Genomic DNA, 144,179 nt, shown 5'->3' with positions numbered 1-144,179 from the left:
AACAAAATTCCTGCTACGAGTCCCAAAATGAGAGGCAGGCCGTCGAACACAGAGTGCACGAAATTTGGAAAAATGCCGAGGACTGCTTCAAATGGTGCTAACAATCCCGAAAAAATCATCTTCAATACATGTGCGATGCCGCTGGTATCAGACATGTTTAAGATTTGTCCTAACATTTCTGCGAAATGTACTGGGCAGTTTGTTGATAATAATGCATGTATCTCTGCAGAAGTCCTTGCAACTTGCAGATCATATGTTTCTCTAGACAAGGTCAGTGGCACAGTTTTTTGCAAAAGAATGGCTTTCATTCTGCTTAAAGTATCAATTCGTATTGAAGAGATATTCAGTGAAGACCATAACACCGACTCCCTGTCTGTCTTGCTTTTTGGATACAATACTTGCATAAAATAAGTGACCCTGGCTGACACACTAACTAGATACGCATTTCCTGGCAACATGCCCAACAGCTGTGATCATTGAGCATAACGTAGCTGCCATTGGAAAGCTGCTTGAAAATTGGTTCTACCACTGCTGCTAGTGAACCGTGCAGGTGGCAAGAGAGGTTATTTGAAGAACCTTCGCAGGCTCCGTGTAAATTAATACCTTGACACAAAAGTGTACAGCTTAGAAAGTTTTTACAATTTTTACCACTAAGAAATGCTTCCTTTCCCCCACTCCAACATTTGTGTGTGTCTGGTAATTTCCAGGTGGACTTAATGTATTCTTTACCCAACCTTTCATACATGCCTGTTGGTATGTGCTGTAGACAATACTGGAATTGGAAAATCGTCACCGGTATAGTGATGGTGCCATGTATTATCCATCTACGACTGGTTTCTCAGAGACAGTTCATGGTAATCTTTCCAGTTTTTCAATGCTCAGCACCGTATAGTCTGCTCCTCTTTGTGCCAACGAGATTTGTTTATCTGTAAGGTTAAATGGAGAAAACAATGACGTGGTGTTGATTAGACGCCATGGCATGTAGCCTAAATGGAGATTTTGTAACGTCCAGCCTAGCAGCATTATAGAACGTAATTGAGACTGGCCATGTTGTAACAATAGCAAGTCCTGCTCTAATATGTCAATGGCAGATGATACAATGCTGTCCAAAGAATAAATTCTGGAGAACAGAGTCGTTAACCCATTGTCCACTAGAGCTTTCTCTAAATGAATACGATCAATTTCTCATATTCTTTCAGCAGTTTCCATTTGGGTGATTTTCCATGCTTCATTGTAAGCAGCGTATATACCGGCTTATATGAAACGTTTTTGACGGTGTTTACGAGGTCCAAGTAAGAAGTCTCGTAAAACAACGCCTTCTTTAAGTAAAGATAAGCGTTGTTTAATTTTTGGAAGTGTGGATTTCTGTAGCCACTCAAGACATAGTTTCCCTACACTGTAAGTTGTTACTATCCCTGGATGTTGTCTCTGGGAATATCTTGGGTCTGGCCTATTCACTGTAAACCCTTGTGTTTTGTTCAGGAATCTATCTTGACAGTTATTCGTGTCTGTGGGCCAGATTAACCATTTTTTCCAATCAGGATTAGTTCTGTTCTGTTGTAAAAATCTGTTTTACGTCTACCTCCTCATCTGCAGTGTTATTACTGTCAGGCGTGGGCTTAGGTATGGATGGTTTGTTTAAGTCTTTTATCTTAGCCAAGCCAAGACAAGATGTTTGTTGAACAGTGTCATTTAAAAACATTATTTGTTCTGAGATAATGCAGGCTCTGAATAAGGCTTCTAAACCTTGCACCTGCCAGTCTTTTGTGCCAGTTTTCGTCTCAATGTTGTCTTTCCAAAAGTTAAAACCTAATGTAGACAGCTGAGCATAAAAGTTTGCAGAATAAATTTGTTTAGTATTGGTCAACATGTTTTTCATTCCTGTCTTATTCACATTTTTTAAATAAAACGTTTCTGGATTTGTTACATGTTCCCATTGATTATAAGTAAAAACATTTCTAGGGTTCGCAGATTTATGCAAATAATGGTGACCATAATGATTAAAACAATACATTTGTTCATAATCTGATGAACCTTCTAGGTATTCATGTTTTGTGAATTTAGCTGACATTTCTTAATCTGTCATCATATTATTAACAGTTTCAAAGTCCCAATCATCGAAAAATGTGCTGGGTGAGACAAATTCACTCAAAGAAACCTTAAACTGGTGTGGAATCTTCAACAGTTCCACCGGGCCATAAATGTCATAATCAGTTGTATCCCATGCTATACCACCAGGTATAGGAACGGCTGTGATGTCTACTGATGACAGATCTCTTTGCTCACGATGAGATGATTTGTGAGGTTTCAGGTGCAAGTTGATGTTCTTACTTGCTGTGTCCATTGTACTGTATTTTCCATCTATTATTTTTCCCAAAAAATGAGCCAAAGTAGGAGAAAAAGTACACCTAACACAATCCAAAATTCAACCCATGGTTGTTATGTTATTGGTTTCTTGTATAGCTCATGAACCACCATGGGGCATTTCTGCGCTTAACCTGGGGGAAGACATCTAGCGGGTCAGGAGAGAAATTTCTCCGAAGCACTGTTACGTTAGAACAGGAAGGTTTTCAGTTGTTTCCGGAAGGTCTGGAAGTGAAGTGAAGTGAAGGTGTTTTGTAAAGCGAGACTGCTGCCCAAGGGCGTCCAAGCGCTAAATAAAAGTAGCAGAGCTCTGAGGGAAGAGGGGAGAGAACCAGGTGGGGGGCTAGTTTCTGAAAAGGTATGTTTTTAGCTCTTTACGGAAGGATGAGAGGATAGGGTTGGACCTAAGTGAAAAGGGAAGGGAGTTCCATAATTTAGCAGCGTTGAGCGAGAAGGACCTGCCTCCTGCTCTGGACCTTTTGACTCTGGGAACTGTAGCAAGGAATGCATTCTCTGAGTGAAGTGACTTACCGGGACAATAGGGAGTGAGGAGTGTATGGTTAATCTCAGGTCTGGCTCTATGGAAAGCTTGGTGCGAAATGGACAGGGTCTTGAATGTTATTCTATCCCTAACCGGGAGCCAGGGAAGTGACCTAATCCCTGGCTTAGCTGATTCTCTACGTGGGATTTGGAGTAGCGTGCGAGCTGCACAATTCTGTGTTCGCTGAAGTTTCTGTAACACGTAGTCAGGGGCTCCTAAGTAGAGGGTATTGTTAAAGTCAAGCCGAGATTGAATGAGGCCTTGAATGACAACCTGTTTGGCTTCCATGGGCAGAATAGGCAGGATTTTTCTCAACATTTGGATAATCCCGAAGCAGGTGGTTGCTGTTTTGGTTGCCTGAGTGTTGAAGGTGAGGGTTTTGTCTAGCCAGACTCCCAGACTTTTAATGTCCTCTTTTGGGGGTGGAGTAGGACCCAAGCTAGGAGGCCATAGCTGGTCCAGGGGAGTGAGAGTGGGGGGGCCAAGGAGCATTATCTCGGTCTTATCTCCTTTGAGTTTTAATGAGGATGCTGTCATCCATCTCCTGATGTCCTCCATGCAAGCTGCTAGGTTGGGCTGGGGGAGCCTGGTGTTCTTCTGTGCAAGGGAGACCACCAGCTGAGTGTCGTCCGCATACGAAATGATCTTAATGCCGTATTGTCGGACGACCTCAGCCAGCGGCCTCATGTACACATTGAACAGCGTGGGGCTTAGGGAAGAGCCCTGGGGTACCCCGCAGTTTAGAGGTCTGCTGGTGGAACTGGAATCGCCATCAAAGACCTGGAAGGTCCTTCCACTCAAAAAGGAACCCAGCCAGTCAAGAGCATTTCCTGAGACCCCTAGATCGGCTAGACGGGACATCAGGGTTTTGTGGCACACCGTGTCAAACGCGGCGCTTAGATCAAGGAGGATCACTACCACTGACCCTCCCTGATCCAAGATCCTCCATCACGGCCAGAAGGGCAGTTTCGGTGCCGTGTTTTGGGCGGAATCCTGTTTGGGTGGAATCCAGTAGGGAGTTTTCCTCAAGGAAGTTAGTGAGGTGGAGATTAATGTGCTTCTCTAGAATTTTACTTGCCCAAGGCAACAGGGAAATTGGACGGTAATTATTGGGTTTCATAGGGTTGAGATTGGGTTTCTTAAGCAGTGCTCTCACCATTGCTTATTTCCAGGATGGAGGAACCATTCCTGTTTGCATGGAGCTATTAAGTTGGTCCATAAGGGTGGGGAGAATGACATGGTTAGCCATGTTCATCATCTGAGGGGGCACTGGGTCGAGGGGGGAGCCTGATTTTACTTGATTTGCAAGGGATTTAAGGGATTCCAGATCTAAAGGTGAAAATTTATTCAGGGAAACTCACGGAGAGATGTTGATTTCCGCAGAGGCTCAGGTAGCGAGTTCCAAAGTTTGGGGGCAACGTATGAGAAGGCTCCTGTATGGCTCAAGTGGATACGTGGGACCCTCAGGAGGGCCTGGGAGTTTGATCCTAGGTTACATTCAGATGTGTGTTTATATAGCTTCTCTTGTAGGTAACGTGGGCCTTCCCCATTAAGGGCTTTAAAGGAGAGACAACAGGTCTTAAAAAGAACTCTCTTTTTCACTGGCAGCCAGTGAAGTTCTCTGAGCAGGGGAAGAGATGGAGATCCTGGGGGGCGGTTCAAAACCATCTTGGCTGCAGTATTTTGGATCACCTGCAGTTTGGCTAACGCTGTATCTCCTACTTTGGCCAACAATGCTTTCCCGTAGTCAAGTTTGCTCATGACCAGAGCCTGAACTACGGTTCTGCGATGTTCTAATGGTAAATAGGGGACAATTTTGCGTAGCAGCCGGAGGCTGTAGTAACATGACCCTGCTATAATTGATGTTATCTTTCATAGAAAGTTTGTGGTCTAATTGGATACCCAAGCTTTTTACTGAGGAGGAGTGGGTGGGAGCCTCGCCCAACTCTGCTGGCCACCAGCCGGCTGACCAGGAGTGGGCGGCTCTACCTAGGAGCATGAGCTCTGTCTTTTCCAGGTTAAACTGGAGTCACCGTTCCCTCATCCACTCCTAGATAGCCAGCATTCCTCCTGAGAACCGAGATTTCTCATCCATGCGGTTTGAGCCGATCGGGAATATCAGTTTTGTATCGTCGGCATATGAGACTATCTCGAAGCCAAAGGGTTGCACAATTTTCGCTAGGGGGACTATATAAACATTAAAGAGCGTGGGGTTCAGGCACGAGCCCTGAGGAACGCCCTTATTTGGCAGGAACGTTTGAGATGCAAAAGAGCCCGGAATGGTGGTTTGGCATCTGTCCGTAAGGAAGTTCCTTAGCCATTTCAGGGCCACACCCCGATGCCACACTCCTGTAGTCTCTCCGCCAGCAATTGATGAGATATAGTATCAAAAGCCACGGAGAGATCTAATAGGATCAGTATCATAGAGCCTCCGGCATCGAGGGTGAGTCGTAGCAAGTCAGTAACAGCCAAAATGGTTGTTTCTGTGCTGAATCCGGGATGAAAGCCCAACTGAGAAGGGTCAAAGATGTTGTTCTGTTCCAAGTACTGGCTAAGTTGTTTATTTATCGCTGATTCTAGCGTTTTACCCAACAGTGGCAATAAAGATATGGGTCTGTAATTCCCTAGCACCTGAGGGTCTGCGGATGTTTTCTTCAGCATGGGGCGCACAAACGCTTTCTTCCAGGTGAGTGGAATACAGCCTGTATGAATGGAGGAGTTAAAAAAAATTGTATTAAAGGGGCACATATGGGGGAGAGAAGGGCCATAATACTTGGAGGGCATAAATTTATTTATTTATTTATATTCTTATATAGCGCAGGACTCGACCCCCTGAGGGGTACCTCCGCGCTTGCGCTTTTACCAGAAAAGCCTAACCATGATCATAGACTGTGAGGGAATCAACATTTTAATATTTTAAAAGGCCGAAAATAAATATGTTTTTAGAGTCTTCCTAAAAGACTGAAGGTTGGTGATTTGTTTCAGAGGAGGGGGGAGTGAGTTCCATAAGATGAGGCCTTTGTAAGAGAGAGCTCGACCTACCTGCCTAGCTTTTCTAATCCTTGGAACCTGGAGCAGTTGCTGACTACTGGAGCGCAAAGTGCGTCCAGGACTCTAAGGGTTGAATTTTTCATTCAGATATTTGGGTCCAGTGCCAAACAGACACTTATGTATTGTGCAGCAAATTTAGAATTTTACACATTGCCTAACAGGCAACCAGTGAAGTTTGTCCAGGAGGGAACGTGAAGCAGTCCTTGGCTGAGCATTGAGAACAAGTCTCGCTGCAGTATTCTGGACCACTTGTAATCTTTGTAGTTGTTCCTCATTGGCCGAGATGAACAGGCCATTACAGTAGTCCAGCCTACTGATTACCAACGTCTGGACAAGTATTTTCCTGTAGTTATCAGGTAGGAATGGAAAGACACGTCGTAGCAGTCCGATGACACGGAAACAAGATCCTGCGACTTGGTTTGTATGTTCTTTAAACAAAAGTGCCTTATCGAGCCGCACACTGAGATTTTTTACTGTCTGTTTGGGACTTGGTGCTGGTCCCAAATCCAGGGGCCACCATTCTGGAGACCACAGAAGCGTGGCCTCCCCGAACAGCATGGCCTCCGTCTTGCCTACGTTGCACTGGAGGCAATTTAAGGCCATCCAGTCCGATATTGCCCTCATTCCGTCCGCAAAGGATTTTTGTATTGCGGGTGTGAGGGTCTGAAAGGGGAGTAAAAGCTGAGTGTCGTAAGCATACGACACCGGGGTGAACCCATGTGCTCTTACAATGTCTGCCAAGGGGGCCACATACACATTGAAGAGTGTGGGGCGTAGACATGAGCCCTGTGGCACTCCCTTGGTGAGCTCCCTTGAGATGGAATGATGGGAGCCCAATCTGACTCCTTGTAAGCGGCCCAAGAGAAAGCTCTCCAACCAGGACAGAGCTGCATCTCCTATGCCCACCTCCCTCAGGCGACCAAGAAGTATCTCTTGTGACACCGTGTCAAAGGCAGCGGATAAATCTAACACCAGAATCATGGAACCCCCTCCATCCAGTGACATCCTGATGTTATCGGTCACTGAGAGGAGGGCAGACTCGGTGCTGTGATTGGGCCTAAACCCGGATTGAGAAAAGTCTAGACCCTCCGCTGCCTCGATGTACTTGGACAGATGGGTGTTCACATGTCTCTCGGTCATTTTGCTAAGGTAAGGCAGAAGGGAGATGGGTCGGAGGTTTGAAAGGTCTGTCCATGGAAGTGCCGGGTTCTTTCGGATAGGGTTCACCACCGCTTTCTTCCACTCCGTGGGCACATGTCCTTCCCTGAGAGAATGGTTTATTACTGCTTGGATGTGAGGTCCAAGCAAAGTGCTCAGGGAGGCAACCATTTTGGTAGGCAAGAAATCATCAGGAGACCCCGATTTTATGTGACTAATGAGGGAGGGAAGATCTAAGTCACTGACTGCTGGAAATGTCATAAGTGAGATATCTCCGTGTATGGGCAGAGTAGAGGGGATAGAGATGTTGCTCTTTTGGCTGGGGGCCCTCATAATTTTATTATAAATCAAATTAATTTTATTTTTGAAAAACAAGGAAATCTCATCACATAAGGATTGGAAAAATCATCTGGGCTTTCACATGCTACTGGTTTTACAAACGCCTGTAGTATTTTATATAGTTCCTTGGAGGAATTACCCACCTCTGCGAGTTGCTGAGTAAGGCTGTTATTCCGTGCCAATTTGATATTTTTATAGTAATTAGACTGGGCTTCATGATGTGCTTTCTTGCTTTCCTCTGTTCGCGTTTTCCTCCATATCTTTTCTATCTTCCTACACCCCTGCTTCTCTATTCTGAGTGCTTCAGTATACCATGTGTCCTGCTTGGAGGTGGGGTATTGTTTATGTAGCTTCAGAGGGGCTAGTTTATCAATTGCCTCTGTGAGAGAGTTGTTGAATTTGGATAATGCGCACTCCAAATTATCCTTTTCTATAAAGATAAGCTGCTTCCATACCCTCTGCAGTTCCTCCACCGTTACGTTGTGCCACTGTCGACGCCAAATTGGCAGGAGAGTGTTCTTTTGAGAGGGTTTGTTCACTCCTAATAAAGAAAATTCCACTATAAAGTGGTCAGACCAATTTATTTGAGCAGTGGGTTGACACCGTACTTTAGAGCAATTGGAGAAGAGCAAGTCTAAGGAGTGGCCTCCTTTGTGTGTGGGTCCGCTGTTCTGCAAATCTAAACCAAGGGTGGATAGGTCAGCAAGCAGAGATATGCTTTCTGGGTGCACAGAAATGTCTGCATGAATATTAAAATCACCGAGAAGAATAAAATCTTCCTTTGCTTTAAAATATGGAGCTAAAAGCTCCAAAAGAGAACGAGAGAAGCCCAGGCTAGGTCCCGGTGGGCGATAGACTAAAGCTCCTTTCCAAAAGATTTTTGTGGCGGAATTAATTTTAAAAATCATTATTTCTAATTGTGGGAAGTACTTTTGTTCTAATATAGTAACCTTCAGATGTTCTGTGTACATGATGGCTAGACCACCACCTATTTTTTCTGGGCGATCTAGATTTACGAACCTATATCCTAAGGGAACCCCTAGTGCTATAGCAGGGACGGTATGGGGTTTTAGCCAGGTTTCCGTTAGGAAACATAAGTCTGGTTGCAGTGTGTGTACCAGGTCCCATACTTCAAGTTGGTGTTTAGGCAGGGAACGGACATTTAAGAGAAAACACTTTATCCCTTTAAATGGTACTGCTTTCGCTTTATTTTCCTCGATATTGGAGCTAGCGTGGGATGCTTGAAAATGACAGTTGATACATGAAAAAGGGCCCTCTGGGCATGGCCAGGAGTCTCTGGTACATCCTTTCAGTGGAATTGTCCTTAAGTTTAATAAAGTTTGGGCAGAATACCTGGTATTGCGTGTCCCTGCAGATGGTTTTTCCATATGAATCGGGCCCATAGCCCTTAGCCCCGTCCAGTCGCGGGAGGGCGCAGACGGGCAGCTCTTTGGCTGCTCTCCGGCATGTCTTCGGCTGCGCGCGACCGCTGAGCGCCCGGTAGGGGGCGGGGGCTAAATAGCCCCTGAAGTAAAACCACTAGAGCACTACCCGCTCAAGTGATTGCCGGAAGTACCTGGCTCTCACCTGCCCGCCCTCCGTACAATGGTACTAGTTACCCTTTCCGAACGGGGCGGGCAGGAAGTAGAGTTGAGCCAAGGCTTCTCGCTGCCCTCAGGAAATAAAAGACTGCTTCCCCTCCTATTAGATCAGGTAGGGAGAATCGGCGCGATGGCGCTCTATATAAGTATTAATTCTGGCGTGATAACAGTCAGCACAGAATGCGAATGCGAAGTTTAAAACTGGCCAATACAAGTACAGTGAAATTAAAAAGGTTTACACAAACACAGCATAGAGCGCAATTTAGGGAACCTGGTCGAAGCAAGTGGGTCGGGGACACTGCCACCGTCGCCTTACAGCCGCTTTGCCGTAGCTGATGCTCCGCCTAAACAGCCCCTGAAGTAAAACCACTAGAGCGCTACCCGCTCCAGTGATTGCCGGAAGTACCTGTCTCTCACCTGCCCACCCTCCGCACAACGGTACTAGTTACCCTGTCGGAACGGGGCGGACAGGAAGGAGAGTTGAGCCAAGGCTTCTCGCTGCCCTCAGGAAATAAATCCGCTGGAGAATCTGATTTCGCAGCCCAAAGTAGGTTATTTATCTCTTCAATCGAGATGTCAGCAAACTGATTGAAGTGGCCGGTAATAGATGTCAAACAGTTGTCTCCGGACCAAATGGGGTCCGTGATGGGTAGGGTCACAGTCGGGAAGTTAGCATAGATTGTGGCGATTTTGTCCTGGAACATTTTTGCTATCAAGTCACATAGTAATTGAGATTGTGGTGGTGACTGTTTACATGCAGGGGGGAAGGAAAAATCCTTAACAATGTTAGAGTGTTTTTGCCGAATTTTCCGCCTATTCTATTTGAATGCGGAGGTAAGAGCATCTGACTGATTTGATTAGTTGGTGGTAATGCGATAGAGATGATTTGTAGGCTTGTTTATCCAGAGTGTTTTTTGTCCTCCTCCAGGGTCGTTCTAATGCTTTACATCGTGACTTTTCATTTTTAATGTCACCTGAGTACCAGGGGGCAGACAGCCGCCGGGTGACCAAAATGCTTTTTTTCACTGCTATAGTTGCATCAAATGTTTTTTCCAGAATAGAGTTAAATGTAGCCAACAAATCCACTGGATCCTGCTGGGGTTTACCTGGATCTACCCATAGTTGGTCAAAAGTTATGTTAAAAGTTTCCAAAGTAAGTTTTTCCAAGGCCTAATTTTGCTATGATTCGGTGGATTCTAGGGGGTCGAGACGGCCGTCTTGGCATGGAGCTGGAGGGAGAATTGAATCATAAAATGGTCTTTCCAAATCAAAGGGAGAGGGGGAAGTACTCTTACTCCTTCGGAGTTAGAAAAGATGAGATCTAATGTGTGGCCAGCACAATGAGTTGGGCCGCATACCCTTTGTACTAATCCGATGTCGCTCAAGGTGGAAGTGAGCTTCAGGACATCCGGGTTTGTTGCGTTTTTCCCATGAAAATTAAAATCCCCCAATAGAATGAAGTTAATAGAGATCAGTACCTGCATAGCAATATGTTCCATCAAATGATATGGATGGCGAGATAGTGACTCTGAAAATTCCCAGTTGCATTATATTGTCACTCAACGTGGAAAGCCATTGCACTTTTAAGTGACTCTTGAAGACAATCCCTATGCCACTCCCTGATTTCCTCGTTCTGTTTAAGTAAATTAATTTGTAATCAGCGGGAATGGCCAGATTAATAACGGGGCGATTCGTAGGAGTTAGCCAAGTTTCCGTAATGAAACATAAAATGTGGGAGTGGGTGGAAATGAGGTGCCAGATCTCGAAAGGATGTTTTACCAGGGACCTGACATTATGTATTTTGATATGTTATACATTTGAGTATGGTCTTATAAGGGCTTAATGACCGGGTGTATGGCCGAGAGGCTTTGAAATTAACATTTTATGCAGGCCACAGGGCCCTCTAAAGTAGCGGGGAATGAGAGGCCACAACAACTCACCACCCCGCACTTATTGGGGGCAGTTGATCTTATCTCTCGCAGAGTGCTTGCCGAGTAGATGTGGCAAGTGGAGGATGTGGCCTTTGGGATGAATTGAGCAGCATCTCCCGCCTCCCGGCTCGGTCTGGCGCGGATGGGCGCAGGCGGGCTTGCCTTTGGCGCGCCAGCGGCGCGCCCGCTGCGCACGTCCGGGTAGGTGCGCTCATTTTATAGAGCAGTACCAGATGGGCTGCAACAACTAGCCCGCCAACCCAAAAGACCCCCAAGATGGCGGCTCCAGTGGTGTGGGCCCGGTGTTCCCGTCTCCTTCTCCAAGCAACACCTACTCGGCTGTTCTGGAGGGCAGGAAGCGTGTGTGCAGGTTAAACAGATTAAAATTATTATCAATAACAATAGTGCAAATTTTAAAAGTGCGAGCAAGAAATTACGTGGGTTCCCGGTGAAACCAGATATGTATTTTGAAGTTGACCAAAGAGTTCCGTTATTTTTTCTTTGAAAGTTTTATTTACTGGCGTAGTTTCCGGTTCACTGGGATCCTCAGAAAATGTATCAAAGTTGATGAAATAGATGGAGGCAGTTCCGTCAATTGTTGGAATAGCATCAGGATTGTTTTGAATTGTTAAAGTTGCTTCTTCCTTTGTCATATTTGTATAGTCAGAGGCTATATCATTGTAGACAGGATTTTCTTGACAAACTGTAATTTGGGTCTCAAGAGGCACAAGTTCCATGGCATTGTTTTGCATAGTCCTTCTTTTCTTACTGCAGGTTTATCAAAGGTGATAAGTCTTTCAGTTTGAACCTCTTGGATTCTAGCAAGATTTGGTTGTCTGCTACATCTTGGGAGTCGCACTAGGCCTACTACTTATTATCGGCCACATGATGTGGTTTGACCAGGTCGATCGATACAACTCTGTTCTCCCTTTTACCAGCAAGGGGCGGTAGTAACACTGATCTTGTTCCGTGGAATGCTAAGATAGGTACTGCTTTTCTGTAAGAATGCCCAAATTCCTTCTTCACCGCAATCTTTTCCCTGACTCAATCCCCAATCTTTGGAATCCAGACAGGTCTTGCTTGGACAGGTGGTTCTTCTTCAGTGGTTGTTGGCTTTTGCGTTGTGTTGCTCAGACTTCTTCTTGTTTCATTTAAGTGCTGTAAAACAGCCAAACGATCTTTGGTATCAAAGGTTTTTTGTTCCACCACCGAAGTTTGACAATCGAGGTCTTCGATTATCATTCTAGTACCAAACATTAATTCATATGGAGTGATTCCACCCAGAGAACTTCTTGGCAGATTGTTAAGACTACGTTGGGCACTTATTAAATATTTGACCCATCCATCACCCGAACCTAATACCCTAGCTGTTATAGATTGCTTTATGTCACGTTTTTGTCTTTCCACTACTGCATTTCCCTCAGGATGGAATGGACTTGAGTACCGCATTGCAACGCCCAAACTGCCCATGGCCTCCTTGTAAGCCCGAGAGCTAAACTCAGGACCCTGGTCAGAATGTAGCGTGCCGGTAAAGACTCGCAAATCTTTTATAACAGTTCAGGCGTCAGCCGATCGCTGAGACCACATCCAAATGAATCTCGTGCAGGAATCCACTGCGACCATGATATATTTATAGTTGCCATCCCTTTGTAAGGGACCACAGTGGTCCAGGTAAACACACGCTAATGGTTTATCTGAAATCATCCACTCCGGGTCCCCCTCGGACCCATGCCCCCATCACATCTTCAACAAAGCCAACACCACCATCGCACCCCATCTCCGGAACATTATAAACAGCTCGTTCGCATCAGTCACCTTCCCCGAGAGCTGGAAGCACGCAGAAATCAACGCTCTGCTGAAGAAACCCACAGCGGACCCCAATGACCTGAAGAACTTCCGCCCCATCTCTCTTCTTCCCTTCCCGGCCAAAGTCATTGAGAAAACCGTCAATAAACAGCTGACTGCTTTCCTCGAGGCAAACAACTTGCTCCACCAATCCCAGTCCGGATTCCGAGCCAACCACAGCACCGAAACCGCCCTCATCGCAGTCACCGACGACATCAGGACCCTGATGGACAACGGAGAAACAACCGCCCTCATCCTCCTGGACCGCTCGGCAGCCTTCGATACCGTATGCCATCGCACCCTAATAACCCGCCTCTTCACCACTGGGATCCAAGGAAAAGCCCTGGACTGGATCACCTCGTTCCTCTCCGACAGAACCCAGAGAGTCCGCCTCCCTCCCTTCCGCTCAGAAGCCACCGAGATCATCTGCGGCGTGCCCCAAGGTTCTTCGTTCAGCCCAACCCTCTTCAATATCTACATGAGCCCCCACGCCACCATCGCACGCAAACACAACATCAACACCATCTCCTACGCCGACGACACCCAGCTGATACTCTCCCTCACCAAAGAACCAACCACCGCCAAAACCAACCTACAAAAAGGAATGAAAGACGTCGCAGAATGGATGAAGCACAGCCGCCTGAAGCTGAACTCAGACAAGATGGAGGTCCTTATCCTCGGACAATCCCCTTCCGCCTGGGACAACTCCTGGTGGCCCACGGCGCTGGGCTCCGCACCAACACCCTCAGATCACGCACGCAACCTGGGATTCATCCTGGACCCCTTCCTCACGATGACCAAGCAAGTCAACGCCGATTCGTCATCATGCTTCAACACTCTACGCATGCTCCGTAAGATCTTCCGGTGGATCCCCACCGAAACCAGAAAGACGGTCACCTAGGCCCTCGTCACAAGCAGACTGGACTACGGAAACACCCTATACGCAGGAACCACCGCCAAACTCCAGAAACGACTACAATTCATACAGAACGCTCCGCACGACTCATCCTCGGCATCCCCCGTCACAGCCACATATCCTCCCACCCGAGAAACCTGCACTGGCTCCCCGTCAACTAGAGGATCACAGTCAGGCTCCTCACCCACGCGCACAAAGCACTTCACAACACGGGCCCCGAATACCTCAACAGCCGCCTCATGTTCTACATACCCACCCGCCAGCTCCGCTCCGCCAGCCTCGCCCTCGCCACCGTCCCACGGATTCGCAGAACCACCACCGGAGGAAGATCTTTCTCCTACCTGGCGGCCAAATCATGGAACTCCCTCCCCGCACACCTACGAACTACGCAGGACCATCTCTCCTTCAGGAAACACCTCAAGACCTGGCTCTTCAAGCAGTAGCAGCACCCCTCCCTCTTCAGCGCCTTGAGACCCTCACGGGTGAGTAGCGCGCTCTATAAATGGATTGATTGATTGAAATCAGAAGGGGCGTCTGCGCAGGACGTTTCACTGTTGAAACTTGTATTTTTTGGCAGATTTCACAGTCTAGATCATAGTTTCAAGTTTGTTTTCTCATGCCTGGCCACAAATATCTCTGTTTTAATAATGATATTGTGGCGGAAACTCCTGCGTGTGCAGAGGCTAGCCCTTTGTGTGCTGCTAAGATTAGTCCTAACCTATGTTCCATGTTTGGAATTGCCCTATCCCCCACTCCAGGGATTCGAGCAAAAGGAACATTATTTGCATTGTATACGATTATTTTACTGGAAAGCCTTTCGGGAGTGTTTTACCACTGTCTTTCATTGAAGCGGTGACAGCTTGCATTATTTCGCTGTCTATTTTCGTTTTTGAGCGAGTGATTGCAGCTACGGAAGCCGTTTGCACAGCTGCCTTTGCGGCTTCATCAGCCAATGCATTCCCTGCAACGTGAACGCCATCACGCTGATGACTCAGTGTATGAATCACGTGAGTCTTTTGTAGTTCTTTCTGTAATAGAACTACTTGTTCCCAAAGCATTTTATGCTTAATTGTGCCACCTTTTGCATTTTTGAAACCGTTTCGAACCAAGTTCTGCAAGTGTTCGTTGTAAGATTCAACGCAGAAATAAGAATCGCACACTGAGTGTGGGGAATCCGCGATCAGTATTTTCAAGCTCCATCTTGAAAGCCTGTAATTCAGCTCGCTGAGCTGTACAGTCTCCGAGTGATTGAGTTTTAGTGACCATAGGTCTGAATTTACCTTCGTGCCAGCGACCTTTAACAATCGTGCATGCAGCACTATAGGCTTGTTTACCCCCAATTGCTGGCTGTGCTAATCCGTCTGTATAGATTATACATCCATAATGTTCTAGCGGCATAATCTCGGTCGGCAGAGGACATTCGTGTTCGTATTGTAGAAATTCTTGTGTTTTCAAGTAGGGGTCAAAAACGTATTCAACATCTGCTGCAGCGAGAGAATTGACCCATTGTATCCATCTCGGATGTAAAGCCTTATCATTTGGAATGCTTGCTTTTGTTACTGCCTCTAAGGCAGGTACAGGTGTAACGATCATTATGCATTTTCCCTGCGCAAGTGCTCTCTCTTTTGCTACTGCAGTTTGAACCGCTCTCAGAATTTTTTCTGTAGTGAATTTCATTTCAGCTTGTGTGTACAAGTGTGATTTATATGCTATTGGTACCTTTTCACCTTCATTAAAGGTCAGGTATGTGAATCTGCATCTCCCTGGGATGATTCGGATCACAAAGTTGCGCACGTTGTCACGTGTCTGTAACTGTGTTTTTGCTAACATGTCTGTTTGCACTGAACGTAAAATTTCTGTGTGTTTTTGAGTCCAATTGGTTGGTTTGAAATCAGGTTTGAATAGTTCGTAGAGCGGTTTAACCCTTTCTGCGTAATTTAGAACATAAGTTCTACCAAAATTCAGGAAACATAGAATTGACTAAGTTTTTTCAGCGTCTTTGGAGGCTGGAGCAGTGCACACTTCTCTAGAAAGTTGGCTGCCCAGGCTTTTGCCTTCACTTGATAATTCGTATCCTAAGAATAGGATGTTGAGGCGGGCAATTCGTGATTTCTTAAAATTTAATTTGTACCCCTCAAAAGCGAGCCCAAGTATTATGGTGTTCACTATTTTCAAGTGCACGTCCAAATCATCGTCTGTAAGATAGAAGTCATCGACATAGGATAATGCCTCATCATCATACGTTTGTAGTAACTCTGTTACTCTTGCTGAAAATAACCCTGGACTATTCTTGAATCCCTGGGGGAGACGGCTAAATTGGCGCTGTGTCCCCATAATTGAGAAAGCGGTCAAGTACCTGCTCTCTGGTGCAATGTTTTGACAGAAGAAACCATTTGAAATGTCTACTGCCGTTTTGTATTTTTTTCGCACAATGTTATTCATCAGTGCTGCACTGTGTGCATTTTGTACTGCAAAAGTTTTGCAACAAGAGTTCAAGTGTCTGTAGTCCAAAACTAGACGATATGTATTGTCTGTTTTGGACACAGGAAACAAAGGATTGTTCATAGATGAGGTGCATGTTTCAATCACCCCTTGGTATTCAAGTTGATTTAAAATCTCCCTGAACTGTTTTTTAGCTTCCTGTTTAACAGGATATTGCCTTTGCATTGTTGGTTGAGTTTTTAACTGGATTTTGTGGTGACGAGAATCCTCATCCCATCCTACGTGATAATGCTGGAGCCTGGGCTACAGCCCATTTTCTGGCATATGTGTATTTTTTATGAATTGGAATGTGATTTGAGAAGGCCGGCATAATTATCTCTTCGCCATGTGGCCACTCCCTGACAAATTCAGGTGGCCAGTTTTGTTTAGCTAGAAGAATGTCATAACCCTTAGATATCTTCTCCCAAAAGAGTGCTTTTATTTTTCTAGTTATGTCCACCTCCATCCGGAGTGTTACTTCATATAACTTATGGGGTACACTAACCCTGGTGTCGGCAGTCAACTTGAATGCATTCATTCAAGTCCACTGTCTCCAGATGATCCTTCAAGATCTTGCGAGCTATTGTGACTTCTGCTGCGCTGTCTAGCATTGTCTGGGCCCACTCTCCGTTCTTGAGTTGTGTCCTCAAGATCCTCGACATGTCTGATCTTTACACTTGCTACCTTCTTCTTGGTAAATTGAGTTTTCTAATTTTTAGGAACGTGCTGTTCATCTTTGGACTCCACGTGTTCTTCTTTCTGTTCTAATCGTCCTCTTCTTTTGGATTTCTGCGAGGAAGTCTGAAAGGTACGAGAGGTATCAGTATCTTGATATCCATCAGGTTTTCTCAAGTTATCCCTATTTCTGAGGTTGTACCTCTTTTCAGAGGGCTCCCGTTGTGGAGACCTACCTCCCCGTTGGGGAGATCTTCCTCTGGACTGAGAAAGCTTCTCTTTAGGAAGTGTTTGCTTAGTGTTTTCCCACTTCTTTTTAGGAGTAGTAAGATTATTTTTAATAAAAACTTTTTCAGGATTTTCAGTTAGTTGTGGTTTTAGTGGTTTCCCACCCAAACTATCTCTACCTAGTTCTTCATATGATTTTTCAATCATTCTTGCAAGTTCATGTGGTTGCTCTGTTATACCTGTTTCTTTTAATTTTTGGCGGATTGCCACAAACGCTGCTTCACCTTTAATGTTAGCTAATAGTTTAGCGGAGACCTGTTTGAAATCTTTTAGTAATTTCATACCAAGATTTAAAGCAGGTTCTGGTCCTTATTAATTTTGAATCTGTCTTAGGACGTCTCGTATTACCGCCATTGACGGAACACCATGTGTTTTTGTGTAGATTAAAGCAAAGACTATACCACAGGTATCACAAGGCTTCCACATGTGGTGCTATCCCCATTGGTAAATAGATTGTCAGAATTCTGTGTTTCTCATGAGGTGTACTATCAGGGAATACTGCCTCAATTTGAGTAATTTTTTTGGCTAACCAAAACGGAATTTGTTCCCTTTTTGCGGGCAATTTACCAACGACTGATTGTATAGTCTGTGGTGTAATTTTGTTTGTGTTCCCCTGGTGAGGGGTGTGTTGTAGAATCCTTACAGTAGGTTGGACTGTTAAGGTTTGCATGACATATTGAACCAATTGTCTATGTATTTTAATTAACTGTTTTAGCTGTGCTAACAGTTCTGGACCAGTCATGTTTTCAATGTCAGGATGTGGTGTATAGCTGGCTAGTACCGGCCATGTTGCTCCTGGTCTACCTAGTGGACCGAGCCTCGTAATGTGATTTTTATGTTGTAGGGCGCCTTTAAACCAGAGCTGATGCTCTTAGTAAGTAAATGAAATTTCAACATCCTTGTAAGGAACGTATTCCGCTGGAGGTTCCTCTACTTTGTAGAAGTGGAACTCATGTGTTCCTGCATTTGCTGCAGGAAACTGAATCCCTGAATAGAATACCTCTGTCTGCCGATATTCATGTGCCTCTACAACAAAGATTACTTTACCACCTCTTGATGATACCCAATTATTTATGAGTTTGTAAGTTATTGTTTTTCTTACATTTGCCGGGATAATTATAGCATCATCGTTGTTTTGTTGGAGACTTTTGTCGTCTAAAACTGCTTGAGCAGCTCCATCCAATTCTTTGTCACTATTCATTATTTTGTTGACTGAAAGTTTGCAGAAAAAGTTTCAAGGAAACAAAGATTAGGTGCACAATATTTTGGAACACTGTATCCTTCAACGTTGAAAAAACAAAAACTAATACATAGAATTTTTGTCCTACTCAGTTTTGGCGGATATTATCCTTTCACCCACTCCAGAAGTCTATTGGAGTTTTTTACGGGAAAAAGGGGTCTTTGTGAAAAGCACGACTGAGTTACTCTAGTATCTATTGTTAAATTATCGCCTTACCAAACGTTGGGCGCCATGTAGAGTAGTTCCTATATTCCCAATAGGCTCTGCGCATTGGAATAATATATACTATAGTTTTGACGTAGGACTGAGGTCGACTAGGTCTCTTAAGGAATATATTAGACTTAGGACTATATGTAGGTAAACTATGAATACCGATTCCTTAATATCGAATATTACCGATTCGGTATTAAGGAATCGGAAAATAAATACGATGTACGTAAATAATCGGTAATTTTTACTGATTCGTTAAGATTCGGAAAAAAATACCGAATCGGAAGGAATCGGTAAAAAAAAAGAAACCGAAACACCAATACCGAATCGGATTTACCGAATCCATTACCGATTCGGTAAATACCGATTCGGTAATTCAAAAATCCGGAATTTGATGAATCATCCAATCCTGTGTCATCCAATTACCTCCCAAACAGGAAGTGGCCACACCCAGGCAGCTGCACTGAACCTGGAGCTGACTGTGAGGCAGGCAGGTGAGCTAAGGATCCAGGAGCAACAGAGACACACACGTACAAACCAAACAAAAAATCAAACTTGAAATGGCAAGCCAGGAGAGAGAGAAGAAGGCAACTGAATGGAAAAGGAAGCTGACGTTCAGCGAGAAGGAGCTGGAGGTCCTAATTCAGGATGTGAGTCAGGACCATGACAATCTCTTTGGGAAGCAGTCCCTCCACGTGCCGAGTGTCAGAAGAGACAGATCTGGAGTGGGATACAGAGTAAGATAAATGCAATTGGTGTCACCCAGCGTACCATTGAGGACATCAAGAAGAGATGGTACAACCTCAGGAAGACGGCGAAGGCAAGGATGGCTGAGAGGCAGAGGCAGGCTGGCAAAACTGGCGGAGGGAAGAACCCAGCACCTGCACCAACACCGCTGGAACTGATGGTGGAGTCCACCCTCCAGCCGGAGAGTGTGAGTGGCGTGGGAGACGCAGACAGCTCTGCCAGAGCTGCAAGGAAACAAGGTAAGATGCATGCCCAGCATGCTGTGCTACCCCCGTCCCAACCCCAATCCCCATAGTGGCATAGGGGCTCCCACTCTACTCCATGTCTTACTCATTACCTGCTATGCATTGTGGGAGATGTAGTCTTAGGGAACTGGTGCATAGGACAGTCAGCCTAGCAAACACAATAGCATGTGAAAGTAATTAGCAAGCTCAGGACAGTCACTGTGATCTGTAGGCATGATGTTTAATGCAATGGAAATGCAGCCAGAGAAGTGAGTATATCTACATTTTGTCATTACAGGCGAGACAGCTCGCAGTGCTGCAGAGGGGAGCAAACCAAAGACAGCCAGGCCAGACGGGAGGCAACATGATGATGAGAGTTTGCAAGCAGGGCACACAAGCTCCGCACAACCACCACCACAAACTACTCCTTCACAGACATCACCACAGCGCCAGGGAATGCCGTCATCTCATACTCAATCCCCACTGCAACGATCACCAACCTCACCACCACCACAGTCCGGCAGGAGGCATGCCGTGGCCACCCTCCAGCAGATGGAGGAGTCGGAGGAGGAGGGGACAGGAGACCAACAGTCTCCAGTCCATGAGGAGGGTAACACAGTGAGGGTTGGTACTCCCAATGAGGGCGCACGTACTCCATCAAGATGCCGTAGGTCAAGGCCTGCCAGTCCTCAAGGCTCCGAACAGGGTGAAAGTGTATTTGCTGGACTGGAAGGCAACATGCTCAAGTTCCAGCGCCTACAATGGAGCGAGATGAGATCATTGCACAGAGAGGTGTCCCACATGAAGAAACACATGTACAGGATTGAAAAGGGCATTAGTTTAATGGGCGACAACATGTGTGAGGGAATGATGGGAATTGCAACCACTGTAGACAACCTATGCAGCCAGTTGGAGCAGGACCGCCATTGTAGGCGCAGGGAGAGGCAGAGACTGACTCCAGGCCTCTACTAAGGCAGTGAACTGGCTGGCTACTACTACCTCCCTCATGTGTCGCATGTCTATCGCCTTGCAGGAGGACTTGGCCAGGGGCATGGTCTCGATGACCTCTGCATTGGAACTGCTCCAGAACGTGAAGGCGGCCACAATGGAAGGGGGGGACAGTGAGGAGGCTACCAGCCGTGGTAGCATTACGCCCTCTCCCACCGAGGGCAGGAGGCACAGCGAATGCCACAGCGCTGCCCAGGAACAATCTGACACTACAGACAGTGTGGCCAGGGAACGTGGACATGCAGCGCGTGGGCGCAGAAAGAAGGTCATACTGCATTTTTTGCAGTCATTAGATGGGTGATGTAACCCATGTCTTCATGGACACTGCTTTCAATCCTGGTGGTGTGCTGATTAAACACCATTACACAACAACTGTTACTGGCTCTGTCTCTTACTCACTCAGAAATAATTGGACGTTATCTCTGCCCATTTGTGTCTCCCATCATGTTCTACTGCAACACCAGCTGGGCAGGGCTCTGGCTGGGGATTGTCCTCGCCCTCATCCTCAGAGTCAGTTAGTTCCACTGCTGTTCCTTTTTTTGTTGCTAGATTATGTAGCATTGCACATGTAGCAATTACTTTGCAACATTTGATGGGACTGTACTGACGTGCTCCTCCACTTTTGTGGAGGCACCGAAATCTGCTTTTAAACAGTCCAAAGGTGCGCTCTTATGTGCCACATTGTATCTCCTCTCCCTTGGGGTGGATGGGTTGAGATATGGTGTGAGTAGGTAAGACCGGAGGGCATATGTGCTGTCACCTAAATGCAAAAGAAAGTGCCATTAATTTGTGTCTCCAATAGGTTGAGCCAAGGTATACATCACGGTGTGTGACATTGATTTACCTAGTAGGTATCCTTCTCCGAATTCACCAGCAGCCAGACGTGTATGGATACCACTGTTCCTGAATATGTATGCATCAGTTATGATGAACTTAGCATGACATATCACCTGCCCATTATTGGAGTGGGTGGGTTTGCGGTTGCGGTAAATGTATTCTGTTGCAGCAGGGGGGCAGATTGGTATGTGGGTCCCATCGACGCAGCCAATGACGTGTGGGAACTGCACCAGTTGGTGGAAATCCAGCTTGGTCTTCTGCAGCTCTGCCTGTGTACTGGGAAAGGTTATGTAAGGGTGCATTAGATCCATCATAGCATCCAGGAAGGAGTCAAAAAAACGAGATAGACAGCTCTGTGACACACCACCTGCTATAGCTATCACACCCTGGTAGCTTACTGATGACAGGAGGTGCAGGCAACAGAGCACCTGTACATGGGTGGGTATTGCGTGCGTCCTTGGTGTCTGATGCTCAAGATATGGTTTCGGGTCCCGTATGAGGTCAAGGATGGCGTGTGGGTGCAGCCTGTACATCTCATAGATTTCTGGTTCAGTCAATTGGAACAATGTGACGCGCAGTCTGTACACCCACTCTTCCCGTTTCCAGATCTTCACTCCTGCTGCTCTCAAACGTAGCCGCCTTGCTATGAGGTAGAGGCCCGCCATTGTGTTCACACTGCTGCATTTTGGGGCTGTTTTTAAACAGTGCACCTGATTACCATCTGCTCAGGATTAGTGGTAAATACCGATTCGTTGATACCGAATTGGGTCAAATTCGGTATTACCGATTTTTGCTACATCGCATTTTGGGATTTTTACCGATTTGTTATTTACCGATTCGGTATTGTTTGTTTCGGTGTTCACCGATCGGTAAATAAGGAATCGGTGATGATTTACCGATTTTTTTTTTTATTACCGACGGCATTCGGTAATACGTACATCGCACAGGGCTAAATACCGGTCGGTAAAGCCGAAAATTACCGATTTTCGGCTTTACCGACTGGTATTTGGCCACCTACATATGGCCCTTAATTGTGAGTGCCAGCTAGCTCAGAGGTCACTAGAAATTTTCTGGAATTCACAAGAAGGGATTAGTTCCTGACAACCGCATAAACATGACAACTTTGTTTCCCAAGAATAAGAAATGTATCTCTAGAGTCGCGGAAACAATAGATAACTATTTCACTCAGTCAATTGTGCATGCTTCGTTCCACCAGAGGTGCCGAGAAATAGAGAGACGGGCGTTTTCAATAAAAGAATTTATTGAACAGTCTCTTTCTCATGCAGAGTAGATGAACTGCTACAATTGTAATACTGGTTGCAAAGTACAATGAGTACAGTATGAAAAGTATTATAAAATAATACTGTAAAAGCATGGTACGGTTTTTAAGCCATATAAAATAACATAAAATACGTACATTAATAAATAAAGACTAAAAGTACTCAACTGGTGCTTCTAAAATACGCCTACCCTGGTGTACCTAACCTAGGTCTAGTACAAGGGAAGAAGTAAGTGAGGTGTAGCTTAGTTTCAGTATTCTTTTGCCAAGAATCTATTCCAAAAATTCTCTAAGGGTCTAATCAGCTCTGTACCTTGGTTTAGCATGAAGGAGGTCTTGTATCTCTCTCTCAGGACTTGATTTCCCAGCAACCTGCAAGAGTAGCCTGGAAACACTGAAGTTGGATTTCTCGGCAGGAGAAAAGACAGCGTCTCTCTCAGTGCGTCTGCTGGAGGGTCGGCTTCCTTCAGCACTTGCTGCGGCGAGCTGTGTAGTGTAGGTAGATAGTCGAACTGCTCCAAACCACTGTGTTTTTGCCTGGGCAAGTGTGGGCATATTTATACCTTGAAGGTGCTGAGTTTGACGTAAGGTTGGACATAATAACGTCATAAAAGACTCAGTTCTTTGAAAACTCCATCAGTTCTTGGATAAATCAATATTCAAGCCAGGGGAAGTCTCTGACTGCTGAAGGTTTTTTTTTCCAGGAAATCGTTGTGGATTCTCGGAACTAGTGGAAGTAGCCATGTCGTATTTGGACTGCGTAGGCTAAGTCTAAATATGGTTGTGATTTCTATGCCTATATAAGGATAGGGTGATTTATACCTATATATGGGCATGAATCGAGAAAATTATACTAGGGTCCTAGATTCATATACAACATGACTTCAACCACTATGACAAAGACGCAGTTTCTAAAATCTTATCGTCCCTAAAGCCGAATAACCATTTCAACGACCCGCTCCCCTATCGCCCAATCTAATATTTCTAGCTGGACCGCAATAATTAACGCCTCGCTCCAGCAGGGTTCCATTCCTGACTCCCTGAAAGCCGGCCATGTCCTCCCCATTTTGAAAAAAACATCGCTGGATCCAGCCATACCCGAAAATTTCAGACCCATCTCCAACATCCCCCTCCTAGGCAAAGTGTTAGAGAAGTGTGTACAACAGCATCAACACCTTCCATCTCCTCGATGATTTCCAATCTGATTTCCAACCTGGGCACAGCACTGAAACGACCATGCTCCACATCGTTGATGATGCCCCCCAAGCCCTGGACCCAGGGAAAACATGCCTTTTAATCCTCCTAGATCTATCCTCTGCCTTCGACACGGTCAACCACGAAAAACTAATCGAACGCATCAAACTGAGGATGGGTTTGTACGGTTCTGTTCTAGAATGGTTTAAATCCTTCCTCCAAAACCGATCGCAGCGATTCCTAATTAACGGCAAAGTGTCTGCTCCCTCGCCGGTCGGAGTCCCTCAAGGATCAACCCTGTCCCCTACCCTTTTCAACCTTTATCTTGAACCACTTACCGAAGTACTATGCACAGCGAATATCTCCTACCATATGTATGCTGACGACACTCAGCTACACATCAAAGCCTCCTCTCTTGAGTACATTCTCTCCCTGAACGAGGCCCTGAAATCAACTGTCCACTGGCTCACTTCCAATCAACTTAAAATTAACGCCAAGAATACAGAATTTCTCCTAATTTCCCCTCCAAAAACGAATCCCGAGATGCAGTTATGGGTCAAGGATATCACAGCCTTAGATTGCCCACCGACCATTGTGGACTCAGCAAAATCTTTGGGAATTACCCTGGACTGCAATTTGAACATGCGAGACCACATCAACTCGTTGGCCAAATCAGCCAGATTCCACCTGAGCTACCTCTGGAAACTGAAACCCTTCCTTGACACTAGCGACCTAAAAAGCGCAGTCCAAGCGATAGTAATATCTATACTGGAATACGGCTGTTCCACTCTCTCAGGCTTACCCAAGATCTCGCTGGCACCCTTAAAAGACTGCCTTAATGCCGCCGCCAGACTTCTTACAAATGCAAAAACAACAGTTGATGGACAGAATGCAGAACAATGTCATACATTCACCCCAGTACAGAGATCTGGGCCTAAATCTATTGTTTTTTTGCTCACTACACCACCCCAGTTCAGACATGGCCATATGCAAATCAGCCTTGACCCTGTGCCTCATGAGAACATTCTAGCCCGAACTGCCAAGCCATGTCTTCCCTGGACTGGAATCAAGCATCCTAGGACCGGTTTCTGGCTATCAGCCGTCTTCAGCCAGAATAGCTTGACTCCAGTGGTGTGGAGAGCATGGGACTCACGTCTGAGCATACCCGTTCCACTCGGGGTGACAAATGCAAAAACAATTGATGGACAGAATGCGGAACAATGTCATACATTCACCTCAGTACAGAGATCTGGGCCTAAATCCATCTTTTTTTGCTCACCACACCACCCCAGTTCAGACATGGCCATATGCAAATCAGCCTTGACCCTGTGCCTCATGGGAAAAGTCCAGCCCGAACTACCAAGCCATGTCTTCCCTGGGCCGGAATCAAGCATCCTAGGACCGGTTTCTGGCTATCAGCCGTCTTCAGCCAGGATAGCTTGCCTCCAGTGGCGTGGAGAGCACGGGACTCACGTCTGAGCATACCCGTTCCACTCGGGGTGACAAGTGCAAAAACAACAATTGCTTTATACTCTAATTCCCCTGCCTACCTTACACAGAAACTTGTGGTATCCGGCCGAAGCAGAAACTCCCATTCCGCCAGAGACCTATTACTCCAACCTGCACGGTTCCATAAAAAAAAACGGATAACCGGGCTCTTTCCGGATCCGCTCCAGGTATATGGAACTCTCCCGCCCACCATCAGAAGAATCCCTTCTTTGGCACGCTTCAAAAAGGAGGCCAAAACCTTCCTTATTGGTAAATTCCTCTCCTAAATGCTGCCTCCTGCCGATTCACAGTCCTTGACCAATACACAGACCTTGACCAAATACGGACTAGCGCCTTCCTTTGGAATACCGACCTACCTCTTCAAGAAATCGGGGGCCTTATCTGGAGTTAATTATATGTAAACTGTTTCATACGTGTCCGCTGAACTAATGTGATTCTTTGCCTATTGTACACTGCTATGTTCCCCTGTAAAGAGCTCTGATACCCTAGGCAGTGGTTCCCAAACTTTTGTGACCCGTGGCTCCCTTGACCTAATTGGCAGTTGGTCGTGGCTCCCCACCGTTTTTTTACCGGTGGGCGGGGGAGGGGTAGTAAGCACGACCCCGGGAGTACTTACTGTCGGCTTCCTAAAGTAATTGATAAAATTCACCGTACAGTTTGCTGAAAGAAAGAAAGAAATAAAATGTTCATAGGAACTTCCGTCACTTCAGAAAATCTTGACCATGCACTTTAAAATGGCCTATCATCTATTAACAAAAATCAATATAGCACCCTGCTTCCCTTCTACATTCCTCTTTCTTTGACTGTTCCATCCTAATGTGTGCAAGAGTTTCCCCAGCCCAAAAAAATTTGGAAAATTAAAATACTATATATGTGGCATGGCATGCTGTTGCCAGCATTTATAAAATGTAGTCAAACGATGTAATGAGCCCCGTGGAGCCCGCCTTTTTACAGTAAAATTATTAATCAAATACCATGGTGATCTTCGCACCAACCTCCTTTTTACACCGTTACCAACAGCATTATTTGTACTGTAAATTTCACAGTAAAAATAATGCTGGTGATACAGGTGTAAAACGGAGGTTGGGGCGAAGATCAGCATGGTATTTGAGAAATAATTTTACTGTAAAAGGGAGAAGACTGAACTCACAACAGGAAAACCTGTTTCAAAAAGTGGATAAATAGGATTTTAACCCCTTCGATGCTGATGACGGCTGGGAGCCGTCATGGCACACAGTGATCGTATGCTGATGACGGCTCCCAGCCATCATGACCACGCCCGCGATCGGAATGTGCCGCACAGGATCGGAATTCCGGCCGCGGGCAAGGGGTTAAAGATCCACAGTAAATATTTTGGATGAAACTAGTTATACATTCTAGAACAATCGCAAGCGCTGCGATACCACATCAACTAAAAACTGGCCAACTCCCCAATTCTCACACACTATCCTCACCCTTCATGTCTAACCTCATGATTGAGGAGGAGAAGATGTGGCCTAATAGCTAAAGATGCCAACTTTCAACCCCCTTTGATTCTTAGCTGGGCAAATCATTCTTACCCCCCCCCCCCCCCCCCCCCATGCCTAAAAAAGCAACCTGTAGTCTGGCACTCTTGTAAAATGTCTGGTTCTCATTGTGAAGCTTGAGTAAAAAGGCGGGCTCCACGGAGCTCATTAAATTGTTGGACTGCATTTTATAAATGTTGGCAACAGCATGCCAATGATAAGCAAGAGAGCCCTACATGTGTTGATCCCATGCAACAGCATGCCATGCCATGCCACATTTATAGTATTAAGCTGGAAAATTAAAACTCCATACTTTTTGCTACACTGTGTTTCCTTGACTCTCGATACAGTCCAGCATGTCTCTGACTTTCCCAACACTCCAGCATTTCTGGGACTCACCAGCATTTCCAAAACTCTCCCTACTCTCCAGAACTTCCCTGACTCACGCTACATTCCAGCATTTCCATGATTCTCTCTACACTGCCACATTTCCGGACTCCTCCTTACTCGAGCATTTCCAGGTCCCCATGTCCACTGTAACATTTCCCTGTCTCTGTCCACTCAAACATTTCCATAACTCTAGCTACACTCTAGCATTTCCCATAACCTTACTCACTGTACACTTTCATGTGATGCTACCTGCCCTGTTAGTGTTCCCATTATTTTGGACTCGGCTTTTAATTGGTGGAAGCACGTTGGTACATCTTTTCTTCAGAGCAGTAAATCACCTGACGAAATGAACTAGGATCTACAATTTTAATCTAAGTGTTTTTTTCATAATATAGTACGGTTTGTATATTATTACTATTCTTGTTTTATAACTCATTGAATAAAGGCAGTACACATCAACTAACATTACTTTTTTTAGATCTATCCGGACTTTTGCTGTAAAATATTGCTCCTCTACAATATGAGTATTACTTAATTGTGAGGATTTCACACACAGTGAGCTCTTTTGTTGCAACATTCACTGCACCAATTCTTTGGGCTCTTGATCCACCCAAGAACACAATAAACCCAGGCCCCTGCAGCACCTGTGGTGCAGGGAGGACCCCAGCTCTCAAAGGGGCCCAAAGGCAATGACTAGCTTTGAGATATGAGAGGCTCGGGGGCCACTCTTCGCTTTATGGGGGTGAGGGGGGGCATCATTTTGCTAACGCCAATGAATGACTGCGTGAATTAATCTGATAGATACCGCACAAACTTTAAGTGCAATTCATACTTAAACACGATTATTCCAATTTATTTATTTGTTTGGTAGTGGAAGATTCAGAAACAGCGAGTTCATTTTTTTTAACTAAATGTGCCCATATGACCAGCGAGCGCAAGTTAAACTTTAAAACGCACTCCTTGCAGCCCGGCTTGTTTCAGTAAAATTATTAATCAAACGCCATGCCGATGTTCGGCACAACCTCCGTTTTACACCTGTATCACCAGCATTATTTTTATAGTAAAAATGATGCTGGTGATACGAGTGTGAAACGGAGGTTGGGTTGTACATCGGCATTGCGTTTGATTAATAATTCTACTCATGTGGAGAACAATGAATCGATGGCCCTGACCGTTTCCTTTGGCTAGTTTTATTTAAACATCAATGTCCCAGTACAAAAGCGGGCGCCACGGAGCGACTTGAAATTAAACTTTGTTAAAGGCAAGCAGTGAAAGTCAAACACAAAACTTAGTACTGAGTGTAACAACTAACCTTAGATGTGACAGAGAGACTCCCACGAGGCACGGCGGGCAGCAACAACGCACGCACCTGTAATGGTCAGCGCTGCATGTAAAATGGAGTCCTAGGACTACGCCTGTGAAAGCACGTACGCCCAACGGCGCACGTATAAGTACGCACGTTTCGCACCAGTACTCTAGGGCCAAACCATGTTCACCGAATATGCAGGGGGCACATAATTTACAGCTGACACTCCACAAAACTTCTCTTTCCCACAACATGCGCGCCGCGCCCCTGGCACCTCATAGCGGCGCACCGGGGTGCAGCGCCGCACAGTTTGGGAACCACAGCCCTAGGGTCAAGTTCATGCTCTATAAAACAATAAAAATTAAATAAAACAAAAATTGGTATAGGGGGTGTTGCAGCACCCCCAGAATAACCATGCCAGAGTTCACAAGTTCAATGAGCAATGAATATGCCCTTAAAGTTTATTTTTATTTTGTCACATTTGCTAATATCTCTTCTGCCAATTTGCTGCTTATTATTTTAACATGGAGAATGGTGTTTAATTTTTTTTCTCTGACTGCAAAGTTAGAGGATTTTGTAAAGTGAACTATCTGGCAGACTTGCAGGGGTGGCGGGAGTTTGAAACAGAAGGATGCAGGATATCTGTTTTTTTCTTGCACGCACATTTAAATACCAGTAAAATAACGGGACAAAGATTTCAAAATATGTTAGCAGTTAGGAAAGCACAGATGATGCGTATTGTTTTGATTCTGAAGTGTGATTGAAAGAAAGATTTTAATAGGATCAAAAGAAATCAAGTCACTTTATTTGGTGGTGTGCAAGTAGTAAATATTTGCTGAAAACCGATTTCCACACATTATCGTTTTGTGCGCTATATAGTTTTATCAGTAAAACTGCATGTCAGTGTGAATTTTGTGGCCATTTTAATAGAAAATGTGTTGCTTGTAATTGACGATGTGCCACCACTCCATGCATTAAAGATATAGTTGCCACAGTGTGCTCCAAAATGCACCACTGGCTACGTAGCACACCCGCACCAATCTCCTGCTGAATTGGACGAGGCTCATTTCTTAAATTTGATCTTTGTTTGCCACTTGCATTTTTCACAATCCCTATGACTTCAGTGACATGTCATTTGTATGAGCAACTCCACTCTGAAAACTTGTTCCAGCACCCTGTGTACAACTCTGTGCCTATGGTAAAACCTTTCAGCCCTGTGTAAGGACACCGCTGTCTGTGGTAACACATTACAGGTGTACACGGGTGCTGCTCTGTCTCTTAATGCCCTTCTTGTCTGTCCATGGAGACCCTTCTCCAGGGTAAAAACCCTGCTCTGTTCACAATCATAATTTAAAAGGAAAAACGCATATGCAGTATCCCAAAAGTAATGACAGTAACTGTAGGAAATTTCTATGTACCCTGCAATATATAAAGTTGGTCATTTAAGCAAAAAGATGCATTGATTCAGTCTGATGATGCAATCCCCTTAGAAAACAAAAGCTCAGTTGACCAAACCTTGACCTCGGCTTGATAGTCCACAATCCACAAAATGTATAACGATACCACAAACTTTGTTTCAGGTTCTTCAGTCTCAGCTCTTGATAGCATACACCAAACTCTTTATCTGCTGACCTTTGTGATGGACTGACAGACAAATTATGCCTTGGACCTCTCTCCCTCTTGGACTGATTAGCTCTGCATTCGCATTGGCTTCAAGAGAAAGTCCAAAGGTTTCATCAACAATGGTAGCATTTCTACATTTCAGATATCCCTGATAAGGACAGTGCTGCTCCCAGATCTCTTGTTCAGTGTAGAGTGAAGACTCGAGGTTGGTTGACACCAATATTAAGATACATCAACATCACAGGCCCACGCGGGAAGGAGTGGACTTCGCATCTATGTTTGAAGTTTGTTTGGGTGATTTAGAAAACCTACAGTAAATTTGATTGTAAAGCCCCCGGATGGTAATACCATTTCCTGAGTCATTATCGCCATATTTTGCTTTTCAATAGCAAAGATGAGATGTAAAAGCAACATTGACACTGGTTTGTTCTCCAGCTTCACAGACGTTTTTACCAAATGCAAGGTTTACAAACATCCTTTTCCCCTCAACCCCTTTCTCTTTGAACGTCTTGACACTGTGTGATGCCTCAATTGTTTGTTGCTGTTCTCTAGGTTTATCACCTGAACCGTAGATTTCCACTTCTATTATCCTTTTTCCATCCGACATACCTTCTCCCTCCTGCGTCCTTTCTTTCTCAGGCCCCCTTGGTTTGATTTGGGGGGCCTCCCAGACCATCTCATCCACCCATTTTTTAAAACGAGTTTTATCCTGCCTCCACCACGATCCTTCTTTTTCTGTTTGGTTGTGGGAGGTCCCCTTGTGTAACTTGTTCCCTACCTCCAACACCGTTGTCCCTTTTTAACTAACTTAATATTAAAACGTTGTTCCATAACCTTCAGCTAGTTTAGGAAATTGGTATTAATTTTCACTGTTTTGTGTATGTGTGTGTTTGTGGAGGGGGAGGGCTTCTATTGTTTACAACCAAATTCAAATATTATTATTTTGTATTTCCACTTAGTGGTCGTTTGATTATTTAGGTTATTAGACACGGGTTTCTTTATATGTTGTCTCTCAGTTTACATACTACAGTCTTTAGATGCAGAACTGCATCTGCTGATAGTTACTGAGAGGTTGCATAGTATTACCTGCAATGCAATAGTACATTAAAGGTTAACAAAGTTTATTAAGCCACAAACAGCCTTTATCTGTACATCGCTCTGGTTATAAAAGACCGTCCAGTGTCTCTTCCCCAGTTTTGCTCTGTGTTAACTTTGTGCGGATGTTTAAAGGTGGCCCACCCAGAGCCAGAGGCTTGCTTTGATTTCTTGAGTTCAGGTGATGAAACCTCCACTTCTGGCCATTTGTATCACAAAGCTATCAGAGCTGCCAGAAGTGTAACATTAAGGTGAATTACCTGATTTTTTGGCTGACGTTTGAAGTGAAAACGCACCCTTAGCCTGCTGTGTAGCACCCCTTCTTTTAATCAGAATGAGCAAGGCAAGGCAGAGGCACACCACAAGATTTTTTTTTGATCAGCACATTTGTTTTGATTTTTAAAAACAAAGAAGAACAAATCAGCCAGAGCATGAAAATCACAGATATAAATACAGTCACTTCATCGTTTTACCCCCAATCAAGATCTCTTTAAAAATACGACTAAAAACTGGAATCCAGTCAATTGGGACACTCCACAGCCCCCAGCCACTTCCCCCACACTCTGCAGTATTCCTTGGCACACCCCTTCGCAGTGTACATGGCTTTTTCTTGGTTCGCACACCAGTCCACCCCTTTTCCCCACCTCTCCAGGGCGAGAGGATTAGGGCTTATCCAGGACGCCGTAATGTCCTGCTTGACCACCATCATAGCTGTGTTGTAAAACAACTTGTCGGACCTGGACCCATCCATCCCATCGGTGATTCCCAACAAGGAGTGACGCGGACCATGGGGAACCTCCCAGCCCAGCGCTCCGTTAATTCTCCCTCAATGGAACCCCAGATCTGCCCCAAGTGGGGGTACGACCAAACCATGTGGAGGAAGTCAAGTGGGACATGCTTGCCTCGCGCGCAGGAGGCCTCTGGGCGCAGCCCCGCTCGCTGTAGGCGCAGGGGGTGAGGTATGCTGCGTGTAGGTAGTATAACTGAATCTTCTTGAGTTTGGCTGATACAGTAACTATTCTGGGGGCCATAAGGGCATCGCACCAGTCTACATCGTCAAGAGGGCCCACCCATTCCACCCATTGATCATTCAACTTACCTAGTGAAGTGGGGGTGTTATTGACTAGTGTAGGGTAAATTCAGGAGACCCACCCCTACTCAAGTCGCCCATCAGCGTCTGAGCCTCAGAGGGGCTGTATTCAGGGAGCCCCGTATCGCCTGTAATGTGTGTGAGTAGGGCATGTCTCAACTGCAGGTATTTACAGTGTTGGGAGGAGTGTAAGGAGTAACGGGTTTGGAGCTCCCGGTAAGACAACATCTGGCCTCTTTCCCACACGTCCCCTAATTGGGAGATACCAAAAAGGTCTCAAGATTTAAAACCCCGCAGCCTGCTGACTTCCCTAAGCCAGGCCCCCTGCCACAGGGGTTGCACTGGGTCAGCTTCCCTAACCACCCTGTGTGTCGGAGCGAGACCCGCCATGCCAGCAGCACTGAGCGCGTCACCTCAGGAAGTCGCTCTGAATGGGTTCCTCATATAGCATGGTTTGGATGTCCGTTATCCACATTTCGCTCAGCTCAAGCCTGTAGGCAGGGTCCGATCAGCCCCCATTAAACCAATCGTGTATCACTAGTAGGCACACCACAAGATTTAATATAGATTTACACATCACAAGTTCTCCCATTTCATACAAACTGCACCATGTTTAAAACTCCTTTCCAAACATGTGCAAAGCCCTTTTGAAACATTTGCCCAATCTGTGTCTGTGGTGGATCAGCAAATCATTGCCACTGTGACTTTCACTGCTTGGAGCCTGAGTTCTCCAGTTATCATGGGAAGGCTATGATGGTTTGATTTTGTTTATGACCCTCTCTGGTGGCTGCTCCCTTGGGCTCTCTACAGCCCAGGGTGACATTCTGCTGCAGCTGGGCTGCCACAGTCACCCTTGCTTAAAGGAACAAGCATTTGCAATGCAATAAGTCTCGCAATTGCGAGAGTTTGATGGCATTGTAAATGACAACGCCTTTTATTTATGTGTTTACAAAACAAAGCATAAATAAAAGGCATTGTCATTTACAATACCAATAGGTCAAAGTTCTAAAATGGGAGACCTATTGCACTGCAAATGCTTGTAGTTTACAGGCGCCCCATGCTGCACTTTCACGTTAATAGAGGCCACGCCCCTTTCTTTAGACGACCCGTGTCGAAAGAAAGTTCTGCAGCCACTATTAAAATGAAAGTGTGGTATGGGGCGCTTTTACCAAAAAAGCATTTGTTTGCCAAGCTGATAACCAAATGCTTTTTTTTTGTTAAAGCATCCGTGAAAGCACTGAGGCGAATGTTGCAGGAAAGCATGTCGTGCCTACAGTAAGAGAAACACATTAAAGAAAATAGTGCTTACAGACTAAATAATTTTACAAAAGGGGGTGGTGATGAACAAAGTGTCTGAATTGAGCAGACCACTCTTACCCAGTCCAAAGATCAGGGCTTGATCCATCACCGTTATTTATCTCACTGCCCCATCCCAGCTCAGAACCTGGCTATATGCAAATCAGTCTGTCCCTGGCCCAGTGCATCATGGGAACAGGGCAGACTAAACTACCAAGCCAATTCTTTACCAGAATGGAGACAAGCTACCGGGGACCGGTTTCTGGCATTTCAGCCTCTTCGGCCCGGCTTGCTTGAATCCTGATGGAGCAGTGAGAAAGGGACTCATGTCTGAGTATACCCTGCCACACCTATAGTGGCCAAAATCGATTTACAAAAGGGGGTGGTGATGAACAAAGTGTCTGAATTGAGCAGACCACTCTTACCCAGTCCAAAGATCAGGGCTTGATCCATCACCGTTATTTATCTCACTGCCCCATCCCAGCTCAGAACCTGGCTATATGCAAATCAGTCTGTCCCTGGCCCAGTGCATCATGGGAACAGGGCAGACTAAACTACCAAGCCAATTCTTTACCAGAAAGGAGACAAGCTACCGGGGACCGGTTTCTGGCATTTCAGCCTCTTCGGCCCGGCTTGCTTGAATCCTGATGGAGCAGTGAGAAAGGGACTCATGTCTGAGTATACCCTGCCACACCTATAGTGGCCAAAATCGATTTACAAAAGGGGGTGGTGATGAACAAAGTGTCTGAATTGAGCAGACCACTCTTACCCAGTCCAAAGATCAGGGCTTGATCCATCACCGTTATTTATCTCACTGCCCCATCCCAGCTCAGAACCTGGCTATATGCAAATCAGTCTGTCCCTGGCCCAGTGCATCATGGGAACAGGGCAGACTAAACTACCAAGCCAATTCTTTACCAGAAAGGAGACAAGCTACCGGGGACCGGTTTCTGGCATTTCAGCCTCTTCGGCCCGGCTTGCTTGAATCCTGATGGAGCAGTGAGAAAGGGACTCATGTCTGAGTATACCCTGCCACACCTATAGTGGCCAAAATCGATTTACAAAAGGGGGTGGTGATGAACAAAGAGCTAAAAAACGGTGTTGGATCTAGCCCTGATCTCTTGACTGGGTGAGAGTATTCTGTTTAATTCAGAGACTCTGTCCCTCACCACCCCTTGTTGTAAATATTTTTGTCCACCCTAAGCGTGGAGGGGTATGCTCAGATGTGAGTCCCTTGCTCATTGCACCATCAGGATTCAAGCAAGCCGGGCCGAAGAGGCTGAAATGCCAGAAACCGGTCCCCGGTAGCTTGTTTCCTTCCCAGTGTAAGAATTGGCTTTTGTAGTTTGGTTTGCCCTGTTCCCATCATGCACTGGGACAGGAACAGACTAATTTGCATACAGCCAGGTTCTGAAACTGGGATGGTGCAGTGAGCTAAAAAACGGTGTTGGATCTAGCCCTGATCTCTTGACTGGGTGAGAGTATTCTGTTTAATTCAGAGACTCTGTCCCTCACCACCCCTTGTTGTAAATACAGACTAAATAAGACATACCTTAGAACAACCGAAGTAAAAGGGCTAGTCCTCATTGGAAGTTACAAATGAAGACAAGGCTGTACTAAGAAGAGACTAACAAGCCTATGAACGAATCAGAAGCCAACATTTTTTTTTAAGGACATTGACACAAGCCAATAACAAATATGGGTGGAGAGTGGGTGGGGCTTCAAATCCATACTCCAATACAGCATGGCTCGCAGAGCAGCTCATGCGCTGCCCAGGCTCGACCTAAAAAAGACATGGAGACCACACTGCTGTACAGACAGCCAACAGGTGTAAACCATTTGTTATTCCCATCAAAGATTATCAATCTTTCACCAGAAGATAAATCTTTCCTCCATGATAAAACACATACGTCCACCCACCCAGTGCAGCTATCACTCTATGGTTAAACTCTGCAGATCTGTCCACCGACAGCCCTCTCTTTGGTAGAACCATGCGGGCATGTGTATGGATTTCACTCTCTATGGTAAAGCCTTCCATCTCGGTGCTTGATAATGTCGTGGGTGTGGACTCTTCTGGGCCACAACATGGAGCCTTTTTCACATCATGCGTCACATCGTACAAATGGCGCCAATGTCAGCATCATTTTAAGCAGCTGGGGATGCAGAAGCAGCCCTGCTTCATCCGTAACACAGTGGAGTGACTATTTCTGTGACCTCCCTGCACGGGCTCCTGCGGTGTTTGCCTGCTTCTATGCACCTGTCCTTCCATGTCCACTCCTCTTCGCACAGGTGTCTGCGGGTAACGCCCTGCACCCTCCTCACATCTACAAACCGGATCCTGCAGGGCATCTCCTGTTCCTGCCAACTGTCTCGCGCCCTTCACACTTGTTCCCATTGAATCTTCTCTTCCATGCAGCAGTTCCTGCAGATTGGTGCTTGTTGCCTGTCGTGGTTCCTGCATATTATTAACTGTTCCTTCTGCATCTTCAGGTTCCTGCTGGTCAGTTTGTGTACCTGCAACACCCTGGGATCTGAGCTCTGACTCCTGGAAGTCACTTTCCCTTTCTGCTGTGATTTCATGTCCATGCAGCTTGCTTCCTGCAGCTTCACTGGCTTTGGGCTCATGCTCTTGTTTTTGCAGGGCTGCGTCTGTCCTTTCTTTGCTCTGCGTCTCTTTTGGCAGCAATAGAGCCATTATGTCCTTTTTATCATCAAAAGGATTGTCTCCATATCGCTCCCTGAGGTGTCTGGCAACCTGTAAAGGAAAGACAAACACAAGGCTGTGACAGGGAACTCTTGAGGGAATGAGAGTATGACTCAGATATGCCAATACCCTTGGGTTAAAAGTACATAGCAGGACATGAGCGCATTCATATTGCGGTAAAAATGATATAAAATGAAGTCAGTGGAGGCAAAATATTTTTTTAATGTGAAGTTACACAAAGGTGAAGCCATTTCTCTATGCGACTTGCACATTATGTACAATTACGAATGTGGAAGTCTGTGCGTAGACAGAATTTGAAATTCACAAAACTTTACAATGACTGCAAAGCTTTAATACACACAGTATTGCAGGAAGTAATCTTGGAAAGTGTTATAAAGGTAGCTGTATGACCACATAAAGAGAGCAGTCAGTTGTAGTCAGCAGCAGGTTTATTTCGTGATCACCCCAGCCATACAGATCTCGATTTGCTATCAAGCTGTCCCTTTCAAGAGCTGCCCACACACATTTCTATCACCTCATATCATGCTTCAGCATGTCCATATATTGGTAGAAACCTTGGTAAATTATAACAATTCCACATCTGCACCCGTGCAAATTAGTAATCCTGAAATTAACAAAATGTTTGTGGTTTGGACAAGTAGGTGCATTGAATGACAGCAGATTCATGTTATGAATATTTGCATTACAGTTTCACCATATTTTCAGGTTTTGCCCACACATTTTTACGGCATATCTCCCACTCAAAATTTGAAAACCATTTTGCAGTTTTCAGGTGCCTTTACAAAATAAAATTTGCTGAGGACAGTGGCAGATGCGGGACTTGGACTGTCAGGTCTAACACAATGTAGGGTGGATCACTGATTTAATGCTCTGCTACTGAGACATGGTGTATATAATCTGTAGGTCACAAGTTAGAATCTCATTGAATCTAAAATTCCAAGCACACATAATTGATAATAAAAAGACTTGTTACAGTGCTTAGAATTGAAAGTAATGTAGCTAAAAGAACTATATATAAAAATAAGCACTGGCAAACCCAATAGATCTGGCTTTGTAAAATGGACTGATGGTGTTGCGTTCCTCGTGTGCTGGCTGATGGCGGGGACTCTAGACGCACTATGGACGCACTGACTAGCATTCTTTTTGTACGGGATCTGCTCCTTCCTGTGCACCAGACTTCCGATAGGCTGGAGTGACAGGCATGTGCAACATTGAAGGAAGAAGGGCAGTGTCGAGGCAAGAGACTGATGGCCAGAGGAGTAGGGAAGATTTGGAGGTCTCAGAAGTGAAGATGAGAGCAGCGGCAAGTGGTGAGACCGGACCTGGAGAAGCAATGGTGTTGCGAGTGTGGCCGGACGGTATCCCACCAGCATTGTTTAAACGCACCAGAGGGAGGGCGAGTCAGATGAGGCGGCTGTGATTCCATCAAGGGGTCACAACTTCAGGCAAGTAGTGAGAACAAGTGCACACACCCTTAGTTACTGGCTTGCTGCACACGCTTACTTGGTGGGGCTGTAGGACCCTTTTGTGTTACTCTACATGGACATCTTGAGAGAAATCAATTGGGGAACTTTTATTTGTGTGTCCTTATATTTGGAGTGGATGGCAAGACGTTGAGGGATCTTTCCTTTTGTTTCTTGAGATACTGTGATGTGCTTTGAGATGTACATTGAATTGTCTAACATTAATGGGCTTATGGAGTAAGAGATAATTAGATGCTACTATATAAAACTGCAAATAAATAAATGAAAAATAGACTTGGGCTTTTCTTTTCCCCGAGGGTGCTGTTTCAAAAGTGAGGGAGATCACCGAAGAAACTCCTAAGGAGGAAGGCCTATAAGACAAGAGACTGTGTGGAATGAACTGTGTTTATACTTACCTTTTTTCGTTATGGTAGACTTGTGGCAAATAACAGCATCCTACACCTAGTCTCTTAGCTCTTGTTCTGTAACAGTGGTGTCAGAAGTAGGATAAGTATCCCTTTAAGGACAAGAAGGTGGCCCACCCGGTGACATTGGACGATGTGATTGCAACTAGCTGAGGGCCAGCGCCACCTACAACTAGTTGTAGAGGGGCAGGCTACTGCTGCACAGAAGGAATGGGAAAAGTTTACAGGAAGCCCTTCAAGCCCAGGCAGGCGTGATGGCTAATAATCAGGCAGACCGGATACTGCGATACAAAAGTTGACAGATACCATTGCTAGTACTAAGTTACACCCAAATGTCCCTAGCTCCGTTTTTACAAAAATACCAGCCTGGTGAAGATCCATTTCTTTTTTACCAACTTTGAGAGAGTGGCAAGTATGGCAACCTGACCCCCAGAGCGTTGGAGTCAGTATGTTGAACTCCTTCTATCAGGGGAGTTGCAAACGACCTATCAAGCAGCAAATCCTGCTAGTGTAACACCATATCATGAGATAAAAACGGTTAATAGTGGAATATCCGGGCAATGATAGTGAGTACTATTGGTCAAAATTCCATGATTTGAGTAATCTTCGATTGAAGACAACTTCCTCAACAATGGAAGAAGACCTCGATAAAATCTTTTTAGAACAATATCTAAATGCTCTCCTGAAACCCCACTCCAGCATAGATTAAACCGCATCTGAATGCCACTGTGAGTAGTGCTATAGACTTCGCATGTGCCTACCACAGGGCTCCCGATTTTAGGGTGTCTCAGTCACGGACCCTTGATGTTAGGGTATCTCAACCACGGGTGTCGACTCCTGTTTCTTTATGTTGGAGGAGGTCTTAGTCACCAACTTCTACTCCTAGACCACCACCAGAGGTTAGTGCACAATCCCATCCGCTTAATAGGAAAGTAGGCCAAGCACCACAATGTTATCAATGTGAGGAGTGGGGCCATATTGCACGGAATGCCCTCAGAAGGCATCAATACCTGAGCCTATGGAAGTTGAAAATTCCTGAGGTCGGGATTTATAGGCTGGGGGTAGTCCAGATAGATACCACATGTGTATACAGGTCAATCAAGCCCCTACAAAAGTTCTGATCTACTCAGGCTGTCGTCATTCTGTGATCAGTCGTGAAAACGTGAAACTTCACCAGTGGCAACCTGGGAAAACTGTAGTGATAACCTGTGTCCATGGAGACAGCAAGCCTTATCCTGTGGCTGTTGTAGAAATTGACGGGATGGGAAGAAAAGAGACTATAGAAGTAGGTGGGATTCCTCAGCTAGTTGAAGAGATGATTTCGGGAACTGACTAGGAGGAGTTTCCTCTCCTTTTGCCCAGGGTGTATCCTGACAGGAGGGTATACTTATAACAGGCATAGAACATTTTTTAGTTGTAATAAACATCTTAGCACAGCACAGGAAAATGATGTGATTCCTATTGGTGCAAAAAGGGTACTATTGGCTTTAAAACACTGTAACTTCAGTACATAGTTTAGATATACAGAATTGAAAAGGAAAAGTGGCAAAGTAAAGTCTTGGCCACCCAGACCTGGCACTAACGTCGGTTTAAAGCAGATATGTGTATGTTATCTGGCAAAATGCCTCCACTCAAAGTGCAGGAGAGACAATAGCTGAAATGGGCTTACCGTATTGTGGCATGCAGACCTAAAATGCTAATGACAGTTAAAAAGACCGGTGGATGAAGAGAGCTGACACAAACCTTTTCCAGATATATATATATATATATATATATATATATATATATATATATATATATATATATATATATATATTCTCACCAACTTTGTCCCAGTTATGAGGCCGCACTTCGTCACAGGTTAGTCACAAACTGATTTATTTGCAGATACAGCCAGCTTCTCTTCCCTAATAGTGTCCCCCGGCCTGACGCGTTTCAGGGAATCCTTTCCCTTTCTTCAGAGGCCCACAAGAGCAAACATCATTGCGTGCAGCTGCACTGTCTCCTGCATCCTTTTCACGCTTTAAATGGCCTCCGGTGTGCCTTTTAATTTTTTCACAGCTCCAATGCATGCTGGGACCTGCAGTTTGTTTATGCATAATTAATTATCCTCCAGTGGATTTGGTGCTCTTGCGAAGTTCTAGGGACCAGTGTCGCCCTCCATTGGGCCCGAAAAAGACTCTGGCTGTGTCTTAATCCAAGCACCTGCTCCGCCGATCACAGAAGGAAAGCTCTCCCTCTGCGCAGACCATGGCTCTTTCAATGGCAGTGCGTCGCCTCCGCGGTCGGAACCACCGCGCACATAGTCTCACCAACTTTGTCCCAGTTATGAGGCCGCACTTCGTCACAGGTTAGTCACAAACTGATTTATTTGCAGATACAGCCAGCTTCTCTTCCCTAATAGTGTCCCCCGGCCTGACGCGTTTCAGGGAATCCTTTCCCTTTCTTCAGAGGCCCACAAGAGCAAACATCATTGCGTGCAGCTGCACTGTCTCCTGCATCCTTTTCACGCTTTAAATGGCCTCCGGTGTGCCTTTTAATTTTTTCACAGCTCCAATGCATGCTGGGACCTGCAGTTTGTTTATGCATAATTAATTATCCTCCAGTGGATTTGGTGCTCTTGCGAAGTTCTAGGGACCAGTGTCGCCCTCCATTGGGCCCGAAAAAGACTCTGGCTGTGTCTTAATCCAAGCACCTGCTCCGCCGATCACAGAAGGAAAGCTCTCCCTCTGCGCAGACCATGGCTCTTTCAATGGCAGTGCGTCGCCTCCGCGGTCGGAACCACCGCGCACATGGTCTCACCAACTTTGTCCCAGTTATGAGGCCGCACTTCGTCACAGGTTAGTCACAAACTGATTTATTTGCAGATACAGCCAGCTTCTCTTCCCTAATAGTGTCCCCCGGCCTGACGCGTTTCAGGGAATCCTTTCCCTTTCTTCAGAGGCCCACAAGAGCAAACATCATTGCGTGCAGCTGCACTGTCTCCTGCATCCTTTTCACGCTTTAAATGGCCTCCGGTGTGCCTTTTAATTTTTTCACAGCTCCAATGCATGCTGGGACCTGCAGTTTGTTTATGCATAATTAATTATCCTCCAGTGGATTTGGTGCTCTTGCGAAGTTCTAGGGACCAGTGTCGCCCTCCATTGGGCCCGAAAAAGACTCTGGCTGTGTCTTAATCCAAGCACCTGCTCCGCCGATCACAGAAGGAAAGCTCTCCCTCTGCGCAGACCATGGCTCTTTCAATGGCAGTGCGTCGCCTCCGCGGTCGGAACCACCGCGCACATAGTCTCACCAACTTTGTCCCAGTTATGAGGCTGCACTTCGTCACAGGTTAGTCACAAACTGATTTATTTGCAGATACAGCCAGCTTCTCTTCCCTAATAGTGTCCCCCGGCCTGACGCGTTTCAGGGAATCCTTTCCCTTTCTTCAGAGGCCCACAAGAGCAAACATCATTGCGTGCAGCTGCACTGTCTCCTGCATCCTTTTCACGCTTTAAATGGCCTCCGGTGTGCCTTTTAATTTTTTCACAGCTCCAATGCATGCTGGGACCTGCAGTTTGTTTATGCATAATTAATTATCCTCCAGTGGATTTGGTGCTCTTGCGAAGTTCTAGGGACCAGTGTCGCCCTCCATTGGGCCCGAAAAAGACTCTGGCTGTGTCTTAATCCAAGCACCTGCTCCGCCGATCACAGAGGCGACGCACTGCCATTGAAAGAGCCATGGTCTGCGCAGAGGGAGAGCTTTCCTTCTGTGATCGGCGGAGCAGGTGCTTGGATTAAGACACAGCCAGAGTCTTTTTCGGGCCCAATGGAGGGCGACACTGGTCCCTAGAACTTCGCAAGAGCACCAAATCCACTGGAGGATAATTAATTATGCATAAACAAACTGCAGGTCCCAGCATGCATTGGAGCTGTGAAAAAATTAAAAGGCACACCGGAGGCCATTTAAAGCGTGAAAAGGATGCAGGAGACAGTGCAGCTGCACGCAATGATGTTTGCTCTTGTGGGCCTCTGAAGAAAGGGAAAGGATTCCCTGAAACGCGTCAGGCCGGGGGACACTATTAGGGAAGAGAAGCTGGCTGTATCTGCAAATAAATCAGTTTGTGACTAACCTGTGACGAAGTGCGGCCTCATAACTGGGACAAAGTTGGTGAGACTATGTGCGCGGTGGTTCCGACCGCGGAGGCGACGCACTGCCATTGAAAGAGCCATGGTCTGCGCAGAGGGAGAGCTTTCCTTCTGTGATCGGCGGAGCAGGTGCTTGGATTAAGACACAGCCAGAGTCTTTTTCGGGCCCAATGGAGGGCGACACTGGTCCCTAGAACTTCGCAAGAGCACCAAATCCACTGGAGGATAATTAATTATGCATAAACAAACTGCAGGTCCCAGCATGCATTGGAGCTGTGAAAAAATTAAAAGGCACACCGGAGGCCATTTAAAGCGTGAAAAGGATGCAGGAGACAGTGCAGCTGCACGCAATGATGTTTGCTCTTGTGGGCCTCTGAAGAAAGGGAAAGGATTCCCTGAAACGCGTCAGGCCGGGGGACACTATTAGGGAAGAGAAGCTGGCTGTATCTGCAAATAAATCAGTTTGTGACTAACCTGTGACGAAGTGCGGCCTCATAACTGGGACAAAGTTGGTGAGACTATGTGCGCGGTGGTTCCGACCGCGGAGGCGACGCACTGCCATTGAAAGAGCCATGGTCTGCGCAGAGGGAGAGCTTTCCTTCTGTGATCGGCGGAGCAGGTGCTTGGATTAAGACACAGCCAGAGTCTTTTTCGGGCCCAATGGAGGGCGACACTGGTCCCTAGAACTTCGCAAGAGCACCAAATCCACTGGAGGATAATTAATTATGCATAAACAAACTGCAGGTCCCAGCATGCATTGGAGCTGTGAAAAAATTAAAAGGCACACCGGAGGCCATTTAAAGCGTGAAAAGGATGCAGGAGACAGTGCAGCTGCACGCAATGATGTTTGCTCTTGTGGGCCTCTGAAGAAAGGGAAAGGATTCCCTGAAACGCGTCAGGCCGGGGGACACTATTAGGGAAGAGAAGCTGGCTGTATCTGCAAATAAATCAGTTTGTGACTAACCTGTGACGAAGTGCGGCCTCATAACTGGGACAAAGTTGGTGAGAATATATATATATATATATATATATATATATATATATATATATATATCTCGAACAGGCTCCTTCACAGAAAGAGAAAAGGCCACACTTGAGGAGGTTTTCGGAAGCGCTTTTAATCAGCTTGCCCACACAGAGTAGAGTTCTGGCACCCATGGTGGCGGATGCATTTCGGCGTTCTTAGCCTCTTCAGCGCCGGGTGAAAGTGTAGGAAGAAGGGGTGTGAGCGAAGGTTCAAATGTCCAGCCTTCATCTCATCCACGGACTGCAGCCACTCCCACGACGATGATGTCACACTGCATATACTTCCTGTGGTCAGCTGGAGCCCCAGCGCCTACAGGTTCCAGCATGCAACAGCAAGATCCTGGTAAGTATCGCAAACGAAGTGGGGAAAATGTCTGTGCTGCAATGTCAGTGAATAGCCCCCAAAGTTCAACAAACACAATTGGGCAGCGGCGCTTCCTCCAGTCCCCAATCCGCTTTCACCACTTCACAACGGAATCCTTTCTGGCGGGGGACATGGCAGATTCCAAGTCCGACGTGCTGCTCAGTGGCAACATTACCGTCATACTTCTTCCGGTGATCTGTGGGGACCCTGTAGAATTCCGGTATCCCGGAGTAGAAACGACTGCAAGCAGTAGTCCAGCAAAAACAGGGCCTCTGAAGAAAGCGGGAGCCTTTTGTGCGCGTCGCTGGTGACCACGCTAGTAAATATCTCGAACAGGCTCCTTCACAGAAAGAGAAAAGGCCACACTTGAGGAGGTTTTCGGAAGCACTTTTAATCAGCTTGCCCACACAGAGTAGAGTTCTGGCACCCATGGTGGCGGATGCATTTCGGCGTTCTTAGCCTCTTCAGCGCCGGGTGAAAGTGTAGGAAGAAGGGGTGTGAGCGAAGGTTCAAATGTCCAGCCTTCATCTCATCCACGGACTGCAGCCACTCCCACGACGATGATGTCACACTGCATATACTTCCTGTGGTCAGCTGGAGCCCCAGCGCCTACAGGTTCCAGCATGCAACAGCAAGATCCTGGTAAGTATCGCAAACGAAGTGGGGAAAATGTCTGTGCTGCAATGTCAGTGAATAGCCCCCAAAGTTCAACAAACACAATTGGGCAGCGGCGCTTCCTCCAGTCCCCAATCCGCTTTCACCACTTCACAACGGAATCCTTTCTGGCGGGGGACATGGCAGATTCCAAGTCCGACGTGCTGCTCAGTGGCAACATTACCGTCATACTTCTTCCGGTGATCTGTGGGGACCCTGTAGAATTCCGGTATCCCGGAGTAGAAACGACTGCAAGCAGTAGTCCAGCAAAAACAGGGCCTCTGAAGAAAGCGGGAGCCTTTTGTGCGCGTCGCTGGTGACCACGCTAGTAAATATCTCGAACAGGCTCCTTCACAGAAAGAGAAAAGGCCACACTTGAGGAGGTTTTCGGAAGCGCTTTTAATCAGCTTGCCCACACAGAGTAGAGTTCTGGCACCCATGGTGGCGGATGCATTTCGGCGTTCTTAGCCTCTTCAGCGCCGGGTGAAAGTGTAGGAAGAAGGGGTGTGAGCGAAGGTTCAAATGTCCAGCCTTCATCTCATCCACGGACTGCAGCCACTCCCACGACGATGATGTCACACTGCATATACTTCCTGTGGTCAGCTGGAGCCCCAGCGCCTACAGGTTCCAGCATGCAACAGCAAGATCCTGGTAAGTATCGCAAACGAAGTGGGGAAAATGTCTGTGCTGCAATGTCAGTGAATAGCCCCCAAAGTTCAACAAACACAATTGGGCAGCGGCGCTTCCTCCAGTCCCCAATCCGCTTTCACCACTTCACAACGGAATCCTTTCTGGCGGGGGGACATGGCAGATTCCAAGTCCGACGTGCTGCTCAGTGGCAACATTACCGTCATACTTCTTCCGGTGATCTGTGGGGACCCTGTAGAATTCCGGTATCCCGGAGTAGAAACGACTGCAAGCAGTAGTCCAGCAAAAACAGGGCCTCTGAAGAAAGCGGGAGCCTTTTGTGCGCGTCGCTGGTGACCACGCTAGTAAATATCTCGAACAGGCTTCTTCACTGAAAGAGAAAAGGCCACACTTGAGGAGGTTTTCGGAAGCGCTTTTAATCAGCTTGCCCACACAGAGTAGAGTTCTGGCACCCATGGTGGCGGATGCATTTCGGCGTTCTTAGCCTCTTCAGCGCCGGGTGAAAGTGTAGGAAGAAGGGGTGTGAGCGAAGGTTCAAATGTCCAGCCTTCATCTCATCCACGGACTGCAGCCACTCCCACGACGATGATGTCACACTGCATATACTTCCTGTGGTCAGCTGGAGCCCCAGCGCCTACAGGTTCCAGCATGCAACAGCAAGATCCTGGTAAGTATCGCAAACGAAGTGGGGAAAATGTCTGTGCTGCAATGTCAGTGAATAGCCCCCAAAGTTCAACAAACACAATTGGGCAGCGGCGCTTCCTCCAGTCCCCAATCCGCTTTCACCACTTCACAACGGAATCCTTTCTGGCGGGGGACATGGCAGATTCCAAGTCCGACGTGCTGCTCAGTGGCAACATTACCGTCATACTTCTTCCGGTGATCTGTGGGGACCCTGTAGAATTCCGGTATCCCGGAGTAGAAACGACTGCAAGCAGTAGTCCAGCAAAAACAGGGCCTCTGAAGAAAGCGGGAGCCTTTTGTGCGCGTCGCTGGTGACCACGCTAGTAAATATCTCGAACAGGCTCCTTCACAGAAAGAGAAAAGGCCACACTTGAGGAGGTTTTCGGAAGCGCTTTTAATCAGCTTGCCCACACAGAGTAGAGTTCTGGCACCCATGGTGGCGGATGCATTTCGGCGTTCTTAGCCTCTTCAGCGCCGGGTGAAAGTGTAGGAAGAAGGGGTGTGAGCGAAGGTTCAAATGTCCAGCCTTCATCTCATCCACGGACTGCAGCCACTCCCACGACGATGATGTCACACTGCATATACTTCCTGTGGTCAGCTGGAGCCCCAGCGCCTACAGGTTCCAGCATGCAACAGCAAGATCCTGGTAAGTATCGCAAACGAAGTGGGGAAAATGTCTGTGCTGCAATGTCAGTGAATAGCCCCCAAAGTTCAACAAACACAATTGGGCAGCGGCGCTACCTCCAGTCCCCAATCCGCTTTCACCACTTCACAACGGAATCCTTTCTGGCGGGGGACATGGCAGATTCCAAGTCCGACGTGCTGCTCAGTGGCAACATTACCGTCATACTTCTTCCGGTGATCTGTGGGGACCCTGTAGAATTCCGGTATCCCGGAGTAGAAACGACTGCAAGCAGTAGTCCAGCAAAAACAGGGCCTCTGAAGAAAGCGGGAGCCTTTTGTGCGCGTCGCTGGTGACCACGCTAGTAAATATCTCGAACAGGCTCCTTCACAGAAAGAGAAAAGGCCACACTTGAGGAGGTTTTCGGAAGCGCTTTTAATCAGCTTGCCCACACAGAGTAGAGTTCTGGCACCCATGGTGGCGGATGCATTTCGGCGTTCTTAGCCTCTTCAGCGCCGGGTGAAAGTGTAGGAAGAAGGGGTGTGAGCGAAGGTTCAAATGTCCAGCCTTCATCTCATCCACGGACTGCAGCCACTCCCACGACGATGATGTCACCCTGCATATACTTCCTGTGGTCAGCTGGAATAGCTGAAATGGGCTTACCGTATTGTGGCATGCAGACCTAAAATGCTAATGACAGTTAAAAAGACCGGTGGATGAAGAGAGCTGACACAAACCTTTTCCAGATATATATATATATGGTACGAATGTCAGATAAGGGTGGGAATGTAGTGTTATGGCCCCAAGAGATGTACAACAAAGAAGCCTCTCTGCAACTATCTGACAGGGAGTGTTATGTGTGAATTAGTACCATCAATGTAACAAACATACCAGAAAGGTACCACCAATGTTTGTACTCTTGGAAGTCTGCAGGATTGATTTCAAAGCAGGAATTTGAATTTCTAAAAAATAATTATCCGATGACACCGCACCTGTACCTTATTCCCAAAATTCGTAAAGATGAACTGTGCCTCCCGGGGAGGCCCATAATATCGGCAATCGGGGGGCTTTTTGAAAATACAAGCAAGTTCATCGATTTTTTTCTACAACCCTTTGTACGCAATTTGCCTTCGTACATAAAAGACAGTGGTGACTTTTTGAAAAAAATCTATGACACTGACTGGCACTCAGACCTTGTCCTGGTAACATTAGATGTACAAAGTTTGTACACCAGTATTCGGCACCATGATGGGCTGCATGCAATCAAGCATTATCTTGACACTAGGGACATAACACTACATCAGCACACAGCCATGTTATTGCAAATGGTGGAGTGGTGTCTCGAGAATAACACCTTTATGTTCAACAAGCTACTCTATCGTCAGATTCAGGGGACTGCCATGGGTACTTGCTTCGCCCCCAGCTATGCTAATTTGTATATGGGCTGGTGGGAGGAGCAAGTACTCATGGTAGAACACGGCACAGAAATGTCCAACAATGTGTTAAAATACAGTCGTTACATTGACAACATTTTTTTGCTGTGGAAAGGCAGTGAAGAAAGTGCAAGATTATTTGCTGAGAAATTAAATGAGAATTTTGTGAACTTAAAGTTCACTTGTAACACCAGCAAATCGTCCATTGTTTTCTTGGACTTAGAGATTTTTATCTCTGAGAACAAGATTCAAACAAGAACTTATAGAAAACCTACTTCCGGCAATACCATCTTACATGCCGGAAGCTTTCACCCACACAGCCTGATTTCCAGCATCCCCTATGCTGAGTGTCTCAGAATGAAACGGAATTGCAGTACGCAAGAAGGTTTTGAAACATCTAAAGACCAGTTATTTAAAACATTGCGTACAAGAGGCTACTCAGACAAAGTACTAAAAACAGCAGAGGATAAATGCCTGACGAAAAGTAGAGAGAGCTTGCTGTTTCAGAATAAATCTAGTGTAACATCCACAGACAATAATGAGACGCCTAGAATCATCAGTGGGTACAATGCCTACCATACTCAAGTACGAAAAATCTTGTACAGGCATTGGCCCATAGTACGTAGTGATCCTGCTTTAGGAACAATATGTACCAAATTGCCGCAGATTACCTATAGAAGGGCAAAATCGATGAAACAGGAATTGGTAACCAATATTCCGAGCCAACCAAAAAACACCAATTGGCTCTTCAGTAAGAAAGGATTTTCTAAGTGTACAAAGTGCAAGGCTTGTCAATATGGAGTCAATGTCAGGAAAGTACACCTTCCTCTAAGGAGAACACCATTAGAGCTGAGGGGGGCCTATAATTGCAAAACAGATTATGCAATTTATGTACTTCAGTGTACCTGTAAAAAACGTTATGTTGGTAGCACCTTACATCCGGTCCATGTAAGAATTTTACAGCATTTGAGGGCAGTGACCAATGATGATCAAAGCTATCCGGTGGCTCGCCACATTAACGCCTTTCATAAGGGGAGAACAGAAGATTTGGAATACTTTGTCATCGATAGTATTAGCAAAAATGTCAGAGGAGGCAATAGGCTCTTGGCACTTAGGAGGCTAGAGTCGAGATATATAATTCTTCTCGACAGCAAGACTCCAAATGGATTAAACTCTGACGAAGCTTTAAGTGTACACCTGTAACATCATATCCTTCCAGAAAATAACCAGGGACCTGTAATTCATAATTAAGAATAGATTAGCTCCATGCTAATTCCACGTATCCCACTCCTCTGAACCTTAACAGTGAGGATACTAATGTAATATCAAAGTATCAACACGTGTTTATTTAAAAAAATATGAGGCACTTTTCATTTACTTTTTCTTAGTTAGGAGCACACAAAGTAATAAAAATAGGAAAATCACGAGTAATGAAACCGCCAATCCAGTACTGAATGGCCTTAAACCATTACAAATTGTGGTATTTATGTGTGAGCATAAAATTACCAGAATGCCCACTTGGGCTCAATTCCATTGTAAAAATCCTTTTGCCGTTTCAAAATGATTGTTTAAAGTATAAAATAAATTGCATAGGTGCAATGTTTAAGGCTTATTATGTGACAGTATGAAATGAAATCAAAGTGTGGTTTGACTATGTTTTATTAAGGTACTCATTCACAGTTAGTGTTTATTTTTAGCACTTTTACAATTTCTTCTTTTTTGTTGGCTGCGTGTATATAGGCATTTATATCGTCATGTACATACATGAATGAATGTTCTACCATTGAATTGGGCATAGATTATTAAGGATTTTGCGGCGTATTGCATTGAAACATTTTGAATGAATTCATAATCATAATCATGTCTAAGGTTGCAAACTGCACTTGCAGTGGATTAGAATCTAAAATCGCAAAGAAATGCCCATTTATGATCAAAACTTGCATTAGAAACGTGAGACAAGATTTTTTCTATGTCTATTCAAAAGCCAAGGTAAACAAAAAACGTCATCAGACTGCTCCGACCATCGAGTGGTGCTTTTGTATATAAACTGTCTTTTTTAAATGCAAAGGTGTTGTGACCAAGGCGGTTTGTCCGCCGAAACGCGTAAGCCATATGTACAGGGTGAATAAAATCCCTTTCGTGAAGCCCACGGAGTCAGCGCCTTTTCTTTTATCTGGACGAGCAAGGTTTGGATTGTATATATATATATATATATATATACATACATACATAGTGTTGTTGTTTGAGACCTTCCCAAGCAACAGCCACAATACGTATGAGGGAGGGTGAAGCACAAATGTCACTAAATTAACCTGTGCTTAACCATCTGTTAGCTTGGCACAAAAGCAATCAGGCTTAATTTAGAAGCAACGTGGTAAATTTGTATGCAGCATTTGAACAGTTTTTAGGTGAAAAGAAAATACACACAAGAAAAATCTCACCCCAATATCTAAAAATAGAGTAAAATCTAATACGTTATTTGACACCATAACGATAAAAAATCCAATCAGTAGTACCGGAATTAGGATTTTTTTAGTAAAATCTAGGACCTAAAAAACAAAAGCCGAAACATATAGACATGCAAGTCCAGGGCAAAGTCGAAAGTTATAGCTGACAGCGATAAAGCGCGGTTTGGAAACACGCGGTGGATTGGGCCAGGTCTCCAATTACCTTCACACTTAGAATACATTTTGAGACAAAAGGTCTGAGAAAGTAAAGTTCAGCAGGGCAAGGCAGCCAGTAATGTCTGAGGAGGAGGCGTCATCGCCAGGGAGCTGCTGGTCAAAGTTGCAGTGAGGATTTCTACACTCAGACTTATCTCTTGTTTGGAAGTCAAAAATCTCCAGCAGGACGAGGCTGCAGGCTGTAGCAGATGAGTACTCCAAGAGGCATGAAGCCCTTTTAAAGAGGATCTGCTGAACAGGATTTTCTACTGTGGCGAAGAACATAGAGGGAGCTAATACAAAGTCAGGCCTACCGGCAATGCACCTTGGGTGGATCGGCAAGCTGGTAAATCCTGGTCTCCTCTGGGTTCTCAGAGCACTTTTTGGCAGAACATTTTTCTAAGTTTTAGATTTGGGCTACCTGGGCACTTTTAGCACCACTTCCAATGGTACAGGGCTGGAGGTGCACCACTTGGAGGGTCAGGACAGGAGCAAGTTGCGAATTTTGGTGATTGGAGCCTTTTCTGTCCCTGGGGCTTTAATACGGAAGACAATCAACTAGCTCTTGAAGTCCTTCTGGTAGTCCTGGGTTTAAACAGTAAAGCATGTCTTAAGGAGCAGGGCAGTCTAGTCTACTGAAGGCACAGGCAGGTTTCAGACAGCAGAGCAGTCCTCGTGTTGGAGCAGAACAGTTCTCTGAACTAAACAGAAGGCCACAGGTAGCAGGACAGTCCCTAAGAGACCTCCACAGGTCCAGAAGTTAACTGCAGTATGGGCTTGAGAGTCCGATTTTTATACCTGATGTCAACCTTAAAGTATAAGAAACTTCAGGAATTTTCCCCTCACAGATGGTTCTGGAATTTCCTATCTCCTTGACCTGACTCCACTGTGTCTGTCTTCACAAAAGGCTACGGTAAAGTTATTTGTCTGCATGCTAATGCAGCTGCTTTGATGTTTAAATGGGTGTACAACTGTTACCACGCATTTTTTACCACGCACTACACTTACAACGCAGGCATTACAACGCATACCATTACAACGCATTGCGCTGGGGGGCGCTCTAGGATAGGGAATAAGTTTAATTTTATATCCAACACCTTCCCTAGTATCCACGGGGACTGGAGTTGGAATATAAAATTATACTTACCACTATCCAGCACCTCAAAGCGCTATGCGTTGTAGTGGTATGCGTTGTAAATACCGCGTTGTAACGGTATGCGTGGTAATGGTATGCGTGGTAACGTCATACATCCGTTTAAATGGGGCGTGCTAAGCTCCGCCCTCCAACCTGCTAAGATGACCAATCCTGCCAACACCCAATTTCCCTAATGTGTGGCTGCCTGGAAGGAATACACAAAACTGAAGCTCATACCTAGACATGTGACCTAGGATACAGGCTGCAGGCACTAAACGGTTAGGACAATAAAATGTAAACTTCCTTAAAGTGGCATTTAAAGAATTGTGACTTAAGATCGGACTTTACCATTAAAGAGGATTTTAAAATGCAATTCCCTGGACACCAAATATAAAATTTCTACCTGCTCTCAAACAAAAGTTAACACTTATTAAATGTAATAAGGTAATCCCATGTTATTCTATTGGAGAGGAAGGCCTCACAGTTGTGAAAAACAAATTTGGGAGTTTTTCACAGCTAGGATTCATACATTTTAAAAGTACATGTCCAGCCTTTTAAACACAATGCGCCTTGATCTATGTGCTGTTTAGGACCTACTTTAGGGGTGGCATATGTATTAAAAAGGGAGTTTCAAGCCTGGCAAGAGGTTTATTTTGCCTGGTCGAATTGGTAGTTTAAAACTGCACACAGGCTGCAATGGCAGGCCTGAAACATGTTTTAAGGGGCTACTTAAGTGGATGGCACAATAAGTGCTGCAGGCACACTAGTGGCATTCAATTTACTGCCCTTGGATATATGGTATACCACATTATTAGGGACTTATATTACCAGGGCTTTAAGTGGGATGGCTCAGCACCGGCAGTTCTAAAAAGAAGGAGCTGAGACAGGGCTGTATCGGGCTCTCCAGTTTTGCCCTCACCATCAGAGTGAAAAAAGAATCTTAGCTCTGCAGCAGTACCACCCTTCACTGTAACTTCACAGTGACACATTATAGTACTTTCACAGTCTCTTTTTTTCAGAGCTGAAGCATTTTCAATATTACATACAAACGAAGCCATAGTTGTTGCTTATTTGTTTTATGCAACTGACACGAATTGACAAAGCGAATAGTCTTGGCTTGTTGTAGGTGTAATATTACTTGTTGTACAATATACACGGATTGAATGACAGAAGAAGCAAAATACCAGTCGGGTGGCAAACTATGCTAAGTGCAGATATTTAGCTTATATGGTTTTAAGCCACACCCTTAATTAGATCAACCACACCCCTTTGAGAGATCCAAAAGTTTTTTTTATCCCACTTAAAACCCTGTATAATACATTAAATGTGCCATTTGGGTGTAAGATGATTTCCCCATGTTTAGGGGAGTGAGCACTTTATCTCTGGTTAGCAGTGGTAAGGTGCACAGAGTTCTAAAGTCAATAAAAGCAAATTTTGCAAAACAGGAGGGGGGTGGCCAAAACATTTATGGGACATCCACACTAAGGCTGACAGGTCTACCAACGTATTTATTTATTTATTTTTATTACACAAGCCTATAACATAGCTAAAGTTTGTTTGTAGGACAGACTTAAGATGTCACTATTATTCACAGAAGAGGTTATGTAAAATTCTTCACAGAAAGGGTCATAAACTACCTTGAAGTATTCTACAAGACCTAAGCAGAAAGAGGACAATGACCATAGTTCTGGAGCAAAGGCAGCTGGAGAGAAAGACCAACAAGTATTGGCATAGTCAATAGGCAGCAATGACAGGAGCGAGTGGGTGCGAGCGAGGAGGCCAGAGATGGCCAACAAAAAGAAACAATCAGCGAATTCCGCTGGGAGGGAACCAAGCACTCAATGGTGGGACAGATGAACACTATTCACGCACCAGAGCAAAGGAATTTCGAAAGCAGGCCAAACAACCAACCAAAAGCGCTGGGCATGTTGAAAGCCCATGAATACAGCATGTACTGCAGGCAGCGCATGCGCTGCCTAGTCTCGATCTAAAAATCCTACCTGTTGCAGTAGTGGTCAAAAACCCTCAAAGGATTGATTGCTTATGACAGTGGTTCCCAAACTTTTGGCTCCTGAGGCCCCCCCATTGAGTGAGCACTGGAAGCCGGGGACCCCCAAGCAATCTGTATGATTTAAATATAGTCCTTCTACTAATATACATCCATTTGGTTGGAGGGACTCTTGTCTCTCCCTAATATGGCAGAAAAAGAAACCTTGTCTTTCACTGAGACGCATATTCTAAATTTGATAGCTTCATCTCCTTTTTCCTCAGTAGCATTGAGCTCTAGCGCAAAAGAGCAGAACGAATCTGATAAGTTGATTCGACTACGTAAAAAGCACGTGAGAACAGAGCTACGCGGTTATTTTCTCCTGAGGCACCTCAAGGGTGGAATATCCCTTGGGGCCTTCAGGTGAAAAACTTGCCCGTCATTTTTACTGAAGACATTGAGTATAGAAAATGCTTTAGCTACATTAATACCAAGTGCAGCCGGGACCTTATGGTCCATACCATTGAAACGACACAACGCCTATGTAACAAGGAAGCTGAAGAAATAGAGGAACTGACCAAGACGATAGAGACCAGCCAGGTGGTCACCGATGCTAAGTCTCTTCTGGGCAAAATAGAAAAAGATATCCAGACTTTTAGGGACAATACCATAACTGACAAAAACAACAGATACGAGCGCGACGTCAAGGCGTTTAAAATTGAGCAAGTATATCCGTTCTTACGAGAGGACTATTATTCACAACTAGATTCTCGTCAGGCCTTATCAGCCTACCAGGGCAGATCTAGAAATCGATTTAGCACCTTCTCAAGTACTTCTTCCACATATTCAACGGGGTCTGATAATAGAAATCAAAAGAAGGGAGTGTCTTTTTTAGACAAGGGCAAACTAACAAAACCCAGGTACAAGATACCATGGGAAATGCGAACCCGGAGCAGCAATTACAAGTCATAGGTAACTCCACAACTGTAGTCAATTTGTCATTTAGAGCAGTGGTTCCCAAACTTTTGGCTCCTGAGGCCCCCCATTGAGTCAGCACTGGAAGCCGGGGACCCCCAAGCAATCTGTATGATTTAAATTTTAAACATTAAAACAGTAATTTGAAAAAAATAAACACAGGTGTGCACACAAACAAATAGTCGAATTACTAAGTATTTTAGTATTTTATATTGAAAGAATCTGCAAAAAACTAAAAACTTTATTGGGAAGGTTAGTGATGCATCTTCGTGACTAACTTTTAAATGGTTGGTTTTATTTCACAGTACAAGGCTCCTGCTCCTGCCAGGGCCAGACTAGAAACCCAAAGCAGCCCTGGCAAATGTTTTCAGGCCAGTCCCCATACGGTGCACACCAAGTGCAGTGAGTGAGTCTAACCACTACAAAGAGGGCTTTGGGAGGCTCTCCCACCAAGACAATTTAGGAAACAATAGCGCATTCTACAACACATTTATCATTATATATTGAATTGTATTAGCTTTTGAAGAATAGTAAATGATGACCTTACTATGCACCAGGATACAACAATCTTTCTTGGTGTTCTTCAATGATTCCCTTATTATCACCCTCCAACAGTGCCTCTCATCTCTCCATAGACCCTCTGTCACATGCATTTCATTTGTTTTACAGCATCTCATACCATTGTAGGATTTCAGAGCACTTTATAACACACACACATATAGGGCAGATTTACAAGCCCCTTGCGCAACCAGTGCGCTACAAAAAGTAAGGCTCCGGCTACGCATTTTAGTGCCCCATATTTACAAGGACAGGAATAGCCACCCTGCGTGTCTTTTCCTGTTCTTGTAAATATGGCCCCTTTGCACTCGGCACTTTGCATGAAAGGTGAGTTCAATGGGGTTTGCTGTGAGTGTTCCCACGCAACACCCATGAAACCAGACACATTTCCAGATTTACGAGAAATTGCAAATCTGGAAATGCTTATGAATGCTACACATCCCCAAGGGAGGCGTAGGGAGGCGCAACAAGAAGGAATGTATTCATTTCTCCTCGTTGTTTAGGAAGATGAAATCCCCTCCAATGATTATTTATGTGGTGCAGAAAGGGAATCCTACCTGCACATAAACAATCTCCCCACAACGCAGGCATCCTTGCACCATGGTGCAAGGGTGCCTGTGCCGGCGCATGGCAGCAGTTTGTGCACCGGAGCAGGGAGAGCACTGAGATACAACATACAGTGGTAAATAATGTTGCATCTCTGTGCATTGAAAGTGACTAAATGCGGCACAGCCAAAAGGCTTGCAGCACTCACTGAGTCACTTTCCTTTTAAATCTGCCCCATAGAGACAATGTAAACCAGTGTATAGAAAATGTTACATAAGGCAAATCCGACTACAAGTTGTACTATTCACGTCATTCATACTGGTAGGCATGACACAGTGTTTAGCATTGACTTTAACAATGAAACTTTATTTCCGTTCAAATAAACTATTTTAGCAGCATCAGATAATGAAAAAAAACATAAGTTACTATCTTGTGCCATGCAGTTTGCAAACCTCTTTTTGATGCCAGTTTATACGTCACTGTGCTAGATTACGATTGTCACTTATAAACTGCACAGTAACTAAAAAATCTCTGTGACAAAAGCAGTAACCCACTGACTATGCAGATAAAACACAGTTTAAAAAAAATGCAGGTACACTTTCGTTGCAAGAGGCATATTAACCCTCTGTGCTATATTAAATAAGTCAAGCTGCCACTGGACAAAACTCATCTCTCTCCAGCAGAAACATTAATCACTGGTGTTATCTTGACACTTTTATTGTTGCTCGAAAACTAATAATTATACTTGAAACTTTGCAGTGCTTTTAAAACTGCTGCCTGAGGACCCCCTGGGAATGTGTCACGGACCCCTAGGGGTCCGCGGACCACAGTTTGGGAAACACTGGCTTATGAGAAACTCATACGACATGCTGTAATGCCAAAAATTATCAATAGGTGGCGCTGTGCTCAAACATATGAACTGCTTTAGGTTTATTTATTTTTTAAATTTTTTTTTAAAGTTGCTCGAAATGGATAGCTTTCAACACTGAAATCGGGTCTCTTCTAGAAGAATGCAGGGCTGCCCTGGGCTCCACGAAGGGGGCCCTCCTAAAAGGGCGGCCCCCCTTAGTGCCACAGGATGGCACACAAGTCAGCCTCCCAGTGTTGGGGACCCTCGAGGGTCCCGCATGCCTGCCTCACTATCTTATATTTATTTATTTATTTATGCATTTTTATATAGCGCGGACTTTACCCGAAGGCGTCAGAGCGCTTCACATTAGGAACAGAAATGAAACATAATGAGAAACATTACAAAAGAACAGATTACAAAAGCATACGTTACGTTACATAAGGTAATAGTGACAATTGTGAGCAAACAAAATACATGAGGTAGTAAAAATTGAGAGCAACCAAAAATACATGAGGTAGAAAAGGTAATAGTGACAATTGTGAGCAAACAAAATACATGAGGTAGTAAAAATTGTGAGCAACCAAAAATACATGAGGTAGTCAAAAGTGCACAAGAGGAAAAGTGACAAGTGTGCAGTTATAAGAGAAAACAAAGTATAATTTGAGGTATAATACTGCAATAAGTGCTAGATACTCAGGCACAGGAACAAGCGTTACATAGGCAAAGGTGGCACTTGTGCAAGTATCAAAGGTAAAAACATGTGAGAGGTAGCAACAGTGTGTATCGGGCAGGAGGGGGCGGGGAGAGGTACTTATACCTCTCCTGTCCACTGTTCGGCCTCTTTTCCATGCTCCCTTGATGGCCTTTAGGTGCCAGACCTCCAGGAGCTGTACTCGGTGAGTGTGTTAGCCCCCCCCCCCCCCTCCTTCAAATTTCACTAGGCAGGGCTGCTTAGTCCGGCCACTGCCGAGACTGCGGTCCACCATTGGTGAGGGGATAAGTCAGCTCCTGGGGGGCACAGGCCGTCATCCCTGGCTAGATCTCTGCCACGCCCTTGGGTGCTGTCCTTGTCCCGGCACTGTGTTTCCCAGGGTGAGGAGGGGGGCCAGCGTGTGCAGCGATGCTGCCCTCCGCTCAGGTCGGCGATGGGGTGGTCTCGGGATTCTGGCCGTCGTGAGCCGATTTTACTGCGGCCTTCCCCTGTAGCTTTTGCTATGCAGGGACGGTAGCTGCTTGTCATCTCTAGGGCCGCAGCCCGCACAGGACTGTTGTGGGGGGGAGGGGGGGCGCTAGCGTTGCGAGACTCCTCTGTCGTGTCTCGATACCAATGAGGACAGACAATTATAGTTTTAGGTAAGGAGCTTTATTCTTTGCTTCCTTTGGCGCCCTGGTCCCTACTCTAACTGACCTTTCCTTTCATGGCCCCTCCTCTTCCTCCTCTTCCTCCACCCCGTAACTCCTCCCATCCCGACTACTAGACTGCTCACAATATCACATCTCCCCCTTTGTTACAAAAGAAACACGACTGACTTGATTATAGTTCTTCAATCAGTCTCTTGGGCTTATGAATGTCTCTTCGAGGTCGGAGGTTCATTCAAAATTCTGCAGAAACAACCTCTGCCAGTTGATCAGGTCTCTGGAGTGGACTTGAATGATTTAGTCCTTCTGCCTCTTGTTGAACCAGATCTCCATCAAGCATCTCCTTCATGGCCGGGGTACATCTCTGAAAGTGAGACACATTTCGAGTGATCCGTCTGTTGGCAGACTCAGCAGTGATCATGGTGCCTTTATGCTGGGTGATAGTCAATGGTTCCTCCTTAAACCTACAGTCCGTTTTCTTCGACTGCTCCTGTTTGACCACCACACAATCCCCGGTGTGAAGAGATGGAACCTTGGCTCTCCGTTTCGTGTCGGCGTACACTTTCATTTTGTCCTTGCCAGCTTGATCAGCGACCGAGAGTTCTCGATGTATGCGTGTTGGAGACACCGGTCTCAGAGCACCTTCCCAGGTTTGGATCCTCGTTCGGATGGGTCGCCCCAACATGAGAGTGGCAGGACACTTTCCGGTAGTAGCATGTGGTGTTGTCCGATAGGCTCTTAAGACCTCATTGAGAGCCACTTGTAAGTCTTTTTTCTCTAGGGTAGCTTGTTGGAAAGTCTTTTTTAAAGTGGCCATAAATCGTTCAATGGTACCATTGGCTTGTGGCCACAGAGGCGTGGACCTTCCTATGTCGAAAATAGAGATGCTTTGCGAACTCACTGAACTCATGTCCGTTAAAAGGAGGACCATTGTCTGTCTTTAGTTCCTTGGGAACACTCCAGGCGGCAAACACCTCGTCTAGCACGGCAATTGTGCTGGAGGCGTTGGTCGATGACACAAACTGGGCTATCGGGAATCTCGAGTACTCATCCATGATAGCTACGACATACCTGCCTGACTGGAGAGGCCCATAGAAATCCATTGCAAGCTCTTGCCATACCCCACTAGGTAACTTGGTCATTTGAAGGGGAGCTGGGGAATCTCCAGACTTTACTAGTTGACACTGGGGGCAATCTTTTAACGTGAGCTCCACCATTTGATCAAGTTGGGGAAACCAGACTCGCTCCCGGAGGGCTCTCTTGGTTGCCACTACTCCCCGATGACCTTCATGGGCAAGATTAACAACACCTTGACGAACTGCCTCGGAATGACGATCCGATGGTCTCTCAATAGAAGTCCCTCCGCGGTAGCGGATAACTCTTCACTGACGTGTCGGAAGTTCTGCATCTCTTGCCGGAGTTGCGGATCACTCTGTTCCTCCTCGCTGTCATGTCTCCAGCGATGTGTGCGCAGGCGTCGCACTACTTTCTGAGGAGTGTTGTCCTGTGCAGTAGCTTCCAGTATTGCGTCCAATGGAACTGCCGGTGGTCGGGCCGCACCTACCACGAAGTGGATGTATTCCTCAGCTATCGACGGAAGTGAAGCCTGAGATGCCTGAGGGTGTCGGTACATATAGTCCGCCGGATTCTCTGCTTTTCCGGGCTTATGAATGATTGTATACATACACTCCTGTAAGCGTAATCCCCACCTTTCAATGCGAGGTAGCATCTTGGCCTTGGGATTACCGAAGATGGTGACAAGTGCTTGGTGATCCGTTATCATGGTGAAATGTTTACCATAAATGAATACGTGGAAATGCTCGCATGCCCACACGACCGCTAAGCTCACTTTCTCTTGCTGAGAATAAGCCTTCTCGGTGTCTGTCAGGCTGAGACTGGCGTACGCCACAATGTGTCGCCGATCAGTGTCATTGTCATATTGAGCCAGAATAGCACCCAACCCCATGGGAATAGCATCCACTGTTATTTCTGTCTTCCTTTTGGGATTAAAATAGGCTAAATTGTCCGCCGATTACACTGCCTGCTTGATCTCCTGAAACGTCCGCTCACACTGAGAGCTCCACACAAACGGTTGTCCTTGCTTGGTGAGGGTACGGCGTGGGTGACTGATAGTGGCGTAGTCCTTGATGTATCTAGAGCAGTAGCTTCCCATTCCCAGAAATTATCTGATGTCGCTAACGTCTTGAGGTCTCTTGGTGGTGTTAAGCGCTGTCACTTTCTCGGGGTCAGGCTTCATCCCAGCCCCTGAGAACACATGTCCGAAAAACTTGAGGGTGGACTGATGGAATTCACACTTGTCCTTATTGAGGGTCAAATTGGCTTCTAGGAGAGCATGGCATACTCGATCCAGAGCTTGATCATGTTCCTGTGTGTTTGACCCATACACCAGGATATCATCACTATAGTTCAGTGAATTAGGTATGTGCTTGATCGTCTGACGGATGACCTCCTGGAATATTTCGGCTGCGGATTAGATACCGAAACTCAGTCTCTTATAGCTAAACAAACCGAGATGGGTGGCAAAAGTTGTTATATACCTTGATTTTTCGTGTAATTCCAGCTGATGGTATCCCTTGTTTAGGTCAAGTTTAGAGAATACCCTGGCACCATTTAATGCCGAAATCATATCACTCAGGTGAGGTCCTGGGTGCCGCTCTCTTTCTATGGCTGTATTGGGGAGCCTCATGTCCACACACAGTCGTATCTTGTCAGGGGTGCCCTTCTTCGGAACTATGACCACTGGTGACACCCATGGTGTGGGACCATCCATTTTCTCAATAATGTCAGCCTGTAGAAGTTCCTGAATTTCATTCTCCACAGCCTGTTGTAGGTGAAAAGGCACCCGCCTTGGATGTTGAGCAATGGGGCGTATTTGATCATTGATGTGCAAACGAATTAGACATTTGTACATTTTCCCGAGCCCAGTGAACAACTTGGGGAACTTACGGGCAATGTCTGGATCATCACTGACCCGATATAAGATTTCAACCAGTCTGAAGCGTTCCGCTGTAGGCAGACTGAGAAGACAATCAGCCTCCGGACCTTCTATGACGTGGATGAAAGCCGATACTGAGGTAGACTCATGCTTGAGTGTTGTTGCAAACTTCCCCAGGCATGGAAGTGGGTTCTTTGCCATCCAGGTAAACACCCTGACATATGCTTGGCTCAGGACGGGTGGTGGCCTCATTTTGTTGTATTCTGTCACGGGCATGTAGTTCAAGGATGCACCACTGTCTCACACAAATTTTGTCGCATGTGACCCCACTATGATGTCTAGTGGCGGATATTTCTTTAGCTGATCCGGTTCAGCTACCATGCTGATGTATTCGTCCGTATATGCAGATTCTTGCAAGGTCAACCTCGATTCCCTCGATGGTGATCTCCTCGGCTATCTTCTTGTCCATTTGGATCTGCAAGACTCCCTGCTGGAATGCGAAGAGCCCGAAGATGATATGGATCTGTCCTGTACAGCTTTCACATGATGTCGCTTGTCCTCTGTGCGAGATGACTTTGTTGTCTCTCTCCTTCTCTCCTTGCTATATACTCCGCACATCACCTCGAAATGATTCTTCCTTCCACACTTCCGGCAATGTTGACCCATCGCGGGACACGCATCTGTATGTAGGAAGTCATATCCACATCGATAGCATTTCCGTGAGTGCTCTGGCTTCCTAGCATAACTTGATTTAACATCTCTTTTTCCTGACTCATAGCGCTGACAACCTCTGTGTTGGTGACGGGACGCGGGACGGGATCTTCGCTGTCGCGCTCATTTGACTTCTCTGAGCATTGTTGCTTTGCATCCAATACGCATGTTCTCTCTTCTCACTCCGACCCGTCTCCATGTTCTTGGCGTGTTCTTCCGCTTGGTCGTATACTCTCGTCATTTCCTCTATTTCGCCGAGATCATGACTCTTTCTCAACAGCCGCCTTCGGAGTGTCTCTGAGTGGCAGCCCTCAATGACTCTGAGGCGGATGGCATCCTCCGTCGAGATCGCGTCAAAATTGCAATACTGAGCCAATCGGCGTAATCTGGATATGAATGTGCTCATCATTTCTTCCTTGTCTTGACGGGCTGGATGGAATACATATCTCTCGTAGTCCACATCCCTCTTGTGCACAAATTTTCTATTTAAAGCGTCTCGCACCTTGTCGTAGGTTCCTTTGTCATCCGTCGGCAATTCTTTGATTATTTTGCCAACCTCTTTGCCGACCAGATTTCGCAGTGCAATTAGCTTGTCTTTGTCTCCTGTGACTTTCGGCCCTTCCAGATAGTCCTCGAAATCCTCCAACCACTCCTGCCATCTAGGGCCCATACTTCCGCCAGCCACCAACGTTAGTGGTTCCGGGGGGGGTGCAAATGTGAGACGATAGGCACAACAGGAGCGGCCACCGCTGCACCGTCTCTGTTCCGATTTGGCGAGTTCGACATGGCTGGACTGATATGGTAGTGTCACGTCTGTGCACTGACTAATACTTGCTCTTGCAGTGACCAATGCTTGTTTCGTGATTATTAATGCTTGTTTTGCAGTTATTAATGTTTGTTTGTTTTTTCTTTGCAGTTATCAATGCTTGTTTTGCAACTGTCAATGCTTGTTTTTTCTTTTTCTTTGCAGTTATCAATGCTTGTTTTAGATTCAGTCTTGGGATGCCTGACTTAAAAATGGCCGCTCATGCATTTGACAGGGATGTCCTTCAGAAGTGCCTGACTTCAAGATGGCCGCCAAACAGAAACTCTCATTTCCCACGAGGTTTGCTGCATTCATTCTTCCGATTCACTCGGTTCCATGCGGCACTCACGACTGCTACTTCCACGGGCAGCAGGGTTTCTTCGGCAATTCCCACGCTCCTTGGCCCCCACAACCATTCAGGTAGGCTCAGGGGTATGCTCCCGACTCGTTTCGTTGCACGCGTGCCGTCTCTCACGCATCGGGGGTGAGCCCCGATTTCAGCAATATCGGCGCTTTTCTTTCTGCTCTTCTTCACGCGCTCTCCACTCCTCAGAGCGTCACGGCAGGATCGGGGTGGGCTCCCGACTTCCTCCCTTATCACACACAGCTCGTTGTGCGTCGGGTATGCACTCCGGTTTCTTTTTGGCGCGAAAGTAGCGCTCAGTTGAAATTGCATGCAGCACTCGGCCACACTGGTTCAGCGGAGCTCAGAGCGATCAGCGAATCGCGGAGCGGGTCATTACCGCTAGCCTCGAGCTGCAGGCGGTGGCTTCGGTAGGGCACACGTGTCTCACGGACAACCTTCTCCTCGTGATGCCCAGGGACCAGACGCTTCTTCTAGGGTTCTGTGGGCGGTTGGCTACACCATCCCACCCTCGTCGCCAGTTGTCGTGTCTCGATACCAATGAGGACAGACAGTTATAGTTTTAGGTAAGGAGCTTTATTCTTTGCTTCCTTTGGCGCCCTGGTCCCTACCCTAACTGCCCTTTCCTTACGTGGCCCCTCCTCTTCCTCCACCCCGTAACTCCTCCCATCCCGACTACTAGACTGCTCACAATATCACATCCAGTGTTGGATAGCGTAGGGGTAAAAATTACTATTCCCACTCCAGAGGGTGCAACAGTAGGAAAAGCGTTGGATAGCGTAGGGGTAAACATTACTATTCCCACTCCAGAGGGTGCAACAGTAGGGTAAGCGTTGGATAGCGTAGGGGTAAAAACTACTATTCCCACTCCAGAGAGTGCAACAGTAGAGAATGCGTTGGATAGCGTAGGGGTAAAAATTACTATTCCCACTCCAGAGGGTGCAACAGTAGGGAAAGCGTTGGATAGTGTTGGGGTAAAAATTACTATTCCCACTCTAGAGAGTGCAACAGTAGGGAAAGCGTTGGATAGCTTAGGGGTAAAAATTACTATTCCCACTCAAGAGAGTGCAACAGTAGGGAAAGCGTTGGATAGCGTAGGGGTAAAAATTACTATTCCCACTCCAGACAGTGAACAGTAGGGAAAGCGTTGGATAGCGTAGGGGTAAAAATTACTATTCCCACTCCAGAGAGTGCAACAGTAGGGAAAGTGTTGGATAGCGTAGGGGTAAAAATTACTATTCCCACTCCAGTGAGTGCGACAGTAGGGAAAGTAAATACTTCATATATTAATACAAATAAATTAAATATTAATACCAATAAAAAATTAATTAAACGTAATTACCAATTTAACCCCTTCGATGCTGGTGACAAAGCCAGCTCGTCATGGGCATTACCTGCGCTCCGCGCATGACGAGCTGGCTTTGTCATGTAACGTGCGATTTTCGAATCTTCAGCGCGCAGCGGGAAAACCCGCTAGCGCGCATGCTAATCAATTAAAAATACAAATAAAAATTAATTATTAAAATTCATTACCTATTAATACAAATTAATTAGCAATTAACAATTAATTAATTAGCAATTAAAAATGAATTAACAATTCATTCAAAATCAATACCAATAAATAAATTAAAATATTTAATTAATTACAATTAAATTACTTCCCACCCTATTCCCCTATAAACCCGCAACCCGCTACGGGAAATACATTTATAAAATTAACATAATTATCAATAAACTAATTCATAAAAATGAATTACCAATTAAAATTAAATTAATTACCAATTAAAAATTATTTAGCAATTAATTCAAGATATATACCAATAAATAAAATAAAATATTTAATTAATTATAATTAAATTACTTCCCACCCTATTCCCCTATAAACCCTCAACCCGCTACGGAAAATAAATTAATAACATTAACATAATTATCAATTAATCAATTAAGTAAAATTGATTGCCATTTTAAATTTAATTAATTACCAATTAAAAATTAATTAACAACTAATTCAAAATAAATACCAATAAATAAATATAAATATTTAATTAATCATAATTAAATTACTTCCCAGCCTATTCCCCTATAAACCCACAACCCGCTACAGAAATAAATTACGCAAAAATTAAATAACATCAAATTCATTACTTAAAATAAATTATAAAATAATTTTACACTTTTCACACATATACTAACATACAAAACACTTTAAAAAATGTGATATTATTAAAAATTCAATATATTTAATACCTATATTATATTTTTCGATATTTTGACTTTCTATATTTATGAAAATCGATATTAAATTACTTAGATTATAAGGAAGACAATGACACAGACAGGGAACACAATGAGTCAGGGAATGTATCGATACAGGGAATATATATCGGGAATAAAGTAGCTCATACACAGGAATTACACTGACATTGATAGAAGGAATATGGGGTAAGGAATACAACGAGACATGAAATTAAGATACTGAGAGTGGAAGTACATTGACACTTAGATAAAGGACTCACTGACACTGTGACAGAAGGACACGCAGACACTGGGCACTCAAACATATCTGAAGAGGGAGCGCAATACATAAGGACAGGGAATACACTGATACTTGGACAAACCGGTAACCTGGGGCAGGGTATACAGTGTCAGGAACACAGGAGATGCAATGAGCTAGGAAAAATAATACACTGCTGCTGGTCAGAGAAAGCTGTACACTGAAATGTCACTATAGTACTGAAACAGGCAGGGACATCACAATAATGTGGTCATGGAGAGAAGGACATTGAAACTGAAACCGACCAGCACCGGGATAAAGCACACTGATTTGCACACTATGACTGAAACACAAGAACAATACAGATGTGGAGGAACACTTCAATGCCCATACAGAGCCTCCACTAATGAAGCTGGGGGCGGTGTGCTGAAATATTTTGAGAGGACTTTTTAAAATTACCTGTGGGCGGTCGTCGAGGGGTTTGCTTGTTATGTCCGAAATGAATACCAGAGAGTGCACCCCCAGTACCTGGTATCGCAGCTGACCAGCAGGAGTGGAGCTGTGGAAACCTGGGAGACAGTTCTAAGGAGCAGTGCCTATGACAGCCAGCTCCCTCCACTTTTCCCGAGTGCTGCGCTGCAGGTGGGATGCCTCAGCCGGCCTGAGGGAGAGTGTCTCATGGCATCAAGATATGGCAGAGGCAGCAGGACCTGGACACCAAAGCGCGGTGGAGGAACGGGCACAGGTGCGCGGCCCAAACAGGAAGCACATGCCTGCGCCATCAGTAGTCACCAGATTTAAGAGGAAGGTCATGGCTGAATGAGGCAAGTGTGGAGAAGGCAACCGGCCGATGGAGGGCTGCTGGAATCCACACGGCGGGTGCCTGATCAAAGTGAGGAAGCAGCGCGCCTGGTACAGCAGAGGCAGCAGGAGTTGAGCACTACAGCAGAGCAAACGAGCGGCAACTGGTGCACGGCCTAGAAAGGATACGAGCAAGGCCATGCTCCGCCTCGACAGAGGCACAAGGATTTAAAGGAGCAGGTCACCGGGACGAGTGCTGAGAAGACAGACGGCCGGTGGAGGACTGCTCGAATCCACACTGCTTTGTACTCGCCAATATTATTTAATTTTTTTTAAATTCTGACCATACTTTTGGTTACCTTCAGAAATTACCCGTATTGCTTCAAAGCACTGGCACGCTAAGCAGACCCATTTGTGAGGTTAAAGTAACATGGGTCTAAATACATTTCCAATAAAAATACATCAATCGTACAAGCTGGGTCCCTTGTTAGTGCTATACGGAGTCGGAGTCCGAGGAAAAAGAAAACAGTTGTCAAAGTTTGCATCGGGTCAGCGCCCTCTAGCCACAACACTCTAATAATTGTGTTCAGAAAGTGGCGCATTGCTGAAGAAAACAGTTGTCAAAGTTTGCGTCGGGTGAGCTCTTTCTGGTCACAACACTCTAATAAGGGTGTTCAGAAATACTGTATTGCTGATAAATGCTCGGCATTAAACTACAGATAGGAGTAGCGAGCGCCATTGGTTTGATAGCATGAGCAAGATAATTGAAAACAGATGGCGCTGCTGCTCGCTCCTGCAAGGGAAACGCCAAAAGTGCACAAGTGCCAATAGAAACCAAAGTAAAACATGCATGCGTTTAAGCAAAAGTCCTGAGCGATTGCAAAAGGTCCCCTCCTTAGCAGCGCTTGCTGGCTGCGTAGGCGAGTCCTAAAAATAGCGGGGTCGATAAGGTTTGGCTTTATAATCAATAGCTATAACTAGAGGATCCCTTAAATCCACTGTCTAGTGGAGATCCCAAAATTTGGCAGTACTTAGGAGTTTGATTGAAAAATAGTAGTACAGGAGGAACAGTAGGGTTTTAAAACATAGGGCTGTGGTATTCAAAACAGTATGTATGTTTTCCTCCAATAGAAATTGGGGATCAAAACTAGTTAAAGGAAATCACCAGATGTAACTCGGGACGATGGAGTCGTGAAATATTGTAAAGAATATATTTATTGAATTGAAAGTTAATCAAGTTCAATCGGGGTAAGTTGCTACTTATGAGATAAAATGAATAGGTATATGCTACATATTTTTAGGTTGATAACCTACAAAATAAACGGCTATCAGTGGAACCCTGTGAAATTTCGAACAAAGCTTACATTTCCAAAGTAAGTAATCTAGAAGGAAAAAATTGATAATCCATCCGGAATGGAGGACAGAAACCATTATATGTATTTTTTTATATATGACAAATAACATAGGTTTCATATTTGTAGGACCTTTTACCTAATGGATGGATATAATTTGAAGAAAATATCCTTAAATTAGAGCACGTGCACCATAATTTGGAGGGTACACATGCAGAAGTTAACCTAACCTACAAAGGCATTAATTGGTGAAATAGTAGGTTTTACTATGTACTAGATATTGATATAAACCGCTCAGTGTTATGAACAACACCTTAGGCGGCATTCGCAGGATTACTAGCCATAAAAAAATTATGTTTAAACACAATCATGTATAATGAAACAAGGTAGTGCACACTGAACAAACCCATCTTAGGAATGATGAATACTGTATTATCCTTCTCTCTTTTTTGTTTTGTTTTAAACAGTTTCAGATTAATTGGGGTTTTAAAGCAACAAAGAAATATGTGATTTACAAGTCCTGAAGAAAGCGGAGATAAAATCGCCAAAACGCTGCGTCGATACTTGTTTTATTTAATTTGAATCTTTGTTTACATTCATGCACAATTGTATAAAACTATTTTAAAAGTCATACTGTTTGATATATAGAACATATATGTGAAACTGGATATTGAGATGTGAATATGGATGTGATTCTGAATTATATGATAAAAAATCCTTGACGAGGTGAATCCATCTACCTTAGATTTTAACAAAAAGTGTTTTTATGTAATGTGTTACATGTTTTAATATGAATTTGATGTAATAAATTGATTTCAGTATGCTAATTTGTGTTATGTAGTTTTTTTGACTGAAGGTTGTGGTTCAGTGCATACTATTTGATTGACACTACTTTAATAAATTGAAGCACAGAGGGGTAATTTTTTGTGCATAACTTTCCTACCCAGTCCCTTCTGGCCTAACTGGGGAAACTCTCTTACTTTGTAAGCTAGCTTCTACAGCAGCCATCTTGGAAGAGGGTGTAAAACATAACAAAATTCAATAAAAGATGGCCACGGCATGCATCCACAACTGCAACCTTTGAATGTATTTAGAAGTATTTAGTAGTGTTTTTCCAAATACCTTTAAAGGTAGATGCCGTGGATGTGTCCACATCCGTGGCTGCTATCAGTGAATGCATTTTTGTTTATTTTAATAAACTCTGTTCAAAGATAGCTGCAGTGGCTGTACACAAAAAAATGAAGATGCCATCCACAATTGGGAAGGCAACATGACGCTGGATAATGGTGAACCACAAAAGTCTCTAAATAAACTGGGCTTAACCCCTGGTAGCTTGGCACAAAAGCAACCAGGCTTACCTTAGAGGCAATGTGTGAAGTATTTGTGCAGCATATGAATATAAAAAAGTATTTGACAACAAAATGACAACAATCCAATCAGTAGAACCGGAGTTATGAATTTTTAAACTTTTTAGAAAAATCTAGCCCCTAAAAGATCAAAGCCCCAACTGCCGACATCTAGTTGCATGAGATGGAGACAAACAAGAGAGGTATAGGATCAAAACACTGGGGGAGGGGTAGGAGAATGAAAGGGAGACAAGACAGTCCCTCACACGCACAGATTTAATAGCAGCATGGAACTATACATGAATCAATCTAAAATGTTGGGAGGCTTACATTCTCTTGGGTGAGACAAACACAAGAATAAAGAGGAAAACCATCGAATCAGAAGCTGGGAAGTGAGATAGACAACATAGCCAGGCAATCATGAGCAAGGCGATGAAAAAAATCCCACTCTAAGTGTATGTGTTGTATAGTAAACAATGGGTTTTGCCAACAGCTCACCATGTGGTCACTGTAATATTGGTTATTCACTGGGTGATCATGTGAAAATTGCCTATATGTGTGACACATGGGGGCACCATGTGAGATTTCAGGTCTGCACAAGCATGCCTATTTCTGGTGCATGAATGGCTATAGAAATGTGGGTAGTGATATTTGACACAGTGATCACATGGGTGCTCTCTGACACTCATCCTTGTACTCATGCATTCATTCATCCACCCACTAACTCATTCTTGAATTCACCCACGTATCCCTCCACAATAAAACACTAAACCAGGACACCATATGCAAGGAAAATTAAAAGAATAAAAGTAAGAAAAAGAAAACATTCCCCCAAATGATGTACTTACAGTGAAAAATGCAATTAAACATAGCAGGGGTGGCCTCTTTGCAAGGACACTATACGCATAGCATATTGTTGCTAAAAAGGACTACCACAGTTGCATTGTTTGGAAGCAACTTATTGGCCATATTAGAATGATAATTAGTGATACACTATGGACAATGCGATTCCATTGTTGCATCAATAAATGGGTCATGCCAACCGCCTTTGAATGATCATTTCAAAAGAAATAGCTCAGATATATGACATCCGACATAACTTTTCCCAGTGAACCAATACATCCATGGTCTTCATCATTAGCTTGTCACAAAACCAACTAAGACCCACTATTTTGAGTTTAAGCTTTTTCCCAAGGGAAACCATCAGGCATACATTAGGCATTAGATTTCCTAAAAGGCAACTAATCAGGTATACAGTCATAAAATTACAAATATATACAGAACTGGAGTTGGCAAAGCAAAGTAAAACACTCTGAAGTAGACTTAAATAGGTTTATCGCAGTGCAAATCTTCTACCACATTGTTGTCAGAGGGGCAACAATACAAAAGCATCTGCCTAGCACGGTACGCTGTGATTCTCCATGTAATTAAATGCCTGTCTACAGCCTGTAACCCATTGTACTAACCATCCATTCACAATGGCTTTTTTGCTTTAATGAATGTGTTTCACTGGTTTACTGCTGTTGTTGTGACATTAAATAAGAAACTAATCAGCTATACAGCCTTCAGTTGGCACATAACCATCCTAGTCCTGGTGTTTTGACCATCAACTTTACCACAAGGCTAAAACCGCAATACACGCGCTCTCCACAGATAAAATCTCGAATGGCGTATTGGCCAGTAAACACCTGGTGCCTCACTCTCAACAGTGCTAGAAATTGTTCTCCAGTCATGTAAACCCCTTATATGCAAGTGCTATCAGTTCATCCTCAGTGGTTGCCAGGGTAGTTATTCTTAGGTCTGTGTTTCCATAGGAAATGCCTTTCTGGTTTGCTCATAACTTTGGTGCTGTTTGATGAATTTTCACAAACCTTTCCAAAAATGTGCTCTTATTTCTTTAGTATCTCCATGGAAAGTGTTAGGGTGATCTGTGAAGTGGTGTACGAGAAAAAGGGTAGCCCCTAAATGCAAAATCCCCTATGCAATTTCCATTGGGAGTTTTGAAAAGTTCTACAGCCAAAAGGTCAGAACAGAATTACACTAAATTTAGCAAGAAGCTATATCTTGGTACAGAAGGCGTGCTTTTTGTGATTTGGTCTAAATCTGTTCAGTAATTTTTGTGAATTTAAGGTTAAAAAAGATTTGTATATGTAGACGGTGCTACCGAGGGACTCTCAGTAGAGTGCCACAAGCTCAACTTAAAAAAATAGAGCGTTCTGCTTGGCCTAGGAGGTTATTTCCCATTGGGCCATCTCGCTCCCGCAGTAATGAAGGTCGAGCAATCTCATGAACGTCAGGAAAGAAAATGTTGCAGCAACTGCCCGGGGCCAATCAACTTTTTTGTTTTTAAATTCATTTTTTTCCGATTATCCCAGAGTACGATCACACGATTGCAGCAAAACCATATTTTCTTACTTTTAAATGACCTTCCGGGGTTGGCCAGATCCCGGGGGTCAACTTATATAATTATTTCTGGAGGGAGTGTGCGTGAGGCCCTCCTCTTGGGCTGATTTCAGCCCCAGGGACCTTCTACCTTAGTGCTTGACATGTAAAAGGAAGGGGAGGGGTGCCACGGCCCTCATCCTCAAGTCACCTAAGACCCTGTTGATCCAATGCCCCAGGATTCTGTTTCTCTGCCCTCGAGAGTATCAGGAGGGAAAACGTGTCCCACCTGGCGGGAGCTTTGAAAATGCTCCCACCGAGGAGGAGCCAAGACGGCGGCCAAAATGGCCGCATAGACGCCCGGCTCCGCAGCTCGCCCTCAGCTCCGGCGATCTCCTGGCACATATCCTGTACCCCAGCCGCGGTTAATTGTAGCGGAATCGCGGGGGATCCCGACCGCGTTCCTCCGGCGCTCCTACCGCCTTCGACGGCCGCGCACTGCCGTCTGCAAGTTTCTGGCCTTTCCATCTGGGTGCGCCGGGACCTCGGGTAGCGCTACAGCCGCCCAGCAACGCGTCAACAACGGCCTCACTCGGCTGCCAGGTACCGGTGCCCGGGCAGTGAAACCGAAACTGCTCCCGACGATGCTCCTTGGACTCCTCGCTGCAGTGCGACATCGACCACTGTGGCGTGACACCCTGCTGGCGTCTGAGATTTGAAAAAGGGGCTCGAACGGAGGTGCAGATCGCCTCGGCACACATTGGGTCGCAATGCGGTAAGAGGCGTGTGGTGCTGTGTCCTCCGGGCTCCGGTTTATGTCGCGCGTTGCTTACTGCCGCTGAACAGCTGAAGTGACGGATTCCTCGCTGTGTGAGCAACGGGGTCCATAGGTGCTGGAAGTGCGAAGATAGACATCTGGCTGGTTCTTCTAGACTGGCGCGCTGAAGTGCAGGGTTTGCGGGCGGCTGCACCCATCACACGGCATACCTCCTCCCTGGCCGAGGCGCAACAGGACGCAGCAGAGTGTGCTACAGAACGAGACCCTGCCTTTGTCCCGATAGCTGCAATGGTCACCCCCCGGGTGCGCTGGACACTTGGAGCTGGTGCCGGGGAACGTGCTGGTACAGACTGCTACTGTGCTCCCCAAACTACTTACCTGCCGGCGGATGGATTGCCATACTATCATCGCCTTGCCTCTTTGTGGAAGTTGGACGTGCCCTGGGACACTGCTCCTGCAACGTCGCTTTGGTCTTTGTCTCTACCCGGGATGGCCCGACCTGCCACTGCTGCCTTGTTGTTACTACCTGAAAGCCGTTTTGATCGATTGCTGCCCTTTCTTCGTACTGGCCAGGGCTGATTCCTGATTACCTGAAACGACTTCTGGTGACTTTGGTGCCGAAGTGGATTGTTGTTCATACTGGAGACTGTTTGTGGTTGGGGTGCCCGTGGGTTGGGGCCCACGTTCCTTTTGAGTGGGCCTCTGCTTCTGAGCTGGGGGTGTACAAGGGGCCGGTGCTATGGCCCTCCTCTGCTTTCCCTCTTTTGGGGTTCTTCTTGGGGCGACAGGCATGCCTATTGGGGGGGGTGGGCCGTGGCCTTCCGCTGGTATGCAGGGTGGGGTTGGGGGATGGGAATGTTTTATGTTACCTTAGTTCTATGGCCCTCTGTCTTTTTCTCCTCTCTCTCTTTTTTCCTTCTTTTATATACTTTTCTGTTGTGGGATTGGGTTCTGCGTGATCAGGAAGTCTTATCCACTGTGTCTCAATGCGGACTGGTTATATTTGTAGCCTCCTGACTGTGGCCTATTATTTTCTGAGTATTAATTGTGATTCACTGTACCTCCTGATCCGTGCCCCTTCCGTGACGATTTCTAATTGCGGCTAGGTATGGTTCTGGCGATATTCTGCATAGTATTCTGACTAATCCTGTTTCATGAGAGCGGAACCAATGTGTTGTTTTTGATCTCCTGATACTAACTATCCTTCAGATTTAAATTGAAAATTAGACCACAATGCTCCTGTTTTTGATCCTGATGGACTTGCCTTGTTGATCTGTATTACATTCTTGAGCCTTCGGGCTGCGCGCATGACTGTGTATTTATCTTCCTGTCAATAAAGGTCTTCCAAAAATTAAAAAAAAAAAAAGAAAATGCTCCCACCGGGTAGAAACATACATTTGTTTGCAGGCAGGGAAACTCAGAGCATGTCTGTGTGGCAGGAGCATGTAAAAACGCCTGCTTCCGCCAGGCAGGAGCAATGGCGGCTTCCAATGTACCCTGAATGGGCGTATGCAGGGAGCCGGCGGGTCATTGGGGCACTGGGATCCCCCATCTACCCCTAACGTTGTTTGTTATGGGTGCTGCTGTCAATAACTGGAATATTGCAGTGTTCTGAACCTTTTCTGTGTGAAACTGTGACTGCTAATCAAAGGCTGCCGGTCTATTCTTTAGGAAAGTCATTTTGTTGAGAGAGCCACTTTATTCAGTTTTATTTCAAATCTCTTGCTGAAGCCATTGGCATTTTCCCCTCTTTACAGAGTTGTATATTGAACCATAGAGAAGTTACGATATAGCTGTGCATAGTCAGCGTTGTGGAGGTTGGCAGTTGTGCCAGTAGAGTTGCCAGTGGGTAAATGGTCCCATTAGGCTGTGCAGCCCATGAGGGGCAGCAAAAGGGGCAGGTAAGGGGCTAGACCTAGAGGCAGGGACTGACAGAAGATCAATTCAGCTAGAAAAGCCAGATCTAAACCACTCTAGAACAATCCTCTTGCCTCACCTTCTTAACAGAACCATATTGTCATTGAGTGCCAAAGATTCAGAAAGGTCAGCAGCACCAGCAGTCATTGTCCTTTTGAGGTTTTGTCCTGTTTTAAAGCGAGTCAAGAAAGTTTAGGTGTTTTGGGGAGGACTAAAAATTCAGACTGGAAACTGATCTAGAATGAAGTGTTGACCCAAAAAAGATGATTGAAATGAATGCAAAATTGATGATAAAGTGATAGGTGTCCTTAATGATCATGCATTTTGTGAAGTGCTCTAAACCCCTTTGGCTCCAGGCACTCGTATAATTTGGATAGACAGTAAGACATCATCTCAAAATAATTGTGTCTTTAAGGTTTTCCTGAATGAAGCAAGCTGTTTAGTCATCTTCCTCTGGTTGGGTACGCCATTTTGTATCTAACTTGCCAAAGTCGTGAAGGCCGAGTGGGCTGACCTAGTTCTTGGGTTCCACCAACATTTGTTTGGCACCGATTCATAATGATATGCAAAGCTCATAAGTAAGAAGTTTAAAGTAATCTGCTATAAATTGCTTTATGTGCCAAACTTACTACTTTTAACTTTACACTATCCTGTGCTGGCAGCCAATGTGTGGATCTTATGGAAAGGAACGATATGCCCTCAAAGGCTCTTAATGCAGAGTGATATATAATCTGAAGTTTGCTTAAATTCCTCATTGTTACTCTAGTCATTAATGCATTGCAATAGTCCAGCTTGTACTAATGCAATGTGGTTTAAAGAAGGTTACTTTTACGAGAGTGGCCCAGGCATCTTTCAGCCAAACTATCACTTCTCTGTTCTCCTTTCATCCCTCAACATATATACAAGTTTTAACCTAGAAGACATTTCCAGATTTGAGACTGGCCTGACCTCTCACTAAGCCATTATATGGATGTTTTAATCAGTACTGGTTCAAAGGATGCTTTTGTTGGTGATGTGTGAATGTGGTACTCAAACTCTGCTTTCATACAGAAGAATGAATTGGCCTAGTTTGTTTCTTAGTGGCAGGCGTCAATTCACCAAATTTGCAAGGTAACTGAAGTGGTATTACGAAAACTTTGAACTCTAGTGACATTGCATGGTTGGCCTCTTGTCTGTCCTTTAGATAATCAATAGCTTCCTGTTTCCTGCTAATGGGAGGGAGATTGGCAAGTAGTGAAAACTAAAGAGCCCTCCTTATTCTCTGTTTGTGCTGCTGCTTTTATGACCTCTGAGCCCTGGGGAAGGAAAGTGCCAGGAGTACTGAAGTACCTATTGCCCCCCATAGGCACTGGCAAAAATAATCTGAGGTCTTGAGAAGCAGGAAGGAAAAGAACATGGTGTTACAATGAGAAAGAGAATTAGGGAGTAGGTAAGAAAGACGTTATACATACAACATGTGAGAGGAATGCCAACGTCATGTCATGTGATGGTGCCAAGATTCACACAGTAATGTGCCTGCTGTTGGGTTTACACTTACGGCCTGATTACAAGTTTGTTGGACAGGTTACTCCATCACAAACGTGACAGATATCCTGTACGTCCTATTACGAGTTCCATTATGTTCCATTGGATATAATGGAACTCGTAATATGGCGGACAGGCTATCCATCATGTTTGTGATGGAGTAACCCGTCCGCCAAACTCGTTACCAGGCACATAGTGGAGTGTCTTTACCTCTTTTGCATCCCAATGGCCATAGTCTTCCAGCTGTCTCCTGAAGCCCTCATTTGGGTTGATGCCCGGCCGCAGCACCTTGACTGCATCCAGCACCTGCTGCGAGCCCAGCCCAGTCACCGTCATGATGTATGCTGCCACAATGGTGGGACTTCGTGAAATACCAGCGAGGCTGAGGAAAGAAGGAAAACTGTGAAATTTCCATCGTCACCATGAACTTCACCAACATCCACTTTTCACACCCAAAAAAGCCCATAACCACCCAACACTATTCCGGTTCTTGCTGCCCTGTGTTATACCACCAGTTGCATGTTAGTTAACAAGTACTTTCTCTTGTTACCTGCCACCTCAGGGTTACTGAGGCACTCAGAATAAGGCTTCTTTTCACTTGCAGTCCTTCTATCACCTGTGTTTAGTGTGACATAATGATCTTATACCATTATAGCCTACTGCTGAAGGCCACACCAATTGCTAAAGGTCCCCCGTCAAAGTTAGAAGCTCAAGCCGCAGGCGAGGGCCTATAAAGAGGGAAAGGGCTTTTAATGACCAGTATAGTCTGAAGCAGAGGGCTATAAACTACTTAAACACTCCACATACTGAGGACAGAATGTTTTAAATAAAACAGCGTGAAACAGAAAGACAAGAGATGGCGTCCCTTCATTGAGATCTATTAAAGAGGTTATTTCAGACTTTCCTGTGCTCTTCCTTTCCTCATGGCTCAAGTCAGCCAAAAGAGAGGTATGGGTCAAGGATAAAACTAGTGGAACACTCCACCTACTGGGGGCACAATCTCTGTATTGATTAAGCCTTGTCTTTAAGAAGCCTCAATGAAGTCACTCTATGTCTTGTGACACTGAGAGTTGCTATATTGTTTCTGTCTAGCATTGTACCTATGGTAAGATTAAAATCCTTAAACTAAATGTATTTTTTCTTTATATTGAATAGCCTATGTCGAGTTAACAATGGGTAGACAAACATTAATTAGTAGCACAGATATCTTAATCTCGCTTATATTCACTGTATCGCTAAAACATGTTGGTCATGGCGGAGAAACAACTCTTAAAAATCGAGCTAAATACTACCAAGTCAATTGACCAAAGTGATCTTCCTTCTGTATACAGCTGTGTTTCGCATCAAGAGGAGCATTAAAAAAGGTTTAGAATCTGGTCCCATTAAGGATGGTATCATCTGGGGTCCGAACAAGACCAGAGAGCATTATTTGAGTTATAACATCTTATTTTTATTGAATAAAGTGATTTCACACTCCTCATTATACTCCCTCTCAAATTGCAGATAGATGAAGGGAAATCTCTTAAACTCAAAAAGAATAATAAGACGGCCAATCCTTAGAGAGATCGTAAGTTAAAAATCCAAATACAAGGGGGGGGCGTGGCTTAGCGGGCGAAGATGGCGGTCGCAGCCTTGTAGAGCTCTCGCCGGCCCGGACACAATTTGCTTATTTATCCTGGCCCCCGAGCCTGTTAGTTGTACCACCTGTGTGGCGAGTGTCTCTGGCGGTACCCGGGACTCTCTGGAGTGCCGAGCTGTCCTCCCGGGCGATCCAGTGAGCTGGGGTCATCAGCGGTGCAGTGTGGCCTGGTGCCCGTTGGCGGAGCCGGGACCTCGATTTTCAGGTTGCCGAGCGGAGGACCGGTGGACAGCGGCCGGTGGACGGACCGGCCGGGCGATACTCCGGCTCAGGATTGAGGCACCGGGAGTCGGTGGGGCTGTGGCGGTGCCCTGTGGTGCCGCCCTACACATCGGGGAAGCGCCCAAAGCAGCGTAAAGACACTGAGGCCTGTGCAGACCTCGGGCAGCCGGGGCCTCGAGTTTCGCGACCCGGAGGTTGGCCCCGGGCCTGGATTGAGGCGGATCGGCGCTGGTGGCACCAGGAGTTGGTGGGGCTGTGGCTGTGCCCCGAGTGGCCATCCGGTTCGTGGAGGGGGTGCCTGAGGCGACGAGGAACCACTGTGGCCTGTGTGGACTGCGGGCGGCCGGGGCCTCGATTTCCGTGCCCGAGGACTGGCCCCGCACCTGCACTGGAGCAAACCGACGGCGGGAGCTGTGTGACTGCGGCCCTGGTGTGGGGCAGTGTGGATTGTTGGTGCGGCTGTGCCCCCCCCTGAGGCATCTTGTGGGCCGATGAGAGACCAGCGACAGGAGTGCTGCCCGGAGACTCATCGTAAACAGTGAGTGACTCTCCTGGGATTGCCGAACTGTTGGAGCCGGCTGTGGGGCAGCGGAGGTCGCGCGCTGGAGTGGGCCACGAGACTGGACACACGTGGTGGCCGGCGCAGTGGGTGCAGACCTGGGCCGGCTCAGAATTAATTTGTGTCGCATAAACTGGTTCGACCGGAGAGCCCGCCTGCAGTCGGAATCCGTGGAGCCGCGGCCGCCTTCCCCCGGGGGTTGAGGGGAGCCCCCAGTGCTGATCGGGGTTGGACACCTTTGGCGTTCTGAGGAGCACACGCAGACGCAGATACCTGTGGTGTAGTGGAAGTGGGACTACGCGCAGCAATGACCAGGGGAGGTGGCGGTCCGCCCAAGCAGGGTCCCATTGACAAGTTTACAGGGCCCAGTGGAGGGCCCGGTACATCCAGTGGCGGCAATGGAGCGGGCCGGACAACGCGGCGTCATGGCGGCAATCACCCAGTCCAGGGACATGCTGGACGCCAAGATTGGGGCAGTGGGCGCGGATGTAACTCTATTGCGCCAGGGTCTACGGAATGCGGTAGCACGGATCACGGAGACAGAATCCAGGATCTCGGTGGTTGAGGATGACGTTGGGACCCTGAAACGGAAAATGGCGGAGATGGAGCACGTCCAATAGAATCTCGCGTCTCGAGTGGAGGATGCTGAAGGGCGCGCACGCAGGAATAACCTCCGCTTTATAGGGTTTCCAGAGAGATGTGAGAAGGACGATATGGAGCAGTTCCTGTCCCGGTGGCTGGAGAGCTGGCTCCCGCCGGGGGCTCTCTCTATTTGCTTCGTGATTGAGCGTGCACATCGGGCCCTAACACAGAGGCCGCCGGAGGGTGAGCGTCCCAGACCAGTCATTGCCAGACTTTTAGGTTTAAAGTATTTTATTAAGGCATAAAAAACACGGGGAGGGGAGCAGGAGGTCAGGCAAGCATACAATACAAGAGGCAAAACGTTGCAGCGAGTCAGAAGAAGAAGAGGGAGGCAGGGTGCCCCAGAGGGTAACAAGGCAAAAAACATAAGGCAGTAAGTCACTGTAAACAACCCCCCGTAGGCCCCCACTCCCTAGGCAAGGCCAAGCCAGAATAGCGCTCTGCGACACAGCAAAGGAGAAGCACACCATACCACCAGCCCCTCGACCCCAGAAAAGGAGAAGAAAGAAAAGCAAGGAGGAAAGAAAAGAAAACAACACCCCAACATCCGCGTCCGAAAAGCAGCATTAGAAGCATATAACCCCACTTCCCGCCCCCAGCCCCCGGTCCCCAATCCGCTCAATCACTCCGCCGCTGGCGCCGGCGGAGTCAGCCTAAGGAGGCGCAAGTACCGTGGGCACGTTAGCTCGCGAAATTCCGTGGACAGCAGTTCCAAAAAGGGATGCCAGAGCTCCTCAAACTGGTCAACATTCCCAGCCACCGTTAGCGATATCTTCTCCATACCCAGTACCTGCCAGAGCCTATGCAACCAACCAGTGATAGAGGGGGCAGTGGGGGTGCGCCAAAGGACAAGTATGTTCTGAACGGCTGAGCCTAGCGCAATCGCAATCTGCCTGCCCCTGCGGGATTTCAGCGGATACATCAAGTCATTGGGGAGGCCAAGCAAGACATACGCGGGGAAGCGCGGGAGCTCAATCTCAAAATGCCTATCCACCTCATCTAAGACTTCCTTCCAGTAGGCCGACAGCACCGGGCACTCCCAGAGAATGTGCGTGAGGGTGCCCTCCTGTCCGCAGCCGCGCCAACAACCCTTATCGCCCAGTTTGCGCATCTCGTAGAGCCGCTCCGGGGTGTAGTACCAATAGGTGGACACTTTAGTGAAGGTTTCCGTCAGCCCAGTGTGGTACGCAGAGTGCCTCGCCCGATACGCAATCTTGTCCCATTCCTTGTGGCTCAGGGTCCTGCCCAGTTCCCTGTGCCAGCGCTCTCTCCCCGGGTTATGGTAGTGAAACGGCGGGGGTTGGAGAAATTTATACAAATCAGTGATGAGTTTGGCGTCCGAGGCCCGGGTCACCAACCATCGCTCATAGGGCGTAATCGTACGGGCGGCGACGTCACGCACTGAGGGTTGAAGAGCCCAGTGGCGGACTTGCATGTAGCGCAGTCTGTCCCCCTCCGTCAGGCCAAACTCCTGTCGGAGCTGCTGGAAGGGGAGCACGCCCTCCGGCCCGTAGATCTGGAAAAGCGCTCTACATCCCGCACTCACCCAGTGGGAAAAGGCCCCCGGCTCCAGACCCGGAGTGAAGTCCGGGTTGCCAGCAATGGGAGTGAACGGCGACGGAAAAGTGGTGAGCTCCCGGAGCTCACACACCGCGTCCCACACTCTTAGCGGGACCCGGGTGATAAAGGAGGCGTAGAGATTAGGCGGGCGGTGAACGCGCCGCAGGAACGGGACCTCCTGGAGGGTACGGCCCGCAACTGCCTGGTCTTGAAAGAGCCAGTGTTTGTCCGATTCCCACCGGCTCCACTCCACCAGGTACCGGAGCTGCGCCGCCTGAAAGTACTTCCGGAGGTCCGGGACCCCGAGACCTCCCGCCTCCGGGGCAAGCATGGAGAGGACCCGCTTCATCCGAGGCTTACGGCCTTGCCACACAAAGCGAGAGATGTCTGCCTGCGCCTGCCGTATCCAGCCCACGGGGGGCTGAAGAGGTAGAGCGCGGAAAAGGTACAGGATCTGAGGCAGTATCGTCATCTTCACCGCCGCAATACGGCCCAGCCACGAGAGTAGGCCCTTGTTCCATCGGCCGAGTTCCTCCTTCATCTTCTTGCCTAGAGAGGAATAGTTAGCTGCGACCATGGCAGGCAGGGTGGGAGCAAGCAAAATGCCCAAGTAAGGCACCGTGGAGGAGGACCACTGCAAAGGGAAGAGACTTTGAAGGTCCCGTCTGGTGTCGGCAGAGAGCGACACATCCAGTGCAGCCGACTTGGTCATGTTCATTTTAAAGCCCGCAACGCGGGCAAAAGCGTTCAGCTCCTGGACGCAGGCAGGGAGCGACCGCCTGGGGTCATCTAGGGTCAACAAGACATCGTCCGCGTATAAGCTGACAGTGTGTGTGTATTGCCCCATCTTCACCCCAATGGCGTCCGGGTTGTCGCGGATCCTCTGCGCAAACGGCTCCATATAAAGGGCGAAGAGGAGCGGCGAGAGAGGGCAACCCTGTCTCGTGCCGCGCCCAATGGTGAAGCTGCTGGAGCTGTGTCCATTGACACGCACTGACGCCGACGGTCTCCTATAGCAGTTAAAGACCATAGTGCGGAACTTCTCGCCGATTCCCAGTTTCCCAAGGACCAGCTCGAGGTATGGCCAATGAACCCTATCAAAGGCCTTCTCCGCGTCGACCGATAGCAGCATCCGCTCCCCCGGGACGCGTGAGGCCTTTTCCAGGACGTGCGTCACTCTCTTCGTGTTGTCGACCGTCTGCCTACCGGGTACAAAACCGGCCTGATCAGCCTCCACCAAACCTGGTAAGTGTAAACCCAGTCTGGCCGCCAAGATTCCGGTGTAAAGCTTGAGGTCCACATTTAGGAGCGAAATGGGCCGGTACGAGCCGCACAAGGTCCGGTCCTTCCCCGGCTTGGGGATAACCGACACAGTCGCCGAGAGGAGGTCCGGTGGGATGGCGCCCGGTTCGGAGAAGGAGTTGAACAAGCGAGCCAGGAGCGGAGCAACAGTGGGACAGAAGGTCTTGTAGAACAAGGCCGTGTAGCCATCCGGGCCCGGGGCTTTGCCATGCTTCAGCCGTGCGATCGCGGAGATGACCTCCTCCATGTGAATGTCCCTCTCTAGGTGGTCCGCCTGGGAGGGGTCCAAGGCCGGGAGGGCCACGGATTCCAGATAGGCCTCAGCCTCTCCCGGTGGGGAAGAGTCTGAAGCGTACAGTGCCTCGTAAAAGGATCGAAAGGTATCGGCCACCTCCGCGTCACCAGAAACCGGGATCCCATCCACTCCCACCAGCTCCTTCACCACATTGCGTTGCTGCACAACCCTAAGCCTATGGGCCAGGAGTTTACCGCACCTGTCTCCGCCGGTGTAAAAGGCATGTTTCAGGCGCAGCGCTGCGTACTCCGCCCGATCTAGATCCAACGCAGAGAGGAGTTTTCGTGCCGCCTTCAGTTGCTTCCAAACCCGAGGTGCCCCCGTCCGGCGGTGGACCTGCTCAAGCTCCCTAACCTGCGCCGTCAGTTCTTCCCTCTTGTGCTGGCGTTCCTTATTTTCCGCCGAGGAAATGGAGATAAACTCTCCCCTGACGACTGTTTTCAAAGCCGCCCACTGTGTAGCCAGGGACGTGTCAGAGTTGTTATTGTGGGTCAGGTAGTCCTGGATGACCTCCTCCACTCGCTTCACCACCGATTTCTTATGGAGAAGCGTGTCCCGAAGCCGCCACATCCCTCTCGAGGGGGGGGGGCGCCGGCCACGCAAAAACTCCGGAGACCGGTGCATGATCGGACAGAGACAAGACCCCGATGTCCGCCGCCATGGCGGCCGAGCGAAGTGGGCCGCTCACCAAAAGATAATCCAACCGCGAATAAGTGCGGTGTGCGTGGGAAAAGTAGGAGTAGTCCCTATCGGTGGGATGCATGGTGCGCCAGAGGTCATGCAGGTCCATCCATGAACAGGCGGCTTTGCTGTTGGCAGACATGGACAAAGCCTTCGACTCTGTTAGTTGGACGTACCTCTTTGCACTCCTGCCCCGTCTCAACCTGGGCCCGGTGTTTTTGTCGTATCTTAAGCTACTGTATACTGACATCACTGCCTCGGTACGGGTCGCTGGGGCGATCTCCGAACAGTTTCAGATTGGTCGAGGGACCAGGCAGGGATGCCCATTGTCCCCATACCTGTTCGCCCTGGCTATGGAGCCCCTGGCCTCTTGGGTGCGCATAGATGCACAGATGCGAGGGTTTGTGTGGAGTGGGAATCTAGCGGACAGAATTGCATTGTATGCTGACGACGTCCTCTTCTTCCTTACGGATTTGCAACGCTCCGGGCCCGAGTGCTAGACATTATGCGTATCTTCGGAGAGGTTTCTGGCCTTCGGCTGAACCTGCACAAGTCCACTCTGTGGGTGCTGGGAGGTGGAGTCATAACGGACCCCTGGGCGGCAGGACTGCGGGTGGCGTCCGACAGGCTGAAATACCTTGGTGTGTTCCTGTTGGAATCGGCGACAGTTGCTTGGGAAAGCAATACTGTGCCTGTATGGGAGCGAGTTCAGGCTGATACCAAAACGTGGTCTAGAATGCCTTTAACCATATTCGGCAGGTCTGCAATCTTCAAGATGGTAGCACTCCCACGCCTGCTATATCAGTTGCAGAACTACCCCTACCCCGTCAGCCCGCAGTGGTTCCGACAAGTCAACTCGGTGCTGGGCCGCTTCCTATGGGCTGGAGGAGCGGCCAGGGTGGCGCTACGGACATGCTTCTTGCCCACTTATTGTGGTGGCCTGGCCACCTCCGATCTGCTGTCTTATTACCAGGCCTCTCAACTGCTTATTCTTAATGAATGGTGGTATGGCGACAGGGGGGACCCGGCCTATGGTTTGGAGCGCTCGCAAATGGGGGAAAGTACACTACACACAATCTTATACTCAGCCAGGCTGCGGCGGTCGTTACCGTCTGTCACGAAAGTGGTTTTTGCTGTCTGGAGACAGGTGCTGCGCAGAATGGGCTGGTGGGGAAAGCTGACGGCAGAAACGCCACTGTGGAACAATGGACTGCTCCCGGAGCTTTCTACTCTGGCCGGGTTTGATGGCTGGGAGGCCATTGGGATCTCGTTGCTGGGCCAAGTAATGTCCGGAACTACCCTCAAATCGTTTCAGGAGCTCAGCGCGGAGTTCCACATGCCTCAATCTCAATTCTTCCGCTATTTACAACTGCGTCATGCACTGACCCCCAGTATCGCTCACTTGGAGTCTCTCCCTGAGTTTAGTCCGGTTGAGGCGAAGGTCTTTATGGGAGACCTGGGGGATAAGAAGGTCTCCCGCATCTACCAGACACTGGTTACTCATTGCTCCTCCTCATTGCTTCCCCTTCGGGCAGCATGGGAGGTGGATGTGGGTCCTCTGGATGAGTATGATTGGAGGGAGGCCCTGGAGTCCCCGCGAGGGGCTGCTATCGCAAAGCGGTTTCGGCTAATTCAATTTAAATATCTTCATAGGGCCTATTACACCCGAGAGCGACTGTGGAAGGCGGGACTGATTGAGTCTCCGGAGTGTCTGCGCTGTGGGGCTGCACTGGGTACGCTCCTGCATACGGTGTGGTCGTGTGCTAGACTGTCTAGCTTTTGGAGAGGTGTATGGGGCTGCCTGTCCGAGGTCCTGGGTTGGGATCTTCCCCGTACTCATCGGCTGGGGCTGCTCCATGTCATGGAGGGTATCGGCGGGAACATATACAAGCGCCACTTACTGTTGTTGGGACTTGTTGTGGCCAAGAGAGATCTGGCCCGGGCATGGAAGGGAGAAAGAGCCCCCCCCTTGTCTGCATGTAAGGCTGGCCTGGATTACTACATGGGGCTCGAGAGACCGGTGTTTGAGGCAAGGGGATTCCCCCGTAAGCATTTTAAGATCTGGAAGTGGTGGGCTGATTATAGGGGGCTGTCATTGGATCCCCCAGTAGAACGAGAGGAGGACGTATGAATGAGATGTGTCGTATAGGCCTGAGTTCTGTGGCATACCTGTCACATCGCACCCAAGTATTGCCTGCAACTTTTTACACACGTGCGTGGGGTGGGTGGGGAATTGGGGGGGGGGGTTTGGGGGGTAGTGGGGTAGTGGAAGTTGGTGGGGTCGGGGTGGGATAAGGGGTTGTTCTTCTTGGGCTTTTCTCCTCTTATTGATCGGACAATTGTGCATGCATTATAAACTGCACCATAACTGTTGGTGGTGATCTCCTGATTGTGGAGAGCCACAATTTTACTCTGCTTTAACTGCTCAATAAAATCAGTTGTGAAAAAAAAAATCCAAATACAAGTAGAGGATATAAGAAAATACACATGGATTTTAACTCCATTAATTAGATCTAATAGATGCAGGCTTGCATTATGAAAGTGGACTGAATAGGTTATGGGCAATGTAAAGAAGTGAAAAAGGAGACTCAAAAGGTCACATTTGCTTCTGGTAGTTGGACACTAGAGAAAGATGGAGGGTGAAGGGGATCCCTCAAGTTTTAGAATGCCAATCTAGCTGTGGTACGTTGATAGAAGATACAATTAAAAAGTATCTGTTGCGCAGAGATAATCTTAGAAAAATGGATACTGGAAAGAGAGAAGAATGTATCACAGCAAAAGTGATTTTTGTATAGTTTGGCAAATTGGATATTAACGATTTAATTTTAAGGAAAAAAGTCCTTTAAAAATCCCTTAGTAAAGGAATATGATTTGTTTATCTGGATTTTTCAAAGAACATGAATGTTGTAAAAGATTGAAACATAAAAGTACCTTGAGCACTCCACTAGCCTCAAAAATATTTTTGATAATAGGCAATGTGGCAAGAGCTTGTAAGGAATCCTTCTGAATTTCATCTAAATCCTCCAAGGAAAAGGGGACACTTTCAGTATGAAACAAGGTACTGCGTAGGCACTTTCTAGTGAACTAGTATGATTACAGAATATTGTTGTTTCAGATCTGAATTTATTATACTTTTGTACATTTTGGACAGTGAATCATTGTTATAAAGCAAATGTTCTGGATAAAGGTTTCAGCCTTGGACGATGCTCTCTTTTGAATGATGCTAGACAAAATAAATGTCTAGGTAGCATAGTTAAGCAGCGGGTGTGATCTTTTTAATTATTTTTATTTTTCATTATTATGATGATCTATTTAATGACTTGAAGATGTTAGAGGTTTTGTGCTTGGACATTTTGAGGATTTATTCTTAATGAAAGCCTATGTTTTGCAGTGCAAATCTCATTCGGCATGCTATCGGGAGTCCCAGGGCAGCAGGGTTTATATAAAAATATGCATTTCCATTTGTGATTTGACTTTCGCCACTAGTGAGTTGTGGATTGATTTTCAGCCATTTTTGCCCAAAACAAAAGGCATTGTTTACCCCTTTACTCTAAGCTCTGGTCTGTCCTGGTTGTGATTTGTGGCCACCCAGCCCCTGTGATAGTTGTAGTCTTTTGTATTAGCACAGTGACTGATTCAACTGATGAGCTGGATTTCTTGACAAGCAAGTCAATATCAGTATGTTTTTGATCTCCTAAGTTTCTATGATTTCTGTATTAAAATTTGAAACCTGATTTGCAAGGACACCTGTCACAGCTCCCTAAAAATATTAAGTTATTTTTAGGCTTGTCAAACACTCACCCCATGTGGGGGTGAGTGTTTGATTTGCTCAAACGCTCCGTCCAATCATCCCCTTTGGTATCGCTTTGTTCGCCCTAAGTTGGCATGGTATGCCCAGACGTGGGTCCCTTGCTCACTCTACCACTGGATTCAAGATATGCCTGGCTGATGAGGATTATGAATCCGAAACCGGTCCCAGGATGCTTGTTTCCGGTCCAGGGAAGACATGGCTTTGCAGTTCGGGCTGGACTGTTTCCATGAGGCACAGTGTCAGACTGATTTGCATATGGCCATGTCTGAACTGGGGTGGTAGAGTGAGCTAAAGAATGGTGATGGGTTAAACCCAGATCAGTTGACTGGGGGTAACTGTTTGATTTATTCAAACGCTCCGTCCATCATCCCCTTTGGTATCACTTTGTTCGCCCTAAGTTGGCAGGGGATGCCCAGACGTTGCTCCCTTCCTCACTCTACCACTGGATTCAAGATAGCTTGGCTGATGAGGATTATGAATCCGAAACCGATCCCAGGATGCTTGTTTCCGGTCCAGGGAAGACATGGCTTGGCAGTTCGGGCTGGACTGTTCCCATGAGGCACAGGGTCAGACTGATTTGCATATGGCCATGTCTGAACTGGGGTGGCTGAGTGAGCTAAAGAATGGTGATGGTGTAAACCCAGATCAGTTGACTGGGGGTAACTGTTTGATTTGCTCAAACGCTCCGTCCATCATCCCCTTTGGTATCGCTTTGTTCGCCTTAAGTTGGGAGGGTATGCCCAGGCGTGGGTCCCTTGCTCACTCTTCCACTGGATTCAAGATAGCCTGGCTGATGAGGATTATGAATCCAAAACCGGTCCCATGATGCTTGTTTCCGGTCCAGGGAAGACATGGCTTGGCAGTTCGGGCTGGACTGTTCCCATGAGGCACAGGGTCAGACTGATTTGCATATGGCCATGTCTGAACTGGGATGGTGGAGTGAGCTAAAGAATGATGATGGATTAAACCCAGATCAGTTGACTGGGGGTGAGTGTTTGGTTTGCTCAAACTCTCCGGCCATCATCCACTTTGGTATTGCTCTACTCGAGATACATAAGCAGTGCTACCAAATGAGACCATTATTATCTTCACCAACTCCTTTGCCACCATTCACCTCCCATTATCTCCCCCCACACACTGTCATTGGAAATATATCTCAAAGCAGCCCTTGTCCATCGACATTGTAACCTAATAATGCTGGCTATTAGTATAGGGCACACCACAACCAAAATGTTTTTTGAAAGTTGAACACACCTAGTTTCAATATCATAAACATTCTTCTTCATCACCATTCCTTACCTCAACATCCTTTCCCCCATTATCTCACTATTAACTTCAGTTTGTCAATACCTGTCAACTTTAATAAACATTCTCACATTATCTCCATGGCATTTACCATTATTGTTCACCTAACAGTCAATTGTCACATTCCTCATTGTCATCATCAGCATCTTCTACACGATTGTCCACCAACCTTTCTTCATCCATTTCATCATCAACAATGATGTTTCGATCACCTTCCACTTTAGCATTACAACATGCACCTTATATATATTGCCAGCAAAATACAGTTTCGTTTACTCCCCTCACTTGCATGATCAGTCACCATACCATCATCATCATTCACCATGATACCATCTTGATGTCATGTATGCATCTTACGTTCCTCAGCGTCATAGGTTGTAAAATCCTTTTCAACAACATTGCAGTTGTCAATGTGCACCTGAGGTAGCGACATTTTCGCTCTTTCATTTGTAGGGGTAAATCATAATCACGAGTGGTCTGCACCCGCATATATTCCTTTGTCATATTAACCTGGGACAGTAAACGTGAACTGTAATTACGTGAATTGTGGTGTATTAGGGAAATTTTCATGTAAACGTGAAGAGATTAATGTTGAAATTCATATGGGTTTAGCTGAAAACATTAACGTGCAGAATTTGTGTATGCTGCTGACAACTATTCACGTATTTTATGTGCTTATGTAACATGATGATATAGAAGTGCTCAGCAAAGGGAGTTTTATGGGTTAGCGCAGGGAAGGGGAGTTGGGGACTAGCGCGTAGTTTAGTAGGACTATAAAAGTAGACATACACTTAATCCGGACACTAACCACTCCACTGTATGGAACGTCAGGCATGGATGAGCAGAGGCTTTAACGCCGCCCAACCCCCGGGTTGTGGGCCAGACGGCTGTGTACTGATTGAAGAAATGTATTATATATCTGCTGACACTTATGATGCTACTGCTATGCGTGTATTGGCCTGTACAGGTATGACTACAATAAAAATTATTTAAAAAAAAAAAAATAGAAGTGCTCAGCAAAGAGTGTTCATTTATATGTAATTTCGTAAGGCGTTTATGCTATTTCTTATGTTGGCTGATTTCTGTAGACCTGAAATGCATTTTCCCAGGAAGCTCTCGCATTATTAATAGTTGAATTTCATGTGCATGTTGGATTAGTTCTTTCTCACGCTTCTGTTGCAGGTGGAACAATCATCCTTGTTTGTTAGAATAATGTCTTTGTTTTAGGAGTCAGGCTTAGGGAGAAGAGGAAACATTGAGCGCTGATAATGATAATGGAGAACTGTTGAACTTTCTCATCGGACTAAGCCTGGGAATCAAGGTCATCTTGCCAAGGCTTGGGAGCATTGCTGCCTAATGGAAAGTTACCTATGAGGAGGTGGCCTGACTGTATTTTGTGATTTTGAAAAGGATCATGGGATTCTACCTGTAGTATTGAAATATCAAAACTAGGGAAAGTGTCCGGGGACTTCTGCCTTGCCTTGAGGGAGAGAGCCTCTTAGAACGAGCTCTGTTGCTTCATGCTATTAGACCCAACTGATGTGAAGAGACTTCTTAAGAAAACTTCACAAGCTGACATCTTAACTGATCTTGCCTTAGGAAATGCTATGTAGGGATGTCACGTTAGTGCTAGTGTAGGGACAGACTAATGCTTTATACCCACAAACTTCTGATGAAGGGGAATTTATATGTCAGCTCAATAACCTTCAGAATCCTGGTTTTGGAACTAATTATCTTGTGCATGTTACACCGCCTTATTTTCATCTGTAGGTTTAGTTTTGTATTAGTTACGATGTCTTTTTACACCCTCACGTGAGGTGCCTGTATGTCCAGTTATTTTTGGATTTGTAATAAACCCCCTAAACTCAATTGGGAGTCTGCGATTCTTAAGAGCCATAGTGAATTGGAATTGAAATGTTTGATCTGCTATTTCTTTCCTCCCTTACACTTTCATGCTGATAAAAAGTCCCATCGACCTGAGGTTCCACAGCACACCTCAACTTGTCAATGTGCACCTGAACATCGACCTCTGCCCCATTACCATGACCCATCTCTATCATGTTCATCTACCTAATACTCACGCCATGATCATCGAGCTTGTGACCATTATCAATATGCACCTTCATGTCTCCATTCTCCTCCCTGTCACTCACTCGACTATTTCTTAACCCCTTCGATGCTGATGACGGAACGGTTCCGTCATCAGCGTCGGTTGAGCTGTGCTGATGACGGAACCGTTCCGTCATGACTCCGCCCGCGCAAGGCGGAGTCAGCATGGGCGGGGAATTCGCGCCGCACGGAAGCGGTTAACCCAAAAAAGCCTTTGAGGTTCGACAACAACTCAATGGAAATGTAACAAATACAAATTGAAAATATCTTACCAGTGGACGAGGCAATTCCCCCCCTTCATGCGACAGAAGTGTATAAAGGTCACACATTCTTTAAAATGTTTTTGTCTGAAAAGAAAAAGATAAGAAATTAGTTCTTTCTCCATTTACTCTTCCTCTAACTGTATTTTTGTAGTATGGTACCAGTATATCATAGCATAAGCATAATCTGTCAAAAATGTTTTGTCTTAAATATTGTTTACAAAGATAGCACCACAATGGAGTTATTAATAGCAACGGAACAATATTGTATTGAAAATTTGTATAGCGCGAACTGTCACCCTACGGATATCCTGGCGCTTAGACTTGAAGATAGCCACCACATGAGCAGATCAGATTATCAGGGGAAAGGCCTAATGTTAACCCTTGGGAACAGCCAGGTTTTCAGACTCTTTCTAAAACAGGTCATGGAATTGGCCTGTCTAATATACTGGGGCAACTCGTTCCATAGGCGTGCGGCAGCCACACCAAAGGCTCTGCCCCCCATCCTGGATCTCTTAAATCTGGTAGTCATTATCAGATTTGCACTAGAGGAGCGAAGCTGCCTCTTGGGGTTATACCAGGTAAACCTCTCCTGCAGTGGAACTGGGCCCAAGTCATATGCTGCTCTGTATACAATACAGAGAGATTTAAAACAGACTCTTTCCTTAATAGGCAATCAGTGCAGATCTCTCAAGTCCAGGGTCGTAGAAGACCTGCGCTGCCTATTTAACACCAGCTTTGCTGCCATGGACTGGACTCTCTGCAACCCCTGCAAAATATATTGTGGTGCTCCCAAATATAGGGAGTTGCAGTAGTCCAGTCTGCTCAGAATTATGCTCCTTACTACAAGAGATCGAGTGTCCTTAGGCAGTAGCGTGAGAATCTCCCGTAGCATGTGCAGCAGGGAAAAGCAAACGCTAGCAGTTTTATTGGCCTGTAACTCCATTTGGAGATTATCATCCACCAGGACCCCCAAATTACGCACCGTTTTGACTGGAGCCAGGGGTTCGTCCTCTGGGGTAAGCTTGCACTCCAATGGAAGATGTTGAGACAATCTGGTAGTGGAGCAGTATACCACCTCTGGATTTCCCCATAAAATTGCAGGGAATTGTTACTGAGCCAGCTAGCAGAATGGCACATAGATTCCTGTAACATATCCATGGACACCGCTTGTTTCCTTTCCAGGGAGAACACCAATTGGGTGTCGTCAGCATAGTTGACCAGGTCAATTCCGAAGGATTTAATAATGGGAAACAGAGGGCGCAGATAGATATTAAAAATCTCCAACTAATGTGCCATTCACATAAAATAAAAGTGGAAGCAATGGATGGTAATCTATTTTGCACAATAAAGTATGACGATTGTGGTACTACAAAATGGCCTTTTTGATAATTCATCCTGACTTTTTTTGTCTCAGATGCTTTCCTTTGACCATCCTTTCCTAATGGGTGAGTCAGGCTTTTTAATGACATAATATTAGTAAATTCAGATTTCAAAGCCCGATTCACAGACAAATGATGTACCAGTACTTGTGAAACATGTCATATAGTGAGGCATGCACATATATAATTTGCAATGTGTTTTGGATTTATTTGTATAGCACTTATGACTGAATGCAGTGCTGAGAGTAATGGCTTCAATAGCAATAATGATAAAAAATAAAAATGAATGGTACATGGGTACACAAGAATAGTCTTACTAGCTATGCTGGGGTTTGACTGAAAGTGTCAGAAAACACACTATGAAGAAGATATGATTTTAGAGAGTATTGGAAGATGTTCAAAGAGAATGTAACAAACACAGCGAGGGGAAGAGAATAGCATAGTTTAGGAGCAGGGAGATAAAAGGATTTGAACCAGGGAACATGTGAAGGCGGCAGATGAAGCTAGGAAGCCAAGCTCAGTGAGCACGAAGGTAGTTAGATCTTGTAAGATGGATGAAAGTTTTTTTGGGACGATCCCATGTAAATATTTCAAGACTTACAATAGTCACACAATTGTGGATGAGGAATAAAAAGCCAGAGACAAGAGGAGAGGTGAGGGGGGGTGGAGCCAAATAGTAGGGGAGAGTTTAAAGAGAAGATGGGTGGCAGAATTAAGACCGGATTAAATAGGAGCAACTGAAGAGGCAAGAAGAGCCACGAATAGAAAAGAGCAGTAGTCAATGCAAGATGGGATAAAGGTAAGCATAAGAGGTTTGGTGGCGTAGAACGTCAAAAGTGGGCTGATCTTGGGATGGTTGTAAAGTTAAAAGTGATATGATTGAGAGCCACAGTGGCTCCTCTGCTATGGCAGAGGAGCGTCACCCCTGCTGAGAGCAAGCTGAGGGAAATGGAAAAAATAAAATTATAATAAATTGGTTTTATTATAATATTATTTTTCCCGTTTCCCTCTAAAGCCAGCCAAGTCTGGGCGGGCGGGAGGGCTTGGCTATCGTCACAGGCACAGCCAGCAGGGGAGAAGCAATGCACAACCGAAGTGTGCATGCCTGTTTGGCTGGCCATCCTAGGCCGGCCACAACGCCATACGCACTTAGGTTTCTCCAACCCAGCTGTGTTGCACAGCTGGTTGAAGAAACAGCACAGACTCCCAGACACTGTCTGAGCAGCAAAACTAGCGGCTCAGACCAATCCTGGTTCTGCTCTCATGCTATTGAGAGCAGCGCCAGGATTGGGTGGGGGAGCCTGTGCTTGTGTCCCAGGGACTGCTGGGACACCATCAGGAGAGAAGATGTGAAAGTTTGAGGTCGATCGAGGAGGGCGAAGGGACCTCGGTTTTAGATGGACGGAGATGAAGCGCTTGAGGGGACATCAGGGAGTTTAAGGCTGATAGGCAGGAAGAGAGAGAATCATGAAGGGTAGAAATGAAGGAAGAGAAGGAAAAGGAAATCTGGGAATTATCAGCATCGAAACAGTAGACGAGACCGAAAAGTAATAAGAGCGAGGGGAGGTTTAGATATAGAAGAGAAAGGGAAGAGGGTTGTCACTTATAGTACCCTGTAAAGAAGTTAAAAAAAAGAAATAAAGAATGAGGAGCACAATATCTATACGAATATACAGGGAACATGTGGGGGCGGCAGATGAAGCTGGGAAGCCAAGCTAAGTGAGCGCGAAGTTTTTTAGATCTTGTAAGACGGACGAAAGTTTTTTTGGGACCATCCCATGTAAATATTTCAAGACTTACAATAGTCACAAAATTGTGGATGAGGACAAAAAAAGCCGGAGACAAGAGGAGAGGTGAGGGGGTGGAGCTAAATAGTAGGAGTGAAGTTAAAGAGAAGATGGGTGGCAGAGTTAAAACCTGATTAAATAGGAGCAACTGAAGAGGCAAGAAGAGCCACGAATAGAAAAGAGCAGTAGTCAATGCAAGATGGGATAAAGGTAAGCATAAGAGGTTTGGTGGCATAGAACGTCAAAAGTGGGCTGATCTTGGGATGGTTGTAAAGTTAAAAGTGATATGATTGAGAGCCACAGTGGCTCCTGTGCTATGGCAGAGGAGCGTCACCCCCGCTGAGAGCAAGCTGAGGGAAATGGAAAAAATAAAATTTTAATAAATTGGTTTTATTATAACATTATTTTTCCCGTTTCCCTCTAGAGCCAGCCAAGTCTGGGCGGGCGGGAGGGCTTGGCTATCGTCACAGGCACAGCCAGCAGGGGAGAAGCAATGAACAACCTAAGTGCGCATGCCTGTTTGGCTGGACATCCTAGGCCAGCCACAACGCCATACGCTCTGAGGTTTCTCCACCCCAGCTGTGTTGCACAGCTGGTTGAAGAAACAGAACAGACCCCAGGCACTGTCTGAGCAGCAAAACTAGCCGCTCAGACCAATTCTGGTTCTGCTCTCATGCTATTGAGAGCAGCGCCAGGATTTGGTGGGGGAGCCTGTGCTTGTGTCCCAGGGACTGCTGGGACACCATCAGGAGAGAAGTGAAAGTTTGAGGTCGATCGAGGAGGGCGAAGGGACCTCGGTTTTAGATGGACGGAGATGAAGCGCTTGAGGGGACATCAGGGAGTTTAAGGCTGATAGGCAGGAAGAGAGAGAATCATGAAGGGTAGAAATGAAGGAAGAGAAGGAAAAGGAAATCTGGGAATTGTCAGCATCGAAACAGTAGACGAGACCGAAAAGTAATAAGAGCGAGGGGAGGTTTAGATATAGAAGAGAAATGGAAGAAGGTTGACACTTATAGTACCATGTAAAGAAGTTTAAAAAAAGAAATAAAGAATGAGGAGCACAATATCTATACGAATAGAGAGATAAGACAAAAAATAGGAAAGAGCAGTTTGACAGCTGTGCATGGTGGGAATTCCGCGGTGAAGCGAGTATAGGAGGCTTCCCCCTATCACAGGCGTAGCCAAGCCTAAATTCGTAGGATATAGAGTGACAAGCTGAAGAATGATCAAGGCCCGGGCATGGCCTGATGGAGAAGCAGTAAGTTTGACCCACACAGGGACAATAAGGATTTTGGAGTCAGACATAGTGGAGACAGATGGAAATGAAATATTAAATATGGAAGTACAGATTTTCGGAGGAGAGAGTTGAATATAAGAGATTGATTTTATAAGAAAGAAAGTTATCAGAATCATAAATAAAAAGTGAAGATTGAGAAAAGAGTTTTGGAAGAGGGAGGAGCTGATTGAACATGGGAAAGAGACCTTGGAGGTCCAAGGAAAGAGAGGTGATTGGTGTTTGAAAGTAGGATTTGCTGGCAGAAAGAACAGAATGCTATGCCGGCTGTAGATGTGATCCAATGGCAACCGGGTTTTAGATCTAGATCTCCACCGTTCAGCCGTGCCCAAGTATTTCCAATCTTGAAGAGAAGCAGTAAAGTATGTTTAAGGATGTTTTCTCTAAGGAATTAAAGGGTAGAGAGGTGGAGTAGCATCACAACAGTCGAGGTTAGAAGAGATGCACAGCACAGTGTTATGCAGCTCATTATGGGACCAGGGTTTGAGTCAAGACAGAAGAGAGGAGGTGGAGTGGGCCAAGAAGGGGGAATTTACTGTGCACAGATTATATTGAAGGCAAGAAATCTGGACATTGGTAGACACACGCACAGGTCAAAATAAAATAAAAACAAGCATTGGCAAAGCCAATAGGTCTTGCCTATGAGACCCATTGGCGTTGTCAATGATTTGTAGCAATGCTGTACAGCAGTGTGTCTGCTCTGCACCATGGCTAAAAATAATGTATTTAAAAAAGCACTATGACAAGGCTGTTGCATCATTTTGTATGTGTGTGCCTACAAAATGACGGACACACATGCAGCAACATGAGCTGCCCATAAACCCATAAGGCCTGGCAATAAATGCTTCAGTAAAACAATGAAAAGGTAAGTGTGCCTTCAAGGGATTTATTGTAATACTCAGTTTGAAATATTCTAATTTACAGTTAGATGCAAGATTTAAGTCGATGCGGAAACGATTGTCTCCCAGCTTGTGTCCACAAAAGATACTACAGGCTTATATTGGCTAACTCAGAAGACCTCTCTGGAAGCAATTTAGGATGCTTAACCAGAAGCAATCTCAGAATATTGAGAGCGAATACACTGCTCTGCGTATGTTTTCATTTGGGAGAGACTGAGATCTACCCATTCAGTGTTTAACACTATTGTTCGAACGGATACGGCTGACATAGACTCCTCTGCCGAACCTTTTTACAATAGAACTCAGGGGTCAACCAGTTTAAACATTATAGTCCTGAAGATGGTCTCATTGAAGAAAGCCTAGAGACCGAAACGTCGACTTTCACACTTCTTTCTCAACATTTCTGTTTGTGATATAGAAAAAGTGTATACAATTGTAACAGTGAAGGCTATAGTAATAGATTTGTTCCTTCTTGTTCCATTGTATGTGTTATTTACAAGTACTCCTTATGAATTCTTAAGATAACATTTATTTTCCGTATGCACCAGTGTTTTTGCTATATATTCTTTTGATATATATTTTTTGTGTGCTTTGTTCAGAAATACAAAAATATCACGCTATTTGTAATTAGGTTGTCAAAAGAAATTAATTAGCAAGCAAAGAATAAATCTTGCATCTAACTGTGAATAAGAATATTACTGAATACTACAATAAATCCCTTGAAGGCACACTTACCGTTTCATTGATTTTGCCCGAGCCCTCAAGGGTAGATTAGGTTGTCCACTATACTTATCAGTTAAACAATGGCACTCATAGGTATCATTCAAACATCAATAGACGATGAACGTGCCAAGTTAACACACAGCATCTAATGCTATTATTTAATTAGCAAATTATAAACAACAATATTCATTTTTAGTGAGTCTTTATCATAATCATTCATACAAATCAATATATATTGTGTCATTTTCAATGACAATATGTACAGAATGACTCCAGTGACCAAAGAACCACAACACCATTCAATACAGAAAGAAAAAAATGTGAGTTTATTTCAGGTAGTCCATAAGGCCTCTCAGGCTGTATGCTATCTATGTTTGTTTATTATCTGTGTAGATGATGTTTCGACATAGGATAGCTCGATATCACCTGGACAGAAAGGATAGGGAGACATCTTGTGACATGATATGCAATGACCTACACTGGATTACTGGCGCACAAGGCTTACACTAACCTTTATTTGCCCTGTGCCGCTTAATTGTCTTCAATGGAGCTCCCAACATTTCAATGTTCTAATCAACTCTTTTAACATGGAACTGTGGCAATAATTAAAATACTGCTGGAGTTGCACCTATACGTTTGACAGAAAAAAGTATATCTTTTGGAGCATGTATGAGTTTGTCATTGCAAGTTTGAACTGTACGCAACCACTTCTGAAAATCGTACACTGCAACACTCCCGGTTTAGACAGATACTTCCTTTTTTAAAACAAAATATTATGCTATTTCAGCTTTCTCCTTCGTCAGATTTCCCCCAAACCAGTGCAATTTATTGGGGGAAATTACCAGACTCGATTTCCATTGATTACTACCCCAGCTTTACCTTAGTGTTGACATACATGTAAGGGGTATCACCTAGAATATGACCATGCCCCCTGGGCGGAAACCTTAACTGTCTGTACCTACAGCGGTGCCCAAGCAACCTTGGCCGATGCCCGGTGGATCTGTCCTATGCAGCTACAGTAGAGTTTGGCTGTGGTTCAACCCTCGGCCGTCACCTACTCAGCCGGACATCGGACATTGTTTTTCCTCGCCTCCCCTTTGTGTTTCTTACCTGCATTCCTTACACCTGTTTACCATTCCTCTTCTACCTTTAACTCCCCATAAGACGTGTATACGCGCTAGTAACTCACATATTGTGTAAGCTGATGTTTTTTCCTATGTATATACTTGGCTATGTAATTATGTAACCTGTAACTCGCTGACCCTCATGTAAAGCGCTCTGATACCTCCGGGTCTAGCCAGGGCTATATAAATGTTTGCAAATAAATAAACAAATAGGATCAGACTTGAGTGTTCCTAATGTGACAGACCATGTTTTTGGAGGACTGTGTGCCATGTGCACCAAGGGGAGTAAGCCAGTCGCTCACCCAGGAGGTCAGGTTAAAAACAGTCTCTAACAAGCATTAGAACATTGGAATGTTGAGCGCTTCATTGAAGAAAATGGAGTCTCCGGGCTTCTAATGGCAGGTAGCAGCCCGGAGTTCCAACATTCCAATGTTTGTTCACAGCTGTTGCTGTGAACAAAGGCCTCATGGAGCCCAAGGGGTTTCCACACCCTCTGGCTCCACAAGGCCTTTGTTTTACAGATTAGAACATTCTGCTGTCTATGGGCAGAATGTTCTAATAGCTGTAGAGCCCTCCTTAATGGGCTCTACTGTCCATTAAAGGCCAGCTCCCTTATTAAAATTCCAAGCCGAAGAACGCTGAAACGGGCCTTTAATGGCCAGTAGAGCCCGCTATGGCAGGCTCTAAGGCTATAGTGGAAAAGCCAATAGGACAAGCTTGATGGAATCCAGGAAGGTTGGAAACGATTAGCAATGTCCCCACTAAGGACACCGGGGTGTGTGTTGTAAAATAACAGAGCAGAAGTAGTGAATGCAGCAGGGGTGGCAGCATTAAAATGAGAGGGAGGGATGAATCATTCATGTAGATAAAGTGAATGTTCGAGGTCAAGGGTCAAAGTTGCCAATTGTACTACATATCTAAGGTGCAAAATGTGGTCCTTTGCCCTTCCATTGCTATGGAGATGATGCCCCTGTTACACTTTTCCCAGTTTGCTCTGTGATTTTCCTGCAGTGGACTCCACGTGCTGTGAATCCACTGTAGATGTTCCATGGTTTAGCTGATGTTCCATCAGTGGGGTCAAAACTCAGCAGGTTTGAAGGAGCACACTAGCCCCTCTAACCAGCCTGTTGGCAGAATAATGTTTGGTTCCAGAAGATTACGGTTTTAGGGGGAAAGGCTTTTTTATCTGTACCTCTAGCGGACAAAAGTCCTGCTGGCCTCCCTCTGTAAAGCCCACCAGGATTGTACTCTTGAATATCGAGTATAAGATAAAAGTTGGCTGCCAAACTAAGTGAATGAGAGCTAGATGCCGAGTCACAGCTTGTTCAAGGAAAGCGAGCGCAAATAATAAGGACTGAGGAAAGCGGTGCCCACATGGTTAGAAAGCGTCTACCGCTGCAACCGATTAGAACACGAACAGCCCAAGCGAGGAATCCCTCAGAGCAGGCTGTAACACAAGACTGAAAATAAACTCCCATTTGGTGAAAACGTAGGATCACGAGCATGATCCAGTAAGATCCCGAAAAGAAAAGAAACTCAGTCAGAACTAATACCCTTCCCTTGACCGGCGGCTGCTGGTTCAACAGATATCCCGTATTAAGACAGAGCCCTGATCAGAATCCGTAGAGTTGACATACCGGATTCGAAACGCGTTGGCGTAAAAAGATTAGCCATTTATTGGTTGAATGGACTGAATGAATTAATTTGAAGTCTATTTTTCCTTTTTTGAACTGCCTACATTCAATTGTAGTTCATTGATTTATGATTGTCATTAAGTTTATACTTTTGACTCTGGTCTTTATGGATTTACGGATGATTTTTTCTTCGTAGTATGAATATTTGAGTGTATATATATCAGAGCAATTCACTTTGTATAATACAATTAGTTATGTGTATGTGTTTGTGTTGTAAATAATCGCGAATTGTAAATAATTGTATATAAGGTGTACAAAACGATAAGGTGTCCCTTTCATACATCAATACTTTAAATAAAAAGACAAAAAACAAATAAATAATAAAAGGGTTTGAGTGATATACCCGTACGAACCAGGAAGTCTCTTATGGTTTGTTCCCTCAAAAATAGAGGATTTAAGTAAGTGTGTGGCTGGCAATCTGTCTATTTAGTTATATCAATGGTCCAGCTAGCCCCACGTCCCAGGACCTGACTCCCCCATTCTTCAAACACTAAATATCAGGGCACAAAATATCAAACGGAAACTGCATACAGGGAAGTATCGATTCACTATTCGTAACCCCACCTCTAGGTAGCTTAACGATATACATGTCTTCCAGCAACCTAGATGTGGAGTTAACTATAATAAATCTTTACACACTTACCTTTCAATATTTTGTCCCTCAATATTGTGTCCTCAATATTAGTGTTCCATGATATTCTTATTTGATATTCTGCCTCATGAATATTAATGAGGCAGGTCCTTTGTGACCCATTTGGGAATCGCAAACAGTGTCTCAGACACTGTTGTACATCAGTGTTTGCGACTCGTAATTTGCAAACACTAAGGGTCGCTTATCTGGCACATGATCTGTAACTGGAAGACTGGTGCAGAGCGAACGCTGTCCTGTGGATATAGAGGTGAATGCTGTGCAAAATAGTGATTGCTCTACATGTTGGCTTTGTTGTGAATCTGGCAGCCTGCTTGCTCTTCCTAGGGCTTGGGCCTGGGACCCTGAAGGTGTCAATAGTTACATTCACACAATGTCAGCCCAGAACATCACTCCCCACTGTTTGTTGTCCGCTGCTCAGAGTAGGGCCTCTGGCTTCCAGTACACATACTTTGATGATGTGGTTCCATATCTGTTCCCTGCTCTGTAAAATCCAGGGATGTCCCCATGGGGAGAATGCCAAGGATGATGCACTTATCCCAAACTGGGGGAGAGCTGAAATTTCAGCGATAGCTTGATTCTTAGTTTGACCTGTGTTACCACCGGTACCCACGGGAAGATGAATACTGAGAGTGTCGGATTAAACCCAGTGGAGGCTCTAAGCAGTTGAAATTTTAGGCCCCACCCCTCGCAAATTATCTCGTAATACCCAATGCACTGGATTTTTTTACAGACTTGACAGCTGCCAGAAAATGAGCTTTTGAGAAACAAACTGTTCTGTGAATCTGAGTCTCTGGTTTATGTACTTTAAGTTGTTAATGGGGACATTACGTTAATACTGGATTTTCTCTCTAAAGCCTTTAATGTAAACTTTTTTATTTCTTTGAGCTGATTCTTTTTTTCTATCTTTTGGAAACAAAATTGAAGAACGCTTGATGGTAAATTTACTTTCAAGATCAATATTATTTTGATCCGTTGTGGCGGGGACCCTAAAGGGAGTGAGGCCCGTAGGCCGGTGCCGACTTTGCCTCTTTGGTAATCCGGAAATAAAAACTGACGCCCCCAAAGTCGATATTCCACCTGTTTTACTAGCGGGAGCTCTGTGTGCCGGCCCATCGAGCATACCATGAACATCCAGGGCTCTGTGTGTTTCTGTTTCCCCTCAAAGCCAGAACCAGGTCTAGGATCTGGGAAACCACGCTGATGTGATCTGCCCTGGAGGAAATAGAAGCCGTACTGCCCAGTGTAGAGAAGACCAGGGACCTTTCCACGGACAAGAGAAATGAGGAGGGAACTGAAGACTGCTGGGAGGTCATCTTCACGAATTGAGCCACCTAGGAGCCCTGAGGTCCCTGCAGTCTAGCTGGCCATAACTAAATGGATAACAGTGGCTCATTAAGGACCTGCAATGGACCTTCCAGGATTATGGGTGCAGTGAGCCAGCATTGCCCCAGACCAGCTTCAAACCTTGTCTGAATATGTGGGAACGGGCACCTGCAAGCTTCCAAGACAGTTGTACATCACCATATCTCGGTCGAAAATTTCAACTTATAAATAAATCATATCCACTACATAGTCTACTATTACATTGTGAACGTAAATATATATTTACTTCTTAACTCCACATACTGTTACCTCAATTTCAATTCAATTCAATAATAGCTTTATTCGATTTTTGCAAAAGAAAATCATAAAAGCACATTTAATACAGCATAAAAAATGAGTTCAAAACTCAAGCATAAAACATAGAATTGAGGAATTAAAAGGGTCTTTGAAGTTGTACAAATTATGGCTGTCAGGAATCGGAAGACAATCAATTCATAGACGCTCTACACCTTACTGCAAATTTCAAAAAGCTAGCAGTTGCAGTAATTGTGAGTTCATCATCAAGCATGTATAGCTTGAGTAAGGCTGGCCTGCACTGTCTTAAACCCCACAGCTTCAGGAGTGGGAGTAGATGTTTCTTTCTTCCCCAAACATAAAATTTGCAGAACAAAAGAGGGTGAATGTTGGATTGCTTGGAAACGTTGTCACAAGGACAGACCACCAGGTTAGTAGACCAGTCGTTTGTGGTGGGAAATGTTAGTAGACGGTAAAAGCAATCCGTCCTCATCCTTGTTAGCAGCATTCTCGTATAGGTTGAGAGAGTCGGGGAAAGATAAGAGGGAATGCCTGCATCATGAAGTAAAAGGTTATGGTGAGCAATCGATGATTTATTGCCTTCAAAATAGGAGCGCCTGTCTTCAAGTAAACCTAAACAGCGTGCCTTAAGGTCCTTTTTAGAGATAGTTAGGCACAGAGTCGGGTTGTCATATAAATCAGCTAAATCCAGTGATGTTTAAAATTTCTGAACATAGGCAAGCCAAGGTATTTTTCGTGAGTCAGTTAAGGCCATACAGTCCTTAATCACATCTTGGGTTAGCACTGTTTTTTCCGAGGACCATATTTTATGCCATAACAGAATTGGTGCGGCTTTGATTGTGTCCGAGATATGTACCCGGGCAAGCTCGTTGTGACAGACTGTGGTAGAAATAGATCGAGGGACAGCCAGCAGGTATCTCAGGAAAGCGTTCTCGCTGGTTTGTATCTCTCGGCAGTCCGCCAGACCCCAGATTCCAGCACCATATGTTGCAGTGGAAACACATTTAGCTGCAAATATGTCCAGCAAGATCCCAACCGGTTTCCCACCTAGTTTTGTGGCAAATTTCTTTAGGGCTCCAATTTGCCTGATAAAAGCCAAGTTTCGAGTGTGAATAGCATTATTCCATGACCCTTTACTATTAAAAAGTATGCCCAGATAAGTGAAAGTTTTCGTAAGACTAATCTTGGTTGCATTAATAAACGTATTACAAGAAGTGTTCTTTTTTTTGCTACAACACATGGTAAAAGTTTTGCTTACGTTAATCTTAAGGCCTCTCGCACCCATGAATGTTGAAAAGGCTGACAGTGCTTTTTGTAGCCCTAATTGGGTCCTGGACATGATAACAGCGTCGTCCGCATATAAAAGAATTGGGACTGCGTGGCCATTTATTTTAGGGTAATCAACGTCCAATTTCGCCAGGCAGTCGGCAACACTGTTAATATACAGGTTAAAAAGAAAGGGGGCAAGGATGCAGCCCTGCCTGACCCCCTTTCTGATGGGAAATTTACTCGTACAGGTTCCGTCCTTTCCATAGCGAACCTTGGCCCGGCTCCTCGATACAGTTCTATTATAAAAGCGAGTATGTTAGAATCAACTCCCATGGCAGTGAGGGTAGACCAGAGTATACTATGGTTAAGGCAATCAAAAGCAGAGCTTAAGTCCACGAAAGTCATATATATATTGCTCCTTTTTGCCATCAAATATTTGTTGGTGATCAAAGCTAAATTAAGACATTGTTCCACTGTCCCAAGACCAGAAACGAACCCATATTGGAATTTAGACAAAATGTTGTTTTCCTGAGCCCATGCTTGCAGTTGGTTCAGCAGGACTCTCCCAGCCACCTTCATCATGGAGTCCAGTAAGGAAATTGGTCTATAACATTTTGGGTCCATTCTTTCACCTTTTTTAAAAATGGGTATTATAATAGCTTCTTGCCATGTTACGGGGAATCCTTTGTGAGCATATGAGTTGAGGACGTTTGTAATAATTGGTGCCCACAGTTGAATGTTATCTTTAAATAAATCTATTGGGATTCCGTCCGGGCCAGGGGCTTTGGCATTAGAACTTTCAAGAATGGCCAAATCCACTTCTGAATAATTAAAATAAATGGAGAGCGGAAACGACTCTGTGTGGTTTCTTTGCGGCTCATTTCTCCCCATTTGTTGTGTTTCAAGGTTGAGTGGTTCGATCTGGTCATCTAATTTATACAGTTCGGTGAAGTGATTTATCCAGGCTTCCTCCGTGATGGCGATTTCTATGAGGTCAGTCGACCTATCATTGATAAAAGGGGCGTTGACCTCCCTCCAAAAGGCCGTGTTGTCCCTTAAGGTGCTTGCTTTTAACAAAGCTTCCCAGGCGGCAGTTTTCAGTTCCTTTTTCCTGTTTTTAATTGCCTGTTTATAAGCAGCGCAGGCGGATCTTATTTCCAACCGTTTTTTGGGGGATTTATTGAGGGTAACCTTTAAGATGTTATGAGTGTTTGAACATTCGTGATCAAACCATCCAAAGCTCTTGGACACATTGCTTTTATTGTGATTTCTGGTCAAATTTTTCCTGATTTGTATTGCGATTTGGTCGAATGCAAGAATAATTTCTTGTGAATTGGGAGGGTATTCTAGGCAAGTCCGGAATAAATCGGGGTCAAACATGATCAGTTTTTCAAGGAATTTAGTTGTATCAGTTTTAGCCCATTTTATAGTATAGCCGTTTCTCGATGAAAGGGATATAGAGTGTGAGTAGAGGTTTTCTGCAGTGCTCCCGGACTTGTTACCACTAGAAGGAGAGTATATTTTGGCACTAATAGGATAGTGCTCGCTCATAACCAGCTCCTCTCTCCTGGTTTCTCGGGCGTCGCCATGATGACTGTAGGACAAGAGGATGAAGTCTATTGTCGTAAGCGACCCCCGTCCATGAAATGTAGGTTGGAAATCAGTCAAGGGCACTGTTAAGTCATTAAAGAAGCCCAGATCCCATTCATGTAGTAGATTGTTCAGTTGGGACCCCATGGTTGTGTACTCGAAATGGGTGGTATGTTCACCATTAGGGGCTCTTAGGTCACAAACCCTAGTTCCACTGTGTGGGCATAGATGACAATTAAAATCTCCTAAGATGACTAGACGTCTATCTGAACAGGACCCTCCCATGCCCTTCTTTATGAGTTTGGATAGAAACTCTGTAAATTTTGGTTGGTCGTCTCTCTGTGCACTGTTATATAGGTTTATGATGAGAGAACTAACAACCTCTTTCCCAGTCATTCTGAAGGCCTGTAGGGAGAGACCAAATGTCTTTGATCTAAGATGAGATGGAGCTAGCTCGACGCATTCTAGAGATACATTGAGCCTATTTGAAATATATAAGCAAAGACCTCCCGAAGGTCTGCCTCTACTAGACAGAATGGCTGGAGTAAAGTGTGTGCTATAGCCGTCCAGGTTAGTAGGTGACAGATCCCAGCATTCCTGAAGCGCTATGATATCAAAGGTGTTTATGAAGTTCAAGAAGGTTGGGTCTTTTGCTTTGTTGGAAAGACCGGCAATGTTCCAGGTTAGAAGGGACATATGTTGGTTAGAGTCAGAGTGATTTGATGGGCGGTGGGAGTGGCTTTGATCAGGAGTTGAGGGCGAAAGGGGAGCCAGAGATCCATCAGTTTGTGCGATTGTGGGCCCAGGAATGGACATGTTAGTAAGACCCACAGTGAGTTGTTCCATACCAAGTTCCCCAGTTTGACTTGGGAGTGACCCTGAGCTAACAGGAGGCAGAGGAATTTTTGACTTGTTCTTATAAGATGTTTGGTTGCTTGATGGTCAATCAACCATTTCTAAGACTGAAAAATAATTACTAGTTGGTGCCCCTCTCCAACCCTCTGCATAGGGTTGCTCTCTTCTTGGGTTCCAAGGGTAGTGATCCCAGTCCCTTCTTCTGTTACGTGTGTCTACTTGGGACCAGCTCCACCCTGGAGATTGGTTCCAACTAAGGGGGTAGTCTTGTTCATGAGGAAACCTTGGGGGATAAAAAAAGGACAGACGATTAGTGTCTATACCTCCCTTTCTCTCCAAGGTTGACCAAGAACATATGTATCTAACTGTCTCTGGATCATCAAAATTAATGATAATACAGTCCCCCTGTGTTCTTTTCCTTGTTTCCCCGATCCAAGGGACCCTACGTACCATGGAGAGTCTACTATTACAATGTGAAGGAAGGGGTCTGTTGATATTAAGCCATTGCATGACTTTATTTTTTAGGGACCAGGTAGATTCACTCATGTTTTCCTCTAGTTCTGGGACCCCCGTGAGGATCACAGTGTAGGGGCTTGCCTCTGGAGGGAGGTGGATAGGCTTCTTTGGTCTAACTGGTTTATTTGTGGTATCACCAGCCTGTTGGACGTCCAAAGGTTTGAGGGGAGGAGGCTTTGGTTTAGTTTTAGGAGGGTCGGCAGATGTTACTGGCTTTCCCTGTGCTTGCTGGGTAGTGCCCTTAGTCTCTGTTGGGATCGCTTGTGTGTTGGTAGGAATTGTGGGAGTTTTGCCTGTAGGTAAAGGGGTTTTAGGTGTTAAGGGTGGAGGTGCAGGTTTCTGTACAGTGACTGCCTTAGTGTGGTTAGCATTTGTGAAGGCTGGGGGAGCTAAAGTGCTACTAGAAGATTTTTGGTGACTAGTAAGGTTGATAAGTCTAGCGATTTGTTTCTCGATGTTATTTAAGGATCGTTCGATTGGTATTAGTTGGGATTTTATGAGATCCTTAATTGTGGCTACCACTTGTGCATTAAGCTCAAGGTGGTTTATATTGCCAGCAGCATATCCCCTCTGAGCATCATCCAGAGAAGCGGCTGTTGCAGAGGGGTCATCCACGTTAACAGGTAGGGAATTAGTAGCATTATTTTTATGGTTGGTACGGGGGGATTTTTTGGACCTTGTGTGCTTTGGTGGACAGTTCTGCTTAGTCTTGTCTGTTGGCCTTGTACTGTCTTGTTTGGGAATGGCTCCCTCCCTAGTCCCCTTATCAGTTATGGTAGGAGAGACTACTAACGTTTGCGACTCTATCAGGGTTTGCGGGGCCGTTTGAGTGGGACTAATCACCAGAGTCGGTGTTTTCTCCAAATCTTCCAGGGTAACTTCCCCTAGAGTGACAGATAGATCAACACTCATAGGGATGGTGTGTAAATCTGCACGGACTTCTTGCAGTAGTGGGGCATTTGTTCCTTGTTGGATAGGTGTTTTGGCTAAAGCCAGGAGGCCCATTGAAGATCTTCGCGCCGCTGCGAGGTCCTGGGAAACACGTCTTTCTAAGAGTACAATCCCCTGGTTGATTGCATCATTAGCTTTCGTGATAAATTGGTCAATTGGACCAGTAACCTGACCCAGGCCTTGAGCCGTCTTACTCCTACTGCCCCTTGTGGTCATGGTGGCGATGTATTACACGTAGGTAGGTAGGGGTAAAGGTGATGGCAGAAAAAAGTACCAGGATGCTGGAGAAAAGTCAGAAGGCTAGATGAAAAGGGATAGGCCCAGACTAGGCTTGCACAGGCTTGAACGGGCTTAAACAGGCCCGCCCTGTGCCCGGGCTTCGCCCCGGGCTGCGACCCGCGCGCGTCCCGCGATGCGCGTTAGAGCCCTTGCTTAAGAGTCTGTGAGGTGAGGGGGCGGGGCACTGGGAGGGGGCGCGGCTCACGCGGGAAGAGGAAACAGCTGATGGTATTGACGCTGTACCTCGCAGTCCCGGGGCCGCGCCTCTCGCCTCCTCTGCGGCCTCGCGGTGGTTGTCTCCTCCCTCTGTGGCGCAATGAGCTTGGAAGATAGTCAGCTACTCCTGTAGCAGATGGCAGGGCAAAACTGGAAACGCTGGAAAGAACCTAAATTTGCCGTATAAAAACAGTGGTAAGTTTGATGTAGTGGACACAATATTCTTGTGTGTCATTATTTGAACTTCAGTGTAGTTGCAGAGTCCTCCAAGACATACACATAGGTTTATTTCTCCATACCCTAGGTCTTGAGCTATTCTCCTGTCAACTGCTGTTGGTTTATTTGATTCTGGGACCACTTTACACCTCACTGGAGCCTTAGCAGTTCTGGAAGTTTCACATTGTGAAACTCTGGTTAGATCCTATGTCTCAATCCCACTTCCAACTGGTAATCTGATGGAGGCATTCAGGGCAGTGCTTAATTTAAGATGTGGTTTCCAGTGCTCAGCACTTAATCATGAACACCGGCTCTTTTTGAACACCAGTTAAGGACCCATCCATTGATGGTAGGCACTGGGAGATTAAGGGATTTGCCCAGAATCACAAGATGTTGAGCCGACTTCGAGACTCGAACCTGGTTCCCCATCCTCTGAAGTCAGCAGCTTTGGCCGTTACCCCACACTTCCTCACCACTTTCATGGTTAGTAGTTTGTTCTGATTTAGGCAGTGCTAACACGAGAAATGGGCTGGTAGAAGCTGCCCCCTAACAAGAGACCTGGCACTTATGTTTTTTACAAATTTATCACTGATTCATGGTAACAAATCCCGCAGATGCTCCTGCCCACTGAACAGCCTGACTGTGACAGTCAGTTCTGAGAGAGGCCCCCACACACTGTGATGCTCCTGATGGCCTAACTGTGGAGGCTAGACTAACCTCAGCACCACTGGTACTCCTACATTAACTTCGACAACAGTTGTCTCTATGCCTGATCTCCTCTGAGCTGGGCTCAGTGATCTGGACGCCAAAAAAGTATATCCCGGTGTCCAAATTTTGGATACTGAAACTTTTTTACCTTGGGAACTAGCCCTTGGGCATCCTAAAAGCTTAATATTTGACATAGAGGGTTCCCCTGCCTACTTTATGATTCTGGGTTTTTTGTAATTAGACTTGCAGACTTTTATTTTAAAGATTCTCAGCCACCAAGGGGCTAGCACACTGAATAATCTCTTTTTGACAGAAAAATATGTATATCAAGTTATTTACTTATGCCATACAGTATCTATAGTTCACCCTCCATCACAATCTGAAGTGGGATTTGGCTACTTTCATAGTTAAGTGTACAGTGGGAGTAACTTGGTAATCTAGTTGAAATGTCATAGTACCTGAGATCGGTACACACCCTGAATATGGAACTCACAACGTCAGTGGCACAGAACATCAAGGACAAAATATTTAATAAATGTCGACAGGTAAGTTTTGACTCTCTGTTCCTGACTCCACATGAATGTACGTACTCTGTATATATATCATCAAGGTACGTAGATATGGAGTTGGGATTAGTAACTCTTTATTTCCTTATATGCAGTTTTCAATATTTTGTTTCTCGATGTTATTCTATCTCGATGTTGTTGGTGTCGATATTCAGTAGCACAGCTCCTGAAGCCATAGGGCACTGATTATAGATCAAAATACCAACCACAGACACTGCCTAGAAAACATTGACTGCCCAAGGACGCAGAGAGAAGGCCTCAATAGTGCCCAGAAGCAGAAGGCATAATATATACAAAACAAAAGTTGTCAAATAAATACAATTTACTATAAAAAGCATATGTACATTCATAATAGCTATAGTTATTTGTCAGTTCCCCAGCTATATAGCTCATAATTTGCATATTCTTCTTGTTATTATCCCCACCTCTTCCTCTATCTATGAACCGTATCAATGTACAGTCCATGTATAATTTATACACCTGTGATATATTATCTATGTCAGTTATTGTCTTCTACATAGCTATAAGATATATATTGTTATGCCATTAAAGGCCCGCTCCACCGTTAAAGGCCCGAGCCAGCTATGGCGGGCTATAAGGTTCTTATAATATTCTGCCACTAGAGGGCAGAATGTTCTAACAAATAAAACAAGCATTGCCATAGCCAAAAGGTATCGCTTTTGGGACCTTATAAGTATTTAGGTATGCAGCACAAAATCCTTGGTGCAACAACATTAACTGTTGCATGGCTAAACCCTTATAAGGTCCCAAAGGCGAGACTTATTGGCTATGCCAATGCTTGTTTTTAACTTTTTGCCACTTTTCTGTACACCAAGCATTTTTTTGGAGTGCTGCAAATTTAGAGCTCTGAAAAGTAGGACTCTTAAAAGTGATAAAACTGACACTTACCTCCAAACAAGAACGCAACTGTGTGGCCAAATCCAGGGCCTAGCATGATACAAACTGGCATTTTCCTACTACATCAGTACAACTTATAAATATAACCCTGGTGCATAATCGCATCTTCAGTCTTGTGCCCCCCCTGGGGTAGGAGCGCTTTGCGTGCTCAAACTAGGCTGGCTTGAACTATTACAAAGAAGGTGAAAAATATGTACTGGGCGAACGAGATAACTGGAAATTTGATGTAAGCAAGATTTTTGTGTTTGCAAGAGCTGTGGAACGTTAGCATCTGGTACTGTGCACAATACTGCATTTTCACTTAAATGTGTATTTACACATGTACCATGGGTCAGTTCAATATATTCCATGGCTTAGACTGTGAAGGGGGTGTGGTGGTGAAGAGGCCGATTAAGGTTAGGGCCAACCACAACACAATTTGTTGTTTAATGTAAACAAGCAATCTTGGGAAACGAAGACCAAAACAAAGACAAATTGAAAGAGCAAGGCCTTTTTTTTTTAGAGTGAATCAAAAGGTATGCGTTTTTTGTTTTAATGATCCTGGTCACAACGAAAAATAGACTCCCATTACAATGGACATTGCTCAACACGCAAGTTCAAATAATTGGCAAAATGAATAACGCACCAAGACTGTTCTTAGGGTATCATGTTACATTTTTTTTAGTGAGCACAAACACAGGTTCAAATAGTCCAGTTTATTTCTCAAATGTAACTGAAAAAGTGGGGTCTTGTGCTCTAGTGTTACCCTTCGGAAAGCTGGACTGGTCATCTGCCAGTTGCTTATTACTGTATTTGGCTGTTAATCTGGTACTCATGAAGTGAAATCTTTGATTAGATAGTGTAAAACCACTGAAGGTGCATGGTTTCTGGAAAAGCGATAAATGGCCAAATGAGAACACCAGAAAGACTTCATTACAAGGGGAAAAGGAGTGCACGAAAGACAAATGTCATTTTTCCTGTGGTTCTGAAATCATTGCATAATATGGAAAGCCGTGAAAATGCAGTGCGCTTCTTTTGGAAGAAATATGGCGACCTAAGCATTGGTGTAGCAGGACAGTTTTACGTAGCTTTTATTTACAGTCTTGCTGCAAAATTACGAATCACTTGTAGTGCAGACAATAAGGAAAATCACTGTAAAGCGGATACCCTCTAGTGTCAGGAGAGGAATACAATGCAATGACGGGTGTGTGGGGGAGAAGGCCTATGTCAAGGGAAGCAACAATGAAGAAATTGAAACCAAGAGCCAAAGTAGCAGCTACCTGAGCCCAGCTCCCACTGCAGCTCCCCGGCCTGGCCAATTCTTGGCTGCATGCCCAACCCCCACGGCAGCCTGTCTTGACAAACATGCCTCACGAAAGAAGCCCTTTTGCCGTTGGTTTAGTCTCCCCCTACTCAGAGGGGAACTTACAAATACAGCTACAATCTAACTAGATGCTCTCCCCCGTCCGTTTGGTCTCCCCCTACGGAGTTTATGCGAAGGGGGAGATCATCCCGATGTGGAGATTAAAACGACAGAACACCTTCCATGCTAGGCATGTAACAAATCAAAATCGTGCTGACAGAGTAACACTACAAATTACACAGGGACAGGAAATGTTGAGTGAGAGAGGCCATCCCTGTTCACTTCGACTGCAAGCTGAAAACTGAGGCGATACTACAACAAGCGCGTGCTGAAGCTGACGAGGAGAGAGTGGGAGGGGGAGTGGGGGCGGGCACAGTGGTGCGGCCTCAGTTGTAAAAGACAGGGAGAGGGTGAGATTGAGAAAGGGAAAGATAGGGATCAAAGGAGAACAAGCGCGCGCTGAAGCTGACGAGGAGGGAGGGGGAGTTGGGGCGGGCACAGTGGTGCGGCCGCAGTTGTAAAAGACAGGGAGAGGGTGAGATTGAGAAAGGGAAAGATAGGGATCAAAGGAGAACAAGCGCGCGCTGAAGCTGACGAGGAGGGAGTGGGAGAGGGTAGGGGAGGGGATTCCCGTGCTGTAGAAAGCCAGAAGGCAGGGAAGTTGTGCACGTTGCGCGTAACAGCAAGCTGGTGGCCTGCAAAGGTAGCACTTTGAAAAGCCCCTTACTAAAAGTCGAGGCGAGCAAGCAGCGCATGCACTGCTCTAGGCTTGACCTAAAGAGGCCTCCCGGAGCCCAAATCTCCTCAGGTCTGTGAGAGTTTTGTTCACAGCAACAGCTATGAACGACAACATAGGAATGTTGGAGCTCCGGGCTTCTACCAGCCATTAGAAGGCCAGAGCACTCCATTGTCTTCAATAGAGCTACCAACATTCCAATGTTCTAAATCGCATTCTTTTCCACAATCATTTGCTGACGCATGACTCACAACTGTACTCACATGCTGATCTCAGGTGAGTCTGGCAGAGGAATACAGAGGTATGTAAACTCCTGGAAATGAAAGAAAAAGTGACATATGATTGGGTTATGTGGTAAAATGGTGCTGATAGTACATCTTTGAGATGAGATTCAGTCCTAGTCATTCCATGGATACAACGGTGCATACCTGGAGCAGAGGCTGGGGCTTCCCCAGGACAGAGATGATATGTGTGATTCCATTCCGCCTGAGCTGTGTCCAGTCCTTTGAATCTGTGGATAGGAAACAGAAGAAGTCAGTTAGGGTCTGTTGGTCTGTACTCCGTTCTGCCAGGACAGAGAATGCATGTACTCCACAGCTGTGGCATTCTACTTCCCACAACATTTAGTGATCTCACCTGCCTGGCCGAGAACTCTGTGCCTTCATAGATACAGCCTCCATGACGGCTCCTCCGAAGGCACTTTACATTTGCTGAGCAGCCACCATGCTTCATGTAGCTCCTCTGCAAACTTTTCTGTTTTTCAAAAGTAAACTCACAGACTGGGAGTGTGTTTCAAAAGCATAAGAAAATGGCACCACATGTTCTGGAAATTTCCTCCCGGGATTTGGGGTCATTTTAATTGTTTTCTGTTCATGACAGCCTGGCTTTTTTCTAGCAGTCCTGGATAGGACAAAAAAGTATGGCAGAATATTCACCCTAAAGATGGTGGATGATCTGCGTTACTATGAACGACAACCCGAAATTCATGGGACGGTCGGTCTAAGGCAGAATTCTCCAAAGTCGGTTCTGGAGCGCAGGATCAATTCAAGATTTTGAAGATAACTACATTTATCTAAATGGGGATATGCTAAAAATCTGACTTGGATCTGTACTACAATGCAATGCAAGGTATGCAATTTACATAGTTAGACAATTCTGTTTGGATTAAGAGTCTTGCAATAAGTCGTTTGATGCCACTTAGTTTCACGTTTTAAGACCGGATTGCATCTTCAAAGAAGCCAATCATGTTAGTAGGATATTACTTTTAGTGAGTCGATCATTTAATACAACAAGGAATATACTTACATTAACATGTACATTGAAAATGTGAGCAACCCAACGCTAGTTGAGAAGGAACTGTTACACAGAGACTAGAGGTGCCACGTGAAGGTTCAAGTCTTATAAAGCAAGGTCTTAAGAAATGTTTGGAAAATGAATTCATTGTCCATGAACTGAATGGCTAAAGGGAAGGAATTCGGGAGTTGGGCCACAATAAAATAAAAAGACTGTCCTCCGCTTCTGGCTCTTCTGATGGTGGGAACAGTGCCCAGGTGGAATTTGGTGGAATGCAGGATGTCGCGGCCTGGATGACCAACAGCTGCCTAAAGCTCAACTCTGAGAAAACAGAAGTCCTCATCCTTCAGCATGGGACGACACCTGGAGGCCCACCGCGCTCGGCAGCCCTCCGACCCCCACGGACCACGCCAGAAACCTCGGCATCGTACTCGACTCCATGAACCGACAGGTCAACGCTGTAGCCTCCAGCTGCTTCAACAGGCTCTGCATCCTCCATAAGACATTCAAATGGATCCCCCCAACCCCGAGGCAAGGAAGACAGGCACCCATGCACTCATCACCAGCAGGCTGGACTATGGGAACGCCCTATACGCCGACATAAACAAGTCCCTACTCAGCAAACTCCAGATGATACAGAACATCAACGCCTGACTCGTCCTCGACATGAGCACATCAGCCAACCCTACGGAAGCTCCACTAGCTCCCCATGGAGAAGAGAGTCACTTTCAAGATCCTCACCCATGCCTACAAATGCCTACACAACACCGGATCCAAATACCTCAATGACAGAGTCACCCTCCACATACCACAAAGAAACCTCTGATCTGCCGGCCTCGTCCTTGCCAAAGCCCTGCGCATCCACAGAGCTAAAGCAGGTGGAAGATCCTTCTCTTACATTGCGGCCAAGACCTGGAACGAGCTCCCGACAGACATCAGATGTGCCTGTGCCCTGAACACTTTCAGAAAGACTCTCTAGACCTGGCTCTTCGGCTGAACAGCACTGCTGACCCCCGCCCCCAGCGCCTTGAGACCTTCACAGGTGAGTAGCGCCCTTACAATCCCCTGATTGATTGATCTTAGTAGCCTTTTAGTAGTATTGGGGATGCAAACTGGAATAGGATGTGAGCCCCACGCACATGTAAGGCTCTATGTGCAGTGCACAGGGCTTCAAATTCAATTCTTTGGCCCACTGGCAGGCAATGTAGATCCACCAAACCTTGTCAGGTTGGCTCAAACATTGGGATCCCTAACAACATGCGGGCAGCTGCATTCTGTATAACTTGTCATTTTCGCATAACTGCCTTGGGGGCCCCTAGGTAGAGCGAGTTGCTGTAATCTAGGTAGGAGAGAATCCATTCCTGACAAGCCTCCTCGAAGACTGGGGGAGCAGTGACAGAATCTTGAGTAGCGTATGCAAGATTTCGAAGCAACTGGCTGATAGTTTGGTACCCTGTATTTCCATGGAAATGGATTTATCCAGCCAAACCCCCAGACTATTTATTGCCTTTTTGGTGACGGGAGGGGGCTGGGACATGCCGGCCAGCCCAAGGCCTGTTGCAAAAAGGAGATTGTTCCTGATGGTCAAAAGCTCGGTATTGGCTCTGTTTAGCTTGTCTATCTATGTTTCTTTTCACACATATGCCCCCTGAAGAAGAGCCTCAGCATGCTGGTGCTGAGGCTGAGCTACCAGCCTTAGCGTTCATTAAAAACCAGTTTTAAGAATATAACTGGGGAAGTGGGTGTTGGCCTTCTCAGGGAGTGGGCAGGGATTTCTCATATTATTAAAAGCCAGGCAGAGCAGGGCATGCAGCGAAGGCTATTATTGCAAAACTGTTATTGCAAGTGTGACGGGTAATTGCAGCAATACTTGGAATAATTGTTTTCATTGTGACCCGTTCAACCTGTTTACTAATAATAGAAGTGCAAGCTGAATCATCTCTGACATGCTTCTGGGCTCTAATGGACTGAACACACGGGATGCCCTTGGAAGATGCTGCCGGCAGGGCTCCAGTGAAATGGCCATAAGATATTCACGTCAGTGCTCAGAAGAACCTGGCACTTGAAATCTAATGAGAGGCCTGTGGTAGGCTCGGCATATGGAGTACCCATGGCAGGGGAAGAAATCTGATTGGATAGACACATGAGATAAGGAAGACAGGGCGGTGATAAAATGGGCAAAGGGCATGTCTTGCACAAGGCACTTCCTGTTATCTGGTTATATGGCATACACATGGCAGGAATCTGGTAGACTGGGCACATATGCCCCTTATTAGTTAAGGGCATTAGAGGCCACCGGTATGGCTGGGCACATGTGCTATCCATCTGATTGGAATGCAAGGAGAATCAGAAGGCATGTGTAATAGATTTATGCATTATTCATTGGGGGCCTTTTTGCACTTTTCAATGACATAGAAAGCCTTTGTTCACTCTCTGTTTTATATAGCTCGAACATGACCCAAAGGTATTAGGTATCAGAGCGCTTTACATGAGCAACGGTTACCTTACACGAGGACACATTCATTTTTGGTAGGCACAAAGGTTAAGGATTTGCCCAGAAGTTGAGCGTCATTGCAGATACTCAAACCCGGTTCCCCTGGTATGAGATCGACCGCCCTAGCCCATTAGGCCACATCCTCTACCCTGGTGCAAAACATACAAAGTGCAAAAACAGCCTTTCTATGGAAAGGAAGGGTGCACAAAGTTTCTTAAAGGCATGCAGAACAGCTATTTGCATATGCAAAACTTTCAGTTGAATATAATGCTTCTGCCAGGTGTGTGTGTGTGTGTGTGTGTGCCCTGTTCACACCAGTAAGGTATGGCACAGATGAGTGCACAGCAGGTGGAATGGCCGGGTACAGAGAACACTTGAAAGCAGTAAGGCCAGAGAGCAGCCCACACTCAGTCAATATATTAGCAGGAGTCAACTACAACTATTTTGATAAGTTATTTGAAGCTTTGAAAGACATTCCAGCATGGTTTTCCTGCAGTTTTGCTCTGTAGCTGCTAATGAACCTGACTCATGTGAACACAGCTATACTTCAAGAAGCTTGCTGCATCAAGATGCGGTGCAACACCAAGAACTGGCTTTCTTCACAGGAGGACCTACAGAAAAACTGTGCAAACTCCTTCTCTATGGTGGTCTCTACTGTCGAGGAATTGCTTTCAGTTGATTCTGACAGCAGTCCTTGGCTCATGCATACATCAAGGGTAACATAGAAATGACAATGGTTTATACAAAACAACAGAAAAATGTGCTCTTTTTTCAGATCCTTGTCTTTCATTCTTTTTGCCCAGCCAACACGTTTCGTTGATAGGGGGATACCGAAGGACTTCTTCAGGGCTGTACGGCTTGTTCATCTCTTGATATCCTTCACCTCTCTGCCGGTTCTACTTCCGACCCGGCTGGTCCAAAAAGTATAGTCCACTTAAAATGAGTATAAAGCCCCTCAGTAGTTACAACCTAGTATTGGGCATACAATCCGACAGAGTTCGGTCCCAATAAGTTAAATATGGAATGCCCAACAGTATCCGCCGTTCCTGGAGCGAGTGCACTCCAGCGTGTACTATTCCCTTAATCGTCTCGTTGAGCGTAGCCGAAAGTTGATGTTCCACTATGGGTATCAGGGGCGTCGCTATGAATGCATCAGCAGTTGCAGTGGCACCTGGGCCCAGAGGTCCTTATTGCTGTATTTAACTTCTCCACCATCAGTTACTCTGGCTCTTTTACTTGCTTGGACTGGGACCCATGGCACCCCTGCTATGCCACTGATGGGTATTCAGGCATACGTCAAGGATTAAATAAGGTGGCCCCCATGCCTAGGTGGACGGTAATACTAAGGCGTGCGAGACAATGAGTTTGTGAGAGAGTTAATGTATGAGAGTCGGTGTGACACCTTGTGGGGCAGCGCGGCTCTCAGTGTCCAGAGGGTGGGGCTGTGGCAGTGTGTACACAGAAACATGCATGCCTCTGGGAGACCTTGTGTTATTGGCAGTGAGTGTGAGACAGTGTCATAATATAAAATGGTGAGAGACAGTGTCATATTATTAAATGGTGAGTGCAGGATAGGGGATGGTGGGGTGAATAGGAGTGGGAAACAGTAGGGGACAGGTATTGATAGTGTATGTATGTGAGACAATGTCAGAGTGTACATGAGAGGGAGAACATGAAATCAGAATCAAAGTAAATATCTGATGTTGGGGATGTAAAACTAGGCCTAGCCTGTTACTGGACTTGTGCAAGTTAGCAATAAATACTGTTACTGTGTATACTGAATACAGCAGTGCCTGTTACTGTACACACAGAATCCAGCAGTACCTGTTACTGCTCATGCAAAGACAGCAGTACTGGTTACTGTGCATGCAGAAGCCAGTAGTACATGTTAGTGTGCACACAGAAGACAGCAGTACTGGTTATTGTGCATGCAGAAACCAGAAGTATATGTTACTGTGAATGCAGAAGACAGCAGTATCTGTTACTATGCATGCAGAAGCCAGCAGTACTGGTTACTATGCATGCAGAAGACAGCAGTAGCTCTTACTGTACATGCAGAAAAAAGAAGTATGTTACTGCACATACAGAAGACAGCAGTATCTGTTACTGTGGATGCAGAAGACAGCTGTACTGGATACTGTGCATGCAGAAGTATCTGTTACTGTGCATGCAAAGTATATGTTACTGTGCATGCAGAATACAGCAGGTCCTGTTACTGTACATAGAGAAGCCTGCAGTACCTGTTACTATGCATGTAGAAGACAGCAGTACTAGTTACTGTTCATGCAGAAGACAGCAGTACCGGTTACTGTGCATGCAGATTACAGCAGGTCCTGTTACTGTGCATACAGAAGACAACAGTACCAGTACTGTTCATGCAGAAGACTGCAATACCAGTTATTGTGCATGCAGAAGCCAGAAGTATGTGTTACTGTGCATACAGAAGACCGCAGTACCTGTTACTGTGCATGCAGAAGCCAGAAGTAACTGTTACTGTGCATGCAGAATACAGCAGGTCCTGTTACTGTGCATACAGAAGACAGCAGTACCTGTTACTGTGAATGCAGAAGCCAGAAGTATCTGTTACTGTGCATACAGAAGACCGCAGTACCTGTTACGGTGAATGCAGAAGACAGCAGGACCTGTTACTGTGCATGCAGAAGCCAGAAGTATCTGTTACTATGCATGCAGAATACAGCAGGTCCTGTTACTGTGCATACAGAAGCCAGCAGTACCAGTTTCTGTGCATGCAGAATACAGAAGTATATGTTACTGTGCATACAGAAGACCGCAATACCTGTTACTGTGAATGCAGTCAACGGCAGTACCTGTTACAGTGCATGCAGAATAAAGCAGGTCCTGTTACTGTGCATACAGAAGACAGCAGTACCTGTTACTGTGAATGCAGAAGACAGCAGTACTTATTACTGCAAACGCAGAAGCCAGCAGTACATATTACTGTGCATGCAGAAACCAGCAGTAGCGCTTACTGTACACGCAGAAAACTGAAGTATATGTTACTGTACATACAGAAGACAGCAGTATCTGTTACTGTGCATGCAGAAGACATCAGTACCAGTTAATGTGTATGAAGAAGCCAGAAGTATCTGTTACTGTGCATGCAGAAGACAGCAATACTGGTTACTGTGCATGCAGAAGCCAGAAGTATCTGTTACTGTGCATACAGAAGACAGAAGTTCCTGTTACTGTGCATACAGAAGACGCAGTACCTGTTACTGTGCATACAGAAGACAGCAGTTCCTGTTATTGTGCATACAGAAGACCGCTGTACCTGTTACTGTGTATGCAGAAGCCAGCAGTACCTGTTACTGGGCATGCAGAAGACAGCAGTACCGGTTACTGTGAATACAGAAGCCAGCAGGTCCTGTTACTGGCCTGATAGAAATTGTCTATGTTATTAGAACAATGTGTTTAAACGAACTACATTGCTTTGTTTGTAAAATATGGTGAAAAACCTCCCAAAAAAAACAGACACGGAGAAATTTAAATTCTATCATGATTGTAGTCAGAGTTAGGGGCCTACTTTAATTATAAAGAACACCGCACTGCTATCATTTTCCGAAAAGGCATTTGGGGTGAACAGCACCTCTCGTCAAAACGACCTTTTACATGTTGTCAAATTTTGGACAGTGCTACTGATGCAAAGCATTTTCCAGATTCATCTTTAAACAACCCACAGTAAAAACACAAACAATTAGTTTGTCAACCGAGGATTTTTCTGGGGTATGAGCAGAACATGCTTTTCCTTGGCACTGCTGATGCTAGGCCCTGGCGAAGTCCGCAGAGTTCCGCTATGCGAAGTGACCAAAAATCTCCGCCATGCTACACAGAGTTCCGCAAGTGGCGGAGTGTGTTAGGTCGCTCCATTCGTGCTGATTTTTAGAGCTGGGTGATTGTCCCACGGTTGAAAATCAGCACCATTGGCACCATGCACAGTGCAAGAGGGCACTGCTTCTTCCTGCTGCTCGGGTATATTTTCTACTCGAGCGGCAGCTTCCTCAACATGAACCAATGGTTTCTCAACACAAGCAGTCCCGATCATCCACGACCGTCCACGTTGAGAAATCTTGCTAGGAGGTGTTCTAGTATTGGATTTTTTCACGCTCACCAACTTAGCATTGGTGAGTCCGAGTGGGGACAAAAACTCCTCTCCACTGAGTTTTCGCAGACTCCGTGAACGGAGCAGAGTTTACCACCCAAGCCTAGTTGTCACTCTTCTCCATGTGCGTAGAAACCCGGGTATTCCCTCTTTCCATTTAATAAAGCAGTGCATTCTGGGAAATTGTCTTTCTTTACTTACATTTAACCATGGTGAAAAAGAGTTGTAAGAAGTAAGATCAGGACTGAATATATAATGTTTGGAGTACATGCACGATTGTGGTAGAGTAGTTACGCAGTTGTAATTTAAGGGGCTTCCAAAAATGATCCTGCGTAGAGGATCTGCGTTTGGCCACTGAATGTCCCACCTACTATGCACGGTTCTGTTGAAGACATTCATTCATGTGCAAGAACAAGTAAACCTTCGTACCACCAGACTGCGTATTACAAGGCTGTTCATCCCAACAGAATATTTGTCAATTTACACTGTATAGCTCGCCTAATTTTATATTATGTTCTATGTTTTTAAAAGTCTTCTAATTAATTAAGGTCTTGAGGAAGGCGCTATATAGGCCCAGATAGCTGAAACATACTAAGACGACTCTCCACAACTTTGTTTTAATAAGTACCAACCATTCCTTCTGTCCCTGTTTGTTTTATTCTGTTACTCTATTTTAAATCCAATCACATAATATTGTATTCCTGATAAGGGTGTGTCTGTTTCTGCATGAATATAAATTTGAATGTTTAATGATGTTATGATAATAAAATTATTATTAACCTTCCTCAGATACTGATGTACTTTAATGACTTATTTACAGCTTAAAGCCTCCTCACAATAGATTGATTTGGAATATCAGCTGTGTCTTGGTGATCACTTATAATAAAGGAATATAAAACCTCAAATTGCACATTGCTACATTTCTAGACATAACCAAGTAACCAGTCAGAGGGTGTTTCTGGAGGCAGAATCTCTCTGCAGGATTACCTGACAAGCTTCACAATGTTCTCTGGCAAGCGACAATGACCAGCATTAGGGTTGGAGGGACTTCTGAGAGGCAAACTTCACAACATCAGCCGCAGCTATGAGTACTTTTTATTAGGATTCAAAGAGATCACCTATAAGCTCCTCCAAACCCAGGGACTGGTGAGTTAAACTACTACTCTCCTATTAGAGGACCAATAAACTCTCCAGTCAATGATCTTCACTTATCTCTTTTCAGCCACACTCTCCGACCAGAACACTTCAGTATCCTCCTATCAGAGATTCCACCTCTCTCCTATCGGAGCTCCTTGGCACTCTCTATCAGAACAGCTCAGTATTCTAATGTCCGAGATCCAATTACTCTCCGTTCATTGCTTCTCAGTACTCTCCAACCCGAATACTTCAATAACCTTCCATCAGAGATTCTACTACTCTCCTATCGGAGCTCCTTGGCACTCTCTACCAGAACAGCTCAGAATTCTAATGTCCAAGCTTACGTTACTCTCCTGTCATGGCTTCTCAGTACTCTCCAACCAGAATACTTCAATATCCTTCTATCAGAGATTCTACTACTCTCTTATCGGAGCTCCTCAGTACTCTCTTCCAGAACACTTCCGTATTCTAACGTCTGAGATCCTGTTACTCTCCCGTCATAGCTTCTCAGTACTCTCCAACCAGAATACTTCAATATCCTTCTATCAGAGATTCTACTACTCTCTTATCGGAGCTCCTCAGTACTCTCTTCCAGAACACTTCCGTATTCTAACGTCTGAGATCCTGTTACTCTCCCGTCATAGCTTCTCAGTACTCTCCAACCAGAATACTTCAATATCCTTCTATCAGAGATTCTACTACTCTCTTATCGGAGCTCCTCAGTACTCTCTTCCAGAACACTTCCGTATTCTAATGTCCGAGATCCTGTTACTCTCCTCTCATAGCTTCTCAGTACTCTCCAAGCAGAATACTTCAATATCCTTCTATCAGAGATTCTACTACTCTCCTATTGGAGCTCATCTGTACTCTCTTCCACAACACTTCGCTATTCTAATGTCCAAGCTTCTGTTACTCTCCTGTCATAGCTTCTCAGTACTCTCCAACCAGAATACTTCAATATCCTTCTATCAGAGATTCTACTACTCTCTTATCGGAGCTCCTCAGTACTCTCTTCCAGAACACTTCCGTATTCTAACGTCTGAGATCCTGTTACTCTCCCGTCATAGCTTCTCAGTACTCTCCAACCAGAATACTTCAATATCCTTCTATCAGAGATTCTACTACTCTCTTATCGGAGCTCCTCAGTACTCTCTTCCAGAACACTTCCGTATTCTAATGTCTGAGATCCTGTTACTCTCCTCTCATAGCTTCTCAGTACTCTCCAACCAGAATACTTCAATATCCTTCTATCAGAGATTCTACTACTCTCCTATCGGAGCTGCTCTATACTCTCTTCCAGAACACTTCCGTATTCTAATGTCCAAGCTTCTGTTACTCTCCTGTCATGGCTTCTCAGTACTCTCTAACCAGAATACTTCAAAATACTTCTATCAGAGATTCTACTACTCTCTTATCTTATCGGAGCTCCTCAGTACTTTCTTCTAGAACACTTCCGTATTCTAATGTCCGAGATCCTGTTACTCTCCTCTCATAGCTTCTCAGTACTCTCCAACCAGAATACTTCAATATCCTTCTATCAGAGATTCTACTACTCTCCTATCGGAGCTCCTCAGTACTCTCTTCCAGAACACTTCTGTATTCTAATGTCCAAGCTCCTGTTACTCTCCTCTCATAGCTTTCCAGTACTCTCCAACCAGAATACTTCAATATCCTCCTATCAGAGATTCTACTACTCTCTTATGGGAGCTCCTCTGTACTCTCTTCCAGAACACTTCCGTATTCTAATGTCCAAGCTTCTGTTACTCTCCTCTCATAGCTTTCCAGTACTCTCCAACCAGAATACTTCAATATCCTCCTATCAGAGATTCTACTACTCTCTTATGGGAGCTCCTCTGTACTCTCTTCCAGAACACTTCCGTATTCTAATGTCCAAGCTTCTGTTACTCTCCTGTCATAGCTTCTCAGTACTCTCCAACCAGAATACTTCAAAATACTTCTATCAGAGATTCTACTACTCTCTTATCGGAGCTCCTCAGTACTCTCTTCTAGAACACTTCCGTATTCTAATGTCCGAGATCCTGTTACTCTCCAGTCATAGCTTCTCAGTACTCTCCAACCAGAATACTTCAATATCCTTCTATTGGAGATTCTACTACTCTCCTATCGGAGCTCATCTGTACTCTCTTCCAGAACACTTCCATATTCCAATGTTCAAGCTCCTGTTACTCTCCTCTCATAGCTTCTCAGTACTCTCCAACCAGAATACTTCAAAATACTTCTATCAGAGATTCCACTACTCTCCAATCAGAGCTCTTCCGCCCTCTCTACCAGAACACTTCAGTATCCTCCTATCAGAGATTCCACTACTCTCCTGTCAGAGCTCCTCAGCTCAGCGCTCTCTTCTAGAATACTTCAGTATTCTTAAGTCCAAGCTCCTGCTACTCTCCTGGCATAGATTCTCAGTACTCTGCAACCGAACACTTAGGTGTTCCCCTATCAGAATTTCCACTACTCTTCTATCAGAGCACCTCAGAACTCTCCTAGCTGAACACATCAGTATTCTCCTAGCAGAGCTCCTGTTACTCTACTGACATAGCTACTCAGTAAACCTCTACCAGAAAACATTAGTTTTCTTTTAGGCAGAGCTCTGTGCTATTCTTCTGTTAGTGCTCCTCTCTTCTCTTCTATCACAGCCACTCTCCCATCAGAACACTTCAGTGGTCCCCTATCAGTGCTCATCAGTACTTTTCTATCAGAACTTGTTGCTCTCCTGTCGGATCTCCTCAATACTCTCCTGTCAGAGTTCCTGTTACTCTCCTATCAGAGTTCCTCAGTACTCTCCAGTATCAGTGATCCTATCTAGTCTCGGACTATTGTCCCACCAGAGATTCTCAGTACTCTCCGATAGCAGTTCTCATTTCTCTCCTAACAGACTACCTCAGTTCTCTATTAGAACTCCTTAATACTCATCTGTCAGAGCTCCTGTTACTCTCCTATCAGAGTTCCTCTGGTTTCTCCTGTAAGAGCTGTCCATTAGCCTTCTAAGAGAGCGCATCCCTACTTTCCTTTCAGATATCCTGCATACCCTCCTCCTCAACACTCTCCAATCAGTGGTCCTAGTTTCTCTACTATCAGAGCTCTTTGTTACTCCCCTACCAGAGCTCCCTGTACCCTCCTACAAGTGCTCCTCGGGTACCCTCCAACTAGTGCTCCTCTGTACTATCCTATCAGTGCTCCTTGTTTCTCTATCAGAGGTGTCTGTACCCTCCTACCAGAGCTTCCTGTACCCTCCAGCCAGTGCTCCTAGGTACTCTCCTATCAGTTCTCCTCATTTCTCTACTATCACAGCTCCTTGTTACTCCCCTGCCAGCACTCTCTGTACTCTCCTACCAGTACTCCTCGGTACCCTCCTATCAGTGCTCCTCGGTACTCTGCTATCAGTGCTCCTCCTTTCTCTACTATCACAGCTCCTCGTTACTCCCCTACCAGAGCTCCCTGTACCCTCCTACAAGTGCTCCTCGGGTACCCTCCAACTAGTGCTCCTCTGTACTATCCTATCAGTGCTCCTTGTTTCTCTATCAGAGGTGTCTGTACCCTCCAACCAGTGCTCCTCTGTACTCTCCTATCAGTTCTCCTCACTCTCCACTATCACAGCTCCTCATTACTCCCCTGCCAGAGCTCTCTGTACCCTCCTACCAGTGCTCCTCGGTACCCTCCTACCAGAGCTTTCTGTCCCTTCCTACCAGTGCTCCTAGGTACCCTCCTATCAGTGCTCCTCGGTACTCTGCTATCAGTGCTCCTCCTTTCTCACCATCACAGCCCCTCATTACTCCCCTGCCAGAGCTCCTTGTTACTCCCCTGCCAGAGCTCTCTGTACCCTCCTACCAGTGCTCCTCAGTACTCTCCTATCAGTGCTCCTCCTTTCTCTACTATCACAGCTCCTCGTTACTACCCTACCAGAGCTCTCTGTACCCTCCTACTAGTGCTCCTCATTAATCTCCTATCAGTGCTCCTAATTTCTCAACTATCAGAGCTCCCCGTTGCTCCCCTACCAGAGCTCTCTGTACCCTCCTACCACTGCTACTCTGTACCCTCCTACCAGTGCTCATTGTTCCTCTACTATCAGAGCTCCTCGGTACCCTCCAACCAGTGCTCCTCGCTACTCTCCTATCAGTGCTCCTAGTTTCTCTACTATCAGAGCTCCTTGTTACTCCCCTACCAGAGCTCTCTGTACCCTCCTACCAGAGCTCCTCGTTACTCTCTTATCAGTGCTCCTTGTTTCTCTATCAGAGCTCTCTGTACATTCCTACCAGTGCTCCTCCGTACTCTCCTATCAGTGCTCCTCATTTCTCAACTATCAGAGCACCTCGTTGCTCCCCTATCAGAGCTCTCTGTACCCTCCTATCAGTGCTCCCCCTTTCTCTACTATCCCAGCTCCTCGTTCATCCACTGCCAGAGCTCTCTGTACCCTCCTGCCACTGCTCCTCTGTACTCTCCTATCAGGACTCCTCCTTTATTTTATCATTTATTCAGAAAGTTTTGTGTAGCGTGAACGTGACCCTAGAGGATATCAGAGTGCTTTACATGAAGAGAATACGATTAGCAATTGGTCTGATCAACATGCAAACATGAGCGTGAGAGCCGAACATATCATAAGTTAAAAATGGGATAACAGTGGTTGGACTGGAATAAAGCCAGTACTAGGAAGGACAATCTACATAAGAGTTTGGTATCTACACCTTTTCAATGTCACCGATATATTGACTTAGGGTAAGAACTTAGTCAGTACGTAAGATTTGGCTTCTCTTTTGAAGGCGGAGGTAGAGGAAACTAGGCGAAGGTCCGGTGGTTAAGAGTTCCATATCTTGGGTGCGATAGCCGAGAATGCTCTAGCCCCTGTTTTCTTTTTGTGGGTTCATTGGGGTTTCAGAGGCAAGGTGAGCGCGCTTCGTGAGGATCTGCTCCCCCCTGATTTTTTAGCTATTGGGACGGGTAACTGGGGGTGTTGAAGTGTAACGCTTTGTGCGTCATGCAAGCAATTTTCAGTTGGATTCTTGCTTCGTATGGTAGCCAGTTTAAGGTCTTTAGGGCTGATGAGATGTGCTCATTTCTTTTTGATCCGAGGACAAGTCTTGCTGCTGTATTGAGGAAGGCTCTTAGTGGAGTCAGTTTCTATCTAGGTAGGCCACATAGTGTGACACTACCATAATGCAGTCTGGGTAATACTAGGGCTTGGACCGCTTGTTTTATATCTTCGTGCGATAGGTAGGGTTTAAGTTTCAGCAGTTGGTAGTTTGGTCCTTTGGTGGCTGCACTAATGTGACTCTGCATATGTTGGTGTTTGTCTAATGTAATACCTAAGGATCTGGCAGAGTCTATGATGTGGGGCGAGCATTTGAGGGCTGTGAATGATTCAACCACAGATCAATCTTGGGGTTCTCCACTATCACAGCTCCTCGTTACTCCCCTGCCAAAGCTCTCTGTACCCTCCTAACAGTGCTCCTCGGTACCCTCCTACCAGTGCTCCTCTTTTCTCAACTATCAGATCTCCTTCTTGCTCCCGTACCAGAACTCTCTGTACTCTCCTACTAGTGCTCCTCTGTACCCTCCTACCAGTGCCTCTCGTTTTTCTACTATCAGAGCTCCTCGATACCCTCCTACCAGTGCTCCTCTGTAATCTCCTAATACTCCCCTAACAAAGCTCTCTGTACCCTCCTACCAGTGCTCATCTGTACCCTCCTATCAGAGCTCCTTGTTGCTCCCCTACCAGAGCTCTCTGTACCCTCCTAACAGTGCTCCCCGGCACTCTCCCATCAGTGCTCCTAATTTTTCTACTATCACAGCTCCTCGTTACTCCCCTACCAGAGCTCTCTGTACCCTCATACCTGTGCTCCTCTGTACTCTCCTACCAGTGCTCCTCTGTACCCTCCTACCAGTGCTCTTTGTTTCTCTACTATCAGAGCTCCTCGATATCCTCCTACCAGTGCTCCTCGGTACTCTCCTATTACTCCCCTAACAGAGCTCTCTGTACCCTCCTACCAGTGCTCCTCGTCTCTAAACTATCAGAGCTCCTCTTTGCTCCCCTACCAGAGCTCTCTGTACCCTCCTACCATTGCTCCCAAGCACTCTCCCATCAGTGCTCCTCGTTCCTCAACCATCAGATCTCCTCATTACTCCCCTACCAGAGCTCTCTGTACCCTCCTACCAGTGCTCCTCTGTACTCGCCTATCAGTTCTCCTCCTTTCTCTACTATCACAGCTTCTTGTTACGCCTCCACCAGTGCTTTCTGTACCCTCCTACCAGTGCTCCTCGTTCCTTTCCTACCAGTGCTCCTTGTTTCTCTACTATCACAGCTCCTCGTTACGCCTCTACCAGTGCTTTCTGTACCCTCCTACCAGTGCTCCTCGGTACCCTCCTACCCGTGCTCCTCAGTACCCAACCTACCAATACTCCTCAGTACTCTCCTATCAGTGCTCATCCTTTCTCTAGTATCACAGCTCCTCGTTACTCCCCTGCCAGAGCTCTCTGTACCCTCCTACCAGTGCTCCTCGGTACCCTCCTACCAGAGCTCCTCGGTACCCTCCTACCAGAGCTCCTTGGTACCCTCCTACCAGTTCTCCTCAGTACTCTTCTATCAGTGCTCATCTTTACTCTACTATCGCAGCTCCTTGTTACTCCGCTGCCAGTGCTCTTTGGTACCCTCCTACCAGTGCTCCTTGGTACTCTCCTGTCAGTGCTCCTCATTTCTCTATAATCAGAGCTCCTCGTTACTCCCCTACCAGAGCTCTCCGTACCCTTCTATCAGGGCTCATCCTTTCTCTACTATCATAGCTCCTTGTTACTCCCCTGCCAGTGCTGTTCGGTACCCTCCTACCAGTGCTCATCGGTACCCTCCTACCAGTGCTCCTCAGTACCCGACTACCAGTGCTCCTCGGTACTCTCCTATCACTCCCCTAACAGAGCTCTCTGTACCCTCCTACCAGTGCTCCTCGTCTCTAAACTATCAGAGCTCCTCGTTGCTCCCCTACCAGAGCTCTCTGTACCCTCCTACCAGTGCTCCTCAGCACCCAACTACCAGTGCTCCTCAGTACCCGACTACCAGTGCTCCTCGGTACCGTACTACCAGTGCTCCTCAGTACCCTCCTACCAGTGCTCCTCGGTACCCTCCTACCAGTGCTCCTCAGTACCCGACTACCAGTGCTCCTCAGTACCCGACTACCAGTGCTCCTCAGTACTCTCTTATCAGTGCTCATCTTTTCTCTACTATCGCAGCTCCTTGTTACTCCCCTGCCAGTGCTCTTCGGTACCCTCCAACCAGTGCTTCTCAGTACCCTCCTACCAGTGCTCCTTGGTACCCTCCTACCAGTGCTCCTTGGTACTCTCCTACCTGTGCTCCTTGGTACTCTCCTATCAGTGCTCCTCATTTCTCTACCATCACAGCTCCTCGTTACTCCCCTACCAGAGCTCTCTGTACACTCCTACCAGTGATCATCCTTTCTCTACTATCACAGCTCCTTGTTACTCCCCTGCCAGTGCTGTTCGGTTCCCTCCTACCAGTGCTCCTCGGTACCCTCCTACCAGTGCTCCTCAGTACCCGACTACCAGTTCTCCTCAGTACTCTCCTATCAGTGCTCATCTTTTCTCTACTATCGCAGCTCCTTGTTACTCCCCTGCCAGTGCTCTTCAGTACCCTCCTACCAGTGCTCCTTGGTACACCAGTGCTCCTTGGTACTCTCCTACCTGTGCTCCTTGGTACTCTCCTACCTGTGCTCCTTGGTACTCTCCTACCTGTGCTCCTTGGTACTCTCCTACCTGTGCTCCTTGGTACTCTCCTACCAGTGCTCCTTGGTACACCAGTGCTCCTTGGTACTCTCCTACCTGTGCTCCTTGGTACTCTCCTACCTGTGCTCCTTGGTACCCTCCTACCTGTGCTCCTTGGTACTCTCTTATCAGTGCTCCTCATTTCTCTATAATCAGAGCTCCTCGTTACTCCCCTACCAGAGCTCTCTGTACCCTTCTACCAGTGATCATCCTTTCTCTAGTATCACAGCTCCTTGTTACTCCCCTGCCAGTGCTGTTCGGTACCCTTCTACCAGTGCTCCTCTGTACCCTCCTACCAGTGCTCCTCAGTACCCGACTACCAGTGCTCCTCAGTACCCGACTACCAGTGCTCCTCAGTACTCTCTTATCAGTGCTCATCTTTTCTCTACTATCGCAGCTCCTTGTTACTCCCCTGCCAGTGCTGTTCGGTACCCTCCTAACAGTGCTCCTTGGTACCCTCCTACCAGTGCTCCTTGTTTCTCTACTATCACAGCTCCACGTTACTCCCCTACCAGAGCTCTCTGTACTCTCCTATCAATGCTCCTCGGTACTTTCCTATCACAGCTCCTCGTTTCTTTCCTATCAGAGCTCATAGGTACTCTCCTACCCGGCCTCCTCAGAATTCTCCTATGAGAGCTCCTCAGTACTCTTCTATCATTATAGCCCAGTACTCTCCGGTCATAGTTCCTCTGTACTCACCTAGTAGAACTTTATACTACTCACCTACAAGACTTCCAAGGTAGAGACTGGGGAGAATCTGAAATCAAGGAAGAAATACAGAGTAGTCAGACACACTGCCTCTGTGGGGAGCATCCACCGACCCTTCCACCCAACACAGACCTCCCATCTCCTCTGTGAAGAATTGACCCCTGCCCCCACAGTCAGACACACCTCCTCTGTGAAGACCACCCCCCCCCCCCCCCCCGGGCCCCACAAACCTCCCAATCTCCTCTGTGAAGTATCGACTCCAGACTTACCAACTCACACGGTACCATCGTGTGTCACACGATTTCGGCGGTCACCCGGTGAGGAGCTGAAATCACACGGTGGCAGGAAAAACGAGCTGAAAACCACTGTAAACATTGGATTATCCGATGGTTTTCGGAGGCGGTAAACAGCTGATGTCCATAAAAGGTGTGAAACCACCCCAGAACATCAGCAACAGCCTCAAAGACCCTTTGTTTTTGGGTTGTTTTAGAGGGTATGTGGGTCTTGTTGAGGGTCAGAAAGCCTCTTAGTTAATTCTTGGCACCAGTCCCCATACCCTAGAAGTCCCGCTCTCTCCTCACCAATGAAAATATTTTGTACATTGGCAGGTATGGCACCCCCGACCCCACAGTCAGACACACTTCCTCTGTGAGGACCACCCCAACCCCCACAAACCTCCTCATCTCCTCTGTGAGCGATCAGTCCCTCACTCTCAACAAAGCTCCCGTCTCCTCTCTGAGTCTGCAACCTGCACCCAGGCCTCTTTTCTAAGTGTGCATCTCACCTTTTTAGGTCAAGCAAGGGCAGCGCATGCGCTGCGGTGAGGCATGCTGTATTAGGGTTAGGCATATAAGCTCCACCCATTTCCCCGCCCTTCCTTTTAATTGGCTCCTGTTACTGTCCTTGCTAAATCATTGCTTTTCATTTGTGAATAGGCTTGTTAGTCCCTCCTTGGTACAGCCTTGTCCTCATTTGTAACCTCCCATGACGACTGGATCTTTTACTTGTCTTGTTACACGGTCTGCTTTTTAAGTCAGTAAGCAGTATTTTGCTTAATGAATAATGGGGACAGTGGTGGCTGCTTCTTCTATTTGCAGCAGGCAAACATAACACACGGCACTTGCAGGACAATGGCGGCTGCTTCTTGTATGGAGCGCTATGCATGCTTGCACTTTAAAAGTGGCTGCCCCACCCTACCTCTCCACACAGCACTCACAGCACAATGGCGGACACGTCTTCATTTTTAAACTTTTAAGCTTTCTTCATTTTTAAACTTTTAAGATGAGTGTGGTGCCTGCTTCAGGACACCTCGCTCGGGTTCAGGTTTTTTTTTAATTAAATGCTGAGCGTGGCGCCCGCTTCAGGAACACCGTGCTCGGTTTCAAATTTTCTTTTTTACTTAAATGCTGATCGACACCCGCTTCAGGGACCGTGCTTGGTTTCAGGTTTTTTTTAATTAAATGCTGAGCGCGGCGCTTGCTTCAGGTACACCGCACTCGGTTTCATTTTTTTTTTTTTAATACTTAAATGCTGAGCGCGGCACCCGCTTCAGGGACACCGCGCTCTGTTTTAGCTTTTATTTTGAACTTTAAACTTTCATGCGGAGTGTGGCGCCCACTTCAGTGTCACCGCGCTCTCTGTATTGCAATAGGTCTCGCATTTGCCAAACTTTGACCTATTGGTATTGTAAATGGCAATGCCTTTTAATATTCCACATTTTATAAAACCAAAAATAAAAGCCATTGTCATTTACAATGCCAATAGCTCAAAATCTCGCAGACATATTGCATTGCAAATGCTTGTTACCTCTTCGGAGAAGGCAGTCCTTACAAAATCTCTTCTGTCGGATTACCTTGCCCCCCACACACATGCCCTCTGATGTGCAACGGCACCCACACACACCTCTCAGCATGATAACTTCATGCAGCACTCCTACATGTAGAAGCCATCACAAGAGCACTCACACATACCTCTTTGAGTCCAACACCACAAAAGACTGTTAGAGTCCACCTCTCCTTATACCTGGAAATCCTCCACCCACACTAGAGTGTCCAACCCATCATACATACCTCAATAAAAGTGCAAAACAGCATCTCTCGAAACACAGCTCTATGTGGTGCAATCCCTCCAAACAAGAGTCCGCCACTAACACGAAACTCTGTGCAACGCTCTTTACCTGATAGGTGTGAGCCTGTGAGAGTGAGACGCCCAGAACCAAACCTGTGAGAAATCACCACCGTACACGCGCCCCTATTCTGGGCCACAAACCCACACACAGCACTTAATTTGTAAAAAAAAAAAAAATAGGTGTCAGGGCTCTTGTCAGGAGGCCACTGCAGCTTGCACCACCCATTGCCCCTGCCAGCGCTGCTGAGAACCGTATCAACTACCCATCACACTCCTACACCAGTGACAATTCAGAATATTACAGGCCCCCAAAGCTATGTGAATAGCTTGGGCGACAGGTATTAGTATCTTTCAATTTAGATTGAATTAGTAAACAACCGTTGTTGTGTTCATCTCTGAAATAGATAAACAGTTCCATCATGTGGCAGACTGTCAAAAGTGCCGGTATTGACAATTAAGTGCTGGTGCTGAGCACCAGAAGCCCCAGGCTCAAATTAAGCACTGCGACACACTGATGGTTGTGAAAGTGTAACCCTTGCACTTATCTATGAAAGACCAACACCTCATACATACATTGGCGATAGTGAACAATCCCACACAGAGCAGCATGCCAATGAAAGCAGCTCCCACACTCATCTGTGAGAGTGCCCACTTAAAAGAACCTTTCTGAGGTCACAACCAGTATGAACATACAGGGCGATGAGAACAATGCAAAACCCATAGCTATGTGAAAATGTGTGACTCCTAGACCTCTGGTCCAGTTCTGCACTGTCCCCAGCTCTCCGCGTGTTAGGGCAGCGTCCTGAGCCCTCCGGTAGCCTGGTGTTCGTGCCTGCGGCTCGCCCCCAGCTATACTTTTCCTTCTAGTACCCGTCTATTTTGCCTCTAGTGCCTCCTTCCTAGCATTGGTAGTTGTTATTGTATTTTCTTTTTGTATTGTATTTAGTGCCCTGTTATTTGAGCTTCGTGTTGTTTTCTCCCCTTCTAGGTCTCGGAGTTTTCCACTACCGGATACTGTTCCCTGCGGCCCCGCCCCCATCTCAGCCATCACCTCCACGGACTACATTCTACTCAGGGACCTGAACTTCCACCTTGACAACAGCAACGACCCCGACTCCTCTACTCTCCTGGACAACCTCGCCAACTTAGGACTGAATCAGCTCGTCAACACACCCACCCACAGAGCGGGTCACACCCTCGACCCCATCTTCGCAAGAGGAACAAACGTCCACTTCTGCCACACCACCCAGCCCCCCTGGACCGACCACAACTGCGTCCATTTCACCTTCAACACCAGCACCGCACCCAAACCTGCCCCATGCCCGCCTCGACGGAACTGGAGCAAGGTCACCAAGGACCACCTCAACGCCACCCTCCGTCAATACCCCCCCCTTCCCAACAACCAACACCAACTCCGCAGCCAGAGAATTTCACTGCTAGATCTACAGCTGCACTGACAAGGTAGCACCCCTCCGCCTCCCCGCCAAACAACCCGCCGAAAGCCGCCTGGTTCACCACTGAACTTCAAGATGTCAGACGTTCCTGCAGACGACCAGAAAAAACCTGGTGGAACCTAAAAACCACGGAAGCACGGAACGACCACAAGAGCTCCCTTAAGGAATTCCACCAGCGCAAAAGAGACACCAAAAGAACCTTCATCAGAGACAAGATCCTGACCAACGTGATCAACACCAAGGAACTGCTCAGCGTCATACAGCAGTTCACTAAATCCACCAGAGAATCCACAGACGTCACTACGTCCCAGGAACTCTGCGACAGACTCAGCTCCTACTTCCACCTGAAGATCAAGAACCTCCATGACAATTTCAGCAAACCAACGACCAGCACCACCCCCCTACCCTCCGCCACCGATAAGCCGACCATCACGTACAGGGAGTCCGCTACCGTAGAACTCATCATAGCGGCCATGAAGAAAACCCACTCAGGTGCCCCTACGGACCCCTGCCCACCGCACATATTCCACAGAGCTGCCACCGTCATCGCACCCAAACTAGGGCGCACGATCAACGCCTCCCTCACTACAAGCATCTGCCCAGATGACTGGAAACGAGCGGAGGTAAAACCTCTCCTCAAGAAACCTTTGGGCGACCCAACGGACCTGAAAAACTACCGGCCCATCTCTCTCCTCCCGTTCACAGCCAAAGTCACTGAAAGACTTGTAAACACCCAGCTGACCGCCTTCATAGAAGAACACTCCATCCTGGATGCCACCCAGTCTGGATTCCGGAGCAACCACAGCACTGAGACTGCCCTCCTTGCCGCCACTGACGACATTCGCATGCTACTGGACCAGGGACACACCACGGCCCTCATCCTTCTAGACCTCTCCGCAGCATTCGACACTGTCTCTCATCGCACTCTTGCAGCCAGACTTCACCCCGCGGGGATACAAGGAGTCGCCCTCAACTGGATCCAACCCTTCCCATCCGGCAGAACCCAGAGGAATCAACTTCCTCCCTTCCTTTCCAAGCCCATGGAAATCAACTGCGGAGTTACCCAGGGACCATCGCTCAGCCCCACACTCTTCAACATCTACATGGCCCCCCTCGCCGCCATCGTCAGACAACATGGGCTCAGCATCGTCTCTTACGCCGACGACACCCAGCTCATCTTCTCACTCGCTAAGAATCCCGAGGATACCAGTCTATTTTTCATACGAAGGACGTGGCAGGCTGGATGAAGGACAGCTACCTGAAGCTAAACTCAGAAAAGACCGAGGTCCTCATCCTCGGACCCTGCACCTCCACCTGGAACAATACTTGGTGGCCCTCCGCCCTTGGGCACCCACCCACCCCCACAGACCACGCCCAGAACCTCTGCATTATCCTCGACTCCTCCCTCTCCATGAACTGCTAGATCAGCACTGTCGCCTCCACTAGCTTCAATTGCCTGCGGACCCTCCGTAAAACCATCAAGTGGATCCCCCCCAGACTGCAGAAAGACTGTCACCCACACACTCATCACCAGCAGACTGGACTACGGCAATGCCCTCTACGCCAGAATCAACAAGTCTCTTCTACACAGGCTCCAGACCATCCAGAACACCGCAGCCAGTCTCGCTCTCTGGACACCGCGCCTGGAGCACATGACCCTACACCTACGAGGCCTCCGCTGCCTCCCCATCGAGAAGGAGGTGACCTTCAAACTCCTTACCCATGCCTATAAATCCCTCCACAACATGGACCCAAATACCTCATTGAGAGAGTTTCCTTCCACGTACACAAGAGGAACCTCCGCTCTGCCGACCTCACCCTGGCAGATGTCCCCCGCATCTGCAGAAGCAGAACCGGCGGGAGAGCCTTCTCCTACATCGCGGCCAAAATCTGGAATGAGCTCCCAGTGAACATCAGACGCTCCCCGTCCCTGCACACGTTCACGAACGACCTCAAGACCTGGCTCTTCGACTGATCTGGAGCTGCTCCTCCCCACATCGGGCAGTTTTGAACTTGTAAAGACAACCTGTATAGGTGTTTTGTAAGGTATGGGAGGCTGCATGCATTTGTGCCTGCTGAAGACTATGTTTGTAGTAATACAGAGAAATCAACAGTAAAAACTGGGCCCATCCAACTATAAAACAGGCCCACTTTCAGCCAAAACACCGGCCCAGGCACTCACCGGTCAGACCAGCCCATAGCGCTGCCAGGTTGCCTTTTAGGCCTGCCTGACCTGAACATGGAAATCCGAGCTAAGGCTTGGCTGTGCACTAGGAGCCCATGGACGAGCAGGGTTGTGAAAATATTTGGAAAGTCAATCATGCAACAACTATCATGTTAGAGTGCCGCGGTGTCTTCAAAATAGCGTAGGTCTATACACACTCACGTGTTTCCCATTATCAGATGATATTTCTGGATTAAGAAGTATTTATTATCAGGTAGAGTTTTTAAACATGCCTGTCCTCATATGATGACTATGCTATTAGTGAACTAGGAGGCACGTCAGCTCTCACGTGTACCCTATATGTGCCCCTAGGTTCTTATTATGGATGGAGTAACATTATAGGTTATTAAATCAAACACAAGAGAGGTTTTTGTACAGCGCACATACGCAACTCACAACTTTGAAGGTGCAGTCATATATGGTGAACAAAAAAATGGGGCTTGGTTAATTAAAACATGTTCTCATGATCACACATTTTGTCAAAACTGGGAAGCCAGATGAATCCCAGATTTCCCAGTGCCAGATTATGCATTGCAACCCAAGGACATATCAGCACCTCACAACAGACACAAACGAATGACACTTTTTTCTCTGGCACAGGAGTTACACCAGGATTCACAGGGTGCTGAGCAGAGGCTGGGATGCGAACCTGGTCCCCACGCTGCACGTTTGGCAGCTTTAGGCCCCAGGACACATGGCATCCCGCTAAAGCTCATCTCGATTTGGGCTCGAGGTTCCAAGAGGACCTCGAGCTGAGCCAGAGCCAAGCATCTGGCTGGGACCTGGCTCAAGTCAAGCCGTAAGTGGCTCACCCACCTGTACCCATCATGGCCTCTGAGTCCTGGCGGGAGTCGGGGATCGTGCCAGCTTACCTTGTTCATGCCGTTGCCCATGGTCAGAGCCCCAGAGGAGGGAGGGGGAGGAAGATGGTGATGACGAGGAGGGGTGCTGGTTTCGTATCCTGCGCCGCTCAGCTCACGGCGGTGTTACCTTCCCCACCAGGTTTGCTGGTCCCTCACTCAGAGGGGTAAGTGACAGCTCCCCAGCACCTGGTCCGCGTCCTAAGGGGGGCAGGTGCGTCCTGGTCTCCAGGGGTAGGTACCTACTACCTAGTAGTGCCTCGTCCAAGGTCAAGCGGTGCATCGTCTGTGGCAGCACGTGGAGGGGCGGGTGCTGGTATCTGATGAACCCGGCCCTAGCAACCAGATGGAGGCGGGCCTTGGTATCCAGCGGAGGCTGGCAGTGCTCGGCTCTGGTGCCCGTCTGGAGGGGCTGGCCTGTTACCTAGAGGAGGGTCGCCAGTGCCTGGCACCCCTGTGGAGGGGGCGCTGACGGGGCATCCAGTGCTGGGTGGCCAGCGTTTGGTACCATGATGGAGGGGTCTCTCCTGGGGTACAGTGCAGGGTCATCAGTGCCCGGTTCTGGTGTCCAGAGGAGGGGGCGGGGGTCTTGGAACGCAGTCGAGGTGTTCTGTTCCGAGGCCCCCTCCGAGCTCTCCCTTTCTGCCCCGGGGCTCCTGCCCCGCGCGCGCACAGTGGACTCGCCTGGGCTTTCCGAGCTCAGGTCATTAACTTTCATTTGCGAAAAAAAGAAAAAGAAGTGAGCTCCACCCCGCCGCAGCTATGTGCTCATAATCCGTGGAGAGGTTTGGCAGCTTCGCCCAGGTGTGTCCCGACGCGCGGCTCCGGGGCCACTCCACGCGCGCCCGAAGCGTAATCACTTACCTGGGACTTTCAGGGCCAGAACAAAGTGCGCATTCCTCCCCCTCCCTCTCCAAGCGAGCAATGTCAAGGCCTGGGCCCCCGCGGCCCTGTCAGAACCACCCGGGCCGGTCTCGGGCGCCTCGGGTGTGTGTCCTTCCGCGACCCTGGCCACAGAAGCAGGGCCCTGCAAACAGCACCTGGTTCAATGCAAGGGCCCCCCTCACTAGTTCCACTGGTAAAATCACCCCGGCCCTTTGTTTAGTGTTAAAAAGTACCTGGTTTCTTCTGCGTATAATGAATACACCGTCTCCGATGTTACCAAGGGATTCAGCGGTAGTACCTGGAGTTAGCCAGGTAATGCCACACAACTTCCTGTAATTCTTAACTACGTCTATAAAAGGTTTTTGATGGCAAATAAAACTTGCAGAAACCCCGCCAGCCCCTTAAGAAGACAGGACCCGTCTCTCCGCCGCCATATCCCAGGCATTAGCTGCTTTGAGACGGATGTACCCGCCCGTCCCTGAGTCCACAGTGACTCACTATCGCTGATTCTTTCAACTCAGACGCCGGGTCGGAAATATCAGAGGCTATACGGACCGTTACCCCATTTGTGCTTACAGCCCTGAAGAGTCACGGGCTCCTTGCCCGCTTGACGAAACACGTGTCGGCTGGTCATTTGCTTTTGAAGTTACCTTTCAACAAAGGAAGGTCAAATACAATCCTTTGAAGAACAAAAAGACTTTCTATCGTGTCCACTTTGTTTCATTTGCTACCTATCGTGTTCTTTTGATTTAGCATGATGCATGTATACACCTCGCTTAACGTGTGATCAGGATTCTTGTCATAATTACCGAGAGGGCCCTGGCCACTCTCTGCAGAGGTTTCGGGGTCTCCTCTGACCTTGCTGCACCGTCTTCATTATTGTTGTTTTTTACCTAACACACACCGCTACCAGTTAAGACGCCACACTTCCTGTACACGTCAAAACCCTCCACAGAACCCGCAGAAACCCTCCAGTTGTTTACAAAGTTGCAGGCCGACAAGCATGTACGATAACATCATCTGCATATAGCAGGTTTGATATCGGAGTATTATCTAATTTAGGTGGATAGGCGTTCACCTCGTCCAATGCTTGCGTTAGATCTGATAAGAACAAATTAAAAAGTAGTGTCGCCAATACACACCCTTACTTTAGGCCTGAAGTGGTTGGAATTTCTTTCATTACAGACGATCCATCTCCCATCCAGACTCTGACCCAAGTGTCGGAGTAGTGGAGTTGAATTGATGTTAAAAGGGAGAGTGGTATACCTTATTCAATCAGCTTTTGCCACAAGAGATTTCTATGAACACAGTCGAAAGCCAACTTAATGTTCACAAAACACAAATACAGGGGTTGTTTCTTTGTGATATATTTATCCATTAACACTGATAGCACAAGCATGTTTGTTGTAGTGCCTAGGCCTTGTATAAATCCTGTTTGATTTGAGGGGATTATCTGTTTATCCTTTACCCATTCCGTTAGATTTGATAATAGTATACCTGCAAATAGTGTAGCATCAGTATATTGAAGCATGATTAGTTGGTAATTTTCCAGCTGGGCCCAATCTCCTTTTTCACATATTGGAGCTATCAATGAGCCCTTCCAGGTTCCTGGTATTGCAGATGTCCTAACAATTTCCTTAAATACTTTCGTAAGGTATCCTGACCATAGAACGGGATCTTCCTTAAAGAGTGCAAATGTTACACCTTTTGGGCCGGGTGCACCATTTTTTTGTTTCCGTATTAATTCACATAATTGTTTGTTTGTTATGTTGATTTCTTGATTCAAGTCATTCTTTGGTGTAACAGTCATATTCCCTCTACCATCCAGATGATTTGTTTCCCAACCAGAATTTAGATGTGTTGACAGGAATGTGATCCAATCATTCTTACTTAAAGTAGATGTTACAGCTGTTTTATTAGGTCGTGCTACATCATTTATCAATTTCCAGAATTCCCTAGAGTTCGATTGATTGCTACAAAAGAGCACTTTTTTTCCAGAGGTCATTTTTTTACTTGATTCCTTTCATTCCACAATAACTTCTGCAGGTTGTCGTTATTACTTTTTAAGTTAGAACATAAGTCCATATCTTTAGGATGCTTTTTTATTTGTCCCCTAAGACGGTTACTTGTTCTTCTCACAATCCTCGCTGTTAACGATAAATTAGTTTTATTCCTTCTTCCTAGTTTTCTTATGGTAAGGTTTTAACTCATAGGTTTTGACTAGTTTTTGTATAAAATCCACCCATTGTTCCATCACAGATAAAATGTTATCTTCAAAACATTTGCTTACCAATTTATAGGATACTGAACACACAAAAGAGCAGACCAGGTCTGTGGATGGTGTATGGCTATACCAGTAACTGAAAAAGGTACATATCTACCAGGGATCTTGAACGCTTAATATACCCACTGGAGGGAGGGAAGCATGTCTTCTTCCTAGTATAAAGACAAAAGGTCTTATTACTCACAGCAACACCAAATCACACGCACACAACCGCATGATACACAAATAACCGCATAGTCATTAACACCTGCATGAATAATTTGCATTCTGCATCTTGGAAAACTATAATTAGAGCACTGCACATTAATTACATCAGTCTAGGATGAACATCATGGCTAGATCTGATATCCATTCTCGCACTGGCACTACATGGTCAGTTGCGGTATGGAATGATCAACAATTCTCACATGACGAATACTCCACCATAGAGGTGGGCTGATGAGAATTGTTCTAGCTTGTGTGTTCAACAACATTATGTGTTGAATCGCATTTTCCAACAACATTAGCTCACACGGGCAGCCAACTGTATCGCAGTTACTGGTATAGCCATACACCATCAACAGACCTGGTCTGCTCTTTTGTGTGTTCAGTATCTTGTAAATAGGGGATTGAGCAGACAGGTCATTAAATATTCCCCTTGACCCTCCACACTTTGTTTTTTATGTTACCAATTTATAGGCCAATTTGTTAGTATCTTCTTTAGAGTGTTCTTTGCAGATAAGTTTCCTGGAATTTACTGTTCCCATCTGGCCAGGTATGGTTACATATGCAGTATGCTTATTCACATATAGATTTGTTAAGAGTATTTGCTGACTTAGGTCACTCACAGACACTTTTCCAATATAAAAAGTAGTTCCATTGCTAAAGATATTCAAAGATACTATCGTGTAATTGATTCTTGATTTATGATTTTGTGATTGAAATGTCCATGCTGGTGGTGAGTCTTGGGGTAGCCTCCCATTTAAAATTCTTAATCCCATTGCTTCTATATCTTTAACAAAACTTATACCTAATTAACTTTGGATGAGATTCACTGCAACAGATGGTGTTTGACGCGTGATTGCCTAAAGATAGTCCTGCTGTTGGATTATGTCATCTCTTAAATAGGGTACAAGCAAGTTTAAATTAAAATCCCCTGAGATAATATATTCTGTAAATGGGTTCTCCATCATTTGCTATGATAAATAGGTAATAAGGGTATTGCACATATTACTTCTTGAGCTTGCTGTAGGGTGTATGTATACATTTATTAATAATAATATTTGTGATTGATTATTTTCCCTATACCGTAGCTTTACTATTAGTAAGTTTGGATTATTCATAAAAACTTGTTCATGGTCCACTCTCAATTCTATGGCAATAAATGTGGCCAGGACCCCACTGGGGTGTCCGCATTTGTTCTGTTTAATTGCTGGCTCAAAATATCCTTAATATCCCTCGAGCATTACGGGGTTAATGGACCAAGTTTCCTGTAGGAGAATAACCTGATAATTGTTTGTCATTAAGATTAAGTGAGCATTGTTTATTTTATTACGTAGCTCGTTTATATTCCATGAACATAGTTTTAATGTTTCACTAGCTTTATTTGTTTTTCCTGTTGACTTTCTTGTTTTATTCTGTCATAGCCTATTTGTACCGCGAAAGTCAGAACGAATCCATATTTCATTTAATCATTTTGGCTTTTCTATTTTAATTGATTTAATTGTCAAATCGACTGATATATCTGTTTTTCCAATGGGATTTTTTAATACTGAAGACTCGATGGCTTGTTTTATTTTGTTGCTCGTGATTCGAGGATACTGATATAACAAACGGTCTTGGACAAATTTTTATTCCCCAGCTGAGAAAAGTTTCCTTTGCGTTTAATATTAGTTCGGTTAGAAGAGCGGAATCCAAAGTTACCAATGTCATTTCTTGGCTACTGTCTGGATTTGAAAGGAATTCAATAGATTCAATGTTTTCACTGAAACTTTTCCTAATTATTGGATAGATATAAAGAGAAGGAGGATATTTCCTCTACTTTGTATATCATGGCTGCCTCTGGAGCCATATTCAGGTGTAAAGATCAGTTGTGGTTTATCACACATTACTGTTTTGTAGCTTCACACCCATATTGTGGGAACGTGATCAGAATTTATAGGCTGCTGAAACTCCTTGGTGTTTCCCATTATGTCATTTTGGGCCATATTTGTTTGTCTTTGAGGGTATTGAGGACTTTGTTGCACACTGTAGTTTGCGTTTTTGTGTGCCTGGATCGGTCTTTGTGTTGTTGAGGTGACATGTCCTTCCACACCCTCATTCCATGATTCTTTAGCTTTTACAGTTATAGGTAGGGTCTTTGATATTTCCATATTTTCCCATACACTTTGGTTTAAGTTTTGTTGAACCTGTATTGTTCTTTGTATTGTTGGTGGAGTATGCCTTTCTTCCTCATTATTCCATGTCTCCTTAACATTTACATTTGTGGTAGGGATCTTTAGTTTTTCTGTTTCTTCCACCTGAACCTGTATTGTTCTTTGTAGTATTGGTAGGGAATGTCTTTCTCATTTCTCATTCCAACCCTCCTTAACTTTTACATTTGTAGGAAGGATTTTTTATGTTTCCGCCTTTTCCAGTAGTACTGCTTTTTAGGGCTCGCCTGCTGATGCGCTTCTGCGCATCGCTGGCGAAGCTCTATTATGGCTTATCCAGTGTTTATCAACACTGGCGATTCCTTTGAGTGCATGTGCTTTTTAGGTCATTGCGCAAGCGCAAGCCCTAAAAAGCACGTGCACAATGCCACCAGCCGCCTGCCTGCCTGCCTGCCTCGCATTACAACATCAAAGGCAGCCCTCCCAGCGCATGTCTCACCCCCTAATTATTCACGGCCGCCTGGCCGTACTTTCAGTTTCACGGCCTGGTGTCTCCTTTTAAAACTTGTTAAACTTGTTTTATAGGACCTTCCCCCAACGCCTGCCCCCCATCCCCGTCCTATCCTTCAGTCCACGGGCAAAACAGCAGACAGGGCGCTCCAGCCCGGAGCCCAGGAGCCGAGGCTGCAGCCCCTTCCTTTTCTTGTATTAATTATTTATTTTCGGCCTGGCTGCGCTGCCAATGCTCGTTTGCAAATGCCTTTGCCCTTCATCAAAGAACAGATCTTCGACCCAAATGTATTTACTGACTGCCTGAACTCTGCAGTCACTTTGCACGTCCCTTCATCACAGTCCACCAATGTCCTTATAATCCAGTGTTCCTCTCTATGCCCTTTCTTTCTTTGCTGCTCCGGCAGCCTTCTGATATGTGCAACTGTGTTATTTAATGATTTTTATTGCATGGATGTGTATTATTCACTGCTTGTTTTATTTACCAGGCGTGCTTGCTAGGTTTCTGTAATGAATCTGTAAATAGAATCCTTTTTGCTCTTTTCTCCAACTTTGTTTCAGGGTTGGAGGAAAATAGGATAGCTTAAGTAAGAAATTAGCGCAGTAAAAGTTACAATAAAAAAAAAACGTCAATGGGTGTGGGTGCTCTGCCACACATTTCACGACGCAGGATTTCCTGCTGTGCTTGTCGGGCTCGCCTGCTGATGCGCTTCTGCGCATCGCTGGCGAAGCTCTATTATGGCTTATCCAGTGTTTATCAACACTGGCGATTCCTTTGAGTGCATGTGCTTTTTAGGTCATTGCGCAAGCGCAAGCCCTAAAAAGCGCGTGCACAATGCCACCAGCCGCCTGCCTGCCTGCCTGCCTCGCATTACAACATCAAAGGCAGCCCTCCCAGCGCATGTCTCACCCCCTAATTATTCACGGCCGCCTGGCCGTACTTTCAGTTTCACGGCCTGGTGTCTCCTTTTAAAACTTGTTAAACTTGTTTTATAGGACCTTCCCCCAACGCCTGCCCCCCATCCCCGTCCTATCCTTCAGTCCACGGGCAAAACAGCAGACAGGGCTGTCCAGCCCGGAGCCCAGGAGCCGAGGCTGCAGCCCCTTCCTTTTCTTGTATTAATTATTTATTTTCGGCCTGGCTGCGCTGCCAATGCTCGTTTGCAAATGCCTTTGCCCTTCATCAAAGAACAGATCTTCGACCCAAATGTATTTACTGACTGCCTGAACTCTGCAGTCACTTTGCACGTCCCTTCATCACAGTCCACCAATATCCTTATAATCCAGTGTTCCTCTCTATGCCCTTTCTTTCTTTGCTGCTCCGGCAGCCTTCTGATATGTGCAACTGTGTTATTTAATGATTTTTATTGCATGGATGTGTATTATTCACTGCTTGTTTTATTTACCAGGCGTGCTTGCTAGGTTTCTGTAATGAATCTGTAAATAGAATCCTTTTTGCTCTTTTCTCCAACTTTGTTTCAGGGTTGGAGGAAAATAGGATAGCTTAAGTAAGAAATTAGCGCAGTAAAAGTTACAATAAAAAAAAAAACGTCAATGGGTGTGGGTGCTCTGCCACACATTTCACGACGCAGGATTTCCTGCTGTGCTTGTCGGGCTCGCCTGCTGATGCGCTTCTGCGCATCGCTGGCGAAGCTCTATTATGGCTTATCCAGTGTTTATCAACACTGGCGATTCCTTTGAGTGCATGTGCTTTTTCGGTCATTGCGCAAGTGCAAGCCCTAAAAAGCGCGTGCACAATGCCACCAGCCGCCTGCCTGCCTGCCTGCCTCGCATTACAACATCAAAGGCAGCCCTCCCAGCACATGTCTCACCCCCTAATTATTCACGGCCGCCTGGCCGTACTTTCAGTTTCACGGCCTGGTGTCTCCTTTTAAAACTTGTTAAACTTGTTTTATAGGACTCTGTCTGTCTGTCTGTCTCTATCTATCTGTCTGTCTCTATCTATCTGTCTGTCTGTCTGTCTGTCTGTCTGTCTGTCTATCTGTCTGTCTATCTGTCTCTCTGTCTCTCTGTCTCTCTGTCTCTCTGTCTCTCTCTCTGTCTCTCTGTCTGTCTGTCTATCTCCCTCACTCTATCTGTCTGTCTATCTGTCTGTCTATCTATCTATCTGTCTGTCTCTATCTCCCTCACTCTATCTGTCTATCTATCTATCTGTCTGTCTCTATCTCCCTCACTCTATCTGTCTATCTATCTGTCTCTATCTCCCTCACTCTATCTGTCTATCTATCTATCTGTCTGTCTCTATCTCCCTCACTCTATCTGTCTATCTATCTATATATCTATCTGTCTATCTATCTATCTATCTGTCTGTCTATCTATCTATCCTTCTATCTCCCTCAATCTATCTGTCTATCTGTCTATCTGTCTATCTATCTCCCTCACTCTATCTGTCTATCTCCCTCACTCTATCTGTCTATCTCCCTTACTCTATCTATCTATCTATCTATCTATCTATCTATCTATCTATCTATCTATCTATCTATCTATCTATCTATCTATCTATCTATCTATCTATCTATCTATCTATCTCCCTCACTCTATCTGTCTATCTATCTGTCTATCTATCTGTTTATCTGTCTGTCTGTCTATCTGTCTGTCTATCTGTCTATCTATCTATCTCCCTCACTCTATCTGTCGGTCTGTCTATCTATCTATCTATCTGTCTGTCTGTCTATCTGTCTGTCTATGTGTCTGTTTATCTATCTATCTATCTCCCTCACTCTATCTGTCTATCTGTCTGTCTGTCTGTCTATCGCCCTCACTATCTATCT

At 45.9% G+C, this 144,179-nt stretch overlaps 1 protein-coding gene across 1 annotated transcript; it reads right to left on the bottom strand.

Annotated features, from left to right (window-relative positions):
- Positions 1–35,565: 35,565 nt before the first annotated feature.
- On the bottom strand, positions 35,566–136,063 carry DUSP15 (dual specificity phosphatase 15). The gene is made up of 7 exons (XM_086932683.1): positions 135,370–136,063; positions 128,708–128,741; positions 111,587–111,669; positions 111,422–111,471; positions 89,816–89,890; positions 75,629–75,800; positions 35,566–36,498 (listed from the first exon to the last, which is right to left on the bottom strand). The coding sequence occupies exons 1-7, from the start codon at positions 135,388–135,390 to the stop codon at positions 35,884–35,886; spliced, it is 1,050 nt and encodes a 349-aa protein (XP_086788809.1). The 5' UTR covers positions 135,391–136,063; the 3' UTR covers positions 35,566–35,883.
- Between the last annotated feature and the right edge of the window lie 8,116 nt (positions 136,064–144,179).

The sequence above is a fragment of the Lissotriton vulgaris genome, chromosome 7 (assembly GCF_964263255.1).
Source record: "Lissotriton vulgaris chromosome 7, aLisVul1.2, whole genome shotgun sequence".
Taxonomy (NCBI): Eukaryota; Metazoa; Chordata; class Amphibia; order Caudata; family Salamandridae; genus Lissotriton; species Lissotriton vulgaris.
Note: the sequence above shows the minus strand (reverse complement) of the source record. Positions and strands in the feature narration are given on the sequence as shown.

Bases quoted from the DNA above. Each gene is read 5' to 3' on its own strand.
- DUSP15 (XM_086932683.1), bottom strand. From the start codon at position 135,390: ATGGGCAACGGCATGAACAAG. The intron at 111,670-128,707 runs GTGAGTAGTATA...TCCTATCCACAG, and splicing joins CTACCTTGGAAGTCTTGTAG to ATTCAAAGGACTGGACACAG. The intron at 36,499-75,628 runs GTAAAGACACTC...TTTCCTTTACAG, and splicing joins GCCATTGGGATGCAAAAGAG to GTTGCCAGACACCTCAGGGA.